Here is a 138,544-nt window from a genome sequence, read left to right on the forward strand (position 1 = left end):
ATCGCTTGCTTTATTTTATTTTATTTTATTTTATTTTATTTTATTTTATTTTATTGACACAGAGTCTCGCCCTGTCGCCCAGGCTGGAGTGCAATGGTGCGATCTCAGCTCACTGCAACCTCTGCCTCCCGGGTTCAAACAATTATCTTGCCTCAGCCTCCCGAGTAGTTGGGATTACAGGCACCCGCCACCACGCCCAGCTATTTTGTATTTTTAGTAGAGATGGGGTTTCACCATGTTGGTCAGGCTGGTCTCAAATTCCTGACCTCAGGTGATCCACCCTCCTAAAACGTTAGCTGAGCGTTAGCCAGGTGTGGTGGCTCATGCTTGTAATCCCAGCTCTTTGGGAGGCCGAGGCAGGTGGATCACTTGAGGTCAAGAGTCCAAGACCAGCCTGGCCAAGGTGGTAAAACCCCGTCTCTATTAAAAATACAAAACGTAGCTGGGTGTGGTGGCAGGTGCCTGTAATCCCAGCTACTCGGGAAGCTGAGGCAAGAGAATCGCTTGAAACTGGGAGGTGGAGGCTGCAGTAAGCCCAGATCCCACCACTGCACACCAGCCTGGGTGACAGAGCAAGACTGTCTCAAAAAAAAGAAAGAAAAAAAAAAAAAGCAGAAGAAACCGGAAACAGAAGTGCAGCTCTCCCAGAGATGCTGTGACATCTGGGTGAGTTAGTGCATTTAGGCAGCAAAAGAACATAGCGATGAAGAACCCAGCTTCTGGGGTGGGGGGTGCCAAGTCCAAGTTCTGCTCACCACGTTTCCTCAAACAAATGACAAAACCTTTCAGAGCCTCAGTTTCTTCCCATGTATAAAAGGACTAATCATACATCGCAGCCCCTCGTTTCTCACTCTTCTGGAGCTAGAACTCAGACAGCTAATCCCTGAGAAGCGCTTTATCCAGGCCAGGAATAGAGCAAGTGTGAATAACAATAGCAAATATATCTAAAGCACTTAGCAGAAAACCTGCCCCAGGCCAGGTGGAGCAGGTCATGCCTGTAATCCCAGCACTATGGGAGGCCATGGTGGGTGGATCACTTGAGGTCAGGAGTTCGAGACCAGCCTGGCCAATGTGGTGAAACCCCATCTCTACTAAAAACTGAAACATTATATCTAAAAGTCAAGCTGGGCCGGGCACAGTGGCTCACGCCTGTAATCCCAGCACTTTGGGAGGCCAAGGCAGGAGGCTCACCTGAGGTCAGGAGTTTCAGACCAGCCTGGCCAACACAGTGAAAACCCGTCTCTACTAAAATTAGAAAAATTCGCTGGGCGTGGTGGCAGGCACCTGTAACACCAGCTACTCGGGTGGCTGAGGCAGGAGAATTGCTTCAACCTGGGAGGCAGAGGTTGCAGTGAGCTGAGATTGCCCCACTGCCCTCCAGCCTTGGCAACAGAGTGAAACTCTCTCTCAAAAAAAAAAAAAAAAAAAAGAAAGAATAAAAGAAATCTCAATGCACCAAACTTCCACTAAATACTAAAAATGAGCCAGGTGCAGTGGCTCACGCCTGTAATTCCAGCACTTTGGGAGGCCGAAGTGGGTGGATCACCTGAGGTCAGGAGTTGGAGACCAGCCTGGACAACATGTTGAAACCCTGTCTCTACTAAAAATACAAAAGTTAGCCGGGCGTGGTGGCAGGCGCCTGTAATCCCAATTACTCTGGAGGGTGAAGCAGGAGAATCACTTGGACCTAGAAGGTGGAGGTTGCACTGAGCCAAGACTGTGCCACTGCACTCCAGCCTCGGTGACAGAGCAAGACTCTGTCAAAAAAAAAAAGAAAGAAAAAAACACCTAAAAATGGCACAACACAAACAAGAAGCATCTATCTATATTCTCTATTAAAATCTAGGCCTTGGCTGGGTGCGGTGGCTTGTGCCTGTAATCCTAGAACTTTGGGAGGCTCAACCGGGTGGATCACCTGAGGTGGAAATCTCGCCACTGCACTCCATCCTGGGCGACAGAGTAAGACACTGTCTCAAAAAAAAAAAAAAAAAAAAATCTAGGCCTTAAAGACCATGCACTCATCTTCTCTCCCACAGACCTGACAGCACTTTTTTTTTTTTTTTTTTGAGACAGAGTCTCACTCTGTCACCTAGGATGGAGTGCAGTGGTGCAATCTTATCTTAGCTCACTGCAACCTCTGCCCCCGAGGTTCAAGCGATTCTCCTGCCTCAGCCTCCTGGGTAGCTGGGATTACAGGTGCATGCTGCCACGCCCGGCTAATTTTTTGTATTTTAGTAGAGACAGGGTTTCACCATGTTACCCAGGCTGGTCTTGAACTCCTGAGCTCAGGCAATCCACCCGCCTCAGCCTCGCAAAGTGCTAGGATTACAGGCATAAGCCACCCCTCCTGGCTGAAAGTACTTTCATAGTCTGTTGATATCACACTTGCCCGAGGGGAAGCAGAGGCTGATTTCTCAAACTGCATGATTATTAGTTGAGACACCTTCCCTGTTTGTCAGTGGGGCAGGAGAGACAACGGCAGGAGAATACTCAAAAATGTCCCCTGCTTTGTGGCAACTGTGAGTTCCCTTGAGGTCACCAACTACATCCTAATAATCTGTATCACCAGTTGCCAGAGTGATGCTTGCCCCGGAACTGACCCTTTGAGTGTTTGTTAAGTGAGTAATTAAGTGACAAAGTGATTCAGACAAGAGGACCTGCGACATTTTTCCTACGATAGTTCATGTCATGGTATGTGCAGAGGAAGGATAACCCAGCCCTCGGGTCGGCTGTTAGTCCCCACCACTCTTGCCAGGGACCCCACTCCCATACCCCAATTCCTTCAGCTCTCCCACCAGGAAGAAGCAGATATTCAGTCTGGGAGAGCCCCTCTTTCCTGAGGGACCTGTTTCTTTTTCTCTTCTTCTTTTTCTTTTCTTTTCTTTTCTTTTTTGAGACCGAGTCTTGCTCTGTCATTCAGGCTGGGGTGCAGTGGCATGATCTCAGCTCACTGCAACCCCTACCTCCCAGATTCAAGCAATTCTCATGCCTCAGCCTCTTGAGTAGCTGGGACTAGTGCCGCCCACCACCACGCCCAGCTAATTTTTTAAATTTTAGTAGCAACGTGGTTTCACCATGTTGGCCAGGCTGGTCTTGAACTCCTGACCTCAGGTGATCCACCCACCTCGGCCTCCCAAAGTGCTGGGATTACAGGCGTGAGCCACCGCGCCTGGCATGCGGGACCTGTTTCTATTTCACGATCTGTAGACCAGTCTATGGGCACAGTTCCTGAGGGACACCTCAGTGCTAGGCCCAGGAGATGCACCAAGCAGAAAACTTGGCTATCTGGGTAGGGGAGGGAGGATGGAGCTCGTGAAACTCACAGTCTCCTAGGAAACACACCTGTGGGTTTCAGTGTCCTAGGGCTGCCACAACAAACTGGGTGGCTTCAAATGACAAGTAATTTGTTGGTGGTGGTATTGAGGCAGAGTCTCACTCTGCCACCCAGGCTGGAGTGCAGTGGCGCGATCTCAGCTCACTGCAGCCTCCGCCTCCCAGGTTCAAGTGATCTGCCTCAGCCTCCCAAGTAGCTGGGATTACAGGCACACATCACCACGCCCAGCTAATGTTTTGTATTTTTAGTAGGGACAGGGTTTCACCATATTAGCCAGGCTGGTGTCAAACTCCTGACCTCAGGTGATCTTCCCGCCTCAGCCTCCCAAAGTGCTGGGATGACAGGCATGAGCCACCACACCCAGCCTGTTTGTTTTGAGACAGGATCTCACTCTGTTGCCCAGGCTGGAGTGCAATGGCACAATCAGGGCTCACTGAAGCCTCGATCTCTTGGGCTCAAGCGATCCTCCTATCTCAGCCTCCTGAGTAGCTGAGACCACAGGCGTGCACCATCATGCCAGGGTAATTTTTTAATTTTTTTGTAGAGACAGGGTCTCACTGTGTTGCCCAAGCTGGCGTTGAACTCCTGGACTCAAGCAATTCTCCTGTTTTGGCTTCCCAAAGTGCTGGGATTACAAGCATGAGCCTTTGCACCTGGCATTAACAAGTGGGGACGGCTTTCTCCTGGCTTCTGGTGGCTTCAGCAATCCTTAGCCTTCCTTGGGCTTGTAGCTGCATCGCTCCAATCTCTGCCACTGCCCTCCCGTGGCCCTCCCCTCTGTATGTCTCTGTGTCTTCTCCTTTTCCATCTCTTATAAGGACACCCGTCATTGGATTTCGGGGCCAGCCACCCTAATCCAGGATGATCTCATCTCGAGATCCTCCACTGAATTACATCTGTGAAGACACTTACTCCAAGTCAAGTCACATTCACAGTTCTGGAATGTGGACATATATTTTAGGGTGGGGCATCGTTCAACTCATTAAACTGACCGAGCCACTTCCCATAGCCCGCAGCGTGGAGGGGAAGACGCCTGGCAGGCCCTGGACACACAGGCCAAGGGACAGGAGCTTGTTAGGGTGCAGGGAGGGGCTCCTGGGACCGAGGCCCGGGGATGAGGCCCCTAGGCTGGAGATCTGGGAACCACTCCCCCACAGGGCCATCCACACACACACACACACACACACACACACACACACGCCTGGTGTGGCTGGAATCGAGAGAACAGGAGAGAGCAGGGCAGGGCGTGTCTAGGAATGAGACAGGCCAGGCCCTGCATTCCTGAGTGGGAAGAGAAATTGAGAGTTAGGAGGGACAAGGCCTGATTTGCTTTTACCAGGGAGACAGAGCCGGGACCTGGGTGGTTTGCCTTCACGGGGCCCCAACGTTCCCCAGGAATATTACGCTGGATATCAATGTAGCCAGGCGTGACACCTGAAAAAAAACACTGGCTCACGGGGGGTGGGGTTCTTTGGGGGCACATGGCCTTCTGCGGGGAGGTCCTCCGTAGAGAAAGGAGGTGACCTGACTTGGGTGCTCACGGGCGCCCCCTGGCCTCTGTGCGGAGAACTGACTGTAGGGGTAAGTAAGGGCAGAGCGGGAGTACCAGGACCGAAGCCATTCACTGCACCGCCAGGCAGGAGGTGATAGGGCTGGCTGGACCGGGAGAGGTCTGAGCAGGTGGGGGGAAAGTAGTCCAGGATTTTTTTTTTTCTTGAGATGGAGTCTCGCTCTGTCGCCCAGGCTGGAGTGCAGTGGCGCAATATCGGCTTGCTGCAACCTCCATCTCGGGGGTTCATGCAATTCTCCTGCCTCAGTCTCCCGAGTATCTGGGAGTACAGGCGTGTCCCACCACACCCGGCTAATTTTTGTTTTTTTAAGAGAGGTGGGGTTTCACTATGTTGGCCATGCTGGTCTCAATCTCCTGACCTCAGGCAATCCACCCGCCTTGGCCTCCCAAAGTGCTGGGATTACAGGCATGAGCCACCGCACCTGGCTGATTTTTTTATTTTTATTTTTGGCTTTGTTTTGTTTTGTTTTGTTTATTAGAGACAGGGTTTCATTCCGTTGCCCAGGCTGGAGTGAAATGGTGCGATCATAGCTCACTGCAGCCTTGACCTCCTGGACTCAAGTCATCCTCTTACCTCAGCCTCCCAAGTAGCTGGGACCACAGGCACGAACCACCACACCCACCCAAGAATACATCTTGGGGCCGGGCACGGTGGCTCACACCTGTAATTGCAGCACTTTGGGAGGCTGAGGAGGGCAGATCACTTGCGGTCAGGCGTTCAAGACCAGCCTGGCCAATACGATAAAACATCATCTCTACTAAAAATACAAAAATCACCCGACCAATCAGAGAGCTCGCTAAAACGCTAATTAGGCAAAAACAGAAGGTAAAGAAATAGGCAATCATCTATCGCCTGACAGCACAGCGGGAGGGACAATGATTGGGATATAAACCCAGGCATTCAAGCCAGCAACGTCTACCCCCTTTGGGTGCCCTCCCTTTGAATGGGAGCTCTGTTTTCACCCTATTAAATCTTGCAACTGCAAAACAAAACAAAACAAAACAAAAAATCAGCCGGGCCTGGTGGTATGCACCCGTAATCCCAGCTACTTGGGAGGCTGAGGCTGAGAATCATTTGAAACCGGGAGGCCAAGGTTGCGGTGAGCTGAGATTGTGCCACTGCACTCCACTCCAACCTGGGCGACATAGCCAGACTTTGTCTTTAAATATATATATGTATGTATGTATGTATGTATGTATGTATGTATATATATATATCGTGGGCCAGAGATGAGATAGGTGGCTCCCTCCTGTAATCTCAGCTACTTGGGAGGAGGCTGAAGCAGGAGGTTGAGCCCAGGTGTTCAAAATCAGCCTGGGCAACATGGCAAAACCCCATCTCTACGAAAAATACCAAAATTAGCTGGATGTGGTAGGAGGATCACTTGAACCTAGGAGGTCAAGGCTATGGTGAGCTATGATGGCACCACTGCACTTCAGCCCGGATGACAGAGCGCGATCCTGTCTCAAAAAAAAAAAACAAAACAGAGAAGAAAAGAAAATATTGTGCCTATAAGAAAAGCTTTTTAAAAATATCTGATGTGTCTGTGGTTTCACTGTCATTGCTTGCCCATTGGGATTTAAAAAAAGGAAAAGAACAGAAAAGAAAGTAGTGCTGATAGGACGTGCTGCTGACAGAGCTGGAGTATAAGAGAAAGGTAGGCTGGGCACAGTGGCTCACGCCTGTAATCCCAGCATTTTGGGAGGCCAAGGCAAGAGGATCATTTGAGCTCAGGAGTTTGAAACCAGCCTTGGCAACATGGTAAAATCCCATCTCTGCAAAAAATAATAAAAAATTAGCTGAGTGTAGTGGCCCGTACCTGTGGTCCCAGGTACTTGAGAGGCTGAGGTAGGAGGATTGCTTGAGCCCAGGATGTTGAGGCTGCAGGGAGTCATGATTTTGCCAGTGTACTTCAGCCTGAGTAACAAAGCAAGACTCTGTCAAGAAAGAAAAGAAAAGAAGAGGAGAGGAGAGGGAAAAGGAAGGAAAGAAGGAAGGGAGGGAGGGGAAGGAAGAAGGAAAGGAAGTAAGAAAAAAAGGAGAAGAGAAGGAAGGAAGGAAGAAAGGAAGGAAGGAGAGAAAGAGAGAGAAAAGAAAGGAAGGAGAGAGAGGAAGCAAGGTAGGTAGTAGTCAAGTCTTATTCCAAGATTTGGGGCCTGATCAACTGAAAGTCAGAATTGCTGTCACCATGCGGGGGAAGACAGGGTAAAGGGCATATTTGGGGTGTCAATCAAAACCTCAATTCCAGATGGTTTCAGTTTGAGATGCCCTGAGACGTCCTTACAGAGAAAGCAAGACAGAGAAATAGAAATACCTCAGGAGTTCGGGGAGAAGGGCTGGTGTGGTGTTTTTCATCACCACTGTTGCCATTTGTTTCTCTTTGCTGCTGCAAAGACCCCTCTAGAAAACAGTGTGACGTGCACAGCTGCTGGGTGTCACTTCCTAAAACCCAGCAGTCAAAGGCAGGTGCCAGGCCGGGTGCAGTGGCTCACGCCTGTAATCCCAGCACTTTGGGAGACTGAGGCGGGTGGATCACCTGAGGTCAGGAGTTCGAGACCCACATGGCAAAACCCTGTCTTTACTAAAAATACAAAAATTAGTCAGGCATGGTCGCGGGCGCCTGTAATCCCATTTACTCAGGAGCCTGAGGCAGGAGAATTGCTTGAACCTCCGGGAGGCAGAGGTTGCAGTGAGCCAAGATTGCGCCACTGCATTCCAGCCTGGGAGACAGAGCAAGACTTCTGTCTCAATTAAAAACAAACAAACAAACAAAAAAGGCAGGTGACAGTGCTGGGGCTGTAACCTGAGACCACAGGACTCAGTCCCCTCTCCAGGATCACCTGGCTGGGGCTATGTCCCTTGGTGCTGTCCCTCCTGTCCCCCACATCTCAGTCCACCCTGTCCCCAAAGTTGAAGAAAGTAGAACTCACTCTCTTGAGGGACGTCTCATGTCCTGGGGTTGGAGCTAAGATTCCACATCTATGAGTTACTGTGCATCCTTCAGCTCGTGTCTCCCCTCTCTGAGCCTCAGTCTCCTCCTCTGTAGAGTGGGGGTGATATCAGTCCCATCCCCAGGAGCTCAACATGATCCATTGAGATTAGACATGAAAAGTAACCAGCACAGAGCCTGACACACAGCGAGGGTCCAATACAGGTTTCTATTTATATGATGTGTCCATTATGACATATTGCATCTATCCATGGTTGTGACCTCAGCACATTTTAGTAATAGCAGCTGGTATGCAGTAAGTGCTTACTATCTGTCTGGCACCATCAGGGGCATTTGACATGGAATAGCCCATTTAATCCTAACATGCTGATAACCACCTAAGGAGGTGTGTACTATTATTATTTTTTATTATTATTTTTGGAGATGGAGTCCTGCTCTGTCTCCCAGGCTGGAGTGCAGTGGCATGTTCTGAGCTCACTGCAACCTCCGCCTCCCGAATCAAGCTCACTGCAACCTCTGCCTCCCGAGAATCAAGCGATTCTCCTGCCTCAGCTTCCAGAATAGCTGGCATTACAGGTGCAAGCCACCGTGCCCGGCTAATTTTATATATATATATATATATATATATATATATTTTTTTTTTTTTTTTTTTTTTTTTTTTTTTTTAGACGGAGTCTCGCTCTGTCGCCCAGGCTGGAGTGCAGTGGCATGTTGTCGCCTCACTGCAAGCTCTGCCTCCCGGGTTTACGCCATTCTCCTGTCTCAGCCTCCCAAGCTGGGACTACAGGCGCCTGCTACCACACCCGACTAATTTCTTGTATGTTTAGTACAGACAGGGTTTCACCATGTTAGCCAGGATGGTCTCGATCTCCTGACCTCGTGATTCACCCACCTCGGCCTCCCAAAGTGGTAGAATTACAGGTGTGAGCCACCATGCCCGGCTGGTGCGTATTGTTATTATCTCCATTTTACAAATGAGGAGACTGAGGCACAGAAGGGAATGGGCTTCACACAAGGTCACAGAGCTGCTGAGCAGCACAGGTTATGGAGAAAAAGAAGACAATTCTACCCCACAACCTCAGGTGGACTACGGATGGAATAAAGACTCAGGAAAAGTAACACTGTAGAATGCGCAGGGCGCAGTGGCTCAAGCCTATAATCCCAGCACTTTGGGAGGCTAATGTGGGCAGATCATGAGGTCAGGAGTTCGAAACCAGCCTGGCCAATATGGTGAAACTCTGTCTCTATTTTGTAAAATACAAAAATATTAGCTAGGCATGGTGGCACAGCCTGTAATCCCAGCTACTCAGGAGGCTGGGGCAGGAGAATTGCTTGAGCTCAGGAGGCAGAGGTTGCAGTGAGCTGAGATCACGCCACTGCACTCCAGCCTGGGCGATAGAGTGAGATTCCGTCTCAAAATAAATAAATAAATAAATAAATGAAATAACAAAACCAAAAAACGTAGAATGAAGAAATGAAAATGGGGCTGGGTGCGGTGACTCATGCCTGTAATCCCAGCACTTTGGGAGGCCGAGGTGGGCAGATCACGAGGTCAGGAGATCGAGACCATCCTGGGTAACATGGTGAAACCCGTCTCTACTAAAAATACAAAAAAATAGCTGGACGTGCCCGGGCGCGGTGGCTCATGCCTGTAATCCCAGCACTTTGGGAGGCTGAGGCAGGCGGATCACGAGGTCAGATATCGAGACCATCCTGGCTAACATGGTGAAACTCCGTCTCTACTAAAAATGCAAAAAAATTAGCCAGGCGTGGTGGCGGGCACCTGTAGTCCCAGCTACTCGGGAGGCTGAGGCAGGAGAATGGCGTGAACCTGGGAGGCGGAGCTTGCAGTGAGCTGAGATCACGCCACTGCACTCCAGCCTGGGAGACAGAACAAGACTCCGTCTCAAAAAAAAGAAAAAAAAAAAAAAAAGAAAAAGAAAAAAGAAAATGTGGAAGAGTCAGGTGCGGTAGCTCACTCATGCCTGCAATCCCAGCACTCTGGGAGGCCAAAGCATGCGGATTACTTGAGGCCAGGAGTTCAAAACCAGTCTGGACAACATGGCGAAACCCGGTCTTCACTAAAAAAATACAAAAATTAGCTAGGTATGGTGGCACATGCCTCTAATCCCAGCTACTCGGGAGGCTGAGGCATGAGAATCACTTGAGCCTGGGAGGCGGAGGTTGCAGTGAGCTGAGATCACACCACTGCACTCCAGCCTGGGTGACAGAGTGAGACTCTGTTTCAAAAAAAAATAAAGAAAATGTGGAAGTATAAGTTTGCCATATAGGAATGAAAAGGCCTTCTTTTGTTTTGTTTTGGGAGATAGGGTCTTGCTTAGTCACCCAGGCTAGAATGCAGTGGTGTGATCAAAGCTTACTGTAGGCTTGAACTCCTGGGCTCAAGTGATCCTCCCACCTCAGCCTCCTGAGTAGCTGGGACTATAATCCAGTGCCTCCACGCCCGGCTAATTTTTATTATTTTTTGTAGAGACAGGGTCTCACTATGTTACCCAGGCTGGTCTTGAACTCCTGGTGTCAAGCAATCCACCCGCCTCAGCCTCCCAAAGTGCTGGGATTACAGGCATGAGCTAGGGTGCCCAGCCAAGCCTTCTTAATATAACTTCACAGTGAGTTCTATTATATCAAAATTAAGAATTTCCCTCCAATGAAGGATATCATGAGTGAAGCAAATTTTCCCATGACAGAGTGGGAGGATAAATACACTATGTCTAAAACTGCACCTAGGTCATCAGGAGAGTTACATGGTTTAATAAAGAGGAAGTTCTTGGCATGATGCCTGGCACATAGGAAGCTGTAGCTCATAGCTCACTGTAGCCTCAACTCCTGGGCTCAAGTGATCCTCCTGCCTCAGCTTCCCGAGTAGCTGGGACTACAGGCACACACAACTACACCCATTTTTGTAGAGATGGAGGTCTTGCTATGTTGCCTAGGCTAGTCTCGAACTCCTGCCCTCAAGGGATCCTTTCAGCCTCAGCCTCCAAGTCACTGAAATTAGAGGCTGCAGCCACTGCACCCAGCAAAACAATGATGTTCTAACTCACTCAATCTTCCCTTTTGCATGTGTTAGCTGACATTCAAGGATGGAATTTTTTTCTTTTTTCTGTTTGTTTTTGTTTTTGTTTTGAGATGGAGTCTCGCTCTGTCGCCCAGGCTGGAGTGCAGTGGCACAATCTCGGCTCACTGCAAGCTCCGCCTGCTGGGTTCACGCCATTCTCCTGCCTCAGCCTCCCAAGTAGTTGGGACTACAGGTGCCCGCCACCACACCCGGCTAATTTTTTGTATTTTTAGTAGAGACGGGGTTTCACCGTGTTAGCCAGGATGGTCTCGATCTCCTGACCTCATGATCTGCCCGCCTCGGCCTCCCAAAGTGCTGGGACTACAGGCGTAAGCCACCGCGCCCGGCCTGTTTTTGTTTTGTTTTGTTTTGTTTTGTTTTTGAGACAGAGTTTCGCTCTTTCACCCAGGCTGGAGTGCAGTGGCGCAATCTCCACTCACTGCAACTTCTGCCTTCTGGTTTCAAGTGATTCTCCTGCCTCAGCCTCCCGAGTAGCTGGGATTACAGGCGTCCACCATCACACCCAGCTAATTTTTGTATTTTTAGTAGAGACGAGGTTTCACCATGTTGGCCAAGCTGGTCTCAAACTCCTGACCTTGTGATCTGCTCGCCTCGCCCTCCCAAAGTGTTGGGATTACAGGCGTGAGCCACTGCACCCGGCCTCTTTTTTCTTTTAAAGGAACAGAGCTGCTCACCACTGGACTTCCCAGCCTCAGCTTTTAGGCATTCCTCTTGAGCTATAAAATCAGGAAGGAGGGCTGGGCATGGTGGCTCACACCTATAATCCCAGCACTTTTGGGAGGCCAAAGAGGGAGGATGGCTTGAGCCCAGGAGTTCAAGACCAGCTCTGTGCAACATGGTGAGACCCTGTCTCTATCAAAAAACAAACGAGCCTGGCACAGTGACTCATGCCTGTAATCCCAGCATTTTGGGAAGATGAGGCAGGTGGATCACTTGAGGCCAGGAGTTTGAGACTGGCCTGGTCAACAGGGTGAAACCCTGTCTCTACTAAAAATACAAAACTAGCCAGGTGTGGTGGCGGGCGCCTGTAATCCCAGCTAATCAGGAGGCTGAGGCAGGAGAATCGCTTGAACCTGGGAGGTGGAGGTTGCAGTGAGCCGAGATTGTGCCATTGCACTCCAGCCTGAGCAACAAGAGTGGAACTCTGTCTCAAAACAAACAAACAAACAAACAAACAAAGGAACAGGCCACACGCAGTGGCTCATGCCTGTAATCTCAGCATTTCAGGAGGACGAGGCAGGTGGATTACTTGAGGCCAGGAGTTCCACACCAGCCTGGCCAACATGGCGAAACCCCATCTCTATTAAAAATACAAAATATTTAGCCGAGCATGATGGCGCACGCCTGTAATCCCAGCTACTCAGGAGACAGGCGTGAGAATTGCTCGAACCTGAGAAGCGGAGGTTGTAGTAAGCTGAGATTGCACCACTGCACTGCAGCCTGGGTGACAGAGTGAGGCTGTGTCTCAAACAAACAAACAAACAACAACAACAACAAAAAATTAGCCAGGTGTGGTGGTACATGTCTGTGGTCCCAGCTACTCGGTAGGCTAAGATGGGAGGATTGCTTGAGCCTAGGAGGCGGAGGTTGCAGTGAGCTGAGATCTTGCCACTGCACTCCAGCCTGGCCGACAGAGCTAGACACTGTCTCAAAAAAAAAAAAATCAGAAATGAGGTGCCCAGTGCTGCTCTGTGTCTTGAGCAATCCCACAATCCCATCACCCCTTCTCTGGGCACTTCCTCATCAGGAAACAGGAGCCAATTGGAGTCTGGCTCAGGACTCTGCAGCCTCAGTCATGCTGTCCCCTGGGCTCAGCATCCCGTCCTCTCCAAGTGTGCAGGGGGCAGCTCAGATGCCAGGCTCAAGCAGGGCAGGCAGCACAGTCCCACAGAGGGTACTGGCCAGCCCAGGCAACTGATTGCTCAGTGGGATGGCAGAGGTCAGCAGAACAGGAAGGGACGGACAATAGCTGTGCCTGTTGCCTGGCCTGCCACAGCAATCTCGGTGTTTGCCAGCTGGGTGGGGCTGGTTAGGCAATCCTCAGCAGCAAAGCTCAAGGTTCCATCTCCCCTTTCAGTTTGCCCCTCTGCAGGTACTGGTGGGACTGAGATGCACAATATCTCACCCTGGGAACTGCAAAGAACCAGTCTTTCTATGGAGCTTGAGCAGGGTCTCAGCACTTAGAGGCTTCCAGGAACTACAGTTCCCAGAACACACAGCATTCAGCCCCAGTTGCTGTCCAAGTGGCTGGGTTTGAACTAGAACAAGAATCTCACTTGTCCCGGGAACTGAGCGTCCTGGCCTGGTCCAGGTGCTTTTTTGACTCTTGTTTCTTGGATCTGTGCCCACCTGATAAATCCCCCTTCCTTATAAACTACCTGGTCTATTTGTCCACACAGGTTTGCTGAGAACCTGCTGTGTGGCAGCCTGAGGTGGGAGTGAGGGGTTGATAAGAGAGATTCAGCCTCCACCCTCACAGTCAGATGGAGGAGACAGATCAGTGAAAGGCTGGCTGGGTACCTTCTGTGACCTAGCACATAGTAAGAGCCCAAAAAACCAACAAGCAAATAAACTATCTCACCCTTGTCTTTCGTTCCATCTCGCCTTTCCACACTGATTTACTAGCTCCCACCGTATTGCACTATCCTAAAGCGCGCTGTATCTCTCTGTCCGGCTTTTTCACGCTCTGTTACCTCTACCAGGAGCACATTCGGCTTATTCACTGACGCGTCTGCAGAGGTAGGACAGAGTCTGGCACGGAGCAGGGGGCACATTAAATATTTGATGAGTGAGTGAATGAATGAATAATGCCTTTGTCCATTGTACAGCCCAGGAAGCAGGGACACTCGGGACCCTCCCTATTCATCTTGATCCCCCGCCCGCCCCCAGAGAATGAATGCATCTTTTTATCCGCTCCGAGGATGGCCGGGCTGGGGCAGAGGAGGCCAGGCGAGGAACTGGGTTGGGGACGACCATTGACCCCCACCCAGGTCTCCTAAACGGTCCGCTTTCCTGGACGTCGGAAGTTCGAATCCTTTCCCCGAAACCTGGCCTAGGTCACCTGACTCCCCCGCCCCTCACCACCCAGGGCACCCGAGACTGACACTCAGCCGACAGCACGTGGTTCAGGGGCTCCAGCTTCCTTCCCATTGGCCGCTCGTCTCCTTCCTCCCTCGCGATTGGCCGGGGCCCAGCTGCAGCTCCCCCCCTTCCTCAGCCCTCCGGTGGTACAGCCCGCCGCGGCTTAGGCGGGGCGGAACGGTCCACTGCTTCGCGGCACGGGGGGGAGTCGGGAAGAGCCGGGCGAGGCGGAGGGATCCCTCTGGAATGTTTCCGTCGGGTCCACCCGAAGCGGACGACGCGGATTGGCCGCGAGCCCGGGAGGCAGCCGCTGATTGGCCGGCCGCGGGCGTCGGCCCCGCCCCCAGGCGCCGCTGCGGGAGAGGCCCGGGCTGGAGTTTGCGGAGGGCCGAGCTGTGTGCGCACGGGGAGGCGGAGGCGGCGGCGGCGGAGCAGGTGAGTGGCCTATGCGGGAAGGATGTGTCTGCTCCGGAGGCCCCGGGGGTCGCGGACCTGCGAGGATCCGGCCGATCGTGCAGGGTGGGGCCGGCCCCGTGGATGCGACTGGAGGTCTAGGCTGTGCGCGGGGATACCGGAGGCCCCTTCCCAGGGGGAGCGGGGGTTGGGGGTGGTGGGGGCAGCTCCCTAACTGCTTGGGGGCAGGGGACAAACGCCTCCCAACGCTGGGCTGGGGTCTCTGGGCTTGCCCCTCCCCCCGTCCCCCGTCTGGACGGTCCCCATCCCAGCGTGGACAGGCGCGGGGTCAGTGTTTCTGACCCTTTCCTGGGCACTTCCCCTGAGCTAACCGCGGCTGAACCCTCCAGGGCCTGGGGGGACGCAGTGAGGACCAGGGTCTGGATAATAATCATCATGAAAAACTCCACCTCAGCTAGCATTTATTGGAGAGCTTCCGTGTCACGCGTTTACCATGAGGATAATTGACTCTAAACACCTCATGGGAGGTGCTGTTCCTTCTTGTAAAAAAGGTGAGGCAGCCTACCCAGAGAGGTGGAGTGACTTGCCCAAGGTCACACAGCTAGTAACTGGCACATCTGGGACTGGAACTCATGCCCCAGGGTCCAGAACTGGAGTCACACCCACTAGACTGGATACCAATAACTCCATGGCTCAGTTGTTGCTGAGTAGCTCCGGCCCCCTACCTCTGCCACCCCCTACCCCGTACTCATCATCAGGGCCACACCTGCTGGTCTTTTGCTTTACCAGCCACTCAAACAGGAAGCTGCCCTCCTTTCTCTTCTCCCCTGAGCTAGAGAGGGCAGGTCTAACTACCTGGGTCCAGAGAAGAGAGTGACGCCTGCAGGGGGCCAGGATGCTGGGGTCCTGGGCCCACTGGGTCCCCCCTGGCAACCTGGGCCGAGGCTGGGAAGTAGGCGTTCTCCCCGGAAACACCCAGGAGCCGGTTTTTCAAGAGTGAATCAGAGGCCTCTCTCCCTCCTTCTCTCCAAAGCAATACTGTGCTGGAAGGGGGAGCCTGGGCGGGGTTTCCCCCTTCCCCTAGCTTCTGTGTGCTCCCAGGAACCCCCTTCCCCTCCTCCTGCTGGCCACACTGCTTCTGTGTGGCGGTGGGGTTGCTAAGTTTCAGGCCCTTCCCAGGATGAGGGGGTGAGGATGCTGAAATTCCAGCCCAAACACTCAATATCCGGGCTAAAGTGGCTCTTCTTCATCCCTGTGTTCAGGTGTGAGGGGAGCCGGGAAAAGTGGGGAGGCTAGGACAGTTAGCAACCCCACAGCAGGCATTTTGGGGGGCTGTTTTGAGGATGGAGGAGCACAGCGAGCAATCAGAGTGAGGACCTGAGACATATTCATTCATTCACTCAGTCTACAAATATTTAGTGAGCACCTACTCTGTGCATGTGCTAGGCACTGTTCTTGGCACAGAAAATACAATAGTGAACAAAACAAAAGTCCTGCTTTTGAGGAGTTGGCACTCTGAAAGGAAGCAGCCAACAAACAAGTTAGCAAGTAAATGAAGATAATTTCAGATGGCACTAGGTGCTATGAACAAAATATGAGCGGGTGGTACTGTAGAGAGTAGTTGTGGGCAAGGGGTGCCAGCCCCGCAAAGATCAGACAAGGGGCCGGGCGCGGTGGCTCACGCCTGTAATCCCAGCAATTTGGGAGGCCGAGGCGGGTGCGTTGCTTGAGGTCAGGAGTTTGAGACCAGGCTGGCCAACATGGGGAAACCCTGTCTCTACTAAAAATACAAAAATTGGCCGGGCGCGGTGGCTCACCCCTGTAATCCCAGCACTTTGGGAGGCTGAGACAGGTGGGTCAAGAGGTCAGGAGTTGGAAACCAGCCTGATCAACACAGTGAAACCCCCTCTCTACTAAAAATATGAAAATTAGCTGGGTGTGGTGGCACATGCCTGTAAGCCCAGCTACTCAGGAGGCTGAGGCAGGAGAATCGCTTGAACCCAGGAGGTGGAGGTTGCAGTGAGCTGAGATCGCGCCACTGCACTCCAGCCTGGGCTACAGAGCGAGACCCCATCTCAAAAAATAAAAAATAAAAATAGACTGGGCATGGTGGCTCATGCCTGTAATCCCAGCACTTTGGGAGGCCAAGGCAGGCGGATCACCTGAGGTCAGGAGTTCAAGACCAGCCTGACCAACATGGAGAAACCCTGTCTCTACTAAAAATATAAAATAAGCTGGGCGTGGTGGCACATGCCTGTAATCACAGCTACATGGGAGGCTGAGGCAGGAGAATCGCTTGAACCCGGTAGGCGGAGGTTGCGGTGAGCCAGGATCGCGCCATTGCGCTCCAACCTGGGCAACAAGAATGAAACTCCGTCTCAAAAATAAATAAATAAAAATAAATAAATACAAAATAAAAAAATTAGCCGGATGTGGTGGTGCATGCCTGTAATCCCAGCTAGTCAGGAGGCTAGAGCAGAAGAATCATTTGAACCCAGAAGGTGGAGGTTGCAGTGAGCTGAGATGGTGCCACTGCACTCCAACCTAGGTGACAGAGCAAGACTCCATCTCAAAAAAAAGAAATGGGCAAGGCCAAGGTCTTTAGGCAAGGCCAAGGTTTTTAGGCTGGACCAAGTTTGGAATCATGTGGTTGGAGCAGAAGATGAACCCAGAGTAGCGATTCTGCAGGGGTTTGTGGGTCACAGTAAAGAGTTGCAGTTTTTCTTCCAGAAGGGGGGAAACTGTTGTAAAGTTTCAGGCAGGGCAGTGATGCCATCTGGTTTACGTTTTAAAATAGAGACATGAAGTTAAATGACAGCCTGAGGCTGGAAGACAAGAGTTCTGCCAGGGCAGCATGCAATTAAGTTCATGGGCCTGAGCCGTCTGTACCACAGGGGCGGTTCCAGCATGCTGGGGCAAGCCTGGGAGGCTCCCTGGAGGAGTGGGCCTGGAGTAGGTATTGGCAGGCAGAGAGGGCTGGGATATTCCTGGGCAGGGCAGGGCAGAGGAAGAGACACCCGTAACAATGACAACAGCGTCCTTAAATGGAGTCTGAGGCAGAGTGTAGATGGGATACATGGGTAATCTCTTTGGATTTCCACAACCACCTTGAGAGTGACAGGAATTCCACCCATTTTTCAGATGAAGAAACTGAGGCCCTGTGACGTGAAGTGACTTGCCCCCGGCCACACAGCTGGTAAGTGGCAGGGGTGGGATTTGAACCCAGGCCACCAAGCCTCTTATGGCAGTGGCAGGCAGATTCATTACTCACTCACTTTCCTCACTGCTGTTAATCCCTCCTCATGGGTGGGGACATGGAAGCCGGCATGAACCAGGGCAGTGGGTGTGGGCAGAGAGAGAGAGTCAGGAGGCTGGGAATTGGTGGTCAGAATGTAGGGATCTTGGGAAAAGGAGGAAGCTTGAATCTTGGTACAGATGGCAGTAGCAAGGCCGGGTGCAGTGGCTCACGCCTGTAATCCCAGCATTTTGGGAGGCTGAGGCGGGTGGATCACGAGGTCAGGGGATCAAGACCATCCTGGCTAACATGATGAAACAGCGTCTCTACTAAAAATACAAACAATTAGCCGGGCATGGTGGTGGGCACCTGTAGTCCCAGCTACTCGGGAGGCTGAGGCAGGAGAATGGCGTGAATCTGGGAGGCAGAGCTTGCAGTGAGCCGAGATTGTGCCACTGCACTCCAGCCTGGGCGACAGAGCGAGACTCCATCTCAAAAAAAAAAAAAAAAAAAAAAAACAAAAGATGGCAGTAGCAGTAATTGTCACCAATATTTATCCAACCCTTATTGTGTGCCAGGACTGTTCCAAGCACATGCATGATTTCCTTGGAACTCAGAGAGGTTAAGACCCTTGCCCAAAGTTACACAGTTATTAAGAAATGAAGCCAGGTTCCAGATTCATGTTTTTAGTTTCCTGCCTCCCAGTGCGTAGAGCTGGCGGAGTTGGAGGGATGATGAGGGGTCTTTTCTTTCTTCTTTTTTTTTTTTTTTTTGAGATGGAGTCTCGCTCTGTCACCCAGGCTGGAGTGCAGTGGTGCGATCTCGGCTCACTGCAAGCTCTGCCTCCCGGGTTCATGCCATTCTCCTGCCTCAGCCTCCCAAGTAGCTGGGACTACAGGCGCCTGCCACCACGCCCGGCTAATTTTGAAAATATATGGCTGGGTGTGGTGGCTCGTGCCCGCCTCGGCCTCCCAGAGTGTTAGGATTACAGGCATGAGCCACCACGCCCGGCCGACACTGATTTTTCTTTCTAGCGAGGTCAGAGTCCGGGGAGGGGTCAGAGCAGAGACAAATGTGACATGACTTATGTTGTACAGGACCATTCTGGCTGCTGTCTGGACAAGAAGTCGTTGTGGGGTGAGGGTGGAAGCTGGGAAACCCACAGGAGGAAACTACACTAATTTAGGTGAGTGATCATGGAGATGGACCAGGTGAGATGAGAGGGTGTGTTAGGGGACAGACGAATGAATGGATGCATGAACAAATGGATACATGAGACTGGGTGCAGGCTGGGCACAGTGGCTCACACCTGTAATCCCAGCACTCTGGGAGGCCAAGGCGGGCGAATCACCTGACGTCAGGAGTTCCAGACCAGCCTGGTCAACATGGAGAAACCCCATCTCTACTAAAAATACAAAAATTAGCCAGGTGTGGTGGTGTGTACCTGTAATCCCAGCTACTCAGGAGGCTGAGGCAGAAGAATCGCTTGAACCTGGGAGGTGGAGGTTGCAGTGAGCCGAGATCACGCCATTGCACTCCAGCCTGGGTGACAGAGTGAGAGTTCATCTCAAAAAAAAAAAGAAAAAAAAAAAAAAGATTGGATGCGGCCAAGCTGAATCCAGCATGGCTCCCTGGAAGAGACCATTGGATAGGAGGCACCAGGAAGTCCCTTTTACGTAAGAAAATATAGGCTGAGCGCAGTGGCTCACACCAGCCTCCTTTGGCTCACGCCATTTTGGCCAGGCTGGTCTCGAACTCTTGACCTTAGGTGATCCACCCACCTCGGCCTCCCAAAGTGTTGGGATTACAGGCGGGAGCCACCGCCCCTGCGCCCAGCCTAACTAATGTATTTTCTTTCTTTCTTTCTTTCTTTCTTCTTTTTTTTTTTTTTGAGATGGAGTCTCGCTCTGTCACCCAGGCTGGAGTGCAGTGGCACGATCTCAGCTCACTGCAAGCTCCGCCTCCCGGGTTCATGCCATTCTCCTGCCTCAGCCTCTCAAGTAGCTGGGACTACAGGTGTGTGCCACCACGCCCGGCTAATTTTTTTTGTATTTTTAGTAGAGATGGGGTTTCACTGTGTTAGCCAGGATGGTCTCGATCTCCTGACCTCATGATCCACCCGCCTTGGACTCCCAAAATGCTGGGATTACAGGCGTGAGCCACCACGCCTGGCCTTTTTTTTCTTTTTGAGACGGAATTTCGCTCTTGTTGCCCAGGCTGGAGTGCAATGGCACGGTCTCAGCTCACCTCAACCTCTGCCTCCCAGGTTCAAGCGATTCTCCTGCCTCAGCCTCCCTAGTAGCTGGGATTACAGGCATGTGCCACTACACCCGGCTAATTTTGTATTTTTAGTAGAGATGGGGTTTCTCCATGTTAGTCAGGCTGGTCTCGAACTTTTGACCTCAGGTGATCCGCCTGCCTCTGCCTCCCAAAGTGCTGGGATTACAGGCATGAACCACCGTCCCTGGCCTAACTAATGTATTTTCTTTTTTTTCTTTTTTTGAGATGGAGTCTCGCTCTGTTGCCCAGGCTGGAGTGCAGTGGCTCAATCTCGGCTCACTGCAAGCTCCGCCTCCCGGGTTCACGCCATTCTCCTGCCTCAGCCTCTCCGAGTAGCTGGGACTACAGGCACCCGCCACCATGCCTGGCTAGTTTTTTGTATTTTTAGTAGAGACGGGCTTTCATCATGGTCTCGATCACCTGACCTCGTGATCCGCCCGCCTCGGCCTCCCAAAGTGCTGGGATTACAGGCGTGAGCCACCGCGCCCGGCCAATTCTTTTTTTTCTTTTTGAGACTGAGTCTGTCTCTGTTGCCCAGGCAGGAGTGCAATGGCATGGTCTTGGCTCACCGCAACCTCCACCTCCCGGGTTCAAGCAATTCTCCTGCCTCAGCCTCCCCAGTAGCTGGGATTACAGGCGCCCGCCATCACACGCAGCTAATTTTTGTATTTTTAGTAGAGATGGGGTTTCACCATGTTGGCCAGGCTGGTCTCGAACTCCTGACCTCGTGATCCGCCCGCCTCGGCTTCCCAAAGTGCAGGGATTACAGGTATGAGCCACTGCACCTGGCCAACTACTGTATGTTCTGGAGAACAATCCAGGCTCTTGAGAGCAAGCACTCATTGCCTCCAGAGCTACTTCAAGCCATTCAGGAGAGACCTGGCCCCATAACACAGACACCTCCCACTAGGCCCCACCTCCCAACACCACACCACCACTTTGGGGATCAAATTTTAGCATGAGTTTCTTTTTTTTTTTTTTTTTTTTGCCATGTTTCACATTTATTAAGATTCTTTCACTTTAATACATAAACCCTTTGAAATCAATATCAAGCAGGAAAATTCATGTTAGAAAAAGTTGGAATAAGAGCTAATATTGTATATTCAGAACGTCTGAGAAAGCATTTTTGACTATTACAAAAGTTGATTTAACAAAAAGTCTAATATGAAAATGTACATGACCTAATTTTTACATCATAGTAAAACAGGCCCTATGGAGAGAGGACATGAGTTTCTCTCCTGAACAGCCATTATTTATACTCGTTTCAAGGCTTCTAACACGATGATACTATCTCCTAGTATTTTCACCATTCCGATATTGTTCTGTTGTCCACTAGTCGCCATCTCCACACATTCATCTATCACAAGGTTCATAAAGGGATCAAATCCCCGCAATATTCCTTGGACATGTCTGCCATCATTTAATTTCAATGATAACTTCTTGTCCATAAATTTTTTCAACTCAGGAGGGTGAGCTTTGCTCGTGGTGTCTACTCCACAGGCTCACAGATGCCTTGGAACGGAGCTCATGGCTTCCCTCACGCTACCGCGGTAGGCCCAACGTCTTGCGTCTGGCGTCATCGACCTTGTTAGCCAATCGATTGTTCTAGCATGAGTTTCAGTGGGGCAAACCTTATCCAAACCATAGCAGGTTGGGTGTGGTAGCTCATGCCTATAATCCCAGCACTTTGGATGGCCAAGGCGGGAGGATTGCTTGAGCCCAGGAGTTCAGGATCAACCTGGGCAACGTAGTGAAACCCATCTCTACAAAAACTAAAAATTAGCTGGGCATGGTGGTGAACACCTGTAGTCTCAGCTATTCAGGAGGCTGAGACAGGAGGATTGCTTGAGCCCAGGAATTTGAGGCTGTAGTGAGCTGTGATCACATCACTCCACTGCAGCCTGGACGACAGAGTGAGACCCCATTTAAAAAATAATAATAATAAAGAAAACATAGCAGCCTGTTACCTCCCTGCCCTCACGTTCTCACTATCCCCCCTTCACTCACTGTTCCAACCCCACAGGCCTCCTCACTGTTCCTCAAACATGCCAATTGCATGCCCAGTTCAGGGCTTGGCTTTTCTTTCTTTTTTTTTTTTTTTTGTTTAGACGGAGTCTCGCTCTGTCACCCAGGCTGGAGTGCAATGACGTGATCTCAGCTCACTGCAACCTCAGCCTCCTGAGTAGCTGGGGTTACAGGCATGCACTACCACGCCCAGCTAGTTTTTGTATTTTTAGTAGTGATGGGGTTTGCATGCACCACCATACCTGGCTAATTTTTGTATTTTTAGTGGAGTTGGGGTTTCACCATGTTGGTCAGGCTGGCCTCAAACTCCTGACCTCATGATCCGCCTGCCTTGGCCTCCCAAAGTGCTGGGATTACAGGCATGAGCCACTGCGCCTGGCCAGGGTTTTTCTTTGTTTTTTTTTGAGACGAAATCTCAGTTTGTCACCCAGGCTGGAGTGCAGTGGTATGATCTCGGCTCACTGCAACCTCCGCCTCCTGTGTTCAAGTGATTCTCCCACCTCAGCTTCCCAAGTAGCTGGGATCACAGGTGTGCACCACCACACCCACCTATGTATTGGATTTTTAGTAGAGACGGGGTTTTACCATGTCAGCCAGGCTGGTCTCGAACTCCTGACCTCATGTGATCTGTCAACCTCAGCCTCCCAAAGTGATAGGATTACAGGCTTGAGCCACCATGCCCAGCCCCAGCTCAGGGCCTTTCTACTGGCTGTTCTCTCTACTTAGAACGTTTTTGGCTGGGCGCGGTGGCTCAAGCCTGTAATCCCAGCACTTTGGGAGGCCGAGGTGGGCAGATCACGAGGTCAGGAGATCGAGACCATCCTGGGTAACACGGTGAAACCCCGTCTCTACTAAAAATACAAAAAATTAGCTGGGCATGTTGGCGGGCGCCTGTAGTCCCAGCTACGCGGGAGGCTGAGGTAGGAGAATGGCGTGAACCCGGGAGGCGGAGCTTGCAGTGAGCCGAGATTGTGCCACTGCACTCCAGCCTGGGGGACAGAGAAAGACTCCGTCTCAAAAAAAAAAAAAAAAAAAGAACGTTCTTGCCCCAGATCATTGCATGAATGCTTCCTCCTGTGGTTCAGGTCTCAAGTTCAGCTTCAAGTGCTCATAGACGCCCTCACCGATCTTGTCTGTAGAACTTGTCTTGCTTTGTCTCCATATCACTATTAAAAATTATATGAGACTGGGCACAGTGGCTCATGCCTGTAATCCCAGCTCTTTGGGAGGCCATGGCAGGAGGATTACTTGAGCCCAGGAGTTTGAGACCAGCAGGGGCAACATAGCAAGACCCTGTTTCTAAAAAATAAAAATAAAAAAATTAGCTGAGCATGGTGTCAAGCACCTGTGGTCCCAGCTACTCATAAGGCTGAAGTGGGAGGATCACTTGAGCCCAGGAGGGCAAGGGTGCAGTGTGCTCTGATTGCACCACTGCACTTCAGCCTGGGCAAAACAGCAAGACTGTCAAAAAAAAGGAAAATAAAAGAAAGGAAACAAAATTATATTAGACATTTACACATTTCCCTGCTCACTGTGCATTTCCTCTTCCGGACTATCCACTTCTGGTGGTCATGGGCAGAGCCCCAGCTAGCCTATATAGCATCTGTGAGTGAATTAGAAAGATATCTCTTCGGCCAGGCGCAGTGACTCACACCTGTAATCCCAGCACTTTGGGAGGCCGAGGCGAGCGGATCACGAGGTCAGGAGTTCAAGACCAGCCTGGCCAACATAGTGAAACTCCGTCTCTACTAAAAACACACAAAAAATTAGCCGACATGATGGCATGCACCTGTAGTCCCAGCTACCTGGGAGGCTGAGGCAGGAGAACTGCTGGAACCTGGGAGGTGGAGGTTACAGTGAGCCAAGATCGCACCACTGCACTCCAGCCTGGGCGACAGAACGAGACTCTGTCTCAAAAAAAAAAAAAAAGAGAAAAAGAAAGACATCTCTTCCTCCTGGCAGACACCACACCAAGAAATGTAGCTTGGCAGGCAGTGCGCAGGCCGAATTTCAGTCCTACTTGCCACCTTGGTCTAGTAATTTTGCACAGTGCACAACTTGTGTAACTGAACATGATGGCCCTAGTCAGGGATCTTGCTTTTTTTATTGAAGACAATATCTAAAATGGTGCGTAGAATATAGTAAGTACTTAAAAAAAAAAAAAAAAAAAGTTTGAAGGGAGTGGAGAATGGAGAAAGAGAGAAAGAAACTGGCCAGGCATAGAAACACTCCAAGAGGCAGAGGCGGGTGGATCACTTGAGGTCAGGAGTTCAAGACCAGCCTGGACAACATGACAAAACCCCATCTCTGCTAAAAACACAAAAATTAGCCAAGTGTGGTGGTGCGCTCCTGTAGTCACAGCTACTTGGGAGGCTGAGGCAGGTGAATCGCTTGTACCCAGGAGGCAGAGGTTGCAGTGAGCTGAGATTGCACCACTGCACTCCTGCTTGGGTGCCAGAGCACGACTCTGTCTCAAAAAAAAAAAAAAAAAAAAAAAAAAAAGAGAGAGAAAAGAAAAGAAAAGAGAAAAAAAAAATGTATGTCCATCAAGACAAGTTTTGCTGTGGAATACAACCCCAAAAGTCTTAGTGGCTGAATTCAGAAGCAAAGGTTTGCTTTTTCTTCCTGCTACGCTTCCATTGCGGCTCAGCAGGGGTCGCCATTCACCATAGTCATTCAGGACCTGGCCTCATAGAGTCGCCACCATATCAAGTGTGGCTCATCACCCTGCCTGGGAAAGATAGATCTCTGGAGGCTCCAGCACTTAAATGCCTCAGCCCAGAAATGTCATGTGCCACTTCCTCTCACAACCCATTTGCCAGAAATAATCATTTAGCTGCCCAGTCACAAAGAGGCCAGGAAGTGCCATCCACCTGTTTGGTCCAAAGGGGGAGAGTCAGAAATTTTTTGCACACAGTGTTAGTGACTGTGGCTGAGAGGAAAATAGAAGCGTAGTCACTTTGAGGCTCCATTTTCTCATCTGTTCAGTGGGCATAATTACAGCATAACGTGATCCCTATGTTACAGTGTGGTGTGAGGGTTAAGGAAGGTCACAGGCCGGGCACGGTGGCCCATACCTGTCATGCCACAGCTTTGGGAGGCCAAAAGCTCCTGGAAGCCAGGAGTTCCCAGACCAGCCTGGGCAACGTAGAAAGATCTCCTCCTTGCCGGGCGCAGTGGCTCACGCCTGTAATCCCAGCACTTTGGGAGGCCGAGGCAGGCAGATCACAAAGTCAGGAGATCGGGACCATCCTTGGCTAACGTGGTGAAACCTCGTCTCTACTAAAAATACAAAAAATTAGCCGGGGGTGGTGGCAGGCGCCTGTAGTCCCAGCTACTCCGGAGACTGAGACAGGAGATAGCGTGAACCCTGGAGGTGGAGCTTGCAGTGAGCTGAGATCGCACCACTGCACTCCAGCCTGGGTAACATAGTGAGACTCTGTTTTAAAAAAAAAAAAAAAAAAAAACGCCTTTCTCTCTCTCCTCTCTCTCTCTCTCTCCTATATATATATATATATATATATATAATTTTTTTTTTTTTGAGACGGAGTCTATCTCTGTCACCCAGGCTGGAGTGAGTGCATTGGCACGATCTCTGCTCACTGCCAACCTTCATCTCCTGGGTTCAAGCGATTCTCCTGCCTCAGCCTCCCCGGTAGCTGGTACTACAGGCATGTGCCACCACACCTGGCTAATTTTTGTGTTTTTTTTTTAGTAGAGACAGGGTTTCACTATGTTGGCCAGGCTGGTCTTGAACTGCTGACCTCATGATCTGCCCACCTCGGCCTCGACCTCGGCCTCCCAAAGTGCTGGGATTACAGGCATGAGCCACCATGCCCGGCCTGCAAAAAGTTTTGAAACGTTAGCTGAGCATTAGCCAGGCGCAGTGGCTCATGCTTGTAATCCCAGCCCTTTGGGAGGCTGAGGTGGGCAGATCACTTGAGGTCAGGAGTTCAAGACCAGCCTGGCCAACTTGGAGAAACCCATCTCTACCAAAAATGTAGAAATTAGCCTGGTGTGGTGGTGCACACCTGTAATCCCAGCTTCTCGGGAGGCTGAGACAAGAGAATCGCTTGAACCCGGGAGGCAGGGATTGCAGTGAGCTGAGATTGCACCACTGCACTCCAGCCTGGGCAACAGAGCAAGACTCAGTCTCAAAAAAAAAAAAAAAAAGCGTCAGGGTCTCCTCTTTAAGAATTGCTTGAACCCGGGAGGCGGAGTTTGCAGTGAGCCAAGATCACACCACAGCACTGCAGCCTAGGGGACAAAGAGAGACTCCATCTCAAAAAAATAAAATAAAGGTTAGCTGAGCTTCATGGCATGTGCCTATGGTCCCAGCTATTTGAGCGACTGAGGCGTGAGGATCCCTTGAGCCTGGGAGATCAAGGCTGCAGTGAGCTTTAATTATACCATTGCATTCCAGTCTAGGTGACAGAGCAAGACCCTGTCACAACAGCAAACGAAACAAACACAAAGGGTCACAAAGCAATAATCCTAGCTGCTGCTGCTGTTGTTGTTGTTGTTGTTGCTATTATTATTATTATTATTATTATTATTATTATTATTATTGTTATTATTATTGAGACAGAGTCTTGCTCTTTCGCCCAGGCTGGAGTGCAGTGGTGTGATCTTGGCTCACTGCAACCTCTGCCTCCTGGGTTCAAGCAATTCTCATGCCTCAGCCTCTTGAATCGCTGAGATTACAGGCGTGTGCCACCACGCCTAGCTAATTTTTTTGTATTTTTGTAGAGATGGGATTTCGACATGTTGGTCAGGCATCTCGAACTCCTGACCTCAAGTGATCCGTCCATCTCAGCCTCCCACAGTGCTGGGATTACAGGTGTGAGCCTTTTATTTTATTTTGTTTTGTTTTATTTTATTTTATTTTATTTTATTTATAGACAGAGCCTTAGTCTGTCACCCAGGCTAGAGTGCAGTGGCGTGATGATCTCGGCTCACTGCAACCTCCACCTCCCCAGTTCAAGCTATTCTTGTGCCTCAGCCTCCCAAGTAGCTGGGATTACAGGTGTGCACCACCACACTGGGCTAATTTTTATATTTTTAGTAGAGGTGGGGTTTCACCATGTTGGCCAGGCTGGTTTCAAACTCCTGACCTCAAGTGATCCGTCCACCTCAGCCTTCCATAGTGGTGGGATTACAGGCGTGAGCCACTGCACCCAGCCCTGTTATTTTATATAAGTATCCTGTCACTATACAAGAGATGAGGATTTCAACTGAGGCCAGTTTGTTCTCTGAGTACTTCCTTGGGCCTGTCTGGTTCGAGTAGTGTGGGAGGGGCACCCAAGGCCCCTGCCCAGGCCCTGAGCCCCACTTCCTGTCCTACAGATCTTCTGGTGACCCCACTTCTCACTGCTCATGCCGCTGGGACTGGGGCGGCGGAAAAAGGCGCCCCCTCTAGTGGAAAATGAGGAGGCTGAGCCAGGCCGTGGAGGGCTGGGCGTGGGGGAGCCAGGGCCTCTGGGTGGAGGTGGGGCGGGGGGCCCCCAAATGGGCTTGCCCCCCCCTCCCCCAGCCCTGCGGCCCCGCCTCGTGTTCCACACCCAGCTGGCCCATGGCAGTCCCACTGGCCGCATCGAGGGCTTCACCAACGTCAAGGAGCTGTATGGCAAGATCGCCGAGGCCTTCCGCCTGCCAACTGCCGAGGTACCCACTGGGGAGCCAGGCACCAGGGTCCCTGATGGTGGACCAGAGGTCTGGGCCTGCATCCTGTTCGTGAGCTGGGGCTCAGATGCCGAAGCTGCAGATGCTGAGCCTGTGCCCCACTCAGTAGTGGGGGCCAATGACCTGGGCTGGATGCTGAGTTCCCGTCAGGCACTGGGAGGCCTGTGCCCCTGTGAATTGTGGGGAACTGGAGGCCAGGGCTGGATGCCGAGTTCCCATCAGGCACTGGGAGGCCTGTGCCCCAGTGGATTGTGGGAGCTGATGGCCAGGGCTGCATGCTGACATCCCATCAGGCATTGGGAGGGGTGTACCCCCAGTAGAATGTGCAAGACTGGGGGTGGATGCTGAGTTCCCAGCAGGCACTGAGAGACCTGAGCTCCAGTGGATTGTGGGAGGCCAGGGCTGGATGGATTGATTGGATGGATGGATTGAGAGGCCTGCCTCCCAGTCGATTGTGCAAGACTGATGGCCAGGGCTGGACGCTGAGTTCCCATCAGGCATTAGGAGGCATGTGCCCCAGTGAAGTATGGAGAACTGGAGGCCAAGGCTGGATGCTGAGTTCCCATCAGGCATTGGGAGGCCTGCACCCCAGTAGATTGTGGGGAGCTGATGGCCACAGTTAAATGCTGAGTTCCCATCAGACACTCAAGAGAGGCCTGCACCCCAATGGACTGTGGGAGCTGATGGCCGGGGCTGGATGCTGAGTTCCTGTCAGGCACTGGGAGGCCAGTGCCCCAGGAGATGGTGGAGGCTAGAGGCCAGCTACAAGATGCACTTCTCCGTGATGCCTTGGAGAATCTCAACACTGTGGGAGGCGGGCTTGCCTGGTGCCAAGCACTGTGGGGATAGATGGGAGGGGGGCAAGGAGAGCAATAGTGGGTTTGAGCAAGAAGTAGATGCAGGGGTCTCCATAAGTGGGATGAGTTTCTGTGTCCTCCACAAACATTTCGCGAGCACTCACTGTGTGCCAGGCTGCGTTCCCTGAAAGCAGCAATGAATTTTTTTTTTTTTTTTTTGAGACGGAGTCTTGCTCTGTCACCAGGCTGGAGTGCAGTGGTGCGATCTTGGCTCACTGCAACCTCCATCTCCTGGGTTCAAACCATTCTCCTGCCTCAGCCTCCCAAGTAGCTGGGATTACAGGCACCCGCCACTACACCCAGCTAATTTTTGTATTTTTAGTAGAGACAGGATTTCACCATGTTGGCCAGGCTGGTCTCGGTCTCCTGACCTTGTGATCCGCCCACCTCGGCCTCCCAAAGTGCTGGGATTACAGGCGTGAGCCACTGCACCCGGCACAGCAATGAATTTTTGCTAGGACAGAAATCCTAGCTGGGTACAGTGGTGCACACCTGTAGTCCCAGCTACTTGGAAGGTTGAGGTGGGGGGATCACTGGAGCTCAGGAGTTCCAGGCCAGCCTGGGCAACATACTGAGGCTCCCATCTCTAAAAAAATTATTTTAACTATGTGGATGTGGTGGCACGTGCCTGTGGTCCCAGCTACTTGAGAGACTGAGATAGGATCACTTGAGCCCAGGAGTTGGAGACCAGCCTGTGCAACATAGACCCATATCTCCACAGACAATAACAAAAAATAGCCAAGCATGGTGGCGAGCACCTGTAGTTCCAGCTACTTGGGAGGCTGAGGTGGGAGGATTGCCAGAATCCGGGAGGTTGAGGCTGCAGCGACTATGATCGCACCACTGTACTCCAGCCTGGGTGACACAGCAAGACCCTGTCTCAAAATAAAAAAAGGAAGGAAAACTAAATCCTAGCCCTAGCAGAGCTCACAGGCTAATGTGGGCCCTGCCCTGGCCCTGGCTCTGGCTCAGTGGGTGATCGGGCACTGGGATGGAATCCATCCCCCCCCATCCCACCCCCCTACCCCACCCCCACCCCCGTCCTCTCCCAGCTCTCTCCCTTTGCCCTCCAGTGTTGATTAGCAAAGGAGGAGGGAGGGGGGAGAGGGTTCAGCGTCTCCCACCCCTGCAGGTGATGTTCTGCACCCTGAACACCCACAAAGTGGACATGGACAAGCTCCTGGGGGGCCAGATCGGGCTGGAGGACTTCATCTTCGCCCACGTGAAGGGGCAGCGCAAGGAGGTGGAGGTGTTCAAGTCGGAGGATGCACTCGGTCTCACCATCACGGACAACGGGGCTGGCTACGCCTTCATCAAGGTGCCTGGGGAGACAGGGCACTCCGGAGGCCTGGGAGCGAGGGTGGGCCATGGGACCCCGGAAACCAGGGCAGAGCCCCAAGGGCTGATGACTCCCCGCCCCCGCAGCGCATCAAGGAGGGCAGCGTGATCGACCACATCCACCTCATCAGCGTGGGCGACATGATCGAGGCCATTAATGGGCAGAGCCTGCTGGGCTGCCGGCACTACGAGGTGGCCCGGCTGCTCAAGGAGCTGCCCCGAGGCCGTACCTTTACGCTGAAGCTCACGGAGCCTCGCAAGGCCTTCGGTGAGGAGCCGCCCCCTGGACCTCCCCAGTGTGGCTGCTCGCATGGGCGCAGGCGGTGGTGCCGCGAGCGGCCCGCAGGTGGCGCCCAAACCTGGCCTGCCGATAGGGAAGGGGTTGCAGCTCCTCCTGGCCCCAAGACGGGGTGCTGGCCCTTGGCCCAGCCGGGGAGAAGGGCAGGGTGAGGAGGAAGTTGCCCTCACACCTAGCTTCCAGGGGCCATTAGCCCAGCCAAGCGCCCTCACCCCGGCCAGCCCCCAACCCCCAACAGGCCAGGCTTGACTGCTCAGTGCCAGCCCCCCCACTTTTCCATCTGGCTTCACTAACTCTCAGGAATGGGCCCCAGGCCCCTGAGGTGGGGGTGGGGTACTAAATCATTTCCCCGGGCAGGTAGGGCTGGTCTGTGGCCCAGCAGCCATACCCCCTTGGCCAAGAGGAGACAGACTCAGACAGCTGGAGACTCAGGCTGGGGTACACCCGCTTCCTGTCCCCCAGCCCCTGGGAACAGAAGCGGCCCCTCCAGTCTCCCCTCCAGCATTTCCTATTCCTGGCTCCCAGCTGTCCCCCCTGCTCTGCCCCACATCCATGCCAGGCCTGAGTCAGGATTCCTGCCCTCCTGGGATCACCCCAGCCCCAGCCCCCAAGAACTTGCAGAAGCTTAGAGAAGTTTGGGGTGGCGGTGAAAGCCAGGAAGGACAAGTTCCTGCCCAGAGCATGCTAAAACCAAGCTTCCCCCACACTCACTCCTCTCCTGCCTCCCACAGACATGATCAGCCAGCGCTCAGCAGGTGGCCGCCCTGGCTCTGGCCCACAAGTGGGCACTGGCCGAGGGACCCTGCGGCTCCGATCCCGGGGCCCCGCCACGGTGGAGGATCTGGTGAGTGCTCCAGCCGGACCCTATCTCCGGCATCCCTTCCCTTTCTTTTTTTTTTTGAGACAGAGTCTCACTCTTGTCACCCAGGCTGGAGTGCAGTGGCGTGATCTCAGCTCACTGCAACCTCTGCCTCCCAGGTTCAAGCAATACTCTTGCCTCAGCCTCCCAAGTAGCTGGGATTACAGGTGCCCACCACCATGCCCGGCTGATTTTTGTATTTTTAGTAGAGACGGGGTTTCACCATGTTGGCCAGGCTGGTCTCGAACTCCTGGCATTAGGTGATCCAGCCTTCTCGGCCTCCCAAAGTGCTGGGATTATGGGCGTGAGCCACCGCGCCCAGCCCTCCCTTCCTTTTCATAACCAGCAGCATTACCCGTTAGCTGAGGGGACTCTGGGCAGACAGCCTGGATTCTAGTCCACTTCTGCCACTTCCCAGCTCCCAGGGACCTTCCTTGGGCACGTGGGCCTCAGTTTGCCCATCAGTAAAATGGGGATGAGCTGAACACCGATACCTTCTTCTCAGGGTTGTCCTGAGGTCTAAATATGAATATATGTAAAGTGGTGACAAGGGCGGCCAGTCCAATTACAGTGTATATTCACATTGTTATGATGTCGCTGTCACCCCTCCCTGGCCCCAGCCCTCTGCCTTTGAAGAGAAGGCCATTGAGAAGGTGGATGACCTGCTGGAGAGTTACATGGGTATCAGGGACACGGAACTGGGTGAGTGAGGGCTGCCTGGGGGAGGGGGCATCTAGGTCTGCTGGGGGCCAAATCCACCCTGAGCCCCTTGGTCCCTGGTGTCATTTGTGCCTCCGTTCTGCCCCCTCCCCCAATAGCGGCCACCATGGTGGAGCTGGGAAAGGACAAAAGGAACCCGGATGAGCTGGCCGAGGCCCTGGACGAACGGCTGGGTGACTTTGCCTTCCCTGACGAGTTCGTCTTTGACGTCTGGGGCGCCATCGGGGACGCCAAGGTCGGCCGTTACTAGGACTCCCCCCGGACCCTGCGATGATGACATGGGCCCAACCTGGTGGGGGCCCCCAGCAGGGACACTGACGTCAGGACCGGAGCCTCCAGCCTGAGCCTAGCTCAGCAGCCCAAGGACGATGGGGAAGGGAGGTGGGGACGGGCCCCCTGCCCCGCTCCAATTGGTACCATCCCCTCCCCGGTTCCCAATCTGGCCGGGGTCCCCGGCCCCCCTGTGCCCTTTTCCCCACCTACCTCAGCCGGGTCAGGCACGGGGAGGGGAGGGATCGGCCAAATTGGGCGGCCACCCCCGCCTCCACCACTTTCCACCATCAGCTGCCAAACTGGTCCCTCTGTCTCCCTGGGGCCTTGGGTTCTGTTTGGGGGTCATGACCTTCCTAGTTTCCTGACGCAAGGAATACAGGGGAGAGGGTTGTCCCTCCCCTAGCAAATGCAATAATGCCCTCGCTCCTCCTGAGAGGAGCCCCCTCCCCATGGAGCCTGTTACCTCCGCATTTGACATGAGTCTGCTGTGAACCCCCAACCTCCTCCCCACCTGCCATCTCTTCCCTCCAGCCCCATCCCTGGCCCAGCGCAGGAGGGAGGGAGGGATGATGGCAGTGGGCTTTTGTATCTGAATTTGCTGTCTTGAACATAAAGAATCTATCTGCTGTTGGACCTGTGTGGCTTCAGGGTGGGAGAGGGGGAAGGTTGGGGCTGAGAAAGAATTCAGCAGCTGAAATCCATCTTCCGCAGGCTCCAAATTGAATTAGGAGCTGGCACCAGGCCGCCTGCCCCCTCCCACTGTCCCTTCTGGCTGCAGGCCACCAGGCTTCCAGGCAGGGCCAGAGCTTCCTGGACTACTGAGGGTTCAAATCCTGCCCCCTCTCCCACAAGGCCTCCCACCCCCTGGAGCTTCACAAGGCTGCTGTCTGCAGCTGGTGACAACGCCGGGACTGTGGGGAGCACCAGGGCATTGAAACATGTCTTGGAAATAGAAAGATGGAACCACAGGCCTGCCAGAGCCCCACCCCTACACCAGGAGGTTGGGGGCAGGCATGATGCAGCCCCCACCCCACCCGGCCCAATGCTGGACACGCAGGCGTCCATGGGGCACCCTGCTTTGCCCTAGACATAAACCCGGCATACTTGTTTTGACAACTCACTCATCTTCGAGGATTGAGGGTGATCAGGGAAAGGCAGGGTGGGACCCTGGCCAGACCTGGAAGGGAAGGGATTGAAGCAAGGGGCGCTGGGCCAGAGGCCCCCACAGGAATGCTTGGGGGTGAGCCGAGAGGCTGTGGGGAAGTCCGAGGCCAGCTTGCAATCCTCATTCCAACAGGCGGGCGGGCACTGGGCCACCAGGAACAGGGGAAGGGGGAAAAGGGGAAGACCCTCGGGGCTGGGTGTTGGTGGGCAGACCCGGGTGGAGTTGGGGAGCCGCAGTCCTGGTGACTCAGGGCATCCCTGGGCACCTGTGGGCTCCTCAGGTGTCTGTGCTGGGAGCCGGCTGCGGTGGTGAAGGGGTGTGGCTGTGTGCGTCTTGGGTGTTGGGTAGGACTGTGAGACTATCAGAGTGTTGATGGCTCGTGACGCAGTGAGGGAGGGCTGTGTCGTGGGTAAGGGATGTGATAACCAGCTCTGTGTTCCAGGGCAATTGCAGGTGTAACTGGCAGTGTCTGGTGGTGGCGAGTGCAACGGAGTGACTGTGTCTTGGGGTGCCCGGGGTGTGGGCGTGTGTGTCTTAGGGTGCTGTTGTTTCTGGGGCAAGGAGGGGTGCCTGGCTAGGTCTTGGGGTGTTCAGGGGTGTCAGGGTATGTCTCAGGATGTTGCTGTTTCCTGGGTGGGGGTGCTGGCTAGGTCCAGGGGTGTCTAGGGGTGCAGGTGTGTGTGTCTCAGGGCATTGCTGTTTCTGGGTGAGGGTGGGGGTGGCCAGCTAGGTCTCTGGTGTCCAGGAGTGGGGGGTGTCACTTCTTGTGCCTTGGGTGTACGGCGTGTGCTTGTGGGGCCTGTCTGGGATTGTTGGGGGGTCATCACAAGTCATACAGAGTGTGGTCAGGGGCAGTTTTGGCAATAAGGAGTGCGTGTGCATGTGTGTGTCTCTCGGGGTGCCAAGCGAGACCCTATTTCCCAGCACTAAGGAGGGTGGTGCAGGTAATCATCTCAGAGGGCTGCATTTTGGGGTGTTGAAGGGAGGGGCTGGAATTGAGGCAGTAACTCTGGGTGCGTCCCGGCGCTGGGGGTAAGACCCTGCGTGCAGGGATGTGGCGGCAGCAACCTGGCTGTGCTGAGATGGGGACAGGATGAAACTGAGTGGGAAGTGACAGGATTGTATGTCTTAGGGTGTGAGGCTGTGCCAGTGTGACCCAACTTCTCAGGGCAGGAGGCGAGTATTTGTGGCTTAGGACGTGTGTCCCAGGTGTCACTCAGCCCATCTTAAAGCAGGAGCCAGACACAGGGGAGAGTCCCCAGGTCACCAGGCCTCCTGGTTCCCCTGCCCCATTTCAGCCTCCTCCCCTTGCCTCCCAGGATATGACTCTCTGTGGCCCTAGCCAGAGCTTAAGCCCCTATATAAATAGTAGGCGGATCCCCTGGCCAGGCTGGGCCTGACCCAAGCTGGTCTACCCGAGGCCCTGCCCACCAGCACCCACCCCGACATCCACGAAGGCTTTGGCAGGGCAGGGGGCATTGCTGGCCCCACAGAATTGGAGTTAGCCTCCCTAGCCCCAAAGCCCCAGGGAGGGGGCAGTGGCACCCCCTGCAGCCGCCCCGGCCAGCCCCAGACGACGCTCACATTTTCCAGTGTTTAGATTTTATCCACTTTATTAATGAAGCAAGAGGCCCGAGCCTCGGGGGGAAGGGGGCTGCTCCTGCCCTGCTGGGAGGAGGGGGTCACAGGGGGCCAGACCGACTCCAGGGAGCTTCACTCCTCGTGGAGGGAGCCGCTGGGGCCCAGAGTGGCCCCCGCCCATTGCCAGGAGCAGAGAGTGGGGTCTCTGCCTCTCCAGGCCCCCAGCGGGCGTGCGCGGGGTGGAGCGGCCCCTGGAGGCCAGCAAGGGCGGCGGGAGGAGCCGAGGAGCCGCCCCAGGAAGAGGGAGGGAAGAAGCGGCTTGCCGGAGAGCCAGGGCGCAGTTGGCGGCAGGGCTGAGCGGCCGGTGATGGGGACCCCACATCCCAGGCAGTGCCGGGTAAGCGGGTTGCACATGAGGGTCCCTGATTGCGGAGGAGGAGGGCATGAAGGGGTGGGGCCATGGCCACCTGCTGTCAGTCCTGTGTCCCTGGGCTCTTCTCCCCGATCTGTGCATCCCTGTCTTACCGTCTGTCCATCCTCCCTTCCCATCTGGCCTGGTGGGCAGTTCCGCCCTTTCAGCCCTCACCACCAGGATATCAAAGAGTGAGTGGATGGTCGTGGGGCCGCCTCCAGGCCTCTGGGGCAGGGATATGGAGTGGAACCGTGGGCACCCAGGATGAGGTAGAGGTGATCGGGGTAGGGCCTGGTGAGAGACCGCAGTGGAGCAGAGGCAGGTCCGTGGGGCAGGGGCAGAGATGGATCCATGGCACAGATGTGGCTGTGCCATGTGGAGTCAGAGATGGGTCCATGGGGGACAGGGACATGGCCGTGGGGAGAGATGTGCCCATGGTGGTAGAGATGGGGCTGGGGCATCGAGGATGGGACTGGAGTAAAGCTGACATGGGGAAAGTCAGGTAGGGCCACAGGGGCAGAAATGGGTTAGAGCTATCAGATGGAGCCACAGGCCTCAGGAATTTGCTGCGGTGTAAAAATGGAAGGTGGGGGTCGGGGGGCGGGGAGAAATCTGTGAGGCCCAGAGGCACTGGCAGAGATGCCTGAGGACGGGCTGGGGGGAATCTTGCAGGGAACCATGAAGGGCAGAGAAGGGGCCAGTGGGGATAGAGGGAGGCCCTGGAGCAGGAGATGGGGTGGTGAGAGGCGAAAGAGAGGGAGGAGGGTTTCCAAATGGAGTGGCCAGGTCATTTGGAGTTGCCCATGGCAACTGCCATGGGCAGAGGGGCCGCCTGAGAACGCCATGGAGTCAAACGGGCCCTGATGTTCTGAGATGGCACCGTGGGCTGGTCCCCGCCCGGGCCCAGCCAGCCTCACTCTGCCCTCCTCTCCTCTATCCAGCACCCCTGGCGCCTGACATGAGCCCTTGCGGGCCCCTCAACCTGAGCCTGACGGGCGAGGCGACCACATGCGCGGCGCCCTGGGTCTCCAACACGTCGGCCGTGGCGCCGTCGGGCGCTTCGCCCGCGCTGCCCATCTTCTCCATGACGCTGGGCGCCGTGTCCAACCTGCTGGCGCTGGCGCTGCTGGCGCAGGCCGCGGGCCGCCTGCGACGCCGCCGCTCGGCCGCCACCTTCCTGCTGTTCGTGGCCAGCCTGCTGGCCACCGACCTGGCGGGCCACGTGATCCCGGGCGCGCTGGTGCTGCGTCTGTACACTGCGGGGCGCGCTCCGGCCGGCGGGGCCTGCCACTTCCTGGGCGGCTGCATGGTCTTCTTCGGCCTGTGCCCGCTGCTGCTGGGCTGTGGCATGGCCGTGGAGCGCTGCGTGGGCGTCACGCGACCGCTGCTCCACGCCGCGCGGGTCTCGGTCGCCCGCGCGCGCCTGGCGTTGGCCGCGGTGGCCGCGGTGGCCTTGGCCGTGGCGCTGCTGCCGCTGGCGCGCGTGGGCCGCTATGAGCTGCAGTACCCGGGCACGTGGTGCTTCATCGGCCTGGGTCCCCCGGGCGGCTGGCGCCAGGCACTGCTTGCTGGCCTCTTCGCCAGCGTCGGCCTGGTCGCGCTCCTCGCCGCGCTAGTGTGCAACACGCTCAGCGGCCTGGCTCTGCTACGCGCCCGCTGGCGACGCCGCTCCCGACGGCCTCCCCCGGCCTCAGGCCCCGACAGCCGGCGTCGCTGGGGGGCGCGCGGACCCCGCTCGGCCTCCGCCTCGTCCGCCTCGTCCATCGCTTCGGCCTCCACCTTCTTTGGCGGCTCCCGGAGCCGCGGCTCTGCACGCAGAGCTCGTGCCCACGACGTGGAGATGGTGGGCCAGCTTGTCGGTATCATGGTGGTGTCGTGCATCTGCTGGAGCCCAATGCTGGTGAGGGGCGCACCGGCCCCTCGAGCCACGCTCCTTCCCGCTCCCTCTCGGCACCCTCCCGCCCTTTGTCGTCCCAGGACACCTGGGGCCTCCATCCTGGACTCAACCAAGGCCCCGGCCCCTGGAGGCCCCACCTGCCCCGAAAGCCAGCATCCCCTTCTCCATCTGACCTCCCATCCTTCCTCCTAGCCCCCCTCTCCTCTTCCTTTTTGGGATCTTTGTAGCGCACCCCGACCCACACAAGCCTCCTCTCCTGCCCCACCGTTATACGCCCCCGCGCTTCATTCCCTAGTCCTTTCACCCAACTCCCTCGTTTTTCCTCTTTCCGGGATACCTGAGACTCTTCTACGGCCGGACCCCCACCCACTGAAGGTGTTTGTTTCTTTGCCCCCCTTTTTTTCCGTATCCCCTTCCCATCTGGATCCCCATTTACCCTCCCTGCGACGGCTCACCCCTCCTCCCAGGCTTTTACCTTCCGGCCACGCCCCCACCATCCCTGCGCCCCCGTGCGCCCGCGCCTGCTCTAAGGCTCACACCGGCTTCCCCCGCAGGTGTTGGTGGCGCTGGCCGTCGGGGGCTGGAGCTCTACCTCCCTGCAGCGGCCACTGTTCCTGGCCGTGCGCCTTGCCTCCTGGAACCAGATCCTGGACCCTTGGGTGTACATCCTGCTGCGCCAGGCCGTGCTGCGCCAACTGCTTCGCCTCCTGCCCCCGAGGGCCGGGGCCAAGGGCGGCCCCGCGGCGCTGGGCCTAACCCCGAGCGCATGGGAGGCCAGCTCGCTGCGCAGTTCCCGGCACAGCGGCCTCAGCCACTTCTGAGCACAACCGGAGGCCCAACGACTAGGCCAGCCCACCCTGGTCTGGGCCCAGGTGCGCGGCGCAGAGCCTTTGAGGAATAAAAAGCCATTCTGCGAGCCCAGGCAGGGCGGTGTGTCCCGTCGGGACTTCGGCATCCACTGGGGTCGCGCGGGGGGCTGCCGGGACGCCGCGTGCGCCTCCAGGGCGGATGCAGTTCCGGGGCCTGCCAGAAGAGGGCGCGGAGAAACGGGGGCGCGGTTCTAGGAAGCTCGAGGGTGCCAGGCCCGTGGGCGCCGGAGCCGCAGGAGCAAGCGCACCGTGCGGGCGGCGGAGGCTGGGGCTCCGGTGGGAGCAGAGACAGAGGGTGTGGGGGGCGTTTCCTGACCTTGCCGCCGCCCTAACGGACTTCCGAAACCATTCTGCTCACTGCGGCTTTGAGCTCTTCCAATACACCCCAAAACCCTACCCCCAAACAATTTTGCCCCATGCCCCCGACCCCCCTCCCATCTCGGCTTACCCGCGCTCCCCACCATAATAACAGCCTCGAGTCCACGCCGCTCCTTGATCCTCTTCAAATGACACCCCCATCACTCGAGACTCCCACGACCACCCAGCCACCTGCCCCCCAAACGTCCGCAACTCCAAGCACGCCCCTACCCCCAATGACTGCACACAAGAAGACACGGAGGACGCAAGGATCGGGCAAATCCCAAAGGCCTTTTTAAAAACTAAGAGCTCTCGGGCAGGGGCAGGGGCAGAGGAGGGGGCTAGCAGCCCCCGGCCACGAAGTCGAAGTCCAGGAAGGCTGCCTGCTCCGCGGCTGTGAGGGGCCGCGCGTCGCGGGGCGGGCTCAGTGTGGGGGCCTCCCCGGTGAACTCCTCGTCGAAGTTGCTAACGTCGGTGCGGCCGGACAGCGTGGGCACAAAGGGCGGCGGCAGGCGCCGGGCCAACAGGGCTTCCCAGCCCAGAGTCTGCAGGGGAGGGAAGCGGAGGGGAGGGTCAGCCTGGAGGCTGAGGAGGGGGCGTGCTGCAGTGGGGACCAGTCCTGGGGCTCGGGGACCACGGAGAGGAGTCAGCATATAGAGGAAAAGTGGAGTGGGGGGACTGGTGCTCAGGAGGGATCACCTGCGAGAGCCTGGTGGAGAAGTGGGATTAGGAAAAGTGGAGGCTGGGCATGGTGGCTCACGCCTGTAATCCCAGCCCTTTGGGAGGCCGAGGCGGGAGGATCACTTGAGGCCAGGAGTTCAAGACCAGCCTGGCCAACATGGCGAAACCCTGTCTCTACTAAAAATACAAAAATTAGCCCGGTGTGGTGGAGTGGTGTGCGCCTGTAATCCCAGGCACTTGGGAGGCTGAGGCAGGAGAATCGCATGAACCTGGGAGGCAGAGGTTGCAGTGAGCCGAGATTGAGCCACTGCACTCCAGCCTGGGTGACAGAGCAAGACCCTGGCTTAAAAAAAAAAAAAAAAAAAAAGGGAAAAGTGGAGATGTGGGATTAGGAGGGTCCCTGGGGGGAACAAAAGTGGAGGAGGGAAATAGGGGTGTCAAAGGAGGTGACGATGTTGCCCTGGAGGTGCAACAAGGCCCTTGAGGCAAAGCGGCTAGGCATGGGGGGCATTGGGTGTGGGGTGATCAATCGGCCCTGGGGGAGGGCCGGGGTCACTGAGGTCCTTGTGGGGAATCTCACCCTGAAGAAGGGCTGTTTCTTCACATCTTCTGCATCTCTCTCGCTAGATCCCAGCCTCCGCTCTGGGTTCCTCCGCAGCAGCTTGGAGGAAGAAGCGCTGTGTCAGGATCTGTCCCCTCCTGGGACCCAGTGCCCTCCCCAGGCCCGCCCCACGTCGGGGGTCCTCACCCTTCTCATGATGCCGATGGCTTCAGCCGACAGGAAGCGGGGGTAGCGAACCTCGTCATTGACGATGCTGTCGAAGACCTCCTCCTCGTCATCCCCTGGGAATGGGGACTGGGGAGAGGGCGGCCCGGGGTGCATGAGGCCTCTCATCTGGCTGCTCCACACCCAGCCCGGCCGGCCTGAGTCCCACACTCTACTGCAGCTCTTGGGTGCTGGCTTACTTGGGCAGCGAAATGCCCCATTTTATAGATGTGGAAACTGAGGCCAGGGAAGCAGAGGCAGCAGCCCTCAATCACACAACATGTGGTAGACGCAGACTTGGATCCCACCCTGGGCACACGCAGGTTCCAATGAGATCCAAGACACACAGGGGCGGGGGCTCACCTCGCCAACCAGCATCTCGTAGAGCAGCACACCCAGCCCCCACCAGTCCACAGCCCGCGTGTACGATGTGTCCGTCAGCACCTCAGGGGCCAGGAACTCCGGGGTCCCACAGAATGTGCTGGTCCGGTCCCCATAGCCCATCCCTGGGGACAGCAAGGCCATGTGAGGTTATGGGGGCCAGAGGAGTCGCTCAGCCCAATGTGGGGTTGTCCACACAGCCAGCCCTGTCCCAGGGTCAGGGTGGGGGGCAGCCCGAGTAGGGTTAGGGACCCCATTCCTTCCCCCTCCTTTGTCTAATCCCGAGGCCAGCCCCTCACCCTCCTTGCAGAGGCCAAAGTCTGCGATCTTGACGTAGCCCTCGGTGTCCAGGAGCAAATTGTCCAACTTCAGGTCCCTGTTGGGGGTTGGAGGGGTGGAAAGAGGGATGAGCGGGGTGCTGGGCCCTGTCCCCACAACGGGCAGTGTGCACACGCATGCACACACGCACACACCTGTAGACGATCTTGTGTTCGTGAAGAAACTGCAGGCCCAGTACCACGCAGGCAGAATAAAAGCTGCAGAGAGAGAGAGGCTGCTGAGAGGGGTAGGGCCACCCTTCAAGGAGGGAGGGTCACATAAGCCTGGCTCCCACATCCTCAAAAGCCCCCCAGTCTACCCAAAGCTCTGGGAGGCTGAGGGAAGTAAAGCCTGAGGGTGGAGGGATGAGAAGCAGGCTGCCAGCCTCTCGGGGGGACTGAGTGTCAGATGCTGTAGGGGGAGGCAGGGGCCCAGGCTAGGGGGCCAGGCTCACACGGCACGGGGCTCAGAGAACACGTCGCTGTGGATGTGCAGCATCAGGTCCCCACCAGCCGAGTACTCCATCACGAAGCACACGTGCTCCGGTGTCTGGAAACAGCCAAAGAGGTTCACCAGGAAGGGGTGTCCGGCAGTGGTCACTGCCGCCAATATCCGCTTCTCACACATCAGGCTGGGGAGGGGTGGGGGACAGAAGTCAGAGACCGTGGCCGCCACTTACCCCAGACTCCCAGATGGCAAGCAAAGCCCATACAGAGGGAAGCAGAACTAAGAAACATCATCTCAGCAACTGGATACAGCCATGCCTGAAGGCAGCACACTCCTGGACTTTTCTGATCCAGACAAATAAATTTCTTTACTTGTTTCAGCCTTTCTGAGTTGGGTTCCTGATTATCAAAAGGATGCTGGGAAGACCAAGGACAATCTCAGTGCCTGTACTGAATGTTTAGAGGGGTTAGGCACTGTGTAGAGAGCACCTGACAACCATGTGTGGAAGGCAGTAACATTCCGCTTCTCCACATCAAGAGGGATTTTTTTTTTTTTTTTTTTTTTTTTGAGACAGAGTCAGGCTGGAGTGCAGTGGCACGATCTTGGCTCACTGCAACCTCTGCCTCCTGGGTTCAAGCGATTCTCCTGCCTCAGCCTCCCAAGTAGGTGGGACTACAGGCACCCACCACCATGCCTGGCTGATGTTTGTATTTTTAGTAGAGACAGGGTTTCACCATGTCGGCCACACGGGTCTCGATGGCCTGACCTCAGGTGATCCGCCCACCTCAGCCTCCCAAAGTGCTGGGATTACAGGCGTGAGCCACTGCGCCCAGCCAAGAGGCTGAGGTTCTGAAGGGAAAAAGTGACCTCCCCTGGATCTCCAAGCCCATGCTGCGGAAGTGAGATTTGAACCCAGGAACCTGACCCCAAAGCAGAGGCAGTATGGTGGCATCACGAAGGGCACAGGCTTCAAAGCCTGAGTCTCTAGCTTTGAATCCTGGACCTGCTTCTTACTGGCTGTGTGACCTTGGGTAAATTGCTCAACCCCTCTGTGCCATCAGTATTTAGCTTATAGGGCTACATGGAGGAACAAATGAGTAACTTTTCTAAGAACTATTATTATCTTGGTATTAGGCTAGTAGGTATTAGTGACTTTTTGTTTGTTTTGAGACAGGGTCTCACTCTGTTGCCCAGGCTGGAGTGCAGTGGCACGATCTCAGCTCACTGAAACCTTGACCTACTGGGCTCAGGCGATCCTCCTATCGCAGCCTCATGAGTAGCTGGGGCTACAAGCATGTGCCACCACACCCAGCTAGTTATTTTGTATTTTTTGTAAAGATAGGGTGTCGCCATGTTGCCCAGCCTGGTCTTGAAATTCTGAGCCCAAGTGATCCACCTGCCTCGGCCTCCCAGAGTGCTGGGATTACAGGCAAGAGCCACCGTGCCTGGCGTTAGTGACTACTATGAGTCACTCTCCCTGCAGCTCCAAGGAGAGAACTGTACTGTCATTTCCCAAAAAAGAAGACAGAGGTCCCCAGAGGACCATGGCAGGTCCCCACCTCTCCACCTCGTCTCGGGCCACAATGTCCCCTTTCTTCAGAGCCTTGATGGCGAACAGCTCCCCACTGGGCCGGAATTCGGAGAGCAGCACCTGGAACCACAGTGGGCAGGGATGGTTTTAGTGGCCAGCCAGGGACCTGGGGGGTCTCCCAATTCCCTGCCCTCCACCTCACCTTCCCAAAATGACCCCGGCCCAGCACCGCCAGGAACTTGAAATCCTCGAGGGTCAGAGGTGACTTCCTCAGAGGGCTGTGGAGAGAGGCCACTGGTGAGAACAAGGACAGTGGGCAGGGGTGGTGGACAGGGGGCCAGGGAGTGGTGTCACCTGCACAGGGCGGGGCCTGGGGTCTCCTGGGTCTCCGAAGGCAGCTCAGGAGTGGTGGAGGATTCCTGGATCGGGCAGCTCTGTGGCGGAGAGAGGAGGCCAGAGTAAGGGGAGTCAGAGATGCTGTCATAACCACAACAGCCTCCGAGGCCCTGCAAGATCTGCCCCCGACCTATCTGTCCTCACCTCTCCTCCCACGCGGCCCCTCACTCACTCTCCTCCAGCCACACGCCTGCACCACCACGCCTGGCTAATTTTTGTATTTTTAGTAGAGACGGGGTTTTACCATGTTGGCCAGGCTGGTCTGGAACTCCTGACCTCAGGTGATCCATCCGCCTCGGCCTCCCAAAGTGCCGGGATTACAGGCGTGAGCCACCATGCCCAACCCGATTTTTTTTTTTTTTTTTTAGAGACAGAGTCTTGCTCTGTCACCCAGGATGGAGTGCAGGGGCACAGTCATAGCTCAGTGCAGCCTCCAACTCTACCTCCGCCTCCTGAGTAGCTGGGACTAAAGGCTTGCACCACCACGCCCAGCTAATTTTTTTTTTTTTTTTTTTTTTGAGACAGAGTTTCGTTCTTGTTGCCCAGGCTGGAGTACAATGGTGTGATCTCCACTCACTGCAACCTCCACCTCCCGGGTTCAAGTGATTCTCCTACCTCAGCCTCCCAAATAGCTGGGATTACAGGCATGCACCACCATACCCAGCTAATTTTTTATATTTTTAGTAGAGACGGGGTTTCTCCATGTTGGTCAGGGTGGTCTTCAACTCCCGACCTGAGGTGATCCACCTGCCTCAGCCTCCCAAAGTGCTGGGATTACAGGCGTGAGCCACCGCGCCCAGCCTAATTTTTGTAGAGATGGGGTCTTGTGCTGTTCCTCGGGCTGGCCTCAAACTTCTGGCCTGAAGCGATCTTCTTCGTTCAGCTTCCTGAGTAGCTGGGACTACAAGTGCAAGCCATCATGCCTGGCTTGACAATGTCCATTTTTTATTATTTTTTTTTTTATTTTTGAGACTGAGTCTCACTCTGTTGCCCAGACTGGGGTACAGTGGTGTGATCTCGGCTCACTGCAACCTCCGCCTCCCGAGTTCCAGCAATTCTCCTGCCTCAGCCTCCCGAGTAGCTGGGATTACAGGCGTGTGCCACCACGCCCGGCTAATTTTTGTATTTTTAGTAGAGACGGGGTTTCACCTTGTTGGCCAGGTTGGTCTCAAACTCGTGACCTCATGATCCGCCCACCTTGGACTCCCAAAGTGCTGGGATTACAGGCGTGAGCCACCGCGCCCAGCCGACAATGTCCATGTTTAGCTCAGCCAGCTATAGCCTGCATTATATGCACTTCCTGCCTGAGGAGAGGAATTGATTCCCGTGCCTCCCACCGACTGCCTATTTCCCCACATCTCCCCAGCCCCGGCATTCTGTCATCAACCTTTTGGATTTTCTGCCACACTCATCTACTTTAATGAGGTATGTCATTTAATGGAATGCCACGAAGCATTTATTCTTATTCCATTTTTTATTTTTTTTTGAGACAGAGTCTCGCTCTGTCACCCAGGCTGGAGTGCAGTGGCGCGATCTCGGCTCACTGCAAGCTCCGCCTCCCGGGTTCACACCATTCTCCTGCCTCAGCCTCCCCAGTAGCTGGGACTACAGGCACCCACCACCACACCTGGCTAATTTTTTGTATTTTTAGTACAGATGGGGTTTCACCATGTTAGCCAGGATGATCTCGATCTCTTGACTTCGTGATCCACCTGCCTTGGCCTCCCAAGGTGCTGGGATTACAGGCATGAGCCACCACGCCCAACCCATTACTTCTACTTTCTAAAAAATTAGATCTATAAAAAATTAGCCGGATGTGGTGGTGCACGCCTGTAGTCCCAGCTACTTGGGAGGCTGAAGTGAGAGGATCACCTGAGCTCAGGAGGTCGAGGCCGCAGCGAGCCGTGATTGCACCACTGCACTCCACCCTGGGTGGCAGAGCGAGACCCCGTTTCAAAAAAAAAAAAGATAAAAGATAAAATGCATTCAGGCGGCCGGGTGCAGTGGCTCACGCCTGTAATCCCAGCACTTTGGGAGGCCGAGGCAGGCGGATCACGAGGTCAGGAGATCGAGACCATCCTGGCTAACACGGTGAAACCCCGTCTCTACTAAAAATACAAAAAATTAGCCGGGCGAGGTGGCGGGCACCTGTAGTCCCAGCTACGCGGGAGGCTGAGGCAGGAGAATGGCATGAACCCTGGGGGCGGAGCCTGCAGTGAGCCGAGATTGCGCCACTGCACTCCAGCCTGGGTGAAAGAGCGAGACTCCGTCTCAAAAAAAAAAAAAAAAAAAAAAAAGGCATTCAGGCTGGGCGCAGTAGCTCATACCTGTAATCTCAGCACTTTGGGAGGCTGAGGAGGGGAGAACACTTGGGGTCAGGAGTTCAAGACCAGCCTGGCCAACAAGGTGAAACCCCGTCTCTATTAAAAATACAAAAATTAGCTGGGTGTGGTGGCACACACCTGTAGTCCCAGCTACTCAGGTGGCTGAGGCAGGAGAATCCCTTGAAACTGGGAGGCAGAGGTTGCAGTGAGCCTAGATCACGCCACTGCACTCCAGCCTGGGCAACAGAGTGACTCCATCTCAAAAAAAAAAAAAAAAGAGATGGAGTTTTGCCATGTTGTTCAGGCTGGACTCCAACTCCTGGGCTCAAGTCATCCTCCTGCCTCGGCCTCCCAAGTAGCTGGGACCATAGGTGAACTGATTTTTACATTTTTAAATCGTTGGGGGAAAAAAAAACAAAAAAAGGAATAATATTTCATTGCCCATGAAAGTTCTACAATGTTCAAACTTCCACATGTACTACCAATAAGGTTTTACTGGAATAGAGACACGCTTATGTACATATCATCTGTGGCTGCTTTCAAACTACAAAGCAGACAGGGACGGTCTAGCTCACAAAGCCAAATATATTGACTCTCTGACCCTTTCTGGAAAATGCGTGCTGACCTCTGACCTAGATCAAGATGAGGAACATTTCCATCACCCAGCAGGTCCCCTTGTGGCTCCCAGCTTGTGGTAGCCTCTGCCTAGAGAACTGCACTCTCTATCATTCTATCATTGACATGAGTTTTAAATATGCTCGTTTTGCAAAGCGGTACACTGAGGCACAGAGGTGAAGCACAGAGCCAAGAGGTGGCAGGGCAGGGGTGGGAACCCAGGGGGTCCAGCCCGAGCTCACAGTTTTATTTATTTTTATTTTTTGAGATGGAGTCTTGCTCTGTCGCCCAGGCTGCAGCGCAGTTGGTGTGATCTTGACTTACTGCAACCTCCGCCTCTCAGGTTCAACTGATCCTCCTGCCCCAGTTGCCCGGGTAGCTGGGATTACAGGTGCCCACCACCGCACCCGGCTAATTCTTATATTTTTAGTAGAGACGGGGTTTTATTGTGTTGGCCAGGCTGGTCTTGAACTCCCAGCCTCAAGTGATCCACCCGCCTCAGCCTCCCAAAGTGCTGGGATTGCAGGTGTGAGCCACTGCACCCAGCCTGTTTTGTTTTTTGAGATAGGATTTCGCTATGTTGCCCAGGCTGGAGTGCAGTGGCAGGATCATGGCTCACAGTGGCTCACTGTGTTGCCCAGGCTGGTCTCAAACTCCTGGGCTCCAGCAATCCTCCCATGTCAGCCTCCCAGAAGTGCTGGGATTATAGGCATGAGCTGTTTTTTTAACTAGGATGGAGATCTGGGCACAGTTTTTAACCAGCATAGAGATCTGGGGCCCTGGTTCTGCCATAGACATGCTGCGTGGCTCCAGGGAAGTTCCTAGTGGTCTCTGAGCCTGGAGCAGGACCCCTGATGCTGCCCAGGCCAGGCCTACGGGGAGAGAAGGGGGGAACCTCACCAGGCTCGATGGGCTGGAAGGAGGATCCCGTGAGCTCTTCTGAGGTGAGCTGTCCGAGTCAGTGCCGAGGTTCAGCTTCTCCACCGATATGTCACTGCAGCAGACAAGAGGAGGGTGTGTCTGGGACCCAGGACCCTCGAAGGCTTCAAGGGGCAGCCAGGACCATGGGGCCCTCCTTCCTTACCCCGTGATCCGGGCCTCAGATCCCGGAGAAGCCCCAGGGCTGAAGGTGCCTGTGGCCGTGGCATTGGGGATGAGCCTCCGGAGCAGCCGCACCCATGTGGCAACATCGATGTTCATCTGCCTAGCACGCTGGAACGCCTTCCCTGGGGGGACAGGGGCAGGCATCACCCTCCATGACACTCCCAGGACCCCTGGCCTCTCCCCCAGGAGGCCTGGAGCACCCTCTCACCTTGCTGCTTGGAGAAAATCTTCTTCTGCCGTCGGAGCCGAGGAATCCTCTCAATGACAGGGTTGCGGAAGGTGACCTGGAGGAAGGGACCAAAATGTGAGGACCCCCTGCCCACCTGCAGGCAGACAGCTTGGTAAGGAAGCCCCTAGGAGCACAGGTGTGCGCACCCAAGTGGGGTTCTGGTCATGTGGCATCAGAGTCAACCCGAGTACCAGGTGACAATGAAGAGGTCATCAGTGCAACCCACGGCTCCCCTCCTGAAGGGACGTCTTGGAAAAGCAAGAAGCAGAAAACCGGGTCCCCTTCTAGAGGTGGGGAGAGCATCTGACCCTACAAGACTGACAGACAGTGACTGCAAACGGATGCCATGCCATCCCACACCCAGATTCCCCACATGTGCTCCCAGACCCCAGACCTGCAGTAGCAGCAACACCTGGGAACTTGCTAGAAACGCAGGTTTCCAGGCCCCCCTTTGACCTACTGAGCCAGAAACGTGGAGTGGAGGAAGCGCGCGCACGCGCTCTCTCTCTCTCTCTATATATATATATACACACACACACACATATATATGTGTATATATATATACACACACATATATAATATATATATGCACATATGAGTAGCCCAATCTTGGCTCACTGCAGCCTCCACCTCCCGGGCTCAAGAGATCCTCCCACCTCAGCCTCCTGAGTAGCTGGGACTACAGGCACGCACCCCCCTGCCTGGCAAATTGCTGTATTTTTTGTAGAGACGGAGTTTCACCATGTTGGCCAGGCTGGTCCTGAACTCCTGGGCTCAAGTGATCTGCCCACTTTAGCCTCCCAAAGTGCTGGGATTACAGGCGCGAGCCACCGCGCCTGGCCTTAAAGCACTCAACATTTCAACAAGCCCCCAGGCAATGCTGGTGCCCACCCATCTACGGAAGCTACCTGTCAAGTTGAATTCTCCCAACTTCAACACAACTTCTAGAAGGTGCTGAAGTCACAGAACTGCAGTATCTGGTACGGTTGTCACATGTGGCGATTTAAATTTAAATTAGTGAAAATGTCGGCCGGGCGCGGTGGCTCACGCTTGTAATCCCAGCACTTTGGGAGGCCGAGGCGGGCGGATCACGAGGTCAGGAGATCGAGACCACGGTGAAACCCCGTCTCTACTAAAAATACAAAAAAATTAGCCGGGTGTGGTGGCGGGTGCCTGTAGTCCCAGCTACTTGGAGAGGCTGAGGCAGGAGAATGGCGTGAACCCGGGAGGCGGAGCTTGCAGTGAGCCGAGATCGCGCCACTGCACTCCAGCCTGGGTGACAGAGCGAGACTCCGTCTCGAAAAAAAAAAAAAAGAAAATGTCAGTGAAATTAAAACTTTTGTTCCCTGGTCACACTAGTCACACTTCAGATAGAGAACATTTCCATCTACAACAGAACTCAGCTACTGTGGGTGCATCGACAACAGAGCTGCAGAAAGTTTCTTTTTTCTTTGAGACTCCGTTGCCCAGGCTGGAGTGCAGTGGCCCAATCTGGGCTCACCACAACCTCCACCTCCCAGGCTCTAGGGATTCTCCTGCCTCAGCCTCCTGAGTAGCTGGGATTACAGGTGCCCACCACGCCTGGCTAATTTTTTTTTTTTTTTGAGACAGAGTCTCCCTCTGTTGCCCAGGCTGGAGTGCAGTGGTGCGATCTTGGCTCACTACAACTTCCGCCTCCCGGGTTCAAGTGATTCTCCTGCCTCAGCCTCCCAAGTAACTGGGATTACAGGCGTGTGCCACCACACCTGGCTGATTTTTGTATTTTTAGTAGGGACTGGGTTTCTCCATGTTGGCCAGGCTGGTCTTGAACTCCTGATCTCAGGTGATCTGCCTGCCTACCCGACAAAGTGCTGGGATGACAGGAGTGAGCCACCGCACCCAGCTGAATTTTTGTATTTTTAGTAAAGATGGGGTTTCACCATGTTGGCCAGGCTGGTCTCAAACTCCTGACCTCAAATGATCCATCTGCCTCAGCCTCCCAAAGTGCTGGGATTATAGGCATGAGCCATAGCACCTGGCCAGAGCTGCAGAAAGTTCTATGGAATGGTGCTTCTGTAGAGGCATAAAAACAAAATAGAATGCCACAGAGAGACCTTGAAGGCAAGGAGAAACGCTTTAGAATGTGTCCCCCAGGCCACCCACCATCACTTTCCATTTGGTTTGGGCTGTGTTCTAAATGGGAGAACAATTTTAAAGCTCTGCCATCTGGAGTCAACTCTTCTCCATGCCCCTTTCTTTTTTTTTTTTTTTTTTTTTTAAGACAGAGTTTCGCTCTTGTTGCCCAGGCTGGAGTGCAATGGTGCGATCTCAGCTCACTGCAACCTTTGCCTCCCAGGTTCAAGTGATTCTCCTGCCTCAGCCTCCCGCGTAGCTGGAATTACAGGTGCCTGCTACCACACCCGGCTAATTTTTCTATTTTTAGTAGAGATGGGGTTTCACCATGTTGACCAGGCTAGTCTCGAACTCCTGACCTGGTGATCTGCCCGCCTCGGCCTCCCAAAGTGCTGGGATTACAGGCGTGAGCCACCATGCCTGGCCCCGCCCCTTTCTTTCACTGGTGCTTGATGGTCAGACCAGGGCAGAACCTCTGCTTAGGGATATGGATATCGAGAGATGGATAAATAGACACAGAAAGAGACAGATATAGACGCAGGTAGATAGAGAGGGGCATGGACGGAAGGGTAGTTACAGATAGAGAAAGAGACAGGGACTGATAGAGAAAGGGATTCATAGAGAGAGAAGGATGGATGGATGGATGGATAGATAGATATAGCTATCGAGAGAAAAATAGAGACACAGATAGATATAGAGAGGGATAGATAGAGACAGAGAGAAGAATGGGTGGATATAAATAGAGATAGAGGAATATACAGAGATGGGTGGATAGAGGGATGAGCACAGATAAGATAAACGGATGGATAAGATGATAGATAATATAGATGGATAGATAATATAGACAGATGGGTAGAAAGATAGATTAGTTGATAGATAATATAGGTGGATGGATAGATACAACAATATAGAGAAAAATAGAGGCACGGACAGATATAGAGAGGGATAGATAGAGATAGAGAGAGGAATGGGTAGATATATAGAGAGATAAATATACAGGAATGGATAGATGGACGGATGATGCATACATAAGATTGATGGATAATATGACTGACAGATAATAGAGACGGATGCATGGAAAAATAGATTGGTTGATGGATAATATATAGATAGATAGATAAATGGATAGATGGATTAGATAAATAGATGATATAGATACCTAATATAGATGGATACATAGATAAGACAGATAGATAATATAGGTGTATCTATCAATGGATAGAGGATACATTGGTAAGATGGCTGGGCCAGGCGCAGTGGCTCACGCCGGTAATCCCAGCACTTTGGGAGGCCGAGGCAGGCAGATCACGAGGTCAGAGATCGAGACCATCCTGGCTAACACGGTGAAACCTCATCTCTACTAAAAATATAAAAAATTAGTCGGGCGTGGTAGCGGGCGCCTGTAGTTCCAGCTACTTGGGAGGCTGAGGCAGGAGAATGGCATGAACCCGGGAGGCGGAGGTTGCAGTGAGCCAAGATAGCACCACTGCACTCCAGCCTGGGAGACAGCGAGACTCCATCTCAAAAAAAAAAAAAAAAAAAAAGACGGATGGATGAATGCATAGACAGACAGACAGAATGGATGGATGGACACGTAGGTGGGTAAATAATAGATAACATGTGTGTGTATACATATATAGGTAATCTATCATATATATATGTAAAATGGGGTACACATATAGGTTAGCGGAAGATTAAGAGTTGTTTAGCATAATTTGGCTAAATGAGGGGTCAAGTGACTTTCCTTCTCTGTGCCCCAGTTTCCTCCTCTATCAAATTTGAGTAATAACAGTCCCTCTTTTGTTGGTTGGTTGTGAGAATTAATGAGTTCACATCGCCAAAGTACTCGCTACAGAGCCTGGCTTATACTATGAGAACTCAGCTAGAAATGTCATTCAGACCAGGGGTTCCCAGCCAGGGAGCACTTGACAATGTCTGGAGACCTCTGGGCTGTCAAAACACAGGGGGAGGCGGTGCTACTGACATCCTGTAAGCAGTGGGGAGAGGTGCTGCTAAACATCCTCTAGTACACAGGACAGCCCCACCACAGAGGATGATGTAGCCCCAGATATCAACAGTGCCAAGTGCAGGCCACCTCAATTCAGACCTTCACCCTCACACAGCTGTGGAAGGAATCGCTTTCTCTTGACTGTGGCTCTGGTAGCAATCACCACGATATGTTGCCAGGTTTTGTATCTCTTTACTGGCTGGATGAAATTTTATAATTTATTTCCTTTTTCTTTAAACATTTCTAAATTTGGAAATCAGCTGCTGCTGCTTCTTTTTTTTTTTTTTTTTTTTTTTTTTTTAATATCTTGCCTCAGAACAAAACCAATCCCAGCTAAGGTCCTATCACTGATGTGGCTAATCAGAAGTGTTTTTCTTCTTCTTCTTTTTTTTTTTTTTTGAGACAGAGTCTTACTCTGTTGCCCAGGCTGGAGTGCAATTCGTAATCTCACCTCACTGCAACCTCCGTCTCCTGGGTTCAAGCAATTCTCCTGCCTCAGCCTCCCGAGTAGCTGGGATTACAGGTGCCCACTAACATGCCCAGCTAATTTTTGTATTTTTAATACAGATGGGGTTTCACCACGTTGAACAGGCTAGTCTGGAACTCCTGGCCTCAAGTGATCCACTCGCCTCGGCCTCCCAAAGTGCTGGGATTACAGGCGTGAGCCACCACGCCTGGCCAAGGTGTGCTTTTCTATCAAGGTTCAGAGACAGATCTAAAATGTATCTTCCCCTTCTAGAATACACTGATATAAAACATACCTGCCACTTCTAAAAGAGCCTGATCTGAAACTATCTTTCCACACTAAGAGAAACCATATCTAAGACATATCTTATGCTTCTAAAAGAGCCTGATCTAAAATATATCTTTCCCTTCTAGAACAGGCAGATCTTTTTTTTTTTTTTTTTTTGGAGATGGAGTCTCGCTCTGTTGCCCAGGCTGGAGTGCAGTGGTGGGATCTCAGCTCACTGCAGCCTCTGCCTCCTGGGTTCAAGCGATTCTCCTGTCTCAGCCTCCCGAGTAACTGGGACTAAAGGCGTGTGCCACCACAGCCAGCTAATTTTGTATTTTTAGTTGAGATGCGGTTTCACCATGTTGGCCAGGCTGGTCTCCCTGACCTCAGGTGATCCACCTGCCTCCGCCTTCCAAAGTGCTGGGATTACAGGCATGAGCCATCGCGCCCAGCCTAGAACAGGCAGATCTAAAGCCTATCTTCCCTTTCTAGAAAAGCCTGATCTAAAACATATCTTTCCCTTCTAGAAAAAAGCAGATCTAAAACGTCTCTTCCCCTTCTAGAAGAGCCTGACCTAAAATGTATCTTCTCCTTCTAGAAAAGGCAGAGTTAAAACGCATCTTCCGTTTCTAGAAGAGCTGGATCTAAAATGTATTTTCCTCTTCTAGAAGAGCCTGATCTTCCCCTTCTGGAAGAGCCAGACCTAAAACGTGTTTTCCCCTTCTAGGAAACTGGGAATGGGGGAGTGAGGGAGAAGACGCATTTTCTCAAGGTCAGGTGTGGGCTATACCTCGGCCACCAGGCAGCCCTGGGGTTCCATGTCCAGCTGCACCTCATGCCTCTCATTGTCCAAGAAATCCTCCAACTTCAGGAATTTGAGGGCACACAGGCCCCGCTGGTCCCGCCAGAACACAGCCAACTCCAGTTCCCGTGCCTGGAGGGAGAGGAAGAGGGCCGTCACTCAGGGTGCCAGAGGCATGGAACCCCTCCTCCTCTAGGCCCTGCTGTCCTCCAATGCAGCTCACCCTCTCCAGCTCCAGAGTGAAGCTCTGGTCCCAGGCATTGGGGCCACATGGCTTCCAAGACGTCTGCCCCACCACTGTGTTATCCAGCTTAAGCACAGTGCTGACTTCACCTGAAATGGGAGAGAGGGCCCAGTCAGAAAATGCTGGCAGTGGCCAGACAAGGTTGCTCATGTCTGTAATCCCGGCACTAGGAGGTCGAGGCAGGCAGATCACTTGAGGCCAGGAGTTCAAGATCAGCCTGGCCATCACAGCAAAACCCTGTTTCTACTAAAAATACAAAAAATTAGCTGGGCGTGGTGGCACGCGCCTGAAAGGCCAGCTACTTAGGAGGCTGAGGCAGGATAATCACTTGAACCCAGGAGGCAGAGGTTGTAGTGAGCCGAGATCGTGCTACTGCACTCCAGCCTGGGTGACACAGTGAGACTCTGTCAAAAAAAGAAAGAAAAGAAAAGAGAAGAGAAGAGAAGAGAAGAGAAGAGAAGAGAAGAGAAAAAAGAAAAGAGAAAAGAGAAAAACGGCCAGGCACATCTCAACACTCTGGGAGGCTGAGGCAGGTGGATCACCTGAGGTCAGGAGTTTGAGACCAGCCTGACCAACATGGTGAAACCTCGTGTCTACTAAAAATACACAATTACCCAGGCATGGTGGCGCATGCCTGTAATCCCAGTTGCTCGGGAGGCTGAGGCAGGAGAATCACTTGAACCCAGGAGGCGGGGAGGTTGCAGTGAGCCGAGATCGCGCCACACCGCACTCCAGCCTGGGCAACAAGAGCGAAGCTCCACCTCGAAAAAAAAGAAAAAGAAAAGAAAAGAAAGAAAATGCTGGCAGAAAGGGGCATGTCTATTTACTTTTTCTTTCTTATTTATTTATTTATTTATTTTGGTAGAGATGAGTCTTGTTATGTTGCCCAGGCTGGTCTCAAACTCCTGGCCTCAAGTGATATTCTCCTGCCTCAGCCTCCCAAGTATCTGGGATTACAGGCATGAGCCACCAGGCCTGGCTGTGTGCTATCTTTTTAAAATAAATCCTCCCCTCCATAACTTTTCTCCCACTGTAAAGTTTTGCATTTGACATTGAAGCCTTTAATCCAGTTGATTTTTTTACATGGTGTGATGTGAGGCAGGGATCCAAATTCAATTTTATTCTACATGGAAGTCCCAGCAACATACTCCTAAGGATTTATTTACTCATCTATTTTTTGAGCCAGAGTCTCTCTCTGTCACCCAGGCTGGAGTGCAGTGGCACAATCTTGGCTCACTGTAACTTCCACCTTCTGGGTTCAAGCAATTCTCGTGCCTCAGCCTCCAAAGTAGCTCAGACTATAGGCGCACACCACCATGCCCAGCTAATTTTTGTGTTTTTAGTAGAGATGGGGTTTTGCCATGTTGGCCAGGATGGTCTTGAACTCCTGACCTCAAGTGATCACTGGCCTTGGCCTCCCAAAGTGTTGGGATTACAGGCGTGAGCCACTGAGCCCAGGCACTCCTAAGGATTTACCCTAGCAAAATGCATGTGGGTATACATCAGGAGATGCATTTATATAAAGTGTATATAACGGTCCAAAATAGAGGCATCCCACAGTCCATTAACAGGAGAATTAATATTTTAAAACTGCTACACAGTCTTAGTAGCTGAGTACAAAATTGCTGATATTTAACTATTTTTTTGCTTTCAGAAAAAGACAATTCGATATGGCTCAGTCTAACATAATGGATTACTAAGCAGGAATAAATACGAATTAACTATAGCTTCTCAAAACAAAAACAAAATGGATGAGTCTACCACAACAATGCTTTTTTTTGGTTTGGTTTGGTTTTTTGCATTTTTTTGTAGGATAGGGTTTCACCATGTTGCCCAAGCTGGGCTCAAATTCCTTGGCTCAAGTAATCCCTCCACCTCGGCCTCCCAAAGTGCTGGGACTACAGGCATGAGCCACTATGCCTAGCCCCGAAATAATGTTGAATGAAAGAAGCCATGTGATAGAATACAGTCTGTATGAGCCTGTCAATATAAAGTTCTAATACCAGGCAAAATTAAACTAAAGTTTTTGGAGATGCAAACATGGGGTTCTACAACTACAAATTATAGCAAGGAAATGATAAAAGTCGGGAGAGTAGCCACCTCTATGGCAGAGGAAGGAGCTGGACTTGGGGAGGAGACAAGAGGGGGCTTCTGGAGGGTTAGAAATATTCTATTTCCTTTTTTTTTTTTTTAAGATGAGGTCTTGCTCAGTTGCCCAGGCTGGAATGCAGTGGTGCAATCACGGCTCACTGTAGCCTTGACCTCCTGTGCTCAAGCAATCCTCCCACTTCAGCCTCCCAAGTAGCCGGGACCGCAGGCACAAGCCACCATGTCCACGCCTGGTTAATTTTTGGTTGGTTTGTCTTCTCTTTTTTTCCCTTTATTTTTTTTTCTGTGACACAGACTCAGGAGGGCCTGATGACATGTACCCCCAATTTTTTTTTTTTTTCGAGACAGACTCTTGCTCTGTCGCCCAGGCTGGAGTGCAGTGGCACGATCTCGGCTCACTGCAAGCTCCGCCTCCCGGGTTCATGCCATTCTCCTGCCTCAGCCTCCTGAGTAGCTGGGACTACAGGTGCCCACCACCACACCCGGCTAATTGTTTGTATTTTTAGTAGAGATGGGGTTTCACCATGTTAGCCAGGATGGTCTCGATCTCTTGACCTTGTGATCTGCCCACCTTGGCCTCCCAAAGTGCTGGGATTACAGGCGTGAGCTACCGCGTCTGGCCATGTGCCCCACTTTTTAAATTATTTGTAAAGACAAGGTCTTGCTATGTTGCTCAGGCTGGTCTTGAACTCCTGGGTTCAAGTGATCCTCCTGCTAATCCCAAAATGCTGGGATTCCAGGCATGAGCCGTGGCACCTGACGGCCATATTCTATTTCCTAACACAGGTGGTGGTAATATGGGTGTCTGCTCTCCTGTTACTCTTCTCCACACTCCCTTTTTTTTTTGGTACATACATATTAATTTTCTTTTTCCTTTTTTAGCCACGAGATTATGAATCAAATTTTCTTTTAAAAAAATTATGGCTGGCCGGGCGCAGTGGCTCACGCTTGTAATCCCAGCACTTCGGGAGGCCGAGGCGGGTGGATCACGAGGTCAGGAGATCGAGACCACGGTGAAACCCCGTCTCTACTAAAAAAAAAAATACAAAAATTAGTCGGGCGTGGTGGCGGGCGCCTGTAGTCCCAGCTACTCGGAGAGGCTGAGGCAGGAGAATGGTGTGAACCCGGGAGGCGGAGCTTGCAGTGAGCCGAGATCGCGCCACTGCACTCCAGCCCGGGTGACAGAGCGAGACTCCATCTCAAAAAAAAAAAAAAAAAAAAAAAAAAAAAAAAATTATGGCCAACATGGTGAAACCTCGTCTCCATAAAAATATAAAAATTAGCTGGGCGTGGTGGCGCACGCCTGTAATCCCAGCTACTTGGGTTGGCTGAGGCAAAAGAATTGCTTGAACCCAAGAGGCGGAGGTTGCAGTGAGCTGAGACGGTGCCACTGCACTCTAGCCTGGGCAGCAGAGCGAGACTCTGCCTCAAGAAAAAAAAATTATGGTAAAATACATATAACATAAAATTTACCATCATAATCACTTTTAAGTGTCCAATGCAGTGGCATTAAGTACATTCACACTGCTGTGCAACCATTACCACCATCCATCTCCAGAACTTTCACCTTACAAAACTGAAACTCTGTCCACATTAAATAATAAACTCCCCATTCCCCCTCCCTCTACTCCCTGGCATCCATCAATCTACTTTCTGTCTCTATGAATCTAACTACTCTAGGAACCTCATATAACTGGAATCAAACAATATGTCTTTTGGGGACTGGCTTATTTCACTTAGACTAATGTCCTCAAGATTCACCCGTGTTGCAGGATGAGACAGGATTTCTTTCCCTTTTTTTTTTTTTTTTTTTTGAGACAGTGTCTCGCTCTGTCACCCAGGCTGGAGTGCGGTGGCATGATCTTGGCTGACTGCAATGCCTGCCTCCTGGGCTCAAGTGATTTTCCTACCTCAGCCTCCCGAGTAGCTGGGATTACAGGCGTGTGCCACCACGCCTGGCTAATTTTTGTCTTTTTTAATAGAGATGGGGGTTTCACCATGTTGCCCAGGCTGGTCTCGAACTCCTGACCTCAAGTGATCCACCTGCCTCGGCCTCCCAAAGTGCCGGGATTACAGGCATGAGCCACTGCGCCTGGCAGGATTTCTTTCCTTTTTAAATCTGAGCAATGTTCCACTGTACGGCTGGCCCACGTTTTGTTTATCCATTCATCTATTGGTGGATCTGGGTTGCTTCCATTTTTGGCTTTCATAATGCTGCTGTGAACACAGGTATACAAATATCTCTGAGACCCTTTTATTTTTTTAAAATATTTTTCTATCACTATTTTTAAAACTGACAAATAAAAATTATATATATTTATCACCTACAACATGTTGTTTTGAAATACATATACATTATGGAACGTCTGAGGCCCTGTTTTTAATCCTTTTGGGGATATGCCCAGAAGTAGCTTTGGATCATATGGTTACTCTTGTGTTTTTTTTGAGATGGAGTCTCATTCTGTCACCCAGGCTGGAGTGCAGTAGCATGATCTCTGCTCACTCCAACCTCTGCCTCCCAGATTCAAGCAATTCTCCTGCCTCAGCCTCCTGAGTAGCTGGGACTACAGGCGTGCACCACCACCACGCCCGGTTAACTTTTGTATTTTTAGTAGAAATGGAGTTTCGCCATGATGGCCAGGCTGGTCTGTAACTTCTGACCTCAGGTGATCCACCCACCTTGACCTCCCAAAGTGGTGGGATTACAGGTGTGAGCCATTGCACCTGGTCTGCTTAGTCTGTTTTTAATTGTTTCAGGAACTGCCAATATTCCTTCCTTCCTTCCTCCCTCCCTCCCTCCCTCTCTCTCTCTTTCTTTCAGACAGAGTCTCACTCTGTTGCCCAGGCTGGAGTGCAGTGGCTCGATCTCAGCTCACTGCAACTTCTGCCTCCTGGGTTCAAGCGATTCTCCTGCCTCAGCCTTCTGAGTAGCTGGGATTACAGACACACACCACCATGCCCAGCTAATTTTTGTATTTTTAGTAGAGACGGGGTTTTGCCATGATGGCCAGGCTGGTCTCGAACTCCTGACCTCAGGTGATCTGCCCCCCTCAGCCTCCCAAAGTGCTGGGATTACAGGTGTCAGCCACTGCACCCGGCCATGCCAATATATTTTCCATAGGGCTGCACCATTTTATATTCCCACCAACAGTGCACAAAGGTTCTGATTTCTCTCCACATCCTCACCAACACTTGTTATTTTCTGTTTGTTTTGTTGGGTTTTAAAAATAGTATTAGTCATCCTAATGAGTATGATATATTGGTTTCTTGTTTGGTTTTCCTTTCTTTTTAAATGTATTTATTTATTATTATTATTTTGAGATGGAGTCTTGCTCTGTCGCACAGGCTGGAGTACGGTGGCGCGATCTCGGCTCACTGTAACCTCTGCCTCCCGGGTTCAAGCGATTCTCCTGCCTCAGCCTCCCGAGTAGCTGGGATTATAGGCACCCACCACCACGCCTGGCTTTTTTGTATTTTTTGTAGAGATGGGGTTTCACCATGCTGGCCAGGCTGGTCTTGAACTCCTGACCTCGTGATCCACCCGCCTCGGCCTCCCCAAGCGCTCACAGGCGTGAGCCACCATGCCCGGCCTTTTTTTAAATCTAAATAAACTTGAATTTTTTTTTTTTTTAAACTTAGAGACAGGATCTCTCTGTCACCTAGGCTGGAGTGAAATGGCTCAATGATAGCTCACTGCAGCCTGGAGCTCCTGGGCTCAAGTGATCCTCCCACCTCTAGAATAGCTAGGACTACAGGTGCGGGCCACCACAACTGGCTAACTTTTACATTTTATTTTTTGTAGAGATAGGGTCTTGCTATGTTGCCCAGGCTGGTCTCAAACTCCTGGCCTCAAGTTATTCTCCTGTCTCAGCCTCCCAAAGTGCTGGGATTACAGGCATGAGCTGCTGCACCTGGCCTGTTTTTTTTGTTTGTTTTTGTTGTTATTTTCATTCTTTTGAGACAGAGTCTCACCTGTCACCCAGGCTGGAGGGCAATGGCGCAATCATGGCTCACTGTAATTTCCACCTCCCGGGTTCACGTAATTCTCCTGCCTCAGCCTCACAAATAGTTGGGATTACAGGTGTGCACCACCATGCCCAGCTAAGTTGTATTTTTCAGTAGAGACAGCATTTCACCATGTTGGCCAGGCTGGTCTCAAATTCCTGACCTCAAGTGATCCGTCCACCTTGGCTTCCCAAAGTGCTAGGATTACATGCATGAGCCATCACACCCGACCCCTGGCTTATTTTTTAAAGGTTTACAAATATGGGGCATTCCAGGTCCCCAATGCCACCTCGTTTCTCAGGGCCCACGATGCCCACTCACTGGTGTTTTCGGCTTCTGCTTTGAGGCTGCTCCGGCCACTGAGGCTTCCGCTTCGGCTGTAAAGGCCCCGGGCTGGGCGGCTCAGGAATGGGGGGCGGCTGTCTGGGGTCCCAGGTCCCCCCACTGAGGGCGTAGGGTTCCAGGGGATGGTCTCTGGGAGGTCTCTGCAGCCCACCACGCGTACCTCCAGGGTCCCTGCAGGAGGGGAAAGCTCAGCAGGGGGCCACTTCTGGGGCAGGCTGAGCGGAGGGGACCACAGCGGGGAGGGGACACATCCAGACGCAGCCATGGTATAAGTGGGAGCCAGTGAGGGACAACCAGAATGGAGCACGGGGCATGAGGCCGGGATGTCCGTGCTGGGATAGGAGAATATGAGACAAGCAGTCCTTCCGGGAGGGGCTCGGATGCGGGAGTTTAGGGGCAGACGAAAGGCTCAGGGTGCAGGCCGTGCGCCCAGGCAAGCAGGAACAGGGTGGGACTAGGTGTTCTAGGGGAGGACTCGGTGGACAATCTGAAGTCTGAGATGGGTTAGGGGTCTACGGTGGGGCTGGTCTGGAGGGGTAGATGGCTGAGGGGTCTGTGGAAGGTGGGGCTGGCTGGTCTGCAGCAGGCGGGTAGGAGGCTCATGGCTGAGCGTTGTGAGGCTGAGGTGGGGCTGGGGGACAAGGGCTGGGAGAAAAATACTGGGCCAGGTGAAGAGAGATGGAGAAACTGAAGTGTGGGGAGGGGGCAAGAGCCCAGAATCAGAGGGCAAAGGAGGGGAGGAGACAGTGGGATGGGAGTCCAGGGTTGGGGACAGTGGAGATTGAAGTCGGGGGTCACAGGAATGGGGAAATGAGAGGAGTCGGAGGCCCAGCTGCGGGGGTGGGGCAGGTCTCAGGCCCACCTGTGAGCGGCGCGGGCTTGCACAGGGTGCTGTAGTGCGTGGCGGGAAAGGGCCCGGCCAGGCGGGAGCTGAAGGCGGCAGACGAGGCCGCAGCGAGCTCTTCTCGCAGCAGCCGCCCCTTGGGGTGGTCGGCGGGCAGCTCCCCGAGTCTCCGCTCCAGAGCCTCCCGCAGCAGCCCCAGCTTCTGGTTGGATTCTGTCAATTTCTCCTGGGCCTGCGGTGGGAAGTGTGGGGCTGGGGGCGGGACCAGGCTTGCCCCTTCCCAAGTGCAGGCCTAGGCCCCACCCCCAGGCTGAGTCTCGCACTGAGCTCCTCCCTAGAGGGCTAAACCTCAAACCAACTTGGTCCCACCCCTGGGAAAACCTGGCCCCGCCCCTTGGAGAGGCCCCTCCCCTCACCAAGGGCCATTCCCGCCTGAAACCATGCCCCCTCGCTGAGGCCCCGCCCCTCACAGTGGCACTGTTCCTGCCTGACGCCCTGCCCCTCACAGTAATCTACCCTGGCTGAGGCCCCACCCCTTATGAAGTCACACCCCCTTTGAGGCTCCACCCCTCACCACGGCTGTTCCTGGCGAAGTCCCCGCCGCTTGCTGAAGCACCGCCCCTTGCTAAAGCCCCGCCTCTAAGGAAAGCTTCGCCCCTCACCTCGCTAACTGCCTTGCGGTCCGGGGCCTTGGCAGCGCTGAGCAGGCGCAGTACGTTCTTGGCACCCTCGGCCACCGCGTGCTCCACTCGGAAGTGGTGCCGCAGTTCTTCGATGCGCAGCTCCACAGCCCCCAGGTCAGGACTCCCTGTGATCGTGGAATACAGGGCAGTGAGCTAGCCTACAGCGCCCCACCAACCTAGTCCCAGACACAGCCATTCGCAGGAACAAGCACGGGCCACAGACAAACCATCATGAAGATGCATCACGCTTCATCCAAGGGGCAGGCACAGTGACACTGTCGCACTGTCACCTGCAGGCAGCCACACTTCCACCCAGACTCTTTTATCCAAACACCATCACTCACAGGGCCAGTCCTAGGGAAAAAGTTACCCTGTTACGGGGACAGTCTGAGCAATGACACACAGGCACACTGTCACCCCAGGCTTACCGACAGACACATTGTCACGGTCCCTCTTCACCTCCAGGGATTTGCACAGGGACAGACGCAGGCACATTGTGGCCCCCGGGGACAGCCACATTATCTAGATTCAGACACTGTTACCCAGGGGCTGTCACCCAAACAGACAGGAACATATAAATCATAGGCCAAGCATGGCAGCTTAGGCCTGTAATCTCAGCACTTTCGGAGGCCAAGGTGGGTGGATCACTTGAGGTCAGGAATTTGAGACCAGCCTAGCCAACATGGTGAAACCCTGTCTCTACTAAAAATACAAAAATTAGCCGGGCACGGTGACGCATGCCTGTAATCCCAGCTACTCAGGAGGCTGAGGCAGGAGAATCACTTGAACCCAGGGGGCGGTGGTTGCAGTGAGCCGAGATCGTGCCATTGCTCTCCAGCCTGGGTGACAGAGTGAGACTCTATGTCATAAAAAAAAAAAAAAAATACTGTCAGACCCATGTTGACACACCTCATTCCCCAATGAACAGTCACCAGGTTACACAGTCAACCAGGCACGGTGACAGTCATGGGCATTTGGACAACCACAGCATACTACATACACACAGATGGTGTCAGTCACAAAGACACTGTTAAGAGACTCAATGTTCGTCTCCTACCAAATTCCTATGTTGAATCCCTAATCCCCAGTGGGATGGCACTTGGACTTCTCCAAGTGCCTTTGGGAGGTAATTAGGGTTAGAGGAGGTCATGGAGGGAGGTCCCATCATGATGGGATTAGCGCCCTTATCGGAGGAGGAAGAAACTGGGTGCAGTGGTCCACACCTGTAATCCCAGCACTTTGGGAGGCTGAGGCAGGAGGATCATCCGAGGCGAGTTTGAGACCAGCCTGGGCACCATACAGAGACCTTGTCTCTACTAAAAATAAAAAATAAATTAGCCAGGCGTGGTGGCGTGTGCCTGTAGTCCCAGCTCCAGCCTGGGTGACAGACCAAGACTCTGTCTCAAAAAACTAAAAATGAAAAATAAGAAGAGGAAGAGACACTAAGGCTCTCTCTCCCTGTGAGGGCGCAGTAAGAAGGGAGCTGTCTGTAAGCCAGGAAGAGCGCCCTCACCAGGAACCAACCACGCTGGTACCCTGATCTGGGACTGCCAGTCTCTGGAACTGTGAAAAACATAAATGTCTGTTGTTTAAGCCACTCAGCCTATGGGACTTTGTTACGGCAGCCCAAAGAGAGTGAGACAGGTGCTGTCGCACTGACACTGTCACACTGTCGCCCACAGGGACACATGGCATTACCACTTTGCCACCAGCGTAGGCACACTATCACCAGAGGAACACATACTCTGTCACAAAGATGCAGTCACCCTGCCACATAGAGACACTGTCATGAGTTAGACTCTGTTACACAGACATCAGCCCTGTCATCTGGGGCACAGGGACACCATTATAGGGGCAGAGAAACACAGTCAGACACAAATGCATTTATGCCCAAGCACAGGGTCAAGAAAGGGGGCACAGGCCAGGCATGGTGGCTCACGCCTATAATCTCAACACTTTGGGAGGGTAAGGCAGGAGGATCACTTGAGGCCAGGAGTTTGAGACCAGCCTGGGCAAGACCGAGTCTCTACAAAAAAAAAAAATTCTTTTAATAAGCTGAGTGTGGTGGCACATGCCTATGGTCCCAGCTACTCAGCAGGATTGCTTGAGCCCAGAAGGTCAAGCCTGCAGTGAGTTATGATCGCGCCACTGCATTCTAGCCTGGGCAACACAGCGAGACCCTGTCTAAACAAAAAAAAATGTGTCGGCCGGGCACGGTGGCTCACGCCTGTAATCCCAGCACTTCAGGAGGCCGAGGTGGGCAGATCACGAGGTCAGGAGATAAGAGACCATCCTGGCTAACACAGTGAAACCCTGTCTCTACTAAAAATACAAAAAATTGGCTGGGTGTGGTGGCTCAAGCCTGTAATCCCAGCACTTTGGGAGGCCGAGGCAGGCGGATCATGAGGTCAGGAGATCGAGACCATCCTGGCTAACATGGTGAAACTCCATCTCTACTAAAAATACAAAAAAATTAGCCAGGCGTGGTGGCAGGCGCCTATAGTCCCAGCTACTTAGGAGGCTGAGGCAGGAGAATGGCATGAACCCGGGAGACGGAGCTTGCAGTGAGCTGAGATCGCGCCACTGCACTCCAGCCTGGGCAACAGAGCAAGACTCCGTCTCAAACAAAAAACAAAGTTAGCCGGGAGTGGTGGTGGGCGCCTATAGTCCCAGCTACTCGGGAGGCTGAGGCAGGAGAATGGCGTGAACCCGGGAGGCAGAGGTTGCAGTGAGCAGAGATTGCGCCACTGCACTCCAGCCTGGGCAACAGAGCAAGACTCCGTCTCAAAAAAAAAAAAAAAAAAAAAAAAGGCCAGGCGCAGTGGCTCACACCTGTAATCCCAGCACTTTGGGAGGCCAAGGTGGGTGGATCATGAGGTCAGGAGATCGAGACCAACCTGGCTAATACGGTGAAACCCCGTCTCTACTAAAAATACAAAAAATTAGCTGGGCGAGGTGGCGGGCACCTGTAGTCCCAGCTACGCAGGAGGCTGAGGCAGGAGAATGGCATGAACCCTGGGGGACGGAGCCTGCAGTGAGCCTAGATCGCGCCACTGCACTCCAGCCTGGGTGAAAGAGCGAGACTCCTTCTCAAAAAAAAAAAAAAGTATGTCCTTGCAGTGTGTGTCAGTCCAACAGTGCACGGATTGTGTGCCTGTACTGTGGATATCCACGTGGACTTCGCAGTGACTATGTGTGATGGTAGGATCACACATTCCTTTGTCTCTGGGTGTTGTCACAAGGATGGGTGACTGGATGACTTTATTCCTAAAAGTTCCGGTGACTGATAAAGCGCCATGTGGCAGCAGGTCTAGGGTGACAGTGAGACTGTGTGTTTTTTTGTGTGTGTTTTTTTGAGACAGAGTCTCACTCTGTTGCCCAGGCTGGAGTGCAGCAGGGCGACCTCGGCTTACTGTAATCTCCGCCTCCCGGGTTCAAGTGATTCTTCTGCCTCAGCCTCCTGAGTAGCCGGGACTACAGTGCATGCCACCATGCCCAGCTGATTTTTGCATTTTTAGTAGAGACAGGGTTTCATCATGTTGGCCAGGCTGATCTCGAACTCCTGAGCTCAAATGATCCTCCCGCCTCGGTTGCCAACGTGCTGGGATTACAGGCGTCAGCCACTGCACCCAGCCCAGACTGTGTTTATAAGGCAACATGCCTGTGACTATCAACTTCCTTGGAACTGTGTCTGTGTTACTGGTGTCCAGGTGAGTGACACACGTGGACACAGTGTGACTCTGAGTGTGACTCTCTGTGACCAAGTGCCAGGGTCATTATTCAGAATAGTCAGGCCGTCAAAAACATAGTAAATGAATGGGCGTGGCTGGGTACCAATAAAACTTTATTGACAAAAAAAGAGACAATGGATAGATTTGGTCTGAAGGTGGTAATTTACCAACCCCTGATGTAATCCAAACTTTGCATGGGACAAAACGGGAAGCTCTGGCCCAGAGAGGGTCAGGAATGTATTGAAGTCTCACACTGGATCACAGGACCCACCTCCCTGCCCCAGAAAGAGACTCATTATGGAGCTAGAGGCTGAGCCCTGCAAGGCGAGATGCAGGCTAAGCTGTCTGGAAGCAAGGGACTCACCTTGGGTCTCATCCGGGGCTGCCTGGTTCTCTAGCTGGCCGGCCTGCAGCGCCCGGCGGAGTTGCATGCGGATGATGTCAATCTTGGTCTTACTGTCCTGCAACATCTGCTGGGCTGTCAGCAGCAGCTTCCGGTCCTGGAGGCAGAGACAGTCTGAGAGAGGAAGGCTGGGTGGTTGGGGTCTGGCCACACCATGCAGGTCTTAGGTGACTGTGGCAGTGTTCACATGTGGATGTAACAACACGCATTTGCAGGCCAGGCACGATGGCTCACGCCTGTAATCCCAGCATTTTGGGAGGCTGAGGTGGGTGGATTGCTGAGCCCAGGAGTTAAAGACCAGCCTGGGCAACATGGCAAGACCTTGTCTCCACAGAAAAATGCAAAAATTAGCTGGGCGTGGTGGTGTGCACCTGTGGTCCTAGCTACTCAGAGGTCTGAGGCGGGAAGATCACTCAAGCCTAGGAGTTGGAGGCTGCATTGAGCTGAGATTGCATCACTGCCCTCCAGCCTGGGCAACAGAGCGAGACCCTGTCTCAAAATAAATAAATAAGTAAATAAATGTACTTCCATGCATTCCTGGATACAGTGGCATGACGTAGTCCATGGAGTCCTCAGCCTCCTGAGTAGCTGGGAATACAGGCGCCCGCCACCACGCCCAGCTTTTTTTTTTTTTTTTTTTTTTGAGACAAAATCTCACTCTGTCGCCTAGACTGGAGTGCAGTGGTGTGATCTCAGCTCATTGCAACCTCCGCCTCCCAGGTTCAAGCGATTCTCCTGCCTCAGCCTCCCGAGTAGCTGGGATTACAGGCATGTGCCACCAGGCCCGGCTAATTTTTGTATTTTTTTAGTAGAGTTGGGGTTTCACCATGTTGGCCACGCTGGTCTTGAATTCCTGACTTCAAGTGATCCGCCTGCCTCAGCCTCCCAAAGTGCTGGGATCCACGCCTGGCCTACTCTATTCATTTTCTTCGGGTCAGTATCACCCCCGAGGGGGGGCATAAATTCTTAGGGGGTGAAAAACTCTTATTCTTTTTCTGTATAATGCTCAGATACATGTAAAAGATACACAGTTGATCTAGGTTTTAAATTTCCATAGAATGGTGTTCAAATACTTGTACACAGGTGTTCATAGCAAAACTATTAACAATCGCTAAAAAGGTGGAAACAACCAAATGTCCACCAATTGATAAATGGGGCGCAGTGGCTCACATCCGTAATCCCAGCACTTTGGGAGGCTAAGGCAGGAGGAATGCTTGAGCCCAAGAGTTCGATTCCAGCCTAGGAAACATAGACCCCTATCTCAATAAAAATAAAAAATACATTAAATAAATAAAATAATGTTAGGCCAGGCGCGGTGGCTCACATCTGTAATCCCAGCACTTTGGGAGGCCAAGGTGGGCAGATCACCTGAGGTCAGGAGTTCGAGACTCGCCTGGCCAATATGGTGAAACCCCATCTCTACTAAAAATACAAAAATTAGCAGGGCGTGGTGGCACGTGCCTGTAACCCCAGGTACTTGGGATGCTGAAGCATGAGAATCGCTTGAACCCAGGAGGCAGAGGTTGTAGTGAGCCAAAATCACGCCACTGCACTCCATCCTGGGTGACAGAGTGAGACTCCGTCTCAAAAAATAAATAAAATGGTGTCATTAAAAAAATCCATGCAGTCTGTCCTCCCATGTGACATTCACATGGAAGGACATGCGCACACCAGCCTGTGGGTCTGGACATTAATCCTCTAGCTGTAGGTCGGCCTGTGCTTGTGGTGTCAGAATTTCTGGGTGTTGATGGAGACCTGTGTGTTCCTGGGACTGATTAGCAGGACGGGGGATGTGTGTGTGTCTGTGCGTCCATGTGCACCAGTCTCTGGGTATGAATGTAAGAGTGTGTGTGTGTGTCCAGATGTGGCTGTGGTGGGATTCTCCATGTCTTGCTAGATGTTGTTACCTCTGTGTGTCTCTAGATGTTATGACAGCGTGTGTGTGTGTGTGTGTGTGTGTCTAGATGTTATGATGGTGTGTGTGTGTCAAGGTACTGACATGACTGTGTGTACTTGTAACAGGACACACCGTCAGCAGTGAGAGGCTGCATGTTGCCCTGACTGTGGATGGGCCTGAGGCTCTGCAGGGGACTGTGGGAGGAGGAGAGACAATTTGCCACATGTCTGTCTGACATCACCCATAGTCATGCTTCCCATATGCCCCCATGAGCTGCCTGTGCCTTAGTCCTGACACCAAGTTACACCCATCAGCCAGCATGTCCCCAATCCAAAGGCTCCCAGCCTCCCATGGGGGCAGCTGTAGGCTGCACCCTATGCCCCCAGCCTGTGATCTGCTCACAGTCGTGTGCATACATGTGCATTGTGTGTGCAGATACACGGGTGGGTGTGTACGTGTGGGTGTGTACATGTGCGTGTGCATTGCAAATGTGTATGCAGGTGCAGGTGCACAGGCAGGAGTGTGTGCATGTGCAGGTGTGTGTGCACATGGGGGGTGTATGTACACATGCTGGTATATGCACATGTGGGTGTGTGCAAGTATACATGCACATGCAGCTGTGTGTGCACATTCAAGGGTGTGTACACATGCAGGTGTGTGCACGTGTGGTGGGTATATGCATGTGTGTACACATTTGTATGAGTGTGTACACGCGGGTGAGCGTGTATGCATGCAGGTAGGCGTGTGCATGTACAGATGTGGGAGTACATGGCAGTGTGTGCACATACAGGTGTGGGTGCACACTCGAGGGGGTGTGTGTACATGCGGACAGGTGTGTACACACGCAGGTGGGTGTGCACGTGTGGGGTGTGCATGCACAGCTGTGGGTACACATTCGAGTGGGCGTGTGCACACGGGGACAGATGTGTACACATGCGGGTGAGTGTGCACGTGTGGGTGGACTGTACATGTGCAGGTGTGGTGTGTGCACATGGCGTGTATGCGCGTGCTGCCTCACCTTGGTGCTGCCATTGCTGTAGGTCTGGATCATGTTCTCTGCCCCCTGCTTCACCTTCAGCTCAATGGCCAACTGCTTCTCCAGGCCCGCCACACGGCTCAGGTTGGTGGCCGAGCAGGTGGGGCCGCCCGCACCAGGGGACTGGGGGCCATCTGGAGGCGACAGGTGGGAGAGAGTCACCACGCATCATCACCTCGGTCTGCCTGGGAGGCTTCATCCTCAGCCCAGCCTGGGCATTGCCCCTGGGGCATGGGGCAGGGGGAGCTGGGGGCCAGCAGACAGGCAGGCAGGGGGACACCAGGGCCCAGCAGTCTACCCACCCACCCTCCCAGGGAAACCCCTTGGGGCTGGCGCAGGACCCAGGATGAATGAGTGCAGGTAAGCACCCAGGTGTGTTAGTGTGTCCTTGGTGCTGGGTCCACTGCATTTGGGAGGCCCGTGAGTAACTACGTACATGGCTTGTGTGAGCCTGTGGGTGTGGGAGTGGTGCCATCTGTGAGCTGCAGGGTGTTGGCATGGCTAAGTGCGTGTTTCCCTAGGTGTTAGTGTAACTCTGTGAGACACCATGTGTTAGAATGACTGTCTGAGATTGTGGGTGTTGGGAGACGCTCTGCGTACATCTCTGTCTGTTGCTACAACTGTGAGTTCAGATCTCCAGGTTGGTATGACTGAGTCTCCGGGTGTTGGCACATCCGGACGCCTGTGTCTGCATGAGTCTCTGGAGAGTGGTGTGATGCTCGAGGGGACCCTGGGTGCAGAAATGACTGAGGCCGGGCGCAGTGGCTCACACCTATAATCCCAGCACTTTGGGAGGCCGAGGCAGGCGGAACTGCTTGAGGTCAGGAGTTAAAGACCACCCTGGCCAACATGGCAAAACCCCGTCTCTACTAAAAATGCAAAAATTAGCCAGGCGTGGTGGCTCATGCCTATAATCCCAGCTACTTGGGAGGCTGGGGCAGGAGAATTGCTTGAACCGGGGAGGCAGAGGTTGCAGCAAGCCGAGATTGTGCTATTGCACTTCAGCCTGAGTGACAAGAGCGAAACTCTGTCCCTCCCCGCCTCCCCCCCAAAAAAAATGTAAACCGCTGAGCGAGGTGGCTCACACCTGTACCCAGCATTTTGGGAGGCAGATCACCTGAGGATCAGTTGAGGTCAGGAGTTTGAGACCAGCCTGGCCAACATGGTGAAATCCCATCTCTGCTAAAAATACAAACATTAGCCGGACGTGGTGGTGCAAGCCTGTAGTCCCAGCTACTCAGGAGGCTGAGGCAGGAGAATCACTTGAACCTGGGAGGTGGAGGTTGTAGTGAGCTGAGATTGTGCCACTGCCCTCCAGCCTGGGTGATGGAGCAAGACTCCATCTCAAAAAGAAAAAAAATGTAAAACCAATAAAAATTTTTTAACTTAAAAAACAGGCTGGGTGCGATGACTCACACCTGTATTCCCAGCATTTGGGAGGCCAAAGCAGGAGGATCACTTGAAGCCAGGAGTTCTAGCCAAGCCCTGGCAACATACCAAGACCCTGTCTCTACAAAAAAAAAAAAAAAAAAAAAAAAAAAAATTAAATTAGTGGTGGTGTATGCCTATCGTCCCAGCTACTTGGAAGGCTGAGGTAGGAGGATTGTTTGAGCCCAGGAAATTGAAGCTGTAGTGAGCTTTGATCACACCACTATACTCCAGCCTGGGTGACAAGGCAAGACCCTGTCTCAAAACAAAAACAAAAATAAACAGTCTTTGGGTATCATCCATGTAACTGTGGGAGTTTCTGGGCATTCGTGTGACAGTGTGCACATCCTTGAGTGTTGCCTGGGTGTTGGCGTGGCTGTGTCTGGAGGTATTCGTGTGACAGTTTTTTTAGGTGTTTGTGTGACTGCGCGCACACCCTTGAATGTTGCCTGGGTGTTGGCGTGGCTGTGTCTAGAGGTATTCATGTGACAGCGTGCACAGACTTGAGTGTTACCGGGTGCTGGTGTGGCTGTATGCACCTCTCTGGGTGTTGGTGGCTACGTGGGTCATGGCATGCATCTCCCTGGGGGTCCGTGGAGATGGATTAACCTGGCTCTGGAGACCATGGGTGAGCCAGTGAGCAGTGGAACCCCTGGAGTCCCGCATCCCCAGAGGCATCCCAGCTCACCGTGGGTGGCCGCCGGGTCGGGAAGCACCACGTGGGCGTGCAGCTCCTGCAGCTGCTGGTGCAGCAGGTCGAGGCGGCGCGACGAGCACCGCAGCAGCAGCTCCACGGGGCCCAGGCTGCGGCCCAGATCAGTGGTGGCCCGCCGCAGGTTCTCAGCACCCTCCTTCAGCTTCAGCTCCTTGCGGATTTCCCGCCGCAGCCGCTCCCGCTCCAGCTCCAGCTGCTGCTGTACCCCGGGGGCCGCCAGGTCTGCCCCGGCCAGGCCCAACTGCTCTAGCAGGGACCAGCTGCGAGGCTCACTCTGCGGAGGACAGAGCAGGGTCAGTGGGGCTAGGAGGACTCCAAGTGCAGACCACGTGCAGCCAGCCTGGCCCAGCCTCTGCCCTGGATTGGGGCCCCCAAGACAGGGCCTGCTCTACCTCCTCTGACTCCCAAAACTGGAAGGTGATGAGGCCTTGTCACTGCTTCCTGACCTCCCCAAACTGGGAGATCTCAAGAGCAGGGCCTTGTCACCCCCACCACCACAGTGTCCCCCACATTAAGGGAGTCTCAAGACTAAGATCTGTCTCCCTTCTGCTGCCTCCCCCAAACTAGAGGGTCCCAAGGGAAGATTCCTTCTTTTCTCTGCTGCTCCCCGAAACTAAGAGGGCCCAAGGGCAGGCCCTGTCTTCTCTCTGCTGTACCCCTAAAACTACAGGGTCCTGAGGACAGGCCCCATCTTCCCTCACTTGTACCCTGAAACTATGGCATCCCGAGGGCAGGCCTCATCTTTCCTTGGCTACACCCCCAAAACTAGGGCATCTCAAGGGCAGGCCAAGTCTTCTCTCTGCTGTACCCCCAAACTATGGGGTCTTGAAGACCCTCATCTGCTCTTCTCCTATCTTCAACAACTGGGACCCTAAAGAGCAGAGCCCGGTCTCCTTCCTTCTGTCTCTCCCCAACCTGGGAGCCCCGAAGGGCCCTGGATAGTCTCATCCTCCAAACAGAGAATTCTGAGGCCAGCGCCCCATCTCCTCTCCTTGTTCCCAAACGGAGAAGTATCCGGGGAAGGACTACTGGCCTGTGCCACTTGGGGTCCCCTTCTGCCTGCCCCCACAGGGACCCTGGACCCCACCTCCAGCTCCTGCTCCGAGGGGTTATTGGCCTCCGCCATCCTGGGTCCGGGCTGAGGGCCCCGCCCTCTTCCTGAACCTCAGCCCCACCAGGGCCTCTCGGCCGCCACTTCCTCTTTCCTGTCAACTCCCAGCACCCCTCGCGCGGGGCCAACTCCAGGGCATCTAAGGGACCTTCCCTTCAGCCACCTCTAGGGCCAAGCCTGTTCCTCTAGATGAAACCCAGGGACAGTCCTTGCTCCCTGTCCCTGGAGAATGTCCAAGGTGTAGGCAGTTTGTACATTCACACACTCATGGTGTATCCATGAGGGGATGCAGGCTCCGGGGGCTGACTTGAGTATGCACATACTTTCAAATACATATGTGGATATGCACAGAACACAGGCTCACAAATGTTTGCACACTTCTTTTTCTTTCCCTTTTTTTTTTTTTTTTTTTGAGACAGAGTCTCCCTTTGTGTTGCCCAGGCTGGAGTGCACTGGTGCAATCTTGGCTCACTGCAACCTCCACCTCCCAGGTTCAAGCAATTCTCTTGCCTCAGCTTCCCGAGTAGCTGGGATTACAGGCATGCGCCACCACGCCCAGCTAATTTTTGTATTTTTAGTAGAGACAGGGTTTCACCATGTTGGCCAGGCTGGTCTCGAACTCCTGACCTCAGGTGATCCGCCCCTCCTTGGCCTCCCAAAGTGCTGGGATTATGGGCGTGAGCTACCACGCCTGGCCTGTGTTTGCACACTGTTATGGCTGCAGGTGTGTGCCTGCAACACAGGCTCACATGTGTGCAAACTCCCATGCCTGCGTGTGGATGAAACAAAGATCCATACACAGGTGCACATTTCTACACCTGCAGGTGTGTGCCTGGAAAATGGGCTCACAGTGTACCCATTCCCATGCCTACCACATATGCACTTATTTGCAAACACATACAAGTGCTTATGAGCTTCGCTCTAGAACCCATACAAGACACACTCCCACCTGCCCGAGAGGGCGTGGCCCACATGCTCATGCATGTGCACATGCTCACACACATATGCATGCTCCCCGAGGCCCCTGCAGCACATCCATGCTCCCACAGACCTCCAGCCCTGTGACTACCTGCATGTGTCCCTACAGCCAGACTCTCCCGGCCACCCCTTGTCCCCGGCTTCCCCTTCAGGGTCAGAACAGCCACTTCTTCAGCGGCAAGGCCCCTTTCCTGCAGACGGGCCATCTCAACTTCCTGCTTCCCCTCAGTCCAGTCGCCAACTGTTATTGACCATAGCTGAGAGGCCCAGGGTCCCCAGCCAGCCCAGTGGCACCTCCCTCAGGCCAACACAATTAGGGGACAGCACTGGGGGACTGGGATAAGAATTTCCAAAACCAGGCCGGGCACGGTGCCTCACGCCTATAATCCCAGCATTTTGGGAGGCCGAGGTGGGTGGATCACCTGAGGTCGGGAGGTCGAGACCAGCCTGACCAACATGGAGAAACCCCGTCTCTACTTAAAAAAAAAAAAAAAAAAAAAATACAAAATTAGCCGGGCACGGTGGTGCATGCCTATAATCCCAGCTACTCGGGAGGCTGAAATAGAATCACTTGAACCCAGGAGGCAGAGGTCGAGGTGAGCCAAGATCGTGCCATTCCACTCCAGAGCAAAACCCCGTCTCAAAAAAAAAAAAAAAAAAAGAATTTCCAATTTCCAAAACCAACGCCGGACATGGTGGCTCATATCTGTAATCCCAGCACTTTGGGAGGATGAGCGAGGCAGATCACTTGAGGTCAGGAGTTGGAGACCAGCCTGGCCAACATGATGAAACCCCATCTCTACTAAAAATATGAAAATTAGCCAGGCATGGTGGCACGTGCTTGTAATCCCAGCTGCTTGGGAGGCTGAGGCATGAGAATCGCTTGAACCCGGGAGGTGGAGATTGCAGTGAGTCGAGATCACACCACTGCACTCCAGCCTAGGTGACAGAATGAGACTCTATCTCAAAAACAAACAAAAAAAAAGAATGCCCCAAATCAGCAGCCTACAAAACCACTTGCTAAGTACACAGTAATGTTCAAGAACAACTTATGATGGCATTACTTCCTGATAAGCTCATTATAAGTTGAGAATATCATAAGTCAAAAATGCATTTAATACACCTTACCTACTAAACATCACAGCTCACCCTGGCCTACCTTAAATGTGCTCAGAACACTTACCCAAGCCTACAGTTGGGCAAAAACGTCTAACACAAAGCTACTTTACAATAAAGTTGAATATCTCATGTAACTTTTTTTCTTTTTTTTGAGACAGGGTCTTACTCTGTCACCCAGGCTGGAGTGCAGTGGTGTGATCATGGCTCCCTGCAGTGTCTACCTCCCGGGCTCAAACAGTCCTCCCAGCTCAGCCTCCCGAGCAGCTGGGACTACAGGCATACGCCACCACATCTGGCTAATTTTTGTATTTTTCATAGACATGGGGTCTCACTATGTTGCCTAGGCTGATCTCAAACTCTTGGGCTCAAGTAATCCTCCTGCCTTGGCCTCCAAAAGTGCTGGAATAACAGGTGTGAGTCACTGCCCCGTGGCCAGGGCCTTGATTTAAAACAAGAGCACCCAGATTCCAAATGCTGGCTAGGAAATGGCCCCCTGGGGTTATCTCCTTCAGCTGGGAGCATCCATTTCACAGACAAGGAATGTTATCCTTGGCTCGTGACTGATCTCAAGAGCAGCTGCCCCCAGGGAAGAATGCCACAGACCAAGTGTATCACTCCCACCATCTTCCCAACCCCTCCCTACTAATCTTGAGTAGCTGCCAAGAATCTCCCCACTTCACAGGTGAGGAAACTGAGGCTCCAAGAAGTAAAAGTAGCATTTTTTTTGTTTTTGTTTTTTTTGAGACAGAGTCTTGCTTTTTTTTTTTTTTTTGAGACAGAGTCTCGCTCTGTCGCCCAGGCTGGAGTGTAGTGGCACAACCTGGGCTTACTGCAATCTCCACCTTCTGGGTTCAAGCGATTCCCCTGCATCAGCCTCCTGAGTAGTTGGGACTACAGGCACGTGCCACCGTGCCCAGCTAATGTTTTATATTTTTAGTAGAGATGGGGTTTCACACGTTGGCCAGGCTGGTCTCGAACTCCTGACTTCAAGCGATCAGCCAGCCTCGGCCTCCCAAAGTTCTGGGATTACAAGTGTGAGGTACTATGCCTGGCCAGTAACAGTTTTCCATGGAGGGGAGATTTTCTCCCCATACCCGGGGACATGTGGCAACATCCAGAGACATTTTTGGTTGTCATGACTGGGTAGGGAGGTAGCTTCTATCAGGGTGAGGCCAGGGATGCTGCTCAACGCCCTGCAGTGCACAGGACAGCCTCTACTGCAAAGAATGACCCAGGCCTCAATGTCAGTAGTGCTAAGGCTGAGAAGCCTACGGTTAAGGGTCATAGATTTGGCCAGGTGTGGTGGTTCACGTCTGTAATCCCAGCGCTTTGGGAGGCTGAGGCAGGAGCAGTGTTTGAGGTCAGGAATTGCAGATCAGTCTGGGCAACACAGCAAGACCTACAAACACTTCTACAAAAAATAAAAAAAAAGTATTGGCCAGGTGTGGTGGCTCTGCCTGTGATCCTAGCACTTTAGGAGGCCAAGGCCGGAGGATTGCTTGAGCTCAGGAGTTCGAGACCAGCCTAGGCAATGCGGTGAGATCCCATCTCTACAAAAAATATAAGAATTAGCCAGGTGTGATGGAGTGTGCCTGTAGTCTCAACTACTTGGGAGCCTGAGGTGGGAAGCTGGCTTGAGCCCAGGAGGCAGAGGTTCCAGTGAGCCGAGATCACGCCATTGCACTCCAGCCTGGCCAACAGAGCCAGGCTTTGTCTCAAAAAAGAAGAAAAGAGGCCGGGTGCGGTGGCTCACGCCTGTAATCCCAGCACTTTGGGAGGCCGAGGCAGGTGGATCACAAGGTCAGGAGATCAAGACCATCCTGGCTAACACAGTGAAACTCTGTCTCTACTAAAAATACAAAAAAAATCAGCCGGGCGTGGTGGCGGGCACGTGTAGTCCCAGCTACTTGGGAGGCTGAGGCAGGAGAATGGTGTGAACCCGGGAGGCAGAGCTTGCAGTGAGCCAAGATCAAGCCACTGCACACCAGCCTGGGCGACAGAGCAAGACTCCGTCACAAAAAAAAAAAAAAAAAAAAAGAAAGAAAAAGAAAAAAAGAAAGGCTGGGCACAGTAGCTCACACATGTAATCCCAGCACTTTGGGAGGCCTAGGCGGGCAGGTTACTTTGAGCTCAAGACTTCAAGACCAGCCTGGGCAACATGGCGAAACCCTGCCTCTACTAAAAATACAAAAATTAGCCGGGCATGGTGGTGTGCACCTGTAGTCCCAGTTACTCAGGAGGCTGGGGTGGGAGAACTGCTTGAGTCTAGGAGGCAGAGATCATGCTGCTGCACTCCAGCCTGGATGACAGAGTGAGACCCTAGTCTCAATTTAAAAAAATAAAGAAAAAAAAAATTAGCCAGGTGTGGTGGTGCATGCCCGTAGTACTGTAGATCAGGTGTTTGAGGCTGCAGTGAACAAGAATCTCACCACTGCATTCCAGCCTGGGTAACAGAGCGAGACCCTGTCTCTACAAAAGTGAAAGGAAATTAGCCAGGCATGTTGGTCTGTGCCTTTTGTCCCAGCTACTCGGGAGGCTGAGGCAGGAAGATCACTTGAGCCCCGGAAATCGGAAATCGAGGCTGCGGTGAGACAGGATCGCACCACTGCACTCCAGCCTGGGTGACAGAGCAAGACTCTCTCCCCTAAAATAAATAAATATAAATAAGTAAATCAATCAATAAGGATACAGATTCACACCCTGAGCTGCTGACCGGGCCGCTTACCAGTAACGACTTCACAGCAGCCCCGCCTGCCAAGTGCTGGTGAGGTCTGGGTCTCTCTCTCCCATGAACACCCTCTTAGTCCCATTTTTCCTAGGTCAGAACCCAGGCTCAGAGAGGCGAAGGCACTGGGCCCAGGACACACAGCGAGGAAGTGTCAGCGCTGGAATTTAAGCCCAGGCTCACCAAATACCACCCTCGCTCAGAAGGCCCCACCCCATCCCCAGCAGGCAGAGGGAGGACACAGCCAAGAGCAGGGCCAGCTCAACTGGGGAAGTCCAGGCAGAGAGGAGAGGTGGCCTCCCTCGGCCCCACCTCCAGCAGCTGAGGTCTGTAATGCACAGAGGGAGCGAGGCTGGGCTCCTGGGTTCTCCTCCCCTGAGTGACTCACTTCTACCCAGGGCATAGGGGTCACCTGAGGGCCAGCAAGGCAAACCCAGAACTCAGGGCCCTGGCCTGGCCTGGCCTATGGAGAACCCCTGCTCCTCTGCTGCCCACCATGGAGCAGAGACCTCAGACCCAGAGGACCTGCCTCCCACATTCGCCATCTTGCCAGAGCAGCCAGGGACCTAGACCCCCACATCCGGAGATTTCAATGCCTTGGGCGTTTCCGGAATCTGGACAGGACATCCGTTTGCAGGACACAGAACAGACAGGCACACGTTGGGACAGACAGAGGGACAGGGCGGCAGGCCCAAGCAACCATGAGAGAGGGATGACCAGGAGCGGGGAAGAGACTGGGAAGGAGATGGAAAGGGGGGACCAGGGCGTGGGTCCAGCCTCATTGCAGGAATCACAGCCTGTCTGGGTCATGTGTGGGACGCGCCAAGCGCATGCATGCGCCCGGGGATTCCTACACAGCCCTCCCTGGGCCGGAGGTAGAGGCAGGGACCCCGGCCCATCCCGGCCCTGAGGTCTGACCTTGTGTGATCGGCAACACCAGATACGCCCAGCTCCTCGGCAAGGCTGGCAGGCCATCAGCAGGACTGGGGAGGCGGGAGGGACCGGGGGTTACCGGGGAGACACAAAGGGTCCGGGGGCAGGTGCAGAAGGAGACGAGAACCCAGTTACACAACAACCACAGGACAATGAACTGGATGGTGAGGTGCTAATGGGGGCACCGAGGCACAGACATTTCTCAGATTTGGGTCACTTGAACCAAAGAAGGTTGGCAGTCACCCTGGCCGTGCTTGTCACAGACAGGGAAGATAAGTCCAGGTCAGTGATACCCACCAGGTGGCACAAGGGGAATCTGGCTGGGCGGGAGGCTGGTGCCAGTCACGTGTGTGTGTTAGCAGGGTGGGGGTGACCCAGCCGTGCCCAGTCACCATGTAAAAAAGTAGGATTCTATATATGGGAGCATCCCTGGCCTGTTGACTGAGACACTCCCCACCCGGGAGAAGGTTCCACCTGACAGCCCAAAGGTGGGGGTGGGGGTTCCCAGTCCCCCGACCTAATGCAGTGACTCGGGTACTTCCGCCAACAGGTGCCAATCTGGGTGGCGTCTGGAACATCATAAAGCTGTCTAGAGGCGGGGGTGGCTGGAGCTTTGTTATGCGGGGGAAGGGCACGGGCCGGGCCCAGCGGCCTCCTCCCCTCCCAAGGCACTGCGCCAGGCACCTGCCCCAGGTGGAGCGGCACCTGCCGGGTACCCAACCCTGGGGAGGGGGATGAGTTTGGGGGCGGACGAGAGGCACCGGGACTCCCAGCCAGCCAGACACCCGAAGTAGAGCCTCCGCCGCGCCCCTTCTAGTTCTCCCGGAGAGGCCGAGTTTGAGGGTGCAGCAGGGGTTGTCTCCGGGATCGCCCCCAAACCAGCCCCGTCCACATCGCCACCTGCCGAGAAGAGGGCCTCGCTCGCTCCACAGTCCCGGCCCAGGGAGGGGGCGCCGGGCGCTCCGGAGGCCCCCGCCCTCGCCATCGCCGCCCGAGTCCCGTTCGGGGGGCTGGGGGGCTCCCCCGGCAGCGCGCGGGCGGGGTCCGCCGGCGCCGTCCGGTCGCCCCGGGACTCCAGACGCAGGTGCGCCTACCTGCACGGCGTCGCTGGCCATGTCCTCCTGCCGCCCGCCAGGGGTCCCCGCGCGGAGGGAGGGGCGGCCAGAGGAGCGCGCGTGCGCCCCGGGAGTGGCGGAGAGGGGGCGGGCGCGGCGAGACCCTCCCGGGCGCACGGCCCGCTCCGGCCTGCTCGGCTCCCGCCTCGCCTGGCCAGGCCGCCGCGTCCCCGCGCCGCGCCCTCCGGCCCCAGCGGCCGCCGGGCCTGGTCACGTGACCCCGGAGGTCGGCGCCCGGGGAGGGGGCGGGGCCGAGGGGGGAGGGGTTCCCAGAGGCCCCCGGGGCTGCGGGGTCCCGTCCGTCCGCCCCCTCGGTCTCCCGAGCCCGGAGCACCCCGATCGGCTCCCCACCTTTCTTCTTTCCGGGTCCCGCGACGACCGCACGCTGCCGAGGGGTCCCCCATTGGAGCGCGCGGGAACCCGAGAAGAACGGTTCCCCGCTTTCAAGCCAAGAGCGGCGGAGGCCTTTGGGCCTCCCGGGACCCCTGAAAAAACAAACAGAATAACCCCCCACCCCACCCCGGTGCATTTGCAAGCTCGGGACGCCTGCGTCTGTGGTCCCCTATTCAAGGGCATGGAAGTTTCCCCGTTACCTGGAGACAAGCTCTGGGCAGATCTGCATTCAAATCCCAGCGCTTTACGCCTTGGGGAAGCCAAACCCTTCCGGGCACCTCATCTGTGAAATGGGAATGATGCGCTCACCTCCTAGGTGTTGGTAAAATTCAATGAGATAGTGCAGGCCAAGGGCTGAGAACACACTAGACGCTGCATAAGTGTTAGCTGCTGTCACTTTTAATGTTATCGTAATTGTTTGTTGTTTTGCTATTTTTGGGCGGAGTTTCGCTCTGTTGCCCATGCTGGAGTGCAGTGGCGCGATCTCGGCTCACTGCAACCTCTGCCTCCCGGGTTCAAGCGATTCTTCTGCCTCAGCCTCCTGAGTAGCTGGGGTTACAGGTGCCCACCACCATGCCCGGCTAATTTTTGTATTTTTAGTAGAGATGGGATTTCATCACGTTGGCCAGGCTGGCCTCGAACTCCTGATCTCAGGTGATCCGCCCGCCTCGGTCTCCTAAAATGCTGGGATTACACAGGCCTGAGCCGCCGCGTCCAGCCTCTATTATCGTTATTGTTATTAAAAGAGGTTTGAATCCCAACTCGCTGTTCATCCTGGGGACCCCTGTGGCCTCTGAGTCTCAGTTTTCCCCGCTATAAATTGGGCACCGCCTTCCTTTTCTGGGTTGCTGCATGCAGATGGCGCTCCATAAATGCAGACTCGTGCCCAGGCGGAGAATGGAGGCCTCTGTGGATTTTCTAGGGGATCTCCGGGGTCTGCAGAGCGTGCGGCTTTGTTCGTGGCCGCTGTCGGACCCTCACTCCTTCGGAAACCAGGGGAGGGAGCCAAACCTTGGTCTCCGGGGCTCCGGCGGGGAGCGCTCCCTGGCGGCGGTGCCTGCACACTGGCGCCCTTTGGGACCCGAGGAAGCGCTGTGGGCTGCGGGTACCTTGGTTACGCGTGGCTCTGCGTGGTTTCAGTCGTCCCTGAAACCAGGGCGCAATGTTTTCTCTCTTATTTTTCCCTCTGAGCAACTCTTGGGGGGATATTAACAACAGAAAGAGAGAAGGAGGAGAATCATGCTGATCCAGAACCCATCCAGCCAGGCATGGTGGCGCACGCCTGTAGTCCCAGCCACCAAGAGGCTGAGGCGGGAGGATCGCTTGAGCTCAAGAGGCCGAGAATGCATCACTGTGGGGAGCGATCATGACGCCCCTGCACTCCAGCCTGGATGACAAAGCGAGACCCTGTCTGAAAAAAGAAAGAAAGAAAAAAAATCGGCTGGGTGCGGTGGCTCACCCCTGTAATCCCAGCCCTTTAGGAGGCCAAGGTGGGTGGTGGGTGAATCACTGGAGATCAGGAGTTCGAGACCAGCCTAGCCAATATGGTGAAACCCGTCTCTACTAAAAAATATAAAATTAGCTGAGCATGGTGGCGCACGCCTGTAATCCCAGCTACTCGGGAGGCTGAGGCAGGAGAATCGCTTGAACCCGAGAGGTGGAGATTGCAGTGAGCCGAGATCATGCCATTGCACTCCAGCCTGAGCAACAGAGCAAGATTCCGTCTCAAAAAAGAAAAAAGAGGGGGCCAGGTGCGGTGGCTCACGCCTGTAATCCCAGCACTTTGGGAAGGAGAGGTGGGCGGATCACGAGGTCAGGAGATCGAGACCATCCTGGCTAACACGGTGAAACCCCGTCTATACTAAAAATACAAAAAATTATGGCAGCCAGGTGCGGTGGCTCACGCCTGTAATCCCAGCACTTTGGGAGGCCGAGGCGGGCAGATCACGAGGTCAGGAGATCAACACCATCCTGGCTAACACTGTGAAACCCTGTCTCTACTAAAAAAAAAAATACAAAAAATTAGCCAGGCGTGGTGGCGGGCGCCTGTAGTCCCAGCTACTAGGGAGGCTGAGACAGGAGAATGGCGTGAATCCAGGAGGAAGAGCTTGCAGTGGGCCGAGATTGCGCTGCTGCACTCCAGCCTGGGCGACAGAGCGAGACTCCGTCCCAGAAAAAAAAGAAAAAAGAAAACAACAACAACACACACACACACACAAGCCCAGAATTCACCCACATTTCACCTTTCCACTTTGTCGCATCCAGTCCCTACCATCAGTCACCTGAACCAGTGTAGTCACCTCTCTCCTGGTCTCCTGGTTTTGCCCTCCCCCCACAGTCTGTTCCCACAACAACCCAAGGGAGTGGTGAACACATGAGATGGGGTATGCCCCTCCTCTGTCTAGAACCCTCCATGGCTCCCAGCTCACTCAGGGAAAAAACTCAAGTCCTCCCCACAGCCCACGAAGCTCTGCACGATCAACTCTTACTTCTTCCCATCTCTCCCCCTTGCTCACTCCTTCCAGCCACATGAGCCTTCTAACTGTTTCTCAAATGCTTGTTGATTGAATAAAAGAAAGAACTCTGTGGCTGGGCGCAGTGGCTCCCACCTGTAATCCCAGCAATTTAGGAGGTCAAGGGGGGTGAATCACTTGAGGCCAGGAGTTCGAGACCAGCCTGGCCAACATGGTGAAACCCCATCTCTACTAAAAATTTAAAAATTAGCCAGGTGTGCTGGCGGGCATCTGTATATCCAGCTACTTGGGAGACTGAGGCAGGAGAATGGTTTGAACCTGGGAGGCGGAGGTTGCAGTGAGCCAAGATTGCACCCCTGCACACCCCCCTGGGTGATAGAGCAAGACTGTGTTAGAAAGAAAGAAAGAGAAAAAGAGAGAGAGAGAGAAGGGAGGGAGGGAGGGAGGGAGGGAGGTGAAGGGAGAAAAAGAAAAGAGAAAAGAAAAGAACTCATGGCCAGGCTTGGTGGCTCACGCCTGTAATCCCAGCACTTTGGGAGGCCCAGACGGGTGGTTCGCGAGGTCAGGAGATCAAGACCAACCTGGCTAACACGAGGAAACCCCATCTCTACTAAAAATACAAAAAAAATAGCTGGGCATGGTGGCGGGCGCTTGTAGTCCCAGCTACTCAGGAGGCTGAGGCAGGAGAATGGCGTGAACCCAGGAGGTGGAGCTTGCAGTGAGCCGAGATCGCGCCACTGCACTCCAGCCTGGGAGACAGAGTGAGACTCCAGCGTGGGGACAGAGCGAGACTCCCTATCAAAAAAAAAAAAAAAAAAAAAAACTCTGCGAGCTAGTTCTTTGATATTTGTTTGTTTGTTTGTTTGTTTGTTTTAGACAGAATTTCGCTCTTGTTGCCCAGGCTGAAGTGCGATGGCATGATCTCGACTCACCGCAACCTCTGCCTCCCTGGTTCAAACAATTCCCAGCCTTAGCCTCCCAAGTAGCTGGGATTACAGGCATGTGCCACCACACCCGGCTAATTTTGTATTTTTAGCAGAGATGGGCTTTCTCTACATTGGTCAGGCTGGTCTCGAACTCCTGACCTCAGGTGATCTGCCCACCTTGGCCTCCCAGAGTGCTGGGATTACAGGTGTGAGCCACTGCGCCAAGCCTGATATTAATTTATTTAGAGACAAGGTCTCACTCTGTCACTCAGGCTGGGGTGCAGTGGCACCATCACAGCTCACTGCAGCTTCCACCTTGCAGGTTTAAACGATCCTCCTGCCTCAGCCTCCCAGGTAGCTGGGAGCACAGGTGTGCGCCACCATGTCTGGCTAGTTTTTTTCAAAAAAATTTTTTTGTATGTGTATAGATACTGGATCTCATAATATTGCCCAGTCTGGTCTTGAACTCCTGGGCTCAAGCAATTCTTCTGCATTGGCTTCCTGAAATGCTGGGATTACAGGCATGAGCCATCAAGCTTGGCCCAAACTAGTTCTTTTGCTCCAGTTTTGCAGGTGAGTAAGCTGAGAAGTCCCTTACCCCAATCATCAAGCCAGGATGTCTGTGGCCCTTTCCCTGAGAAACGAAGTAGCTCCCTCTAATTCTCCAGCCCACTCATTCTACAGATGAGGAGGACAAGGCAGAATGAGGTTTCGTGGGGGCCAAGGGATTGGGTTGTCTGGAACCACCTTGCACAGGGATGGGCCCTCCCTCCCCTGCCTGTGAGGTCCCAGGCTGCCTCCTCAGATGGAGCTGGGGAAACCAGCCAAATTCTCGCTCCACCCTTCAGGCATTCATTTACTCAGTGAATATTTACAGAGACCCACTGGGGAGTTTGGTGGCACTGGAAATAAAGTTGCTGTTCAGGCCTTTTTTTTTTTTTTGGAGACAAAGTCTCATTCTGTCACCCAGGCTAGAGTGCAGTGGGTGAGATCACAGCTCACTGCAGCGCAGCCTCAACCTCCCAGGTTCAAGTGATCCTCCCACCTCAGCCCCTTGAGTAGCTGGGACTGCAGGCATGCACTACCATGCCTGGCTAATTCTTTTTTTTTTTTTTTTTTTTTTTTTTAATTTTTTGCAGAGATGAAGTCTCACTGTGTTGCCCAGGATGGTCTTGAACTCCTGGCCTCAAGTAATCCTCCCACCTCAGCCTCCCAAAATGCTGGGATTACAGGTATGAGCCACCACGTCCAGCCACACTTTGTTTGCACTTTAAAAGGGGAGACGTGGCCAGGTGCAGTGGCTCAAGCCTGTAATCTCAGCACTTTGGAAGGCCGAGGTGGCTGGATCACCTGAGATCAGGAGTTTGAGACCAGCCTGGCCAACATGGTGAAACCCCATCTGTACTAAAAATACAAAAAAAATTAGCTGGGTGTGGTGGTGAGTGCCTGTAGTCCCAGCTACTCGGGAGGCTAAGGCAGGAGAATCACTTGAATCCGGGAGGCGCAGGTTGCAGCAAGCCAAGATTGCACCATTGCACTCTAGCCTGGGCAACAAGAGCAAGACTCCATCTCAAAAAACAAACAAACAAAGGGGGTGGGGAGACAGAGTCAGGCATGGTGGCGCACGCCTGTAGTCCCAGCTACTCAGGAGGCTGAGGCACCAGAATTGCTTGAACGTGGGAGGCAGAGGTTGCATTGAGCCAAAATCCCACCACTGTACTCCAGACTGGGCAACAAAGCAAGACTCCATCTCAAAAACAATTAAAATAAAAAAGGAGTGGGGGGTGGTTGCCGGGCACGGTGGCTCATGCCTGTAATCCCAGCACTTTGGGAAGCCGAGGCAGGCAGATCATCTGAGGTCAGGAGTTCGAGACCAGCCTGGCCAACATGGCAAAACCCCGCCTCTACTAAAAATCCAAAAATTAGCCAGGTGTGGTGGCACATGCCTGTAATCCCAGCTACTCAGGAAGCTGAGGTAGGAGATCGCTTGAACCCGGGAGGCAGAGGTTGCAGTGAGCCAAGATCATGCTACTGCACTCCAGCCTGGGAGACAGTGCAAGACTCACACACACACACACAAAAAAAGCAGTGCAGGGGGGAGACAAAGGACTAATTGTACAATCTCAACAAAATATGATAACTGCACCAGCACATCCTTGCAGCTGTTCTTACCCCTCTCTAATTCACTCTGGGGCCTTGGAAATCCTAAATCACACCATCACCATCTTTGCTTCTCCCTGCTGGAAAACGTGCCTGCACCTGGTTTCCCAGCAGACTTAGGAAAAACTTCATACTCCTTACCTGGCCTACAAGGCGGTCTTGTCAGACTTTTCTGCCCACCTGTCCAAACACCTCACTCTCCTCACCCCCATCCAGCAACATTAGCCTTTACTACGTTCTTCAAATAGTCTCACCTTGGCCAGGTGCAGTGAATCACGCCTGTAATCCCAGGACTTTGTGAGGCTGCGTCAGGTTGATCACCTTAGGTCAGGAGTTCGAGACCAGCTTGGCCAACATGGTGAAACCCCATCTCTACTGAAAATACAAAAAAAATTAGCCAGCTGTGGTGGCAGACGCCTTTAATCCCAGCTACTTGGGAGGCGGAGGCTCGAGAATCGCTTGAACCCAGGAGGTGGAGGTTGCAGTGAGCCAAGATTGTGCCATTGGGCCGGGCGTGCCTGTAATCCCAGCACTTGGGGAGGCAGAGGCAGGAGGATCACCTGAGGTGAGGAGTTCGAGACCAGCCTGACCAACATGGTGAAACCTGTGTTTATTAAATACAAAAAATTAGCTGGATATGGTAGTGGGCGCCTGTAATCCCAGCTACTTGGGAGGCCAAGGCAGAAGAATCGCTTGAACCTGGGAGACGGAGGTTGCGGTGAGCCAAGATTGCGCCACTGCACTCCAGCCTGGGCAACAAGAGTGAAACTCCATCTAAAAAAAAAAATTAAAAAAAAAAAATTGGCTGGGCGTGGTGGCAGACGCCTGTAATCCCAGCTACTCAGCAGGCTGAGGCAGGAGAATCGCTTGAACCAGGGAGGCAGAGGTTGCAGTGAGCTGAGATCATGCCATGGCACTCCAGCCTGGGTAATAGAGCAAGACTCTGTCTCGAAAAAAAAAAAAAAAAAAAGGCCAGCGATTGACTCACACCTGTAATCCCAACACTTTGGGAGGCTGAGGCGGGCGGGTCATGAGGTCAGGAGTTCGAGACCAGCCTGGCCCACATAGTGAAACCCCGTCTCTACGGAAAATACAAACATTAGTTGGGTGTGGTAGTGCTCGCCTATAATCCCAGCTACTTGGGAGGCTGAGACAGGAGAATAACTCGAACCTGGGAGGCAGAGGTTGCAGTGAGCCGAGATCATGCCATTGCACTCCAGCCTGGGCAATAGAGTGAGACTCCATCTCAAAAAAAAAAAAAAAAAAAAAGGTCAGGCGCAGTGGCTGACACCTGTTATCCCAGCACTTTGGGAGGCCAAGGCAGGTGGATCACAAGGTCAGGAGTTCAAGACCAGCCTGGCCAAGATGGTGAAACCCCATCTCTACTAAAAATACAAAAATTATCCGGGCGTTGTGGCGGGTGCCTGTAATCCCAGCTACTTGGGTGGCTGAGGCAGAGAATTGTTTGAACCCGGGAGGCAGAGGTTGCAGTGAGCCGAGAGAGTGCCATGCACTCTGGCCTGGGTGACAGAGCAAGACTCCGTTTCAAATAAAAAACAAAAATCGTGCCACTACATTCCAGCCTGGGCAACAGAGTGAGACCAAAGAAACAAAAAAACCACCTCCCACTGTCAAAAAAAAAAAAAACAAAAACAAATAGTCTCACCTTACTTCCAACCACATGGCCCTTGCACTGGCTGTTATCTGTTCTGGAATGCCCTTCTATCGCATCTCTCCAAGGCTGGCCCCTTTTGCTCATTTAGTTATCTGTTTAAATGTAACATCTTCTGAGCAATCTTCCCAGACCACACCAATGTCATTTCTGGCCCTTGGCCCTGTTTGATTATTTTGCATGTTACTCCTCCCTGAAATTGCACAGAGCCTGTGCTACTTCCGTCTTTGTGAAAGGAATGAGTGGGCACAGTATGAGGTATCAGGTGAAAGGTATCCCAGACTGCAAAGGCTGGAGGGGGTAGCCATCTCACTTCAGAGGAAGCAGTCAGTGTAGGCTTCCCTGAAGGGCAGGTACTGGAGTAAACTTGGGAAAGACAAGCTAGAAAATTGCAAGGTGGGCTGGGCGCGGTGGCTCACGCCTGTAATCCCAGCACTTTGGGAGGCCGAGGCAGGTGGATCACGAGGCCAGGAGATTGAGACCGTCCTGGCTAACACGGTAAAACCCCGTCTCTACTAAAAATACAAAAAAAAGGCCGGGTGCGGTGGTTCACGCCTGTAATCCCAGCACTTTGGAAGGCCGAGACGGGAGGATCACAATGTCAGGAACTGGAGAGCAGCCTGGCCAATATGGTGAAACCCTGTCTGTACTAAAATATAAAAATTAGCTGGGCGTGGTGGTGGGCGCCTGTAATCCCAGCTACTCGGGAGGCTGAGGCAGGAGAATCGCTTGAACCTGGGAGGTGGAGGTTGCAGTGAGCCGAGATTGTGCCACTGCACTCCAGCCTGGGCAACAGAGCAAGACTGTCTCAAAAAAAAAACAAAAAGGACTAAGCATAGTGCCTCAGGCCTGTAGTCCCAGTACTCTGGGAGGCAGAGGTGGGAGGATTACAGAGGACAGGAGTTCTAGACCAGCCTGGGCAGCATAGGGAGAACATCATCTCTAGTTATTATTATTATTATTATTATTGAGACAAAATCTTGCTCTGTCACCCAGGCTGAAGTGCAATGGCACGATCTCGGCTCACTGCAACCTCTGCCTCCCAGGTTTAAGCAATTCTCCTGTCTCAGCCTCCTGAGTAGCTGGGTTTACAGGCGTGTGCCACCGCGCCTGCCTAATTTTTTGTGTTTTTACTAGAGACGGGGTTTCACCATGTTGGCCAGGCTGGTCTCGAGCTCCTGACCTCAAGTGATCCACCCACCTCAGCTTCCCAAAGTGCTGGGATTACAGGCAGGAGCCACTGGGCCCAGCCTCTAGTTATTTTTTAATAATGATACTAAAGAGAAAGAAAGAAAATGATGCAGTCTGATACCATTTGTATCAAACACACACACACACACACACACACACACACACATATATATAAAGTGAAAAAATGTATAAAGTAAAGGAGGCTGGGCGGGGTGGCTCATGCCTATAATCCTAGCACTTTGGGGAGGCAGAGGCGGGAAGATTGCTTGAGCTCAGGAGTTCCAGAGCAGCCTGGACAACATGGCAAAACCCCATTTCTTCTAAAAAATACAAAAATTAGTGGGCCCAGGAGGTGGAGGTTACAGTGAGCTGAGATCTCACCTGGCACTATGGCCCGAGTGACAGCCAGACTGTTTATTTTTTTATTCTTATTTATATTTATTTATTTTTATTTTTTTTTTTTTTTTGAGACGGTGTCTCGCTCTGTCGCCCAGGCTGGAGTGCAGTGGTGCAGTCTTGGCTCACTGCAAGCTCTGCCTCCCGGGTTCACGCCATTCTCCTGCCTCAGCCTCCTGAGTAGCTGGGACTACAGGCGCCCGCCACCACGCCCGGCCAATTTTTTTTTTGTATTTTTTAGTAGAGACAGGGTTTCACCGTGTTAGCCAGGATGGTCTCTATCTCCTGACCTCGTGATCCGCCCGTCTCGGCCTCCCAAAGTGCTGGGATTACAGGCATGAGCCATCGTGCCCGGCCTATATTATTTATTTATTTATTGAGACAGAGTCTCACTCTGTCGCCCAGGCTGGAGTGCAGTGGTGTGATCTCAGCTCACTGCAGCCTCCACCTCCCGGGTTCACAAGATTATTCTGCCTCAGACAACTGAGTAGCTGGGATTACAGGTGCCTGCCACCATGCCCAGCTAATTTTTGTAGTTTTAGTAGAGACGGGGTTTCTCCATTTTGGCCAGGCTGTTCTTGAACTCTTGACCTCAGGTGATTCACCTGCCTCGGTTCCCAAAGTGCTGGGATTACAGGCGTGAGCCGCTGTACTCGGCCCAGACCCTGTTTGAAAAAGAAGAAAAATTAGTCGGGCGTGGTGGCAGGTGCCTGTAATTGGGAGGCTGAGGCAGGAGAATCACTTGAACCCAGGAGATGGAGGTTGCAGTCAGCCGAGATCGTGCCATTGCACTCCAGCCTGGGCAACAAGAGTGAAACTCCGTCTCAAAAAAAAAGTAAATGGGAAAAGTAAAAAGGGAAATGAAAGGAAATGTATATGAAGTAGCTTTTTAGCTTTTTTTTTTTCTTTGGTAGAGAAGAGGTCTCACCACATTGCCCAAGCTAGTCTTGAACTTCCTGCCTCAGCCTTCTAAAGTTCTGGGATTACATGTGTGAGCCACTGCACCCAGTACCTTTTCTATGTTTTGATATGTATAGATATCCAAATACCTACCACTGTAACATCACAAAGAAGATGAAGGTGAAAACAACAAAACAAATATTTAGCATTGTGTTGCAATTGCCTACAGTATTCAGACAGTTACACGCTGTCCAGGTTGGTAGCCTAGGGGCAGTAGGCTTTATATAGCAGGGGTCCCCTCCCCGACCCCTCCCCGGCCTCCTGGCCTGTCAGGGACCAGGCCACACAGCAGGAGGTGAGTGATGGGTGAGCATTACCTACCGCCTGAGCTCTGCCTCCTCTCAGATCAGCAACAGCATTAGATTCTCATAGCAGCTCAACCCTGTTGTGAACTGTGCATGTGAGGGATCTAGGTTGCCCATTCCTTATGAGAATCTAACTAATGCCTGATGATCTGAGGTGGAACAGTTTCATCCCAAAACCATTCACCCTTCTTACGTCCATGGAAAAATTGTCTTCCGTCATACAGGTCCCTGGTGCCAAAAAGGTTGGGGACTGCTGGGCTACACCACATAGCTTACATGTGTAGTAGCCATACCATCTAGGTTTTTTTTTTTTTTTTTGAGATGGAGTCTCACTCTGTTGCCCAGGCTGGAGTGCTGGAGTGCAATGGCAGGATCTCGGCTCACTGCAACCTCCGCCTCCCTGGTTCAAGTGAGTCTCCTGCCTCAGCCTCTTGGGTAGCTGGGATTACAGGTGTGCACCACCATACCCAGCTAATTTTCGTATTTTTAGTAGAGACAGGGTTTCACCATGTTGGCCAGGCTGGTCTCGAACTCCTGACCTCGTGATCCACCCGCCTTGGCCTCCCAAAGTGCTGGGAGTGAACCACCATACCCGGACCCATCGAGGTTTATCTAAGTTCCCTTGTCTAGGTCAGTTTGCATTGCTATAAAGGAATACCTGAGTCTGGGTAATTTATAAAGAGGTTTATTTGGCTCACAGTTCTGCAGACTGTACCAGAAGCATGACACTAGCATTTGTTTCTGGGAGGGCCTTGGAAAGTTTCCAATCATAGTTGAAGGGGAAGGGGAGCAGGCATTCCATGGTGAGACAGGAAGGAAGCCAGATCCAGAGAGGACAGCAGTGCTGTGCTCTTTTAAACGATCAGCAATCTCATGAATAGAGGGAGAACTCACTTTACCATGGAAATGTCACTAAGCCATTCATGAGGGATCTGCCCTCGTGACCAAAAAGACCTCCCACTAGGTCCCACATCCAACACTGTGGATCACCCGTCTGCCTGCCTGCCTTCCTTCCTTCTTGCCTTCCTTCCTTCGTTTACCCTTCCTTCCTTCCTTTTTCTTTCTTCTTTATTTTTGTTTTATTCTTTTTCTTCTTCTTCTTTTTTTTTTTTTTTTTTTTTTAAGACAGAGTCTCGCTCTTTCACCCAAGCCGGACTGCAGTGGCGCTATCTCAGCTCACTGCAAGCTCCACCTCCCAGGTTCACGCCATTCTCCTGCCTCAGCCTCTGGAGTAGCTGAGACTACAGGCGTCCGCCACCGTGCCTGGCTAATTTTTTGTATTTTTAGTAGAGACGGGGTTTCACTGTGTTAGCCAAGATGGTCTCGATCTCCTGACCTTGTGATCCGCCCATGTCAGCCTCCCAAAGTGCTGGGATTACAGGTGTAAGCCATGGCGCCCAGCCTCTTTTTTCTCTTCTTTCTTTCCATTACTTTTATTTTTTGTTTTATTTTTTATTTTTATTCTTTATTTTGTTTCTTTCCTTCTTTCTCTTTCATTTCTTTCCTTCTCTTTCTTTCCTGCTTCTCCTTCTTTCTTTCTTTTCTCTATTTTTTTTCTTTTTGAGACAGTCTTGCTCTGTCGCCCAGGCTGGAGTACAGTGGCACAATGCTCATGGCTCGCCCGGTCAGGCCTGCCGAGTACAGTGGCACCAGAGTCTCACTCAGGCTCACTGCAAGCTCCACCTCCCAGGTTCACGCCATTCTCCTGCCTCAGCCTCCCGAGTAGCTGGGACTACAGGTGCCCACCACCACGCCCGGCTCTTTTTTTGTATTTTTAGTAGAAACGGGGTTTCACTGTGTTAGCCAGGATGGTCTCAATCTCCCGAGCTCGTGATCCACCCACCTCGGCCTCCCAAAGTGCTGGGATTACAGACGTGAGCCACCGCGCCTGGTCTCTTTCCTCTTTTTTTTTTTTTTTTTTTAGACAGTCTCGCTCTGTCGCCCAGGCTGGAGTGCAGTGGCACACACATGGCTCACTGCAGCCCCAACCTCCTGGGCTCAAGAACGATCACATTTCAACATGAGATTTGGAGGGAACAAACATCCAAACTGTATCAAACTCCATGATGTTCACACAATGACAAAATTGCCTAAGGAGACATTTCTCAACATGTCCCTGTCATTATGTGACCCCATGACTGTAATTCTTGTAAAGTTGGGTGCAGTAACTGTTCAGTATGACTGTTTTTCTTTAGGACATTGTTTCTGTACTGGGAGGAAAGGAATTGGAGTGAAGCACAGGTGACTTCAACTTTTTATTTTGAGACAGAGTTTCGCTCTTGTTGCCCAGGCTGGAGTGCAATAGTGCGATCTTGGCTCAATGCAACCTCCGCCTCCCAGGTTCAAGCGATTCTCCTGCCTCAGCCTCCTGAATAGCTGGGATTACAGGCATATGCCACCACGGCTGGCTAATTTTGTATTTTTAGTAGAGATGGGGTTTCTCCATGTTGGTCAGGCTGGTCTCCAACTCCCAACCTCAGGTGATCTGCCCCCCTCAGCCTCCCAAAGTGCTGGCATTACAGGTGTGAGCCACTGCACCCGGCCGTGACTTTGACTTTAATTACACTGTGTTATTTATTCATTTATTTTAGAGACTGGGTCTCACTCTTTCACCCAGGCTGGAGTGCAGTGGCACAATCATAACTCACTGAAGCCTCAAACTCCTGGGCTGGAGCAATCCTCCTGCCTCAGCCTCCCAAGTAGCTGGGAGTACAGGTATCAGCCACCATGCTTGGCTAATTTTTATTTTATTTTATTTTATTTTTTGTATAGATGAGGTCTCACTATGTTGCCTAGGCTGGTCTTGAACTCCTGGCCTTAAGTGATCACTCTTGTTGCCCAGTCTGGAGTGCAATGGTGCGAACTTGGCTCACTGCAACCTCCACCTCCCAGGTTCAAGCGATTCTCCTGCCTCAGCCTCCCGAGTAGCTGGGATTACAGGTATGTGCCACCACCCCGGCTAATTTTGCATTTTTAGTATAGACAGGGTTTCTCCATGTTGGTCAGGCTGGTCTCAAACTCCTGACCTCAAGTGAACCGCCCTCCTTGGTCTCCCAAAGTGCTGGGATTATAAGCAGGAGCCATGGTGCCCGGCTGATCCTTTCTTTACTCGGCATTTTCTTTTTCTTGTGCTGGGATTATAGGCAGGAGCCATGGTGCCCGGCTGATCCTTTCTTTACTTAGCATTTTCTTTTTTTTTTTTTTTTTTTTGAGACGGAGTCTCTCTCTGTCACCGAGGCTGGAGTGCAGTGGTGCGATCTTGGCTCACTGCAAGCTCTGCCTCCCGAGTTCACGCCATTCTCCTGCCTCAGCCTCGCGAGTAGCTGGGATTACAGGCGCCCACCAACTCGCCTGGCTAATTTTTCTATTTTTAGTAGAGACAGAGTTTCACCATGTTGGCCAGGCTGGTCTCAAACTCCTGACCTCAAGTAATACACCCACCTCGGCCTCCCAAAGTGCTGGGATTACAGGTGTCAGCCACCACGCTTGGCCTGCAAAACCCCACCTTTACAAGATTATTTAAAATTAGTTGGGCATGATAGGTAACAGAGTGACACCCTGAAGAAAGAAAGAAGAAAGTGGAGGGAAAGAGGAAGGATGATAGGAAAATAAATCTGCCAGGATCTAATAAAGCTTAGTGACCATGCCACCATGCCACACCTAGGTATTTAAAAGAAATGAAAATTTATCTTCCCCAAAATACTCTTACAATACAAGCTCTATTAACAGTGGCCAAAGACCAGAAACAATCAATTGGCCAAGAACAGGTGGGTGAAACTATATTGGCCACATTATAGTACAGCCACACAATGAAATACCACTCAGCAATAAAAAATAACGAGCTGTTGATATCCCCACAACATGACAACTCTCAAAAACACTTTGTTGCGGCCAGGCAGGGTGGTTCATGTAATCCCAGCACTTTGGGAGGCTGAGATGGGCAGATCACACAAGGCCAGGAGTTCGAGACCAGCCTGGCCAACATGGCGAAACCCCATCTCTACTAAAAATATGGAAATCAGCCAGAGGTGGCGGCAGGCGCTGGCAGTCCCAGCTACTCAGGAGATTGCGGCAGGAAAATCGCTTGAACCCGAGAAGCGGGGGTTGTGGTGAGCAGAGATCGTGCTGTGTCCAGAATTGGTGGGTTCTTGGTCTCACTGACTTCAAGAATGAAGCCACAGATCCTCGCGGTGAGTGTTACAGTTCTAAAGGTGGCGTGTCTGGAGTTTGTTCCTTCTGATGTTCAGATGTGTTCGGAGTTTGTTCCTTCTGGTGGGTTCATGGTCTTGCTGGCTCAGGAGTGAAGCTGCAGACCTTCACAGTGAGTGTTACAGCTCTTAAAGCAGCATGTCTGGAGTTGTTTGTTCGTCCCGGTGTGCTCATGGTCTCGCTGGTTTCAGGAGTGAAGCTGCAGACCTTCGAGGTGAGTGTTACAGCTCATAAAAGCAGTGTGGACCCAAAGAGTGAGCAGTAGCAAAATTTATTGCAAAGAGCGAAGGAACAAACCTTCCACAGTGCTGAAAGGGACCTGAGTGGGTTGCCACTGCTGGCTCAGGCAGCCTGCTTTTATTCTCTTATCTGGCCCCACCCACATCCTGCTGATTGGTAGAGCCGAGTGGTCTGTTCTGACCAGGCGCTGATTGGTGTGTTTACCATCCCTGAGCTGGACATAAAAGTTCTCCACGTCCCCATCAGATAAGTTAGATACAGAGTATCCACACAAAGGTTCTCCAAGGCCCCACCAGAGCAGCTGGATACAGAGTGTCGATTGGTGCACTTACAAACCCTGAGCTAGACACAGGGTGCTGATTGGTGTGTTTACAAACCTTGGGCTAGATACAGAGTGTCGATTGGTGTATTTACAATCCTTGAGCTAGACATAAAAGTTCTCCAAGGCACCACCAGAGCAGCCAGCTAGATACAGAGTGTCGACTGGTGCATTCACAGACCCTGAGCTAGACACAGGGTGCTGATTGGTGTATTTACAATCCCCGAGCTAGACATAAAGGTTCTCCACATCTCCACCAGACTCAGGAGCCCAGCTGGCTTCATCCAGTAGATCCTGCACCGAGGCCGCAGGTGGAGCTGCCTGCCAGTCCTGTGCCGTGCGCTCGCACTCCTCAGCCCTTGGGTGGTTGATGAGACTGGGCACTGTGGAGCAGGGGGTGGCGCTCGTCGGGGAGGCTCAGGCTGCACAGGAGCCCATGGAGGGGATGGGAGGCTCAGACATGGCAGGCTGCAGGTCTCGAGCCCTGCCCCGTGGGAAGGCAGCTAAGGTCCGATGAGAAATCGAGCACAGCGCCGGTGGGCTGGCACTGCTGGGGGACCTAGTACACCCTCCACAGCCACTGGCCTGGGTGCTAAGCCCCTCATTGCCCAGGGCCAGCAGGGCCGGCCGGCTGCTCTGAGTGGGGGGGGGCCCGCCAAGCCCACACCCACCAGGAACGCCAGCCGGCCCGTAAGCGCCGCGCGCAGCCTCGGTTCCCACTCTCGCCTCTCCCTCTACACCTCCCTGCAAGCTGAGGGAGCCAGCTCCTGCCTTGGCCAGCCCAGAAAGGGGCTCCCACAGTGCAGCGGTGGGCTGAAGGGCTCCTCAAGTGCCGCCAAAGTGGGAGCCCAGGCATAGGAGGCACCGAGAGCAAGCAAGGGCTGTGAGGACTGCCAGCACACTGTCACCTCTCAGTGCCACTGCACGCCAGCCTGGGTGACAGAGCCAGACTACGACTCAAAATAAAAAAAAAATTAAAAAAAGCTTTGTTGAGCAAAAGTCAGACACAAAAGACAACCTATTGCATGCTTCTACTAACGTGAAATTCAAGGAGACAAAACTATCGTGGAGCGATAGAAATCCAAATACTGCAAAATGTTCTATTTGAGTCATTCCAAGCTCCCTATTCTTTTCAGAGCCTACACTGTGGAGGACCCCCAGGCCGCAGACTGATAGCAACTGGGACAGTTCCGGTTTCAGCGCCCAGCGCAGAAGCCACTCTTCGAAAGGGTGGGGCACACGCCAAGAGACAACCATCTGGTCTTCAGTTATCAGTACTAAACATGGCGGCTCCCACAGAGCACCACACCCAGATCACGAGACCGCGCGCTGCAGGAGCCAGTCTGTCGGCTCACTGGGGCGCGCCTACTTTTAGATTGACCAATAAACGCGAGGCGTAGGGCACGCCCTCTTTCTTCCCGTCTCCGCCAATAATCTCCCGGTCCCTTCCACAGGATCCAATCACCGCTTCGGCCTCTCTTGAATGAAAAGGCAGCGGCCCAGTGAGCAGAGCAGCAGCCCGACGCAAGAAACAGGAAGCGCGGCAGCTCGTGTCTGAGCGCCCGGCGGAAAACCGAAGTCAGAAGCCTCTCTTAGCAGCACGCGGAGAAGAACGGGGAGCCAGGTGAGCGGCTGATCCCGGGCGCGGGGCCGCGGTGTGGGGACGTCTGAACTGAGAGCGAGAGGACGAGGGGAGACGTTGGGAGCTAAGGGGAGGAGGAGAAAGGGTCGCGAGACGGGGGGGGCGGGGCGGTTGGTGTGTTAGAGCGCTGTGTGTTGGCCGTTGGGCACCGGGGCGCATGCGCTAGGGGTAGGCCGGCCGTTGGCGCGAGGTGCTCGGGTCTCGGGGCTCGGGGCTCGGGGCTCGGGGCCCGCTTCTGGGAGGGGCTGTCATGGCCGACGGCGCTCCGAGCCCTACTTGGAGTCTGGCAGTTCGTCCGAATAGACCTCGCGGCGGCCTGGGGCCATTTGGAGAGGGACGAGGGGGTGACGCCGGGGTCTGGGTCCTGGGTGGGAGAAGTCGGAGCTTCCAGTTGTCAGGGGTTTCTTTGGGACCGAGGGACTTGACCCCTTTCCCAGTCTACCTTCTTCTTGGTCTACTTTTTACGGGATTCGGGATTCTGAGATTTAGGGCAAATAAGACTTTATTTTGGAAGGCCGGGCGCGGTGGCTCTTGTAATCTCAGTACTTTGGGAGAGACCAAGGAGGGCGGATCACTTGAGGTCAGAAGTTCGAGACCAGCCTGGCCAACATGGTGAAACCTCGTCTCTACTCAAAATACAAAAAAAATCAGCCGAGCGTGGTGGCGAGCGCCTGTGGTCCCAGCTACTCGGGAGGCTGAGGCTCGAGAGTCGCTTGAATCCGGGAGGTGGAGGTCACAGTGAGCCGAGATGGCGACACTGCACTCCAGCGTGAGTGACAGAGCGAGATTCTGCCTCAAAAAAAAAAAAAAAGAAAAGAAAAAAAAAGACTTTCTTTTGGAAATAGGAGTCTCCAGGTGGGAATAAACTCCGGGGTGGAAAGCCTGCCTGGGGACACTTGAGGGTAACTGGGTACACGTGGCGTGTCTGGGTTGTGAGTTCCCCGCTGTCAACTTTCAAGTTCATGCGCTCCTGGCGCCTCAGCGGTCGTGGCCACCCACTTTGGGCGGGGAAAACCCCGCCGGATCCTTTCCTGATCTAATCAGTTTTGAGCTTTAGATCCTGTCCAGCCCAGTTTCTCGAAAATTTTATCTTAGCAGATTCGGTTTACCCCAATTTATCTCTCTCTCTCTGTCTTTTTTTTTTTTTTTTTTTGAGACAGAGCCTTGCTCTGTCCCCCAGGCTGGAGTGCAGTGACACTATCTCGGCTCACTGCAGCCTCCGTCTCCTGGGTTCAAGCAAGCACATCCAGCTAATTTTTGTATTTGTGGTAGAGATGGGGTTTCACCATGTTGCCCAGCCTTGTCTCTAATCCCTGACCTCAAGTGATCCGTCTGCTTCGCCTCCCAAAGTGCTGGGATTACAGGCATGAGCCACCACGCCGGGCCCCAATTTCTTTTTTTAAATTTATTTTTCTTGAGAAAGGGTCTCCCTCTGTCACCCAGGCTGGAATGCCATGGCGCTATCACTGGCAGCCTCGACCTCCTGGCTCAAGCGATCCTCCCGGCACAGCCTCCCAAGTAGCTAGGACTACAGGCCCATGCCACCACACCGGGCTAATTTTTTTTTTTTTTTTTAATTTCTATTTATTTTTTAGCCTCTGCTACATAGAACGTGCCCCTTGGGCTATGTCTTTTTTTTTTTTATACTTTAAGTTTTAGGGTACATGTGCACAACGTGCAGGTTTGTTACATATGTATACATGTGCCATGTTGGTGTGCTGCACCCATTAACTCGTCATTTGCATTAGGTATATCTCCTAATGCTATCCCTCCCCCCTGCCCCCACCCACCCGGCTACTTTTTAAAAAATTATTTTTGTGTAGACGCGGTCTCGACTTACTGTCCAGGTTGGTCTCGAGCTCCTGGGCTCAAGCCATCCTCCCACCCTGGCTTCTCAAAGTGCTGGGATTACAGAAGTGAGGCACCATGCCGGGCCTGCCCCAAATTTGTTTCCCCACCAACAAAACAACTTTGCTTTATTTCCTTAAAATACACCATCTCTTGGCCACCTAGATTTGGAGCCCAGAATAGACTGTGGCTCTTCTCTACCCATGGATTGCTCAGGGGATGTTCCTGTCTTGTGGCGTGTCCCACCCTTTCTTTCCTTACCTCACGCCCCTACCCTGGTTACTTCTCTTTCATTTGGTGACTGGTTTTCCCTGCTGCTGGTCTTAACCTCCCCCTTCATCAGAGAAGTAAATTACAGTACTCTTGGGCAGATCCTGATTGAGTGACTCAGCTCCAATCTAATTAGCAATTCCCTATTGCTTAACAAGTACACAGGCCCGGGCCGGGCATGGTGGGTGGCTCATTCCTGTAATCCCAGCACTTTGGGAGACAGAGGCAGGAGGTTTGCTTGAGTCCAGGAGTTCACGACCAGCCTGGGAAACATGGTGAAACCCTGTCTGTACTAAAAATACAAAAATTAGCCAGGCGTGGTGGCATGCACCTGTAGTCCCAGCTACACAGGAAGCTGAGGTGGGAGACTCACTGGGCCTGGGAGGTCGAGGCTCCAGTGAGCTATGATTGCACCACTGCACTCCAGCTTGAGTGACAGAGCGAGACCCTGTCTCAAAAAACAACAACAACAAGAACACATGCCCTTTGTGGCTGACCAGCTCTTCCGGCTTTGTCTTCTGCCCTGACGCCAGCAAACTAGTCCTACTCTCCATACCCCAAAAGGCTCTGGTGCTTTTTGGACTGACCTTTCTTGGCTCCTGTTTTCCCTGCTGCCTGGGAAGTGACCCCTTCAGATTGCCTGTTTGAAGGGTCAGATAGAGAGACATGTTCAACTCTGCCTGAATGCCTTTATTCTAGTTCATTTATTCAGCCATTGCTATGGAGTGCTTATTAGCTGTTCTCACAGGGCAGGGCTGACTGGAAGCGGTGCTGTTTTAGTTGGGGCTGTAAGGAAATGCCTTTCTGGAGCAAAGGAGGCCCAAAAGAAGTGGGGGATTTGTGACCCCTCCAGGCAGCAAGAACAGCAAGTGCAAAGGTGCTGAGGTGTGTTTGAGACACGACAGCAAGGCCGGCGAGTGAGGGGCAATGGGGGAGATGAGGTATGAGTATAGAAGAGTCGGGTTAGGAGGGGCCTCGTAGGCTGACTTTGTGAGGACTCGAGTTTTTTTCTAAGCACAGTAGGAACCTATTAAAAGTTTTGAGCAGAATAGTAATGTACTCTTAGGTTTTTTTTTTTTTTTTTTTTTTTGAGACAGAGTCTTGCTCTGTTGCCCAGGCCGGAGGGCCGTGGTGTGATCTTGGCTCTCTGCAACCTCTGCTTCCTAGGTTCAAGTGATTCTCCTGCCTCCAAGTAGCTGGGATTACAGGTACGCACCACCACACCCGGCACAGTTTTGGTATTTTTAGTAGAGACGGGGTTTCACTGTGTTGGTCAGGCTAGTCCTGGACTCCTGACCTCAGGTGATCCACCTGCCTCGGCCTCCCAAAGTGCTGGGATTACAGGTGTGAGCCACCGCGCCTGGCCATGACTTAGTTTGATAGGGTCTTTCTGGCTGCTCTGGGAAGGGGCTGGGGGATGGCAACAGGGAAACCAGGGAGGAGGCTATTGGCTTAATTCAGGCAAGAGATGATGGCACCTACATGTCCAGCTAACAGTGGTTAAGCAAAACGTAGTATGTTGGCGAGACGGAACATTAGGTGACCATGGAAAGAAATGAGGCCGGGTGTGGTGGCTTACACCTGTAATCCCAGCACTTTGGAAGGCTGAGGTGGGCAGATCGCCTGAGCCCAGAAGTTGGGGATCAGCTTGGGCAACATGGTGAAACCCCATCTCTGTTACAAATACAAAAATTAGTGGTGGCAGGTGCATGTAGCTCCTGCTACTAGGGAGGCTGAGGTGGGAATATCGCTTGATTGAGCCTGGGAGGCAGAGGTTGAAGTGTGCTTTGATTGGGCCACTCCAGCCTGGGCAACAGAGCAAGACCTTGTCTCAAAGGGAGGAAAAAAAAAAGGAAGGGAGTACTGACGATGTGCTAGAGCACATTGTGCTGAGTGAAAGAAGCCAGACACAAAATGTCACAAATTGTAAGATTTCATTTATGTGAAATGTCCACAACAACAGGCAAATCCATAGAAACAGAAAGCAGATTAGTGGTTGCCTGGGGCTGGGGTGGGGTGTTTAGAGTATGGATAGGTAAAGGGTACAGGAGCTTTTATTTCAAGGTGATGAAGTATTCTAAAATTGCACATGTGGTAGTGGTTGCACATGTCTGTGACTATACTAAAAACCACTGAATTGTCTGCCTTAAGTGGTGAGTTGTATAGCATGTATCTCTGTGAAGCTTTTCTTTTTTTTTTTTTTAGGCTGGAGTGAAGTGGCGTGATTTCGGCCCATCACAACCTCCGCCTACCGGGTTTAAGCAATTCTTCTGCCTCAGCTTCCCGAATAGCTGGGATTATAGGCGCCTGCCACCATGCCTGGCTAAATTTTTGTATTTTTAGTAGAGATGGGGTTTCACCATGTTGGTCAGGCTGGTCTCGAACTCCTGACTTCAGGTGACCCGCCCGCCTTGGTCTCTCAAAAGTGCTGGGATTACAGGCGTGAGCCACTGCGCCTGGCCTGTAAAGCTGTTCTAATTAAAAATAATAATAATAAGGCCAGGCGCGGTGGCTCAGGCCTGTAATCCCAGCACTTTAGGAGGCTGAGGTGGGTAGATCATGAGGTCAGGAGTTTGAGACTAGCCTGACCAACATGGTGAAACCCTGTCTCTACCAAAAATACAAAAATTAGCTGGCCATGGTGGCAAGCACCTGTAATCTCAGCTACTCAGGAGGCTGAGGCAGGAGAATCTTGAACCCTGGAGGCGGAGGTTGCAGTGAGTCAAGGTTGCACCACTGCACTGCAGCCTGGGTGACAGAGCAAGACTCCGTCTCAATAATAATAATAATAATAAAACAGGTGATAGCAGCTTGGGGCCAGCATGGTAGCATAGGTGAGAACTGGCCAGAGGGCCTTGGTGGGATTCACTGCCTCATGGACAGGGAGGTTGAGAGAGAGAAAACAGCCATTGAGAGAATGGAATTGATGTTTCTGAGCCGGGAATGAGTGAGTGAGGCCAGAAGTGGCCTAGGATCCTCAGCATCCAGCCTCAGGAAGAATTGTAGCAGCTGTCGCCCTCTGCTCCACCCCCCCGACTGGAGTCTGGGGTAGGGGAGGAGGACGAAAGACAATTGTCCTCATGTTTGGGTCCCTTGCACCCAGCAGGCACTTGGTATGCATTAGATTAATAAAGAGGTAGGCAGACTTTGTATTAATTGCATTTTCCATCTTCTTAGCTTTATTTTTATTGGCCCAGGCCCAATAGGAGGCCTTTCATGAGAGCACTTAATTATTCCCCTGTGCAGACCACAAAGAGTGGGAGAAGCTGGGGCTGGGCAGATACTGCTTGCTCTCTCAAACTCAGTTCCCGCCAGCATCCTGGCAGCCCTACCGCTGGGGTCTTTGGGCTCCTGCCCCATGCAAGCCCAGTGGATTCCTTGGGGAGTGATAGGGAGGGGGCTTCTCTGGGCTGAGTAGTCTGAGGAAGTTCACTGGAGCTGAGGCTTGCGTGTGGAGAAGGAGGCATTTGTGCAGAGACCTGGGGGCAGAGCATTCCTGGCGGTGACAGCCAGGTTCAAAGGCTTGGGGCAGGGTCTCCAGGGGTCTGAGCAGCTGAACAAGGCTGGGGGTGGTGTGGGATGAGGTGAGCAGGGGTTAAACCAAGGGGATTGCCTGGCCTGTGGTGAGAGTTGGGATTTTAACTCTGTGAGCCATGGGAAGCCCTTGGAGGTGGAGGGTGTTCTGCCTGTGGGTGTGGCCAGCAGGGCATGGGGGAGAGATGGGGTAGCTTGAGGTTGGGGAGGTGGAGACAGGGCGAAGCTGGGAGGTGCAGCCCAGGTAGAGCTGAAGGGCTCCCTCATGGAAGGAGGCGGCAGAGAATGCCGTTTGAATGAAGCTTCATCATCCTTCTGTGCCCACTCGCGGGACCCTGCCTCTCTCTTCTCAGCGTCATGGCAGAACAGGATGTGGAAAATGATCTTTTGGATTATGATGAAGAAGAAGAGCCCCAGGCTCCTCAAGAGAGCACACCGGCTCCCCCTAAGAAAGACATCAAGGGATCCTACGTTTCCATCCACAGTTCTGGCTTCCGGGACTTTCTGCTGAAGCCGGAGCTCCTGCGGGCCATCGTGGACTGTGGCTTTGAGCATCCGTCTGAGGGTACGCCTTCTGCGTGTTATCCTCTTGCCCAGGTCCTCACCAAGACAAGACCAGCCCTGCCCGCCCAGAGCGGTGCTGCCTCCAGTGTGCCGTGGGTGAGGGCGGGGCTTGTGGCTGCCCTTGGCAGCGGGGCGTTCTGCTTTGACCAGGCTGATACCCCAGCCCTGCAGGTGTCTATGGCCTTGTCCGGAGTCAGCCTTTTCTGACTGCCCTCACTGTGGGCCCCCGGTCAACTGGTGAGGAGCCTGCACGGGGATGCGTCCAGGTTCTCATCCCTCAACGTCTGCTTCTCCTGCAGTCCAGCATGAGTGCATTCCCCAGGCGATCCTGGGCATGGACGTCCTGTGCCAGGCCAAGTCCGGTATGGGCAAGACGGCGGTCTTCGTGTTGGCCACCCTACAGCAGATTGAGCCTGTCAACGGACAGGTGGGTGGGCTCTTCCCTTCCTGGCCCCACCCTGCCTGTGGCGGTGGAAGTAGAGTAGGCTAGATGGGGTGGCTCACACCTGTTAGCCCAGCGCTTTGGAAAGCTGAGGCTGGAGGATCGCTTGAGCCCAGGAAGTCGAGGCTGCAGTGTGCTATGATCACACCACTGCACTCCAGCCTAGGTGACAGAGGGAGACTCCATCTCAAAAAATAGAGTAATTAGTTATAACAAAAATTAGAAATTGCCAATAAGTCAAAATAACTGGAAAGTGCCCACAATTTGCCCCTTGCCCCAGAGGCATCGTTGCTGTTTTGCCGTGCCACTTACCTAGAGAGTGTCCATCTGTGAAGGTTAGGTTGCCCCGAATATAGCTGTCACCACTGTCCTTGCTGTTAGGCCCTGGCTGTCTTCTCCCATTGTCTTGTGTGCCACCATCTTGGGGAGACACTTCAGTGAATTCTGGTGTCTTGCTCCTGAGTCAGGCTGGGTGCACATCATTGGGCTTCACATTGGCGCCCGTGCCCTCGTTATCTCAGCACATCCTGAAGGATGAAGGTGCTGTGGAGGGCTGTGGTGTGGTCCAGTGTCTGATGGCACGGATGGGAAGACCAGGGCCGCCTGAGTGCCGAGATTCAGGGAATCCTTATCTCTAAGGATTTCCTGGTCCCATGTCACCCGGGCAGGGCAGGTCTAACCATTACATTATGCGGGCCATTTGCTGTTCCATTTTCTGTTTCTCATCGTGGGTCCTGGTGTTGGGAGACAGGTTTCAATAGCTGTGGGAGGGTGTAGGGAGTGAGGGGTGGGGAAGGGCTGTGAGAAGTGGGAGGCATTTGGACCAGGCCTTCAAATGGCCTGTGATGTTGGGTGCAGTGTGTCGGGGGGACTGGGTTGGGTGGACTCTGGTGGGGAAGGGGTTTAGGACACTGCCTGAAGGCCCTCTTCTCATGCCACTTCCCAGGTGACGGTCCTGGTCATGTGCCACACAAGGGAGCTGGCCTTCCAGATCAGCAAAGAATATGAGCGCTTCTCCAAGTACATGCCCAGCGTCAAGGTGAGCCCCTCGGGCTGGACTGGACCAGGTGCCGCTTGGTTTCTGCAGCTTTGTTAGCCTCGGCTCTGGCCCAGCCAGCATTTACCAAGCTTGGCAGGGGCAGCTGCCTTTGAGGTTTGCGGTGGTTTTTGCTCCTTAAAAGCCTGATGAATTATGCATGGCTCCCAGGGGCCTGCGTAGGTCCCAGTCTGGGGCTGCCTTTGAGTGGAGCCCCAGGAGGCTCTCAGGCCTGCCTTGGTCCCCTGAGGCCTCCTGTTCACAGGTGCTGGGGCCGTGTATCAGCATGGAGCAGCTTCCTCCTCATCCCCATAGGTGTCTGTGTTCTTCGGTGGTCTTTCCATCAAGAAGGATGAAGAAGTGTTGAAGAAGAACTGTCCCCATGTCGTGGTGGGGACCCCGGGCCGCATCCTGGCACTCGTGCGAAATAGGAGCTTCAGCCTAAAGAATGTGAAGCACTTTGTGCTGGACGAGTGTGACAAGATGCTGGAGCAGCTGGGTGAGTCTTCTGCCCTTGCAGCCCCAGCTGGAGAGTCAGCGACTAGGTGGGCCCCATAGCAGGTGGAAGGCTCTTAAGTGGGTCACATGGGCGGCTGGCAGGTGGGGCTCCTGTGGTGATCTTAGGGAAAGCTCTGCTGCTGGCAGAGGGACGTGCTGTTTCTGAGCCTGAGCCGAATGGGACCACGGGGCCCAGACGAGCCCCCGTCCCTCCTGGACGTAAAGGCATGCGCACATACCTCTGGGAGTATGAGGCTTCTGCCACCTGTTGGGTTGGTTCCAGGCCCCGCCTGCCCTCAGTGAGCCCCGACAGGGCCGGTGGGAGATGGGCTTGTGTCCTGGGAGGCAGCTGCAGCTCTCACCCCAGCGGCTGTCTCTGCCTCAGGCTCCCCTCCCTGAAGCGTGGCTCGAGGCGCACGGGCACGGCTGCTCCGCGCCAGCGCGTAAGTGGATTGCAGCTCCTCCCACGCCTGTGCTCGCTGGCCACCCCCCAGCCCCTCAGGCACCAGGACTGGCCACTCCCGCGGCTCACTCTGCCCTCATCACGGTGCCACTGGCTCCCTGGCACAGGTTGGGAGGGGTCTGGGTCTGGTCTGGGGTGGGGGTCCTGCATGGCAGACGCTCATGTCCACCCATGTCTTGCTTTCCCCACCCAGACATGCGGCGGGATGTGCAGGAGATCTTCCGCCTGACACCACACGAGAAGCAGTGCATGATGTTCAGCGCCACCCTGAGCAAGGACATCCGGCCTGTGTGCAGGAAGTTCATGCAGGATGTGAGTAGGGCGAGAGTGGCAGCTTCGGCCTTCCCCGGGGCCTGGAGCCTGGGGCCCCAGGACACCCGCACGGCCCACATGGCACGGAGGATGCTGGGATGCTGGGAGCCGGCGGAGCCTCCTTTCCTCCCCTTGGTCTTGTCAAACTGGGAGTCAAGCTTGGTCCACACCTGAGCCGGGCCAGAGCTTACATCCAGCTTTTGAGCGATGTTTACTGAGGTCTGGTGCAGCAGGTCCTCTGGGAAGTGTCGCACAAAGGAGTCGCCCACTGGAAGGTTTTGGGCAGGCGAGATGCCCAGAGGTGATCCCTGCCCGCCCCTCCCACCTCCCTTCCCACACAGCCCATGGAGGTGTTTGTGGACGACGAGACCAAGCTCACGCTGCACGGCCTGCAGCAGTACTACGTCAAACTCAAAGACAGTGAGAAGAACCGCAAGCTCTTTGATCTCCTGGATGTGCTGGAGTTTAACCAGGTGACACTTCCATCAGCCCGTCCTGGGGCTCTGGACCTTCGGGAGGTCACTGGGCCGAAGGGACTGTGTGGCCCTGACTGCCACTCCTTCCCTCAGGTGATAATCTTCGTCAAGTCAGTGCAGCGCTGCATGGCCCTGGCCCAGCTCCTCGTGGAGCAGAACTTCCCGGCCATCGCCATCCACCGGGGCATGGCCCAGGAGGAGCGGTGAGTGCGAGCCACCTGTCAAGGCTGCAGGGAGCGCCACCAGGAGCCCAGTGTCTGACGGCCTCCACTTGTTTCTCCTGCACCCCAGCCTGTCACGCTATCAGCAGTTTAAGGATTTCCAGCGGCGGATCCTGGTGGCCACCAATCTGTTTGGCCGGGGGATGGACATTGAGCGAGTCAACATCGTCTTTAACTACGACATGCCTGAGGACTCGGACACCTACCTGCACCGGGTGAGCAGCCTCACGGGCATGTTGCTTTCCCCTGGCGGTGGGGTGGGACCCCAGCCCTGCTTTTCCTCAAGTCCTGAGGTAGTATCTGTGGCCTGACCCTGATCCTGTCTGCCTGCAGGTGGCCCGGGCGGGTCGCTTTGGCACCAAAGGCCTAGCCATCACTTTTGTGTCTGACGAGAATGATGCCAAAATCCTCAATGACGTCCAGGACCGGTTTGAAGTTAATGTGGCAGAACTTCCAGAGGAAATAGACATCTCCACATACAGTAAGTGCCTTGGGCAGGGCAGGGATCTGGGGCAGAGGGTTCCTTCCCCGGCCCTTCGGTTCACTGCATCCCATGTCTTACAGTTGAGCAGAGCCGGTAACCACCATGTGCCAGAGCCGCCCACCTGGAGCCGCCCGCATGCAGCTTCACCTCCCCTTTCCAGGCGCCACTGTTGAGAAGCTAGAGATTGTATGAGAATAAACTTGTTATTATGGAAGCCTCGCTCCCACCCCATCTGTTTCTTGGTCATCTTGGCCTTTCACGGACACCCTGGCCTGGCCTCTGAATCACCACCAGCAGGCAAGGCCATCTTCTGTATGCATGTGTTTAATTTTGTGTCAACACTGAAAAGTTTGAACAGATAAAAACACATTACACAACGTCCACAACCTTCACAACAGTGAGAACCTCCTGCCCAGCCAGGCAGGGCAGGCCTGTGTACCGTGAGCCTCAGGCAGTGGCCCCAAGGGGCCTCGCCGTGGGGCCTCTGACATCAGTCTTAGCTTAAGAGGGAAGCTGAGCCCCAGCGCCTAGTCTCTTCAGTTCGGCAGCAAAGACATGAGAGGAAAAGTCCAGGACGGGACAAGAGCCCTCAGTCTGTCCCGAGTACTGGCCACAGGTGCCAGGGCAACACGCTGTAGCCCTAGGCCAGCCCCTGTCCCCACCCTGGGTCACAAGGTGGAGCAGAGAGGCAGCCAGCAGCAGGACCAGTGGCTCCGACTACCCCACTGGGTGGACTTTGGTGCCAGACTATAGCTGCCACTCCCTCCTGGTGGCACACGTGGGGCTCAGGGAGAGAGTGGAGGGAGCAGAGCGGTGGACGAAGGGAGGATGGATGGTCTTCGTGTACAAAGCTGCTGTGGCCACAGGAGCTGCTGGACCGTCCAGAACCATGCGCCTTCATATGCCGGACTCTGACGCCCTGAGGGCCTGGAGAGGAGAGCCCAGAGGCCTGAGCCCCGCTAGCCCTGGTGCCTTCCTGCCCACACCCGCCCCAGGTGCAGCCCCTTACCCGGGTCTGATTGTGGCCAGTGCCAGACGTGGTGGAGGTGAATTCTGAGTACTTGCTCCCCCCGGCAACTAGGCAGGCCCACTTCCGGTATTCTTCCCGAACCTGCTGGCCCAGACACCAGGTCAGGGCAGGAGCAGGCCCTGGGACCATGCATGCTCCTCCCCATGCTCTGCCCTCAGCCCCACCTTCTTCGTGTTTTTGTGTTTGTCTTTTTTTGATATAGGGTCCCCCGTCGCCCAGGCTGGAGTGGAGTGGCACCATCATAGTTTACTGCAACCTTGAACTCCTGGGCGCAAGTGATCCTCTTGCCCCAGCCTCCTGAGTAGCTGAGGTTATGGGTATTCACCACACCCGGCCTTTTTTTTTTTTTGAGACGAGTCTCACTGTCACCCAGGCTGGAGTGCAATGGTGCCATCTTGGCCCACTGCAACTGCCGCTTCCTGGTTCAAATGATTCTCCTGCCTCAGCCTCCCAAGTAGCTGGGACTACAGGCATGTGCCACCATGCCCGGCTAATTTTTGTATTTTTAGTAGAGACAGGGTTTCACCATGTTGGCCAGGCTGGTCTTGAATTCCTGACCTCAGGTGATGTGCCCACCTCGGCCTCCCAAAGTGTTAGGATTACAGGCACCTCACCCTGGCTATCTTTGAATTTTTTTGTAAAGACAGCATCTGGTTATGTTGCCCAGGCTGGTCTCGAACTTCTGGGCTCAAGCAATCCTCCCCCTCAGCCTCCCAAGTAGGTGGGAGGACGACAGGCGTGCGCCACCGTGCCCAGGCCCCCACCTTCTTGTTGAGCAGGCAGTGCAGCAGGTAGAGGAAGGCGCCCTGCAGGCAGTTGAGGATGGTAAACACATAGGTCAGCACCAAGCTGCGATCGTCGAAGATGAACAGGCCAAAGACCCAGGTGCAGCCCAACAGGAAGAGCTGCGCGATGGCCGTGATGATCAGCGCCCTGCGGGGAGCGGGGTTGAAGCGTGGGCCCCCACCTCACCTCCAGCTTCACGCCCCTCACCCTGGCCCTACCTCCAAGTCCTCACAGCCCCTCCTCTCACCTCGCCTTCTTTAATTTCTTCATATCTGGATTGATTTCAGAAAACTTCTGAGTGAGCTTCCAGACGGTAGTCACAAAAATGACAGCATTGCACTGGGCGGGGAGCAGATTGTGGGTTAGAGGGCCAGAGCGATGGCCCAGCTGGGCCTGTGGCGCTCGGGCTTCGGTGGAGGGAGAGTGGGTACTTACCAAAATGATGAAGGTCACGGGTCCCAGGAAGCTCCAGAGGAAGCCCTGCTCAAAGTCCAACCAGCAGCTAGGAGGGAAGGGAGGGGTCCCATCAGTGCCCCAGGAAGCCAGGAGCAGAACCGAGGGCGGCCAGACATTGTGTGTGGCACTGCCTGTGAGCCCCGGGCCTAGCACCCCGCCTTCCTCCTGCCCCACCTCGCTGCACTCACTATCTGGGGCGGCCGTAGCCCTTGCTGTAGACGGCAGCCGAGACGCCCACGATGAGCAGGGGCACGCCATAACCGATCAGGCAGAGCCAGCGCGTACTCAGGCCCTGGCCTTGGAACACGCGCACCACAAGAAAGTAGAGCTCCAGGCCTTCCAGGCTCATCCAGCAGAAGGAGGCCAGGAAACAGTAGTGCAGCAGCCCGGCCACCAGGCGGCAGCGCAGCCCCACCTGCGGGGAGGGGACGGAGGGGCAGGGCGACGTCAGCGCGGGGCGGGGCATGCGGCGCCAGAGCCAGTCTGCCAGGTCCCGAGAGTGGGCGGGACCACAGCCGAAGGGTGGGCGGGTCTGGAGCGGAGGCCAGGTTTCCCCCCAGGACCCACCCCCAACAACGCTCATAGAAGCGAGCGGGCACTCGGGGTGTGGCCAGGCAGCTCCAAAGCCAGCGCCCTTTAAAGAGACAACCTGACCCCCCGGTGGGCGGGGCCAGATCCCGGGCAGGGGCGGGGCCTCATGCCTCCAGGGCCCGCCTACCCGACTGAGCCCCGGGAGTGGGCGGGGCTAACCCCTCCCAGGCCTCCCTGATCCCAGAGCTCAGGAGGGAGCAGGGCGGGACCTCACCTGGCCGCCTTCGTTCTCGATGCCGGCCAGGAAGATGGTGGAGCCCACGAAGAGGCAGATGCAGAGGTGCAGGTGTATGGTGGTGCGCGAGCCCTGGATGGGCCGCACCAGCAGGAAAGTGAGGATGCACAGCAGCAGGCAGAAGAGTGACAGCGCCAGTCCCACCCTGGTGATCAGGGTCAGCTTCCAGTCCTAGGAGTGGCACCGGGTGCTCACGGTTCCTTCAGGGCATGAGGACTTCCTGCCCTCTTTGTGGTCCCTTTTCCCCCCACACTCTGACAGGCCCACCTCTCTGACCTCCTCCCTTGGCCCTCCTAGATCTGGCCACACTTACCAGCTGGTAGGGGAGTCTAGGGATTTCACATTTTTGTGCTTGCTGGGCCTTTGGCCTGGACCACAGGCGCCCCCCTTCTCTGCCTGGCTAATTGCAGTTTTCGACACGGCCCAGCTTAACTATGGATCCTACCGAAGTCACATACAGAAAGTGGTGCTCCAGGCTGGGTGCAGTGGCTCATGCCTGTAATCCTAGCACTTTGAGAGGCTGAGGTGGGCGGATCACCTGAGGTCAGGAGTTCGAGACCAGCCTGCCCAACATAGTGAAACCCCGCCTCTACTAAAAATACAAAAATTAGCCGTGCATGGTGGCGTGCACCTGTAATCCCAGCTACTTGGGAGGCTGAGGCAGGAGAATCGCTTGAATCCGGAGGCGGGGGTTGCAGTGAGCCAAGATCACGCCACTGCACTCCAGCCTAAGCGACAGAGCAAGACTCTGTCAAAAAAAAAAAAGGCCGGGTGCGGTGGCTCACACCTGTAAGCCCAGCACTTCAGGAGGCCGAGGTGGGCGGATCACCTGAGGTCAGGAGTTCGAGACTAGCCTGGGCAACATGGTGAAACCCTGTCTCTACTAAAAATACCAAAAATTACTCAGGCATGGTGGTGCACGCCTGTAATCTCAGCTACTCTGGAGGCTAAGGCAGGAGAATCCCTTGAACCTCACTAGCTGAGGTTGTGCCACCGTACTCCAACCTGGGCGACAGAGACTCCGTCTCAAAAAAAAAAAAAAAAAAAAAAAAAAAAAAAAAAAAAAGGCAATGGTGCCCCCTTGGAATGCTCTCCACGGGGAGCTTTCAGTTGACATCTCACAACTGGTACGGGATGGACAGGCAGAGGAGCGGAGCTAGTGGCTGCACTCAATGTATAGTTGCTGGGTTGTAGAGAAGAGGCCAAAGAGGCTGCGAGGGGTGTGATGTGGGGACACCTGGGCTGTGCAACCATGCAGACATCTCTGAATAACCAGCAGGGCTCCATGGAGAACTAGCTGCCTGTCTGGTTGCAGCTGGACCTCGTTACCTGTGGGCGCTTGAGGATGGCTCCAGCTACTTACCTCCACATCGTAATGAGCCATAAGGATCGCAAAGCTGCTCAGGTGGCTGCATTGGCAGGTGGTGCTGCCGTTCTTGCTGCCCAGCACCTGGCAGCCCTCGGTGGCCCAGTGCCCTCCCCTGTTGCTGTCACTCTTCCAGAAGGCACAGAGCAGCTCCTGCCGTGGCCCAGGCATCACATCCTGTGGGCAGATGGGGGTGGTCAGAAAGGTTGGCCTGGAGCTCACTCTTAGGTCCTGGGCTTGGGCTGAGTCTAAGAGGGCTGCTTTTTACTAGATGAGTATTGACTGAGCGCCTACTGAATGTAACAGGTTTGGAGACACAGCAGTGAACAGGGCACACAAAAGTACCTACCCTTGTGAGGTTGACATAAGAGTGGGAGAGGTGGCCAGGCATAGTGGCTCATGCCTGTAATCCCAGCACTTTGGGAGGCCAAGGCAGGTGGATCACCTGAGGTCAGGAGTTTGAGACCAGCCTGGCCAACATGGCAAAACCCCGTCTCTACTAAAAAAATACAAAAATTAGCTGGGCCTGGTGGCAAGCACCTGTAATCCCAGCTACCTGGGAGTCCTAGGCAGGAGAATCACTTGAACCTGGGAGGTGGAGGTTGCGATGAGCCGAGATTGAGCCACTGCACTCCAGCCTGGATGACAAGAGTGAAACTCCATCTCAAAAAAAACCAAAAAAAAGTGGGAGAGGCAGATTATGTCATAAACCTAATGAATAAGTAATGTAGATACTGTATTAGAAGGTGGCCAGGGATGATGGCTCTTGCCTGTAAGTAATTCCAGCACTTTGGGAGGCCAAGGTGGGAGGATCACTTGAGGCCAGGAGTTTGAGACCAGCTGTGGCAACATAGCGAGACCTCCATCTCCATTAAAAAAATTTTTTTTTAATTAACTGGGCATAGTAGTGCACGCTTATAGTCCCAGCTACTCAGGAGGCTGAGGTGGGAGGATCACTGGAGCCCAGGAATTCTAGACCATCCTGGGAAACATAGTGAGGTCCCTGTCTCTATCAAAAATAAAAAAGTTAGCTGGGAGTGGTGGTGCATGCCTGTAGCCTCAGCTACTCAAAACTCTGAGGCTGGAGGAACGGTTGAGTCCAGGAGTTCGAGGCTGCAGTGAGCTATAATCGCGCCACTGCACTCCAGCCTGGGCCACAGAGTGAGACCCTCCTGTCTAAAAATATAAATAAGAAAAGAAAGGCCCGGCGTGGTGGCTCACGCCTGTAATCCCAGCACTTTGAGAGGCCGAGGCGGGCAGATCACCTGAGGTCGGAAGTTCGAGACCAGCCTGACCAACATGGAGAAACTCCGTCTCTACTAAAAATACAAAATCAGCCAGGTGTGGTGGTGCATGCCTGTAATCCCAGCTACTCGGGAGGCTGAGGCAGGAGAATCGCTTGAACCTGGGAGGCAGAGATTGCAGCGAGCGGAGAACGTGCCACTGCACTCCAGCCTGGACGACAGAGTGAGACTCTGTCTTAAAATAAATAAATAAATTAATTAATTAAATAAAATAAATAAAGTAAAGAAATAAATAAGTAATAAGGTTGGGCAAGGCCCAAACGAGAAGGCCAGAAACATAAAAGACTGAGTCACGTGGGGAAAGGGCCTCCCAGAGAGAGGCCCAGCATGTGCAAAGGCCCTGGGTTCTTTGAGGAAGTGAGCAGAGTGAGCAGAGACCTTGGCAGGAGGGTCTCTTCCCGCCTCCCCACCAGAGGACTCAAGGTGGGAGAAGGCGAAAAGGATGGGGGAGTTGAGTTCCTTGGTGTTGTTGTGGCTCAGAAAGACGGAGTTGACGGCCGAGAGGCGTCTGAGTCGGACACCGCGGATGTTGCTTTCATATATCTCCTCCAGTTCAGCTTGCTTCTTGGAATGCAGGTTCAAGGAGGCATTGGCCAGCAATGTCGTCATGTTCCGGATGGAGAGGATGCCCGCCACGGCGGGGCCTGGGGAACAGACACGCTCGCTGCCTACTCCTGTTGTCCTCCTCCCACGCTCTATCCTCCCTCCCAAGATGGCCCAGCTCAGGCTCAGCCAGTCCACCACGATGACGCCAGGAGCCCCTCCCGATGAGTCAGTTTCTATTTGTTCCTTTTTTTTTTTTTTTTTTTGAGACGGAGTTTCGCTCTTTCGCCCAGGCTGGAGTGCAGTGGCGTGATCTCAGCTCACTGCAACCTCCACTCCCCAGGTTCAAGTGATTCTTCTGTCTCGGCCTCCCGAGTAGCTGGGATTATAGGCCCCCGCCACCACGCCCAGCTAATTTTTGTATTTTTAATAGAGACAGGGTTTCACCATCTTGGCCAGGCTGGTCTTGAACTCCTAACCTCGGATGATCCACCTACCTCAGCCTGCCAAAGTGGCATAAGCCACTGCGCCTGGCCCGTTTTTTTTTTTTTTTAAGACAGGGTCTCACTATGTCATCCAGGCTGGAGTGCTTTGGCACGATCATAGCTCACAGCAGCCTTGACCTCCCAGGCTCAATTGATCCTCTCGCTTCAGCCTCCTGAGTAGCTGGGACTACAGGCATGTGCCACCACACCCGGCTAATTTTTGTATTTTTTGTAGAGACCGGGTTTCACCATGTTGCCCAGGCTGGTCTTGAACTTCTGAGCTCAAGCAATCTACCCACCTGGGCCTCCCAAAATGCTGGGATTGCAGGTGTGAGCCACAGCGCCCGGTCAGTTGTTCCATATTCTGAACCTCACCCTGGCCCCATCCCAGCACCTCCATCTCTCTCCCACGGGCTCCCCCTCCAGACTGCCGCTGCTACCTGGCTCCTCGGCTCCAGCTGCCACAGCCCAATTCAGCTTCATGCGTGCGTTGCTCTGACCCATAGTGACGTTCTTGTCCCCCCGCTCCTGGATCATCAGGGTCAGCTCTGAGGGGACAGGGGCAGTAGTGATTACAGACCCCAGGTACCAGGTGGGGCCCAGGGTTGGGGCAGGGCAGGCCAAGGCCTCACCTGTGTCCGAAGGGGAAACGTAGGTGAAGGGGCCTTCAGGCAGGTTCTTGGCCAGGATCCTCATGACATCTTCAAGGATTGAGAGCAGCTGGGTGGCTATGAGGTGCCGGACAGGTGGCGCCAGGGCCTCTATGTCTCCAGGAGCTTCCATCAGTTCGTCCACCAATTTGATGACGTTCTAGGGGTTGATGGGTGAGAGAATCGCTGGAGCATGAGACCACAGGGGTTGCCTGAAGGACCTGGATCTCACCCCCTACCAGGGGACACACTGGAGACCCACAGGCACAAGGGAATCACTGAGATGATGCAGTAACCAGAAAACAAGCAGCGGATTGAGTATTTGCCTGCGTGCACATATGAATCACAGCGCTTAACACTGGTCGGGCACAGGCTGCCTGCCAGACTCTGTTTTGATTTCCTGTTCTTTTTTTTTTTCTTTTTTTGAGACAGAGTCTCAGTCTGTTGCCCAGGCTTGAGTGCAGTGGCATAATCATAGCTCAATGCAACCTCCACCTCCCAGACTCAAGCGATCCTCCCACCTCAGCTTTCTGAGTAGCTGGGACTATAGAAGCGTGCCACCACACCCGGCTAAATTTTGTAATTTTTTTTTGTTTGTTTTGAGATGGAGTTTCACTCTTGTCACCCAGGCTGGCGTGCAATGGCGTGATCTCAGATCAAAACAAAACAAAACAAAAAATCATTCCATGTTAAAGTGGTTAATATGTTGGATCTATTAGGTTAAATGCAATCTTAACTTTATTTATTTATTTATCTGAGACTGAGTCTCACTCTGTCTCCCAGGCTGGAGTGCAGTGGCGCAATCTTGGCTCGCTACAACCTCTGACTCCCAAGTTCAAGTGATTCCCTAGTAGCTGGGACTACAGGTGCCCGCCATCATGCCCGGCTAATTTTTTTTGTTGTTTTAGAGATGGGTTTTCACCATGTTGGTCAGGCTGGTCTTGAACTCCTGACCTCAGGTGATCTGCCTGCCTCAGCCTCCCAAAGTGCTGGGATTACAGACTTGAGCCACCATGCCCGGACTGCAATCTTTTTTTTTTTTTTTTTTTTGAGACAGAGTTTTGCTCTTGTTGCCCAGGCTGGAGTGCAATGGCACGATCTCGGCTCACCGGAACCTCCGCCTCCTGGGTTCAAGCGATTCTCCTGCCTCAGCCCCCCCGAGAAGCTGGGATTACAGGCACGCACCACCACGCCCGGCTAATTTTGTATTTTTAGTAGAGATGAGGTTTCTCCATGTTAGTCAGGCTGGTCTGGAACTCCCAACCTCAGGTGATCCGCCCACCTCGGCCTCCCAAAGTGCTGGGATTACAGGCGTGAGCCACTGCGCCCGGCCTGGGACTGCAATCTTAACTTTAATTTAACTTTATTTTTACTTTATAAAGTGTAATTATTAGACAACAGGCACAGTGGTGCATGCCTGTACTTCCAGTGCTTTTGGAAGCTGAAGTGGGAGGATCACTTGAACCTAGGAATTCAAGACCAGCTTGGGCAACATAGCAAGGCCCCCATCTCTACAAAAAATGAAAAAATGGCCGGGTGCAGTGGCTCACGCCTGTAATCCCAGCACTTTGGGAGGCCGAAGAGGGTGGATCACGAGGTCAGGAGATCGAGGCCATCCTGGCTAACACAGTGAAACCCCGTCTCTACTAAAAAATACAAAAAATTAGCTGGGCGTGGTGGTGGGCGCCTGTAGTCCCAGCTACTCGGGAGGCTGAGGCAGGAGAATGGCATGAACCCAGGAGGTAGAGCTTGCAGTGAGCCGAGATCACGCCACTGCACTCCAGCCTGGGTGACAAAACAAGACCATATCTCTAAAACTAACTAACTAAATAATCTAGCAACTGGAAAAGTTAAAATGATGTTAAGTGGCTCACATCATTTTTCTACTGTGCTAAAAACATATGGGAAAACTTTTTTTTTTTTTAAGACAAAATCTTACTCTTGTTGCCCTGGCTGGAGTACAGTGGCGCAATCTCGGCTCACTGCAACCTCTGCCTCCTGGGTTCAAGCGAATCTCCTGCCTCAGCCTCCTGAGTAGCTGAGATTACAGGCGTGCACCACCACGCCCGGCTAATTTTTGTATTTTTAGTAGAGATGGGGTTTCACCATGTTGGCCAGGCTGGTCTCAAACTCTTGACCTCTGGTGGTCCACCTGCCTCAGCCTCCCAAAGTGCTGGGATTACAGGCATGAGCCACCGTGCTTGGCCGGGAAATCTTTTATGTAAGACTTATCATGTGTCAGGCACTGTTCTCTGAGTCTTACTTCTATCAGTTGATTTACCCTTCAAACTGACTATATGAAGGAGGCATTATTTTCATGTCTGTGTTGCAGATGAGGAAACTGGCCAGGCACAGTGGCCCATGCCTGTGATCCCAGCATGTTGGGAGGCCGAGGCAGGAGGATCACTTAAGCCCAGGAGTTCAAGACCAGCCTGGGCAACATAGCAAGACCCCCATCTATAAATATGTTAAATAAATAAATAAATAAGCCAGGCATGGTGGTACATGCCTTTGGTCCCAGCTACTTGGGAGGCTGAGGTGGGAGGGTCACTTGAGCCTGGGAGATTGAGGCTGCAGTGCGCCATGATCGTGTCACAGCCCTCCAGAATGGGCAACAGAGCCAGACCTTGTCTCCAAAAAAAAGCAAACAAACAAAAACAAAACAAAACAAACAAACAAAAAAAACCACCACAACCCCAAAAACAGATGAGGAAACTGAGGCCCAGAGAGGGCGAGTCACTTGCCTGAGATCACACAGCAAGAAGTGGCAATGGGGGGATTTGAACTCCTGTGGCCCAACTCCAGGTTCTTTTTTTTTTTTGAGACAGAGTCTAGCTCTGTCACCCAGACTGGTGTGCAGTTGCATGACCTCGGCTCACTGCAAGCTCCACCTCCCAGGTTCACGTCATTCTCCTGCCTCAGCCTCCTGAGTAGCTGGGACTACAGGCGCCCGCCACCACGCCCGGCTAATTTTTTTTGTATTTTTAGTAGAGACGGGGTTTCACCATGTTAGCCAGGATGGTCTCGATCTCCTGACCTCGTGATCTGCCCGCCTCGGCCTCCCAAAGTGCTGGGATTACAGGCGTGAGCCACCGTGCCCGGCCTCAACCCCAGGTTCTTAAGTGCTGCACTCTGTTGCCATTATACCTGGTGTGTGTGCATGTGTGTGTCTTCACGTGTCCGGGTGTGTATATGTTTGTGCACATACTGTATGTGGTGTGCGTATGTTATGCGCATGTGTGTCTCTGACTAGAGGCCCCTGCTTGGGTTGGGCGCTCTCTCTGGCCACATGGAAGCCTCTGCTAGCTGATTCTACACTGTCCTGGGGTCCCCCAGCGTCCTGCCCTTACCTGGATGGTGACCTTGGCTGAGCTTGTCTTGGAGTCTCTGCCCAGGTCCTGGACTTTGTCGAAGAATCGGGAAAGCGTCTGCAGAGAGAGATGTGGGGGTCAGAGAGCCTGGACAGTAGGTGGGAAGTTTAGGACAAGGAGACAGATGCAGTGCTGTGTGGATGGACTTCCTCCCGCCTCATCCCTGCGGGGGCCACTCACCTGGCTGTGGACTCCAGGGGGCGGGGTCCAGGTGGGGAAAGTCATCTCTGTAGGGAACAAGACAAGCGGCTCATTAGGCGGGAGTGTGTCAGTGTGTGTGTTGGGGGTGGGGAGCTTCTAGGGTCAGGTCATACCTTCACAGACAGTGTCCTTTTGTTTATTCGGGATTCCGTGTTTGGGCTTCCAGCCTGGGTGGCAGCGGCAGCTATATGAACCCAAGGTGTTGAAGCAGACGGTGGAGTTGTCACACTGATGCTGCCCAGAGCTGCACTCATCCACATCTGAGGACAGGAAGAAGGGGGTCAGGCCCTGTCCCAGCCTGGAGAGGGTCCTGTCTCCTGTCTGTGCCCCCAGCTCGTTCTTCCCGGCATTAGTGCCCCCCTTGGAGAGGTGGACGCGGGGTTACGGAAGCGTGGAGAGGCCTGGGCACAGCAGGTGGGCCCCGTGCAGATGTGCAGGTTATGAATATGGTGAAACGCCCTCCTCGCAGTGAGTCATCAGCTGTTGCCTGAGGTTCCCCTGATCCTCCCCGCTGAGTACCCCAGCTCCTTCCGGAGGACCCCTGCTCTTTTCTCATCTAGACTCAGAAGAACAAACGCCTGGCACAGCCGGGCACCTCCAGCGCTCAGTCTGCTTGGTTTGTGTGGGCGCCGTTGAACATGTGATCAGATGTTTGTGGGTCTCTGGGAATGTGGGATCTGAGCTCTCGACCTTCACAGACGGTATTGTTTGGGCCATTGGGAGACCCCGGAATCGGTTGCCAGCCCGGGCGGCAGCGGCACTGATAGCTGCCCACGTTGTTGAGGCAGTGGGTGGAGCTGTGGCACGGGTTTTGTCCGGAGGTGCATTCATTCACATCTGAGGACAAAGCCAGAGGGTCAAACTCTGTCCCTGACCAGCCCGGGCCTGCCCTCCACTCTGCACCCACTTCCCTATCTTTTCATTACCCCAGACTGAAGACCATTATTGCACGTGCTGCCACTTGGTGACCTTCAACTTCACCTTCAAAGCATCTTATAACGGTCTTCCTACCAGGTGGGCACAGCAGGGACCATGGTCCCCAGTTTATAGGAGGTGAAACCAAAAGGGAAACTGAGTCATGGGAGCTAGACTTCCATGACTATAAACTAAAAACTCTCATCTGCTCCCTCCCTGGTCATAGTGGAGGTTCCCCTTCTTAGAAGTGGAAGTGACACCTTCTTCCACTCGCACCTGACAGATGAGGAAGGGGTGAGGTCTGGGGGCCCACAAGGGCACTCCAAGCCCCGAAGGCCCTGCCGCCTCCCTGCCGTGTGGCGGGACCTTCCTGGGAGGTGAATCCTTAGGCAGGGGCTTAGCAGGTCCTTGACTTTGTGGGAACCTGCGGCTCTTCTCCCTCCTCCTCGGCTGCTTTGCAGGACCTGCCTCGGCTCCATCCCCAGCTCCCGTGCAGCCTCACAGCGTCTTCCTGGGGCCTCTACCTGTGCAGAGCTTCGGGTCCTCAGGTTTGATCTTGAAGCCAGGCAGGCACTGGCAGGTGTAGCTGCCGAGAGTGTTGACGCAGGTGCCGTAGCTTTTACAGAGCCTTGGATTCTGCTGACATTCGTCCACATCTGCAAGAGGAAGGAGAGGGTGAAGGATGCCCGTAGCTGTGAGCAGCTTTCAGGGCTGAGGGTCCACCATGTTTCCTGGCACGGAAGCATCTGGAAGGCACCACTGTCTCCTCCCTTTTCCAATCCGCACAGAGGCATCCTATGGTGAGGGTGGTGGCTCAGGCCCTCTGTTGTCCAGATGTGGCTGGAAGCAGCCAAGTCCTCCCCTTCTCCTCTGCATTCCTGGGCAGCTCCAAGCTGGGGTGTCCCAGCCATCTGCGTCCCAGCCTGAGGATTCCGGGCAAAGGCCAGGGTGGGGCCTTCCTGAGAACCAAATGCAGGGGACATGCCGTATGCCTGGGCAGGACACGTCTTGGTTCCCAAAGGTGGCCCTGGGCCTGACTCCCCCAGGACGGCAGCTGGCTGGCCAAATTCTCAGAATCCTGGTGGCCCTAGCAGGATGGCGCTCTCCCATCCACACTAGATCTGAGAGCCCAGCTTCACGGGCATGGACCAAGACCCCTCCCTGAGCCAGGGCCCCCGTGATGCAGCACAATAGCAGGGGTGGGGAGAGCGAGGGTTGATGCGGGACAGGCTAGGGCTGCCCGGACTGTGGGCACCAGGCTGGGGTGGACAGTGGGGGCTGATGTCCAGCCAGGCAGCCCCGAGTCTACAAAGATGCTTTTTTCTTTCTTTTTTTTTTTTTTGAGACGGAGTCTCGCTCTGTCGCCCAGGCTGGAGTGCAGTGGCGCAATCTCGGCTCACTGCAAGCTCCGCCTCCCGGGTTCACGCCATTCTCCTGCCTCAGCCTCTCCGAGTAGCTGGGACTACAGGCGCCCGCCACCATGCCCGGCTAATTTTTTTGTATTTTTAGTAGAGACAGGGTTTCACGTGGTCTCAATCTCCTGACCTCGTGATCCACCCGCCTCGGCCTCCCAAAGTGCTGGGATTACAAGCGTGAGCCACCGCGCCTGGCCCAAAGATGCTTTTTTCTGATCCCCAGGAAGGGATCTATGGATATGGAAATAGCAAGATGTGGTGAGAATCCACATCTGAGCAGAGCTGGCCGTGAGCGGGGGCTTGTGGCTAGAGAGGGCACAGGTGCCGATGGGTGAGGGGTGGCAGATGTATCTGTCCTCTCATCCCTTGTCATTCCACCAGGGACGGAGACCTGTGGGCCCTGCTGAATGGGGTTCAAGCTTCATCTCTGTCCTCGAGTGGTCCAGACCAGGACTGACCATGGGAGAGGATCAGGCCTGGGGCGATGGCCGCCAGTGATGCTGCCTCTTGCTGTCTAGTTCAGGCTAGAGCCGCTTCCTTCATCCAACCCTCTGAGTGTGGTTTTTTTTTTTTTTTTTTTTTTTTTTTGGAGACAGCGTCTCTGTCTGTCACCCAGGCTGGAGTGCAATGATGTGATCTCAGCTCACTGCAACCTCTGCCTCCCAGGTTCAAGCGATTCCCCTGCCTCAGCCTCCTCAGTAGCTGGGATTACAGTTGCGCACCACTGCGCCCGGCTAATTTTTGTATTTTTAGTAGAGACAGGGTTGCACCATGTTGGTCAGGCTCCTCTCGAATTCCTGACCTCAAGTGATCCTTCCACCTTGGCCTCCCAAAGTGCTGGGATTCCAGGCATGAGTCACGGCACCCGGCCCTCTGAATCCATTTGTGGGGTCCATGTCACCCTGCCCACACCTGGCCACAGCATCCTCCCAAGCTTTGGTCACTGGAGGTGTGTTCAGGCCCAGGAATTATCAGGGTGGGTCACGGTGGAGCCTTGGATGGGGAAATGGATGAGGGCTAAACGGCCACGAAGGCAGTCAGGAGGCATCTTCTCCAAGCAAGGTTGTTGGCTGGAGACAGTTGTCCTGTCCTTGAGATTCTCTCCTCCTGAGTTTCTGGACAGGGTTTTGGGGTTCATTATGGTAGGCTTGGGTGTCAGGGGTTCCCGGTATGGCTGAGCTCATGTGAGCCCCAGTGGCAGCAAGTCTCATCCTGGCAGTCCCCGGTGATGGCAGAGAGGATGGATACTGTACTGGGATGCACCACCACACTCCTCCATGTCATGAGCCCATGAAATATCCCGAGTGCCAGCTCCCTTTTGTTTTATGCAAATAAGATGCCAGATGGGCAGGGGGATGTTCCAAGCTTCCGAAGTGGCCCCCTGTGGAGGGTCCCCAGTCTCAGGGTTGGGACAAAGATGGGTGATCAAGTGTCTAGGATGGCCCTGAGACGCCTGGAGACAGTGGGGTGAGGAGTGGAGGGAGCCACCCGAGGTCTCTGGCCTGGATGTCAGAGGCCCCATGGGCTGTGACACTGGGTGCACGTGTCCTCAGGTGCAATAGCGAAGCCTGGAGTGCCGAGGGTTAAAGGGAGAGGCCCAGGCCCCTCTGAGCTTCTCACCTCTGGTGATAGGTCCTGCTCCAAACCAGCAGGCTGCTGGCTCCATCACCTGCCTTGATGTCTGTGGAGGTCCCTCTATCCCCTCAGCCCTGCTGTCCGTGTCTCTGCCCAGCTGCCTGACTGAGTCCCCTTCTCTCAGCCCAGGCCTGTTTCTAACACAGCAACACACCTCCTCCATAACCACAACCACCATCTCATGCAGGGAGCTCATAGCAGCGGGTGGATAGCACCCCTAGCCGGGGCACCCTGGGAGGAAACACGATGTCCACTCGCAAGGGGCCCCTGGGGACTAGCAGTGTGGTGGACAGAAGCCTCCTTCTGGGCTCCACGCAGGTGTACGTCCCAGGTACATGCATCTCTGCCTTGTCCCCCACCCTACCTCCCTCTTTGTCCCTCTGCGCTCTGCCTGAATGCAGGGCAGGAGGGGTGGGGCTGGGATCTGGGCTGCAGGCCCTTTCTTCTCTGTAATCTGAGTCTCATCACCTCCCACCTCTGCGCCACTCCTCTTCCTGACCTCGGTACCCTGCACTAACTCCCTCTCTTTGAATGAGTCTCAGCTCCCAGCTGCCCACTGCTGGCTCCCATCTGCCCCTGCGAATCCTGGAAGCCCCTCCCCTGCACAACCAGCTTCCCTGGAAAATAGGCAAAGCCTGGAGTCCCAGTTTCTCCTGGCCTGGGCTGTGGCCTCAAGCAAGACCATAGCAAAGGCTGTGGCCTCTGTGCAGGGTTACAGCCTTGCAGCTGCTCTCTGATCTCGCACCCTATGGATACCCATCCTGGGGGCGCATCAGATCAGAATTACAATAAAATCCCCAATAGCTATTGCTGATAGAGCACATTCTGCAAGCCAGGAGCTTTTAAGTGCTTTTTTTTTTTTTTTTTTTTTTTTTTTTTGAGACAGAGTCTCGCTCTGTTGCCCAGGCTGGAGTGCAGTGGCGCAATATCGGCTCACTGCAACCTCCGCCTCCCGGGTTCACGCCATTCTCCTGACTCAGCCTCCTGAATAGCTGGGACCACAGGCGCCCGCCACCACGCCCGGCTAATTTTTTGTGGTTTTAGTAGAGACTGGGTTTCACTGTGTTAGCCAGGATGGTCTCAATGTCCTGACCTCGTAATCCACCCGCCTTGGCCTCCCAAAGTGCTGGGATTACAGGTGTGAGCCAACGTGCCCGGCCTTTTTTTTTTTTTTCTTTTGAAATGGAGTCTTGCTCTGTCACCTAAGCTGGAGAGCAGTGCTGTGATCTTGGATCACTGCAACCTCTGCCTCTCAGGTTCAAGCGATTCTCGTGCCTTAGCCTCCTGAGTAGCTGGGATTACAGGCATGCACCACCACACCCAGCTAATTTTTGTATTTTTAGTAGAGACGGGGTTTCGTCATGTTGGCCAGGCTGGTCTTGAACTCCTGACCTCAGATGATCCACCTGCCCCAGCCTCCCAGAGTACTAGGATTTCAAGTGTGAGCCACTGTGCCCAGCCTGTTAAATACTCTTGTAGGTAAATGCCATTACTCCCCTTTTACAGATGGGAAAACTGAGGTGCAAGGTTAAAGTAACTTGTCCAAGGTCTACATTTAACAAAAGTCAAAGCTACTTTTGTTTTTGTCTTTAAAAGATGAGGACTCAGCCTGGGTGTGGTGGCTCACAGAGTGAGACTGCGTCTCAAAAACAAACAAACAAACAAAACAAATAAAAGATAAGGACTCTTTCTTCCCCTTGTCTATATTTTTGTTTTTGTAGAGATGGGGTCTTCATATGTTACCCAGGCTGGTCTTGAACTCCCGGCCTCAAGTGAAGTGATCCTCCCACCTTGGCCTCCCAAAGTGTTGGGATTACAGGCGTGAGCCATGGCACCCGAACTATTTTTTTTTTTTTTTTTTGAGACACAGTCTCACTCTGTCGCCCAGGATGGAGTGCAATGGCGCGATCTCGGCTCACTGCAACCTCCGCCTCCCGAGTTCAAGCGATTCTCCTGCCTCAGCCTCCCGAGTAGCTGGTAGCTGGGATTACAGGCACATGCCACCACGTCTGGCTAATTTTTGCATTTTTAGTAGAGACGGGGGTTTCATCATGTTGGTCAGGCTGGTCTCAAACTCCTGACCTTGTGATCCACGCGCCTTGGCCTCCCAAAGTGTTGAGATTACAGGTGTGAGGCACTGTGCCCGGCCAGTTCTTTTTTCATGTAATGTTTTTAATTTTTTTAAATCCTGCCTCCAAGAAAGCTTTAGTTTGATTTTTTCTTTTCTTTTTTTTTTTTTTTTTTTTTTTTTTTGAGACAGGATCTTGCTCTGTCACTCAGGCTGGAGTGCAGGGGCTTGATCATGGCTCACTGCAGCTTTGACCTCCCAGGCTCAAGCAATCCTCCCGCCTCAGCCTCCTCAGTAGCTGGGACTACAGGCGCAGGCCACCATGCCTGGCTAATTAATTTTTTTTTTTTTTTTTTTTGGTATTTTTTGTAGAGATGGGGTTTCACCCGCTTGCTCATGCTGGTCTCGAACCCCTGGGCTCAAACAATCTACCTGCCTTCGCCTCCCCTTTTATAGGGGTGGGGTCTTGCTATGTTGCTATGGGCTGGTCTTGAACTCCTGGCCTCAAGAGATCCTCCCGCCTCAGCCTCCCAAAGCACTGGAGTTGAAGTATGATAATATTATCACATCTCACATGTGGACAGCGGTTTCTGAATAAGTATCCTGGCCACTGTCATACACTTGGTTATCAGGATTTGGCCCAGGCAGCTGGTCCCAGAGTCAGCCCTTAATCCTCACCTCACGCTGCCTCTCTGGGGTGGTGGGGTAGGTACATGCACACCTGTCCCATCTCAGACCCCAGGCACTGACCCTATAACCAAGGCCCTGCTCTCTGGATGCTGCCAGAATGGCTCTGGTGACCCCAAACCTCATGGATGGAGAGTCAGAGGACGTGGGGTGCTTCTTACCTTGACACGTGTTCTCACTCTCATTCTTGAATGTTTTTGCCCCAGAAGCAAGCTCATATCCCGGGCTGCACATGCAGTGGTAGCTCCCCTCTGAGTTCTTGCAGTCTGCGAATTTTCCGCATGACACTTTTGATGGTGATGCACACTCATTGATGTCTGGAACACAACAGGACAGGGAGTCACCTCCCAAAGATGTGAGTTCCATCAGGGCAGAGACCCCTGTCCTGACTCCCCAACATGGGGCCTGCTGCTTAGTATCGTTTGGAAAGAATCTCAAGTTGCACTGCACAGGCTGTGCTGCAGCTGGAGCAAGCCATTCCTGAAGACCACACTTGATCTCAGTTCTCTGGCTGGCATCCTAGATTTGGACACAGTGAACAGTGCTGAGGTGTGGGATGGACAGGAAGCTCCACATCCCCATCCCCAGTCTTTTTGTAAAAATTTAAACCCCATGGTGGCCAGGTGCAGTGGCTCACGCCTGTAATCCCAGCACTTTGGGAGGCTGGGGCAGGTGGATCCCCTGAGGTCAGGAGTTTGAGACCAGCCTGGCCAACATGGCAAAATTAGCCGGGCATGGTGTTGCATGCCTGTAATCACAGCTACTTGGGAGGCTGAGTCAGGAGAATCACTTGAACCTAGGAGGTGGAGGTTGCAGTGAGCTGAGATCGGGCCACTGCACTCCAGCCTGGGCAACAGAGTGAGACTCTGTCTCAAAAAAAAAAAAAAAAAAAAAAGAAGAAGAAACTCATAGCCAGAATGTACACCCTCCCCAGTCTTAAGGGTAAACTGAGGCACAGACTCCAGATTCCTGAGCACCCAGCTTCTCTCTCTCCAGGAAGCCATGCCTATTCACTTCTTACCTCTCCCCCTTCATGTTTTTCCCTTATTTCCTTCCTTCCTTCCTTCCTTCCTTCCTTCCTTCCTCCTTCCCTCCCTTTCTTTCCCTCCCTCCCTCCCTCTCTCTGTTTTTCTTTTCTTCCCTTTTTTTTTTTTCTTTTTTGAGACAGAGTTTCACTCTTGTTGCCCAGGCTACAGCACAATGGCGCGATCTTGGCTCACCGCAACTTCCGCCTCCTGGGTTCAAGCAATTCTCCTGCCTCAGCCCCCGGAGTAGCTGGGATTACAAGCATGTGCTCATGTGCCACCATGCCCGGCTAATTTTGTATTTTTAGTAGAGATGAGGTTTCTCCATGTTGGTCAGGCTGGTCTCGAACTCCCAACCTCAGCTGATCCGCCCGCCTCGGCCTCCCAAAGTGCTGGGGATTACAGGCATAAGCCACCGTGCCTGGCCTACTTTTCTTTCTCTTTCTCTCCTTCTCTCTCTCTCTCTTTTTTCTTTTTTATTTTTTGAGACAAAGTCTTGCTCTGGTCGCCCAGGCCAGAGTGCAGTGGCTCAATCTTGGCTCACTGCAACATTCACCTCCCAGGTTTAAGCGATTCTCCTGCCTCAGCCTCCCGAGTAGCTGGGATTACAGGTGACCGCCACCACCCACGGCTAATTTTTTGTGTTTTTAGTATAGAGAGGAGGTTTCACCAGGTTGGCCAGGCTAGTCTCGAATTCCCAAGCTCAAGTGATCTGCCCACCTCGGCCTCCTGAAGTGCTGGGATTACAGGCATGACCCACCGTGCGGGGCCTATCTCCCTCCCTCCCTCCCTCCTTCCCTCCCTCCCTCCTCCCTCCCTTCCTTCCTTCCTGCCTCCTTTCCTCTCCCCCTGCCTCCCCCGCCTTCCAACTCTCCCTCCCCATCCCCCTCCCTTTCCCCCTTCCCGCTTCCCCTCCCCTTCTCCCTCCCCCTCCCCCTCTCCCTCTTCCCCTCCCTCTCCCTCTACTTTCCTTTCCGAGACAGGATCTCATTCTGTTGCCCAGGCTAGAGTGCAATGGTGCAGTCATAGCTCACTGCAGCCTCAAACTCTTGGGCCCAAACAATCCTCTCCCCTCAGTCTTCTGAGTAGCTGGACTCCAGGTGTGTGCCACCATGCCCGGCTATTTTGTGTATTTTTTGTAGAGACAGGGTCTCGCCATGTTGCCCAGGCTGGTCTCAAACTCCTGGCCTCAAACGATCTGCCCGCCTCAGCCTCCCAAAGTGCTGGGATTACAGGCGTGAGCCACCACGCCTGCCCTCTTTTTCTTTTCTCTGGCCATGACGGTAGTCTGGAAGGTAAGGCTGTGGCCCCTCACAACAACCTCTGTCCCCCACTGGCACTGGGCAATGCCTCATAACCGCGGATGTCCCCTGCGCTGCCCCCAAGCCTCTGTACCGTCACAGGTCTCCGTGGGGGTGGTGATGATCTCAGAAAAAGAGCTGAACCCTGGATTGCAGCGACAGGCGGTGGCATTGACACACGAGGAGTTCTGAGGGCACCACGGGGCACAGCCTGCAAGAGCAGGGAGCATGGTCAGAAGGTGAGGGGCAAGGGGATCCACAAAAAGGGGGCCCTGGGGGAGATGGGACAGGGCGCTGAGTTTCCCTGTGCGCGAGCCCTCTCTTTCCCTGGGCTGAAGGGGGCTGGGCGGGGGTCCAGGGCCCTCCCCAGGCTCTGGCTGTGGACTGTGCTTTCTGCTTCCCAGCAGACTCACCCCTGGAGTCCTGGGTTTCAGCTCCCGGCAGAGTCAGCCAGATACAGAATGCTGCAACAGAGAAAGGAAAGGGGGTCAGAGGGAATCCCAGGGTGGGAAAGGAGGCGTAAGGGTGATGCATTTTGTGGGAGGAGGATGCTGACCCCTCTCAGGCTCAGATCCTGTCCGTTGTTCAAACAGAGTGAGCAGATGTCATGTCCCACTCGGATGCTCAAAGCTAGAGAGTCTGTCACCCTTTCCCCACAGGGGTGGGTTTTATTGTTTTTTGGTTTTTTGTTTTTTTGACACAGGGTCCTGCTTGGTCACCCAGGCTGGAGTGCAGTGGTGCAATCATAGCTCACTGCAGCCTCCAATTCCTAGGCTCAAGCCATCCTCCTGCCTCAGCCTCCCAAGTAGCTAGGACCACAGGTGTGCACTAAATTTTTTTTTTTTTTGAGACAGAGTCTTGCTCTGTCACCCAGGCTAAAGTGCAATGGTGTGATCTTGGCTCACTGCAATCTCTACCTCCTGGGTTCAAGTGATTCTCCTGCTTCAGCCTCCCGAGTAGCTGGGATTACAGGAGTCTGCCACCACACCAGGCTAATTTTTTGTATTTTTAGTAGAGACAGGGTTTCACCATATTGGCCAGGCTGGTCTCAAACTCCTGACTTCAGGTGATCTGCCTGCCTCGGCCTCCCAAAGTGCTGGGATTACAGGCATGAGTCACATTTCCTGCCTCAAAATTTTTTAAAAAATTTATCATGCCAGGCCAAAAAATTAGAAATAATTTTACTTTGTTTTTTTTTGAGATGGAGTCTCGCTCTGGGGCCCAGGCTGGAGTGCAGTGGCGCGAACTTGGCTCACTGCAAGCTCCTCCTCCCGGGTTCACACCATTCTTTCTCAGCCTCCCGAGTAGCTGGGACTACAGGCGCCCGCCACCACACCCGGCTAACTTTTTGTATTTTTAGTAGAGACGGGGTGTCAACATGTTAGCCAGGATGGTCTCAATCTCCTGACCTCGTGATCCACCCGCCTCAGCCTCCCAAAGTGCTGGCATAAGCCACTGCGCCCGGCCTGCCATCTTCATTTCTTTAGGTAAAAATGAAGGCGTGGTCGGGCACGGTGGTTCAGACCTGTAATCCCAGCACTTCGGGAGGCTGAGGCGGGCGGATCACTTGAGATTGGGAGTTTGAGACCAGCCTGCCCTATATGGTGAAACCCCCTCTCTACTAAAAATACAAAAAAATTAGCTGGGCCTTCCTTCCTTCCTTCCGTCCTCCCTTGCCTGCCTTTCTTTCTTTTCTTTTCTTTCTTTCTTTCTTTTTTCTTTCTTTCTTTCTTTCTTTCTTTCTTTCTTTCTTTCTTTCTTTCTTTCTTTCTTTCTTCTTTCTCTCTCTCTCTCTCTTTCTCTCTTTCTCTCTCTCTGTCTTTCTTTCTTTTTTCTTTTCTTCCCTCTGTGGCCCAGGCTGGAGTACACTTGGCTCGGTGCAGACTCCCTGCGTCCGGCTCCCGTGATTCTCCTGCCCTGGCCTGCGGGCTGCCTGGGATTGCCGGCGCGCGCCACCACCCCTCCCTGGTTTTTCTCCTTTGGCTGGAGGCGCGGTTTCGCCATGTCGGCCAGGCTGCTCTCCAGCTCCTGACCTCCGGTGGTCTGCCCGCCTCGGCCTCTAGAGGTGCTGGGACTGCAGACGGACGCTCGCTCACTCGGTGCTCGGTGTTGCCCGGGCTGCAGTGCGGTGGCGTGGTCTTGGCTCGCTGCAGCCTCCGCCTCCCAGCCGCCTGCCTTGGCCTCCCAGGGTGCTGGGATTGCAGCCTCTGCCCGGCCGCCCCGTCTGGGATGTGAGGAGCGCCTCTGCCCGGCCACCACCCCGTCTGGGAAGTGAGGAGCGCCTCTGCCTGGCCGCCCCGTCTGGGAAGAAGTGAGGAGCACCTCTGCCCGGCCGCCCCGTCTGGGAAGTGAGAAGTGCCTCTGCCCGGCCGCCCCGTCTGGGAAGTGAGGAGCGCCTCTGCCCGGGCACCCATTGTCTGGGATGTGAGGAGCGCCTCTGCCTGACCGCCCCGTCTGGGAAGAAGTGAGGAGCGCCTCTGCCCGGCCACCCATTGTCTGGGATGTGAGGAGCGCCTCTGCCCGGCCGCCCCGTCCGGGAAGTGAGGAGCCCCTCTGCCCGGCCGCCACCCCGTCTAGGAAGTGAGGAGCGTCTCTGCCCGGCCGCCCTGTCTGGGAAGTGAGGAGCACCTCTGCCTGGCCGCCCCATCTGGGATGTGGGGAGCGCCTCTGCCCGGCTGCCCCGTCTGGGAGGTCTACCACGGAGGCCAGAAGCAATGTGGGGGCTGGACGTGGTGGCTCACGCCTGTAGTCCCAGTACTCTGGGAGGCCGAGGCGGGTTGATCACTTGAGGCTAGGAGTTCGAGACCAGCCTGGCCAACTTGGCGAAACATATGAAAAATACAACTGACAAACCAACCAACCAACCAAGCGACAACAAAACAGGTCTACCCTGGAGTCATACTCTAATTTTTCCATTTTCCTCCCTTTCTGATCCTTTATCCCACTTTCTTTTTCTTCCTCTTGCTTCTCCTTCTTCTTTGTCAAATAGAGGATTGAGTTATTATCATTGATCCATACAAAGTCCCTCTCTCATTTATTTTCTTTAATTCCCACCCCCCATTTCTATTCCCCGTCTTCCCATGTGCAACCTTCCTAATATGTTTGATATGCATCTTTTTGTTTGTATGTACTTTTAGAAAATGTTTATTGTTTTGTGTGCAAAAATAAAAATAAAAAAATAAAAAATAAAATTAGCTGGGCATGGTGGTGGGTGCCTGTTATCCCAGCTACTTGGGAGACTGAGGCGTGAGAATCACTTGAACCCAGGAGGTGGAGGTTGCAGCAAGCCAAGATCACGCCACTGTACTCCAGCCTGGGTGACAGAGCAAGACTCCGTCTCAGAAAAAAAAAAAAAAAAAATGACAGTGTTGGATCCCCCAGGCTCTAAGACGCCCTGGACCTCCACGCTTCCTCAGGGACACAGGTGCACACACACCACACCCACAACTGCCACCGGCCCTGGCGGTCTGTCCTGGGACCTAGTGATGATATTTCATCCCCCGGGTGCCCCTCCCACAGGAAGACGCTGTGGCCGCCTGTTGGGGTGCACGTGGAGTGGCGGTTCCCAGCGCTCAGGGGGTTTCCCCTCCAAAGGCATGTCCTGGAGGACCCTCCTCAGGTCACCAGGGGATTCAGAGATGGGTACCTAGGGATCTCCTTGCTGTTCACCAGAGAGAAAGAGACAAAGAAGCAGGGGTGGAGAGAAAACAGAGATTAGAGAGAGAGACAGGAAGAGAGAGAGAGAGACAGATGGAGAGAGAGAGACAGAGAGAGAGAAAGATTCAGAAAGAGAGACACAGAAAGAAAGACAGAGACACAGAGAGAGAGAGAGAGAGACAGAGAGGGCGGGGGGCTGTGCTCGGTGGTTCACGCCTGTAATCCCAGCATTTTGGGAGGCCGAGGCAGATGGATCACCTGAGGTCAGGAGTGTGAGACCAGCCTGGCCAACATAGTGAAACCCCATCTCTACTAAAAATACAAAAAATTAGCCGGACGTGGTGGCACGTGCCTGTAATCCCAGCTATTCGGGAGGTGGAGGCAGGAGAATCACTTGAACACAGAAGGCAGAAGTTGCAGTGAGCTGAGATCCCGCCACTGCACGCCAGCCTGGGCAACAGAGCGAGACTCTAAAAAAAAAAAAAAAAAAAAAAAAGAGCAAGAGTCTCAAAAAAAAAAAAAAAGAAAGAAAAGGAGAGACAGAGAGATAGAGGGACAGAGAGGGAGACAGAGAGGAGAAAGGAGACAGCTAGAGAAAGAGAAGACAGAGGAGACAGAGACACAGAGAGATGGAGAGAGACAGAAAGAGACAGAAATTACATGGTGATAGAGGTGGAGAGAGAAACAAGGGGCCCATAGAAAGCAGAAGAGGAAACAGGAGGAGATGGGACAGAGAGAACAGAGAGACAGAGAGATAAACAGTGAGGAAGAAAGAAAACCATGAGAAAGGAGGGTGGATGGAAACAGAAGGGAAGGGCGGGGGAAAGGGAGGGCGTTGGGATCTGAGCGGCAGGTGGGGCCTGGGGCAGGCTGGGAGGGGAAGTCCAGTCCCTGCCAATCTGGGAATACTGGGGACCCCAATAATCCAGAGAGACCTGAAGGGGGGTGTCGGGCAGAGGGATGGGGACCAGGACAACGGCTGGGGATGAGTCACTTCCTGGGCCTAAGGGAAGGAATGACTCACCACTCATTTGCCCCAATTCAACCCTGGAGGGGATCCCAGGGGAATTTTGGGGTCTGTTATGAGCACAGCTTCAGAGGGCGGGTGTTTAGGGTGCAGATTGGAGGTCCCCGGACCACTCAGCCCCTGTGTTCAAATTTAGTACCCCTTAGGTGGGTGGAAGGCAGAGATCCCCACTCCCACCTCCACACTCCTTCCAGCTGGGTTAAACCGAGGCCGAAACCCCCCAGCCCAAGCCCATACTCCTCACTTCTGTCAGGATTCCCTTCTTCCTCCTCTCTGGCCACAGGGCTTGGCTAGTTCCTCCCTCGGCCAGAACTCAGTTCCTCTTTGCAGAACAGACCACAAAATGACCTCCCCTGGCAGGACAGGATCTAGGTAGATTCATCTGTAACTCTCAAAGCCCCAGGTAACTCCTTTAAAGCTCAGAACCACTCTAGGAGGCAGGGGCTGTGTTGACGCCCATTCTACAGATACAGAAACTGAGGCTTGGAGCCCAGAAATGGATCAGGAGGAATCCAATGAACAGAAGAGGTTGGGGAAGGAGGAATTGAGGGACTGAGGTCCTCAGGGCCCTGGGCAGGGTTCTTTGGTGCCCCATCCCCTCTGCATGGGCTGAGCTGAGTTCTCTACTCCCACCGTGAGGCTACAGGGCCCAGCTGCCTCCATCTGGGGCCTTGGAAGTTGCCCAAACAGAAGCCGGGAGAGAAGCTGCTGTTCTGGTTTGAGTTCCATCTGGTTTGCATTCTCTGGGCTGAGCCCTAAGCAGTCAGTTTCCTGCATTGAGATCCTGGGGTGGGGGGTGGGGCAGTCACCCCTTCTTTAGGCTTCCTCCTAAGGACCCCCAGACAATTCCCCAGACCCACCAGTGTCTTACCAGAATTTAATAATCATCATAATTTATTATTTATTCATTTATTTTGAGACAGGGTCTCACTGTCACCCAGGCTGGAGTGCAGTGGTATGATCTCGGCTCACTGCAACCTCCACCTCCCAGGTTCAAGCGACTCTCCTACCTCAGGCTCCCGAGTAGCTGGGATTACAGGTGCTTGCCACCACGCCCAGGTAATTTTTGTATTTTTAGTAAAGACAGAGTTTCACCATGTTGGCCAGGCTGGTCTCAAACTCCTGACCTCTGGTGATCTGCTGGCCTGGGCCTCCCAAAGTGCTGGGATTACAGGCGTGAACCACTGCACCCAGCCTTATTATTAATTTATTTTTTGAGATAGGATCTTGCTCTGTCACCCAGGCTGGAGTGCAGTGGTACAAACACAGCTCACTGCAGCTTCGACCTCCTGGGCTCAAGTGATCCTCCCACCTCAGCCTCCTGAGCCACTAAGACTACAGGCACACGCCACCAAGCCCAACTAATTAAAAAAAATTTTTTTGGCTGGGCGCAGTGGTTCACGCCTGTAATCCCAGCACTTTGGGAGGCGGAGACGGGTGAATCACCTGAGGTCAGGAGTTTGAGACCAGCCTGGCCATCATGGTGAAACCCTGTCTCTACTAAAAATCTACTAAAAATACAAAAAGAAAAACAAAAACAAAAAACTAGCCGGGCATGGTGGTGGTCGCCTATAATCCCAGCTACTCGGGGTGGGGGGGCGAGGCAGCAGAATTGCTTGAACCCAGGAGGCGGAGGTTGCAGTGAGCCGAGATTGCGCCATTGCACTCCAGCCTGGGCGACAAGAGCAAGACTTAGTCTCAAAAAAAAAAAAAAATTTTTTTTTTGGTAGAGACATCTCGATATGTTGCCCAGGCTAGTCTCCAGTCCCTGGGCTCAAGAGATCCACCTGCCTTGGCCTCTCAACGTGCTGGGATTGCAGGTGTGAGCCACTGTGCCCAGCCAACACTTTTAAAATGCTGTTTACCTAATTCTTACTTTGAACCAGGAATAGTTTGTGTCCTAACTCACTCAAGCCTTAAAACAATCTAAGATGGAGACGGGTTGTGCTCCATTTTATAGATGAGAAAAGTGAGGCGCAGAGGCTCTGTGACTTGGCCCCGGTGACACAGCCAGCCAGGGCGTGGAACCACTGGGAAGCCAGGTCTTGGCAACTGCCCCCAACAGGTGTGCCCCCAAGAACCCCAAGGTGGGCTCTTGTCTCTCGCTCTCGAGCCCAGGGCGGGGTGTTGAGCTGACACCTGCCACTTGGGGCTGGCCCAGGGAAGCTGTGTCCCTGTGGTCCGGGAAGTTCTGGTTTTTGCCCCAAATGTCATTTCTTCACTCTCTTTGTTGCCCTGTTGCTTAGGCAACGAGCTACCCTGATAACCGTTACAGTCACCTTGGGTGGGGCGGGAAAGGGAGTCCCGGGGAAGTCACAACAAAAATCAAATTCAAACCCAGAGCCAGTCAAAGTCCCTTCGATCCGCAGCTGAGCCCCAGCCAGGTCTGCGGGGAGCAAGAACTGGGGTCTCTGGGGCTGCCCCTGCTGCTAAGACTACGAGGGACAAATTGGCGTTACCCTACAGTGGAGAAGTCCTGGCTTCTAGTTTCCCCACCCCCGCCCATGTCCTTCTATGCGTAATATTAAGCACAGCGGCTCTCAGGGTCCCAGCACTCACTTTTTGCCCCTTTCCTTCCCCCGTGCCTCAGTTTCCCCTCTTAGGGAGCAGATGCCAGATTGGCCCCAGTAGAAAGTTTAAGGATCCCTCCGGGCAGGGTAGGAGGCTCCGAGAGCACCCTGGAGTTCCTGCCGGGGTGTGGGGGTGCCCAAGCACCACCAGCCTCTCTCGCCGTGTGCCCGTGAGTGCCTGCTTGACAATGTGGCTTCCTCCATCGCAGGCCCCACAGACACCAGCGGTGCCTCCTGTTTCTCAGACGCAGCCAAGGGGTCCCGCTGGAGCTTCCTCGCCCTTCCCAGCGGGGCCCCAAAGTACTTACCGAGAAAGACGCGGCCTCCCATGGTTCGAGCTGCCGGCAGAAGCGGCAGAGGAAAGAGTGAGTGGGACAGGGCTGTCCCGCCTCCACAGGCTGGGCAGTTGTGCAGGCTGTCCCGAGGCCAGGACTTTATGAAGGAGGGGGTGCGGACAGCCGCTGGCCCAGGGCCCTCCCCGGAACTGGCGGTGCAGCTGGAAGCCAGCAGGAAAGTGCAATAAAAACACAGACCCAGGGGCGCTGCACACACACACACACACACACACACACGCGTGCACTCGCGCAGCAAGAATGAAGTGCAACCTGCTTTCAAAAACCCTCTGCTAGAGTTTCCACCATGTGGCTCTGACGAACCCTTTGGCCTCTGTGTTGGGGCTGGCTGCTCTTCAGGGGAAGGTGTGGCAGCCGGGCGGGGCGGTCTCGCCTGGGGCCACTTGGCTCTTCCCTGGGCAGGCGCAAAGGGGTCTTGTCAGAAATAGCTCTGGGCGCCCACGCTGGTGGGGCTCGCCCTGTGCCCAGAGCTTTGGCATGCCAGAGTTGGCAGAGCCTGCGTCCCAGCCAGCAGAACGTTTCCCTGCCATTTTCCAGATGAGGAAACAGGTCGGGTGCAGAGGCTCGCACCTGTGATCTCAGCACTCTGGGAGGCCGAGGCAGGAGGATCGCTTGAGCTCAGGAGTTTGAGACCAGCCTGGGCAACATGGCGAAACTCTGTTTCTACAATAAATTAAATAAATAAATAAAATAATCCAGGCTGGTGGCAGACATCTGTGGTCCCAGCTACTACTACTCAGGAGGCTGAGGCGGGGAGAATCATCCAAGCTGGGGAGTTTGAGGCTGCAGTGAGCTATGATGGTGCCACTGCACTCCAGCTTGGGTGATAGAGTGAGATCCTGTGTCAAAAACAAAAAGAAAGAAAGAAAACTGAGGCATTACAGTGTCCACATAGCCCAGGGAGGGAGAAGGGGCCCTCTTCCAATGCCAGGCAGGTGCCAAGAAGAGAAGCTTCGCTGCACAGAGCAGACCTCCTGGATCTTTCTGGTCTTTCTAAGCCAATTTCCCCCTGTGGGAAACTTACATTTCAGAGGCCCCTGGGCACTTCATTAATCAACAGAGAATCATGTGATAGGAGGGTTCTTTCCTTTCTGGATAAATCACATGATTAGCTTGCCTCTTGAGCTACCTCGTAATTTTTTAAAACGCTATTTTTTGGCTGGGTGCGGTGGCTCACGCCTGTAATCCCAGCACTTTGGAAGGTTGAGGTGGGCGGATAACCTGAGGTCGGGAGGTCGAGACCAGCCTGACCAACATGGAGAAACCCCGTCTCTACTAAAAATACAAAATTAGCCGGCTGTGGCGGTGCATGCCTGTAATCCCAGCTACTCGGGAGGCTGAGGTAGGAGGACTGATAGAACCCGGGAAGCGGAGGTTGTGGTGAGCCGAGATCGTGCCCTTGCACTCCAGCCTGGGCAACAAGAGCAAAACTGTCTGAAAGCAAACGAACGCTATATATATTTTTAAGAAATCTTATTCTGTCACCCAGGCTGGAGTGCAGTGGCACCATCACAGCTCACTGCAGACTCAAACTCCAGGGCTCAAAGGATCCTCCTGCCTCAGCCTCCTGAGGAGCTGGGACTACAGCTGTGCACCATCATGCCTGGCTAGTTTTTTTCTTAAGTTTTTTTTTTTTTTTTTTTTTTTTTAGACGAGGTCTCGCTATGCTGCCAAGAAAATGCTATTATTTATAGAGCACTTAGTCTGCACCAGGCCTGGCCATAAGTTTGTTTTTTTTTTTTAAATCTATTTTAACTCATTTACTCCTTAAAGCATCTGCAATGATGTTGTCATTCCCATTTGACAGAGGAGGAAACTGAGGCACAAATGACTCACCCAGCTGAGAAGATCCACAGGTGGGCAGCCCAGCCCCGGAGTCCCTGCGATGAGCCCAGGGGACAGTCTCTACTGGGCACTAACATGTCTTTAGCGCTTCCGTGACCCTGAGGCTCAGCAGGCGTCTGTATCCAGCCAGGATTCAAGGACTTGGTTTTGTGTTCCTTATATTCATATTTATTTTTAGGTTTCCCTACTATTTGGGGCAATGAGGAGGGTTTTTCAGTGAGGATGCCGAAATCAAGTCTCCTTGTTACATGAATAAATTCAAGATGCAGAAGTGATGAATGCTAAGGAAAATATAGTTCAATTGTTCAAAGGGGGAGATTGCGGCAATGGGGAAAAAAAGTCACTAATGACTGAAGTCAGAGAACTATTGTCCTGGGAGTAACCAAACATCCCCAGTCGGAGAATTTACCCCTTCCTGTCCCGGGCTCCTGTAGGGGTGGCCTAGGCTGTGGGGGAGGGGAACTAACACCAGCCTAAGCAGGAAGGAGAGAGGGCCAGACCAGCTCTGGAGGGATTTTGCCTTTTTTTTTTCTCAGAAAGCCAGAAACTCCAGCTAGAACCCCAGGGCACAATGTCCCTTCTCTGCAGATCAGACGGGCAAGTCAGACAGCTGGCGTCTGCAGAATCTCAGGGAGGCAGGAGGCGCTTCCTGATGCCAAGGGTTGTCCCTACACCCCTTCATAGTGATCATCGACACTTTTTTATTTTATTTTATTTTACTTTATGTTAGAGACGGAGTCTGCTGTTGCCCAGGCTGGAGTACAATGGCACGATCATAGCTAAGTCCAGCCTCAAACTGCTGGGCTCCAGTGATCCTCCCGTCTCAGCCTCCCGAGTAGCTGGGATTACAGCTGAGCACAACCAGGTCCTCATTTTTAAATTTTTGTTTATTTATTTTTATTATTATTATTTTTTGAGACAGAGTCTCTCTCTGTAGCCCAGGCTGGAGTGCAGTGGCACGATCTCGGCTCACAGCAGCCTCCGCCTTCCAGGTTCAAGTGATTCTCCTTCCTCAGCCTCCCAAGTAGCTGGGGTTACAGGCATGCACCACCATACCCGGATAGTTTTTTGCATTTTTAGTAGAGATAAAGTTTAACCATGTTGGCCAGGCTGGTCTCGAACTCCTGACCTCAAATGATCCACGCACTTCAGCCTCCCAAAGCGCTGGGATTACAGGCGTGAGCCACCATGCCTGGTGGCTTTCTTGAGTCTCTCCAGTACTTCTCACCATCTCCCTTCTTCCCTTGCAACCATCTGCCCTCGAGCTGCATTAGGCTGTCAGCCCCCTGAGTGACTTTTGTCTTGTTCTCTGCAGAGCACCAGCACAGAGCCTGTGCTGAGTGGGGTACTATATGGTAAACCATGCAAATTAGTAGTACTCCTGCCACTCCACTCCGCTGCCGCCCAGCTAAAGGAAGCCTCCTTCAGCCTTGCTGATCTGGTCCCTGCCGGGGTGTCTGCCTATGTTTCTCCGCCTTCTCTTTGTCCTGAAGTCTCAGTCCTGCTGACCTATTTTGCAGCTTCTGGACAACCTCATGACTTTCGTTCTGCAATGATGGGGGGTGGGAACATGGTCCTCATTTGTCAAAAGGGAAACTGGCACCTGGGGGTTTCGGGCCACTGGCCCCAGGTTGCTCAGCTCAGAAGTAACCCAAGATTGCCTGTAATCCCAGCTGCTTGAGCGGCTGAAGCAGGAGAATTGCTTGAGCCCAGGAGACGTAGATTGCTGTGAGCTGAGATTGTGAGATCGCGCCACTGCACTCCAGCCCGGGCAACAGAGCAAGACTCCATCTTAAAAAAAAAAAAAAAAAAAAAAAAGAAGCAACCCAAGATCCAAGATTTTCCAACCGGTAATAATAATTACTATCGTATAATAATAATTACATAATATAATAATAATTATAATCTATAATTATATAATATAATGATTGTAATATATAATTATATCATATAATAATTGTAATACATAATTATATATAATTATATCATATAATTATTATAATTATATCATATAATTATATGATATAATTATATGATATAATTATAATTATAATATAATTATAATAATTATATTAGTATAATTGTTTTTTGAGACAGAGTTTCACTCTTGTTGCCCAGGCTGGAGTCCAGTGGTGTGATCTCGGCTCACCACACCCTCCACCTCCTGGGTTCAAGCGATTCTCCTCCCTCAGCCTCCCAAGTAAGCTGGGATTACAGGCGCCTGACACCGCACTGGGCTAAATTTTTTTTTTTTTTTTTTTTGTATTTTTAGTAGAAATGGGATTTCTCCATGTTAGTCAGACTGGTCTCAAACTCCCGACCTCAGGTGATCCGACTGCCTCAGCCTCCCAAACTGTTGGGATTACAGGCGTGAGCCACCACGCCCGGCCTAATTTATTATTATTTTAGAGACAGGGTCTCTGTTGCCCAGGCTGGAACTCAGCGGCACAATTATGGCTTGAGGCAGCCTGCACCTCCTGGACTCATGCCACCCTCCCGCCTCAGCCTCCCAAGTAGCTGGGACTATAGGCGCATGCTGCCATGCTGCCATGCCTGGCTAACTTTTTTTACTTTTTTTTTTTTTTTTGAGATGGAGTTTCGATCTTGTTGCCCAGGCTGGAGTGCAGTGGCACGATCTTGGCTCACTGCAACCTCCGCCTCCCGAGTTCAAGCGATTCTCCTGCCTCAGCCTCCGAGTAAGCTGGGATTACAAGCGCCTGCCACCGCACCAGGCTCATTTTTTTGTATTTTTGATAAAGATGGAGTTTCCCCATGTTGGCCAGGCTGGTCTCGAACTCCTGACCTCAGGTGATCCATCCTCCTCAGCCTTCCAAAGTGCTGGGATTACAGACATGAGCCACCACGCCCGGAGCTCCCTTTTGGGCTGTGTGGTCTCAGGCAGGTGATGTGGCCTCTCCGGGCCTCAGTTTCCCCATCTGTGAAATGGTCAGAACTTCTCCAGGTGCCTGTGAGGACCAGACTGGAGGGAACGCATTGCAGAAGTGCAGCTGGGCATGGACACTCAATAAACAACAGGAGCCGCGGTTAGGATGATCCCAGAGCGGGGTGAACTGTCTCTTTGCTGCCCTCTGCAACGGGGAGGGACACCAGGAGACCCCAACGCCCCACTCCCTGGCTTCTTATGCCGCCAGCCCATGCCCAGCACCCGCACAAGCCTGGGCTGAGGCGGGGGGTCAGATGGGGTCTCCGGGTGGAGGGGGGCATAACAGGATGCCCCCTGGCTGGGAGACAATGGCAGAGGAAGGGGCCGGGCAGCCCCCACGCGGATGAGCCCCGCAGCTGGCTCCAGGAGGGCGGCGCAGCTATTGTGAGACCAGACAGCTGTCCCTGCGCCAGGAAGCCCCAGAGAACGGGGAAGAGGGTGGGAAGCCCGCTGGCCAACCCTGATCCCCCAACGAGGGCAGGTCCCACTATGGTCTGTTTGTCTCCTCCAGCAGGCTGAACAGCTGGGTTCCTGGGATCCTGGCCTGTCAGTGTGCACCTGGCCCAGGGGGCCCTCACTGCAGACCCCATCTGGCCCGCTGACATCTCCCTAACTCCTTGCTCCCTACTCATCTCAGCCTGGCCTGGGGATTTTGGAGGCTGCACTGATCTGGGCTGTATTTATAGTTCCCTGGTGCTGCTGAGCCAGCTTCTAAATATAGAAGTCCAGCTATTTGGGGCCTCGGCCCTGGAGCAGAGTGGGGAGGAGCCAGTCCTGCACATATGTGCCTCCCCGCCCATCCCAGAGACCACCCAGGCCTCTCAGTCTCCTGGGGTCAGGGCTGCAGGGGTCTCTGATGCTGAAGGGAAGTCCAGGAGGAGCC

At 53.6% G+C, this 138,544-nt stretch overlaps 5 protein-coding genes and 1 pseudogene across 11 annotated transcripts; 3 read left to right on the forward strand and 3 right to left on the reverse strand.

Annotated features, from left to right (window-relative positions):
• The first annotated feature begins 17,608 nt into the window (after window positions 1–17,608).
• Window positions 17,609–32,650, forward strand: GIPC1 (GIPC PDZ domain containing family member 1). Its single transcript, XM_030820603.1, has 8 exons — window positions 17,609–17,646; window positions 18,783–18,871; window positions 27,337–27,654; window positions 29,662–29,847; window positions 29,955–30,135; window positions 30,897–31,009; window positions 31,645–31,726; window positions 31,843–32,650. Exons 3-8 carry the CDS (start codon window positions 27,367–27,369, stop codon window positions 31,992–31,994), a joined length of 1,002 nt encoding a protein of 333 aa, XP_030676463.1. The 5' UTR covers window positions 17,609–17,646; window positions 18,783–18,871; window positions 27,337–27,366; the 3' UTR covers window positions 31,995–32,650.
• LOC115836969 lies at window positions 20,708–21,664 on the reverse strand (annotated as a pseudogene). Its single transcript, XR_004032000.1, has one exon. The product of XR_004032000.1 is annotated as a small nuclear ribonucleoprotein G pseudogene (transcript).
• A 2,409-nt stretch (window positions 32,651–35,059) lies between the features above and the next one.
• Window positions 35,060–37,992, forward strand: PTGER1 (prostaglandin E receptor 1). Its single transcript, XM_030821864.1, has 3 exons — window positions 35,060–35,160; window positions 36,117–37,075; window positions 37,627–37,992. The coding sequence occupies exons 2-3, from the start codon at window positions 36,134–36,136 to the stop codon at window positions 37,891–37,893; spliced, it is 1,209 nt and encodes a 402-aa protein (XP_030677724.1). The 5' UTR covers window positions 35,060–35,160; window positions 36,117–36,133; the 3' UTR covers window positions 37,894–37,992.
• Window positions 37,993–38,563: 571 nt separating this feature from the next.
• Window positions 38,564–78,630, reverse strand: PKN1 (protein kinase N1). 5 transcript variants are annotated; one of them, XM_030820604.1, is made up of 23 exons: window positions 78,146–78,385; window positions 77,037–77,101; window positions 70,159–70,459; window positions 68,025–68,176; window positions 65,071–65,206; window positions 60,955–61,100; window positions 60,311–60,524; window positions 59,425–59,619; window positions 52,969–53,078; window positions 52,734–52,877; window positions 47,070–47,145; window positions 46,842–46,983; window positions 46,658–46,751; window positions 42,777–42,856; window positions 42,625–42,700; window positions 42,451–42,542; window positions 40,899–41,075; window positions 40,600–40,662; window positions 40,426–40,502; window positions 40,109–40,251; window positions 39,728–39,835; window positions 39,560–39,640; window positions 38,564–38,843 (listed from the first exon to the last, which is right to left on the reverse strand). In XM_030820604.1, exons 2-23 carry the CDS (start codon window positions 77,091–77,093, stop codon window positions 38,640–38,642), a joined length of 2,868 nt encoding a protein of 955 aa, XP_030676464.1. In that variant the 5' UTR covers window positions 77,094–77,101; window positions 78,146–78,385; the 3' UTR covers window positions 38,564–38,639. The 5 variants fall into 5 exon arrangements, with proteins under 5 accessions (XP_030676464.1, XP_030676467.1, XP_030676466.1 ...); XM_030820607.1 differs by lacking the exons at window positions 77,037–77,101; window positions 78,146–78,385 and adding an exon at window positions 78,518–78,630; XM_030820606.1 differs by lacking the exon at window positions 77,037–77,101.
• Window positions 78,631–94,927: 16,297 nt separating this feature from the next.
• On the forward strand, window positions 94,928–105,415 carry DDX39A (DExD-box helicase 39A). The gene is made up of 11 exons (XM_030820611.1): window positions 94,928–95,035; window positions 101,059–101,270; window positions 101,569–101,696; window positions 102,658–102,750; window positions 103,063–103,246; window positions 103,902–104,020; window positions 104,362–104,493; window positions 104,590–104,699; window positions 104,788–104,932; window positions 105,051–105,198; window positions 105,282–105,415. Exons 2-11 carry the CDS (start codon window positions 101,063–101,065, stop codon window positions 105,296–105,298), a joined length of 1,284 nt encoding a protein of 427 aa, XP_030676471.1. The 5' UTR covers window positions 94,928–95,035; window positions 101,059–101,062; the 3' UTR covers window positions 105,299–105,415.
• A 92-nt stretch (window positions 105,416–105,507) lies between these two features.
• Window positions 105,508–133,214, reverse strand: ADGRE5 (adhesion G protein-coupled receptor E5). 2 transcript variants are annotated; one of them, XM_030820610.1, is made up of 20 exons: window positions 132,828–132,896; window positions 125,679–125,729; window positions 125,360–125,476; window positions 123,101–123,256; window positions 117,659–117,790; window positions 116,910–117,056; window positions 116,333–116,479; window positions 116,199–116,245; window positions 115,998–116,075; window positions 112,630–112,807; window positions 112,438–112,545; window positions 111,348–111,613; window positions 109,663–109,842; window positions 108,279–108,470; window positions 107,662–107,888; window positions 107,453–107,519; window positions 107,265–107,356; window positions 106,996–107,164; window positions 106,211–106,312; window positions 105,508–106,128 (listed from the first exon to the last, which is right to left on the reverse strand). In XM_030820610.1, the coding sequence occupies exons 1-20, from the start codon at window positions 132,847–132,849 to the stop codon at window positions 106,099–106,101; spliced, it is 2,508 nt and encodes an 835-aa protein (XP_030676470.1). In that variant the 5' UTR covers window positions 132,850–132,896; the 3' UTR covers window positions 105,508–106,098. The 2 variants fall into 2 exon arrangements, with proteins under 2 accessions (XP_030676470.1, XP_030676469.1); XM_030820609.1 differs by lacking the exons at window positions 116,910–117,056; window positions 117,659–117,790 and having other exon boundaries at window positions 132,828–133,214.
• Between the last annotated feature and the right edge of the window lie 5,330 nt (window positions 133,215–138,544).

Source organism: Nomascus leucogenys, chromosome 10 (assembly GCF_006542625.1).
Source record: "Nomascus leucogenys isolate Asia chromosome 10, Asia_NLE_v1, whole genome shotgun sequence".
Classification (NCBI taxonomy): domain Eukaryota; kingdom Metazoa; phylum Chordata; class Mammalia; order Primates; family Hylobatidae; genus Nomascus; species Nomascus leucogenys.

Coding starts and splice junctions, on each gene's coding strand:
- GIPC1 (XM_030820603.1), top strand. CDS start 27,367: ATGCCGCTGGGACTGGGGCGGCGGAAAAAGGCGCCCCCTCTAGTGGAA. Junction 27,655..29,661: donor TCCGCCTGCCAACTGCCGAG/GTACCCACTGGG, acceptor CCACCCCTGCAG/GTGATGTTCTGCACCCTGAA. Junction 29,848..29,954: donor CTGGCTACGCCTTCATCAAG/GTGCCTGGGGAG, acceptor CCGCCCCCGCAG/CGCATCAAGGAGGGCAGCGT.
- PTGER1 (XM_030821864.1), top strand. CDS start 36,134: ATGAGCCCTTGCGGGCCCCTCAACCTGAGCCTGACGGGCGAGGCGACC. Junction 37,076..37,626: donor TCTGCTGGAGCCCAATGCTG/GTGAGGGGCGCA, acceptor CTTCCCCCGCAG/GTGTTGGTGGCGCTGGCCGT.
- PKN1 (XM_030820604.1), bottom strand. CDS start 77,093: ATGGCCTGCCAGCCTTGCCGAGGAGCTGGGCGTATCTGGTGTTGCCGA. Junction 68,177..70,158: donor CGACCCGGCGGCCACCCACG/GTGAGCTGGGAT, acceptor TGTCGCCTCCAG/ATGGCCCCCAGTCCCCTGGT. Junction 60,525..60,954: donor ACCGCAAGGCAGTTAGCGAG/GTGAGGGGCGAA, acceptor TTCCCACCGCAG/GCCCAGGAGAAATTGACAGA.
- DDX39A (XM_030820611.1), top strand. CDS start 101,063: ATGGCAGAACAGGATGTGGAAAATGATCTTTTGGATTATGATGAAGAA. Junction 102,751..103,062: donor AGTACATGCCCAGCGTCAAG/GTGAGCCCCTCG, acceptor TCATCCCCATAG/GTGTCTGTGTTCTTCGGTGG. Junction 104,494..104,589: donor ATGTGCTGGAGTTTAACCAG/GTGACACTTCCA, acceptor TCCTTCCCTCAG/GTGATAATCTTCGTCAAGTC.
- ADGRE5 (XM_030820610.1), bottom strand. CDS start 132,849: ATGGGAGGCCGCGTCTTTCTCG. Junction 125,477..125,678: donor TGAAACCCAGGACTCCAGGG/GTGAGTCTGCTG, acceptor CTGCTCTTGCAG/GCTGTGCCCCGTGGTGCCCT. Junction 107,357..107,452: donor CCGTGACCTTCATCATTTTG/GTAAGTACCCAC, acceptor CTCCCCGCCCAG/TGCAATGCTGTCATTTTTGT.